At 39.7% G+C, this 136,785-nt stretch overlaps 10 protein-coding genes across 11 annotated transcripts in view; 6 read left to right on the top strand and 4 right to left on the bottom strand.

Annotated features, from left to right (window-relative positions):
* The window catches only part of LOC139709766 (cytosol aminopeptidase-like), an 18,983-nt gene extending 6,376 nt beyond the window's left edge, over positions 1–12,607 (top strand). Inside the window, exons 3-13 of the mRNA XM_071621726.1 lie at positions 1–39; positions 1,264–1,438; positions 2,162–2,267; positions 3,850–4,017; positions 4,596–4,751; positions 5,502–5,715; positions 6,725–6,830; positions 8,818–8,897; positions 9,289–9,401; positions 11,149–11,279; positions 12,555–12,607. The exon at positions 1–39 is cut by the window's left edge and continues 16 nt beyond it. Coding sequence (XP_071477827.1) covers positions 1–39; positions 1,264–1,438; positions 2,162–2,267; positions 3,850–4,017; positions 4,596–4,751; positions 5,502–5,715; positions 6,725–6,830; positions 8,818–8,897; positions 9,289–9,401; positions 11,149–11,279; positions 12,555–12,607 — 1,341 coding nt within the window. The remainder of the gene's footprint in view (positions 40–1,263; positions 1,439–2,161; positions 2,268–3,849; positions 4,018–4,595; positions 4,752–5,501; positions 5,716–6,724; positions 6,831–8,817; positions 8,898–9,288; positions 9,402–11,148; positions 11,280–12,554) is intronic.
* Positions 12,608–20,701: 8,094 nt separating this feature from the next.
* LOC139709777 (mediator of RNA polymerase II transcription subunit 28-like) lies at positions 20,702–24,681 on the bottom strand. Its single transcript, XM_071621739.1, has 4 exons — positions 24,590–24,681; positions 23,501–23,567; positions 22,627–22,739; positions 20,702–22,296 (listed from the first exon to the last, which is right to left on the bottom strand). Exons 1-4 carry the CDS (start codon positions 24,653–24,655, stop codon positions 21,904–21,906), a joined length of 639 nt encoding a protein of 212 aa, XP_071477840.1. The 5' UTR covers positions 24,656–24,681; the 3' UTR covers positions 20,702–21,903.
* A 406-nt stretch (positions 24,682–25,087) lies between these two features.
* Positions 25,088–43,003, top strand: LOC139709776 (succinate--CoA ligase [ADP/GDP-forming] subunit alpha, mitochondrial-like). The gene is made up of 8 exons (XM_071621737.1): positions 25,088–25,142; positions 27,384–27,487; positions 28,011–28,127; positions 29,022–29,234; positions 30,048–30,189; positions 30,993–31,144; positions 31,417–31,605; positions 42,967–43,003. Exons 1-8 carry the CDS (start codon positions 25,106–25,108, stop codon positions 42,991–42,993), a joined length of 981 nt encoding a protein of 326 aa, XP_071477838.1. The 5' UTR covers positions 25,088–25,105; the 3' UTR covers positions 42,994–43,003.
* On the top strand, positions 33,786–35,315 carry LOC139709781 (paraneoplastic antigen Ma3-like). Its single transcript, XM_071621743.1, has one exon. The coding sequence runs from the start codon at positions 33,882–33,884 to the stop codon at positions 35,313–35,315; it is 1,434 nt and encodes a 477-aa protein (XP_071477844.1). The 5' UTR covers positions 33,786–33,881.
* A 3,501-nt stretch (positions 43,004–46,504) lies between the features above and the next one.
* Positions 46,505–49,460, top strand: LOC139709775 (stress-70 protein, mitochondrial-like). The gene is made up of 2 exons (XM_071621736.1): positions 46,505–46,692; positions 48,894–49,460. The coding sequence occupies exons 1-2, from the start codon at positions 46,591–46,593 to the stop codon at positions 49,224–49,226; spliced, it is 435 nt and encodes a 144-aa protein (XP_071477837.1). The 5' UTR covers positions 46,505–46,590; the 3' UTR covers positions 49,227–49,460.
* Positions 49,395–65,155, top strand: LOC139709765 (stress-70 protein, mitochondrial-like). Its single transcript, XM_071621725.1, has 13 exons — positions 49,395–49,456; positions 49,642–49,840; positions 50,513–50,619; positions 51,617–51,779; positions 52,267–52,359; positions 53,185–53,394; positions 54,751–54,978; positions 56,080–56,184; positions 57,467–57,584; positions 58,116–58,210; positions 61,564–61,656; positions 63,238–63,378; positions 64,271–65,155. The coding sequence occupies exons 1-13, from the start codon at positions 49,395–49,397 to the stop codon at positions 64,382–64,384; spliced, it is 1,728 nt and encodes a 575-aa protein (XP_071477826.1). The 3' UTR covers positions 64,385–65,155.
* A 5,419-nt stretch (positions 65,156–70,574) lies between these two features.
* On the bottom strand, positions 70,575–78,471 carry LOC139709774 (pyridoxal phosphate homeostasis protein-like). Its single transcript, XM_071621735.1, has 7 exons — positions 78,316–78,471; positions 75,152–75,259; positions 74,328–74,439; positions 73,781–73,915; positions 72,494–72,636; positions 71,707–71,805; positions 70,575–71,062 (listed from the first exon to the last, which is right to left on the bottom strand). The coding sequence occupies exons 1-7, from the start codon at positions 78,409–78,411 to the stop codon at positions 70,967–70,969; spliced, it is 789 nt and encodes a 262-aa protein (XP_071477836.1). The 5' UTR covers positions 78,412–78,471; the 3' UTR covers positions 70,575–70,966.
* A 4,953-nt stretch (positions 78,472–83,424) lies between these two features.
* On the top strand, positions 83,425–112,374 carry LOC139709772 (pantothenate kinase 3-like). 2 transcript variants are annotated; one of them, XM_071621734.1, is made up of 8 exons: positions 83,425–83,483; positions 89,458–89,676; positions 102,392–102,753; positions 108,100–108,350; positions 108,765–108,941; positions 109,900–110,023; positions 110,590–110,715; positions 111,955–112,374. In XM_071621734.1, the coding sequence occupies exons 2-8, from the start codon at positions 89,577–89,579 to the stop codon at positions 112,195–112,197; spliced, it is 1,383 nt and encodes a 460-aa protein (XP_071477835.1). In that variant the 5' UTR covers positions 83,425–83,483; positions 89,458–89,576; the 3' UTR covers positions 112,198–112,374. The 2 variants fall into 2 exon arrangements, with proteins under 2 accessions (XP_071477835.1, XP_071477834.1); XM_071621733.1 differs by lacking the exon at positions 83,425–83,483 and having other exon boundaries at positions 89,214–89,676.
* An 8,897-nt stretch (positions 112,375–121,271) lies between these two features.
* LOC139709764 (uncharacterized) lies at positions 121,272–123,463 on the bottom strand. Its single transcript, XM_071621724.1, has 3 exons — positions 123,281–123,463; positions 121,503–122,601; positions 121,272–121,464 (listed from the first exon to the last, which is right to left on the bottom strand). Exons 1-3 carry the CDS (start codon positions 123,351–123,353, stop codon positions 121,272–121,274), a joined length of 1,365 nt encoding a protein of 454 aa, XP_071477825.1. The 5' UTR covers positions 123,354–123,463.
* Positions 123,464–131,403: 7,940 nt separating this feature from the next.
* LOC139709762 (uncharacterized) overlaps positions 131,404–136,785 on the bottom strand; it is an 11,134-nt gene continuing 5,752 nt past the window's right edge. The window contains exons 5-8 of the mRNA XM_071621723.1: positions 135,925–136,011; positions 135,200–135,328; positions 134,527–134,718; positions 131,404–131,457 (exon numbers count right to left, since the gene is read on the bottom strand). Of these exons, the coding sequence (XP_071477824.1) occupies positions 131,404–131,457; positions 134,527–134,718; positions 135,200–135,328; positions 135,925–136,011 (462 nt within the window). The remainder of the gene's footprint in view (positions 131,458–134,526; positions 134,719–135,199; positions 135,329–135,924; positions 136,012–136,785) is intronic.

The following is a 136,785-nucleotide window of genomic DNA, read 5'->3' as shown; positions in this document are numbered from 1 at the left end:
AAGAAAGGAAAAGGCAGAGTGTTCTACGATATAAACCAGGTGAAAATTAGAGCATCATAAGGGATTTACCGACATTGCTGTTCCTTGATTTGGACTATTATGTAAATGACTAAGAGACTATTGAATATGAAAATGAGTATATACCTTCTTGGTAGTCAGTACACTGTAATTGATTCTGGAGAAATTCCGTAACATAGCCATCAAAATTATCTCCAAGGGTTCAAGACTCAAAAACTTTGAACTTGCAAGTTGAATACCTGACAGTGTTCCATTCTTTATGCAATGACGTTCCCAGCTATTAAGACAATTAAGCAGTTGGGTTTATGTCTGATTACACTTCACACGTAACCAGGAAACTCAAATTCAAGCTCACAGAAATTGCAGTGTATTATTGAAGCCACCTGCGACAAACAACTGTATTTGTACAGCAGCAAAGTTTCTTTAAATAAAGTAGTTTCCTTTTTATTGCCTTGGACAATTTTTCTCATTCGTTGAACCATCAATAAAAAAAAATGGAGTGTAGTAAAATATTGCTGAGACTTCCATTCCTTATCATGGAAAAATGCCAAGATGTTGTCACTCTTTATTCAAGGTCAGAACATTCATAGCACAAGGACACACATCATTTATGATCCTCTCACAAATTTTTACTGTCTTCCTGTCAACAAATGTCTTGTGTAAATGTCACAGTAGGAATGATGTGAGTTTATTTTTCTGTAATCTTTGAATAGCAAGTTGCATACAGTACCAGGAAAATTATGCCATTCAGGTTATGATGATCAAATGAATGGTGTAATAGTTCAGTTTGTATGTTATGCTGGGTTCTCACTGTCATGCGATCCGGTACTCACTCCATAATTGGCTATCAGTAGCTAATCATGGAATTGTTCTTTATGTCTGTATCACAATTTGTGCCATGATTGAAATCATGGAGTAATGTAAGTGATCTTATCAGATCTTATCGGATATTGAAGTCAGTCATGGCAATCATGTTGCTCATAGACTGTTGATCCATTTAAGATTTTCCTATGATCAATGTGACTGCCATGTCTGACCTCAAGATCAGTATGATTACTCCATGATTCAGACCATGATTTCAATGATGGCACAAATTGTGATAGACATAAATAAAAAAACAAACTACTGAATGGGCAATAGTGGTGTGCGTAGCGGATCGCATAGTGGTGGGAACCCAGCATTTTGGAAACTGCATTCGTGTGTGGTCAGTTATAAGTGAGACACTGGAAATGATTGAACATGCAGGAGTTCAGCAGTGTAGCAGTGGTGGGTCTGGGCAAGAAATCTGCCGGCCACAATGAGCTGGAGGTGTTGGACGAAGGCAGGGAGAATGTACGTGCCGCCGTGGCAACGGGAGTGAAGCAGCTGAGGGAAGTGGGCTGCAAGACTGTAGCTGTTGATCCGTGCAATGATGCTGAAGGTGAAGAAGATGGACATTTTATAGAGAAACATTTAATAATAAATCCAGTGCTATGATTATAATTATGAATTACTGACAGTAGCAGTTGTGGATTGTATATCATATGATGGTGACAATGGAAGAGATAGAGGAGAATGAGAAACTAAAGGAGAATTCCATGGCAGGGTTTTAAAAGCCCAACAGTGGAAATAGAATCAAAATCAGATAAAATCAGGAAAGTTTAATATAAAATTGTGAGGTGATGACATCAATGGTTCACTCATTGGCGCATATTCATATCAACTGCTCGAGGAATTGTTTTGCAGAAAAAAAAAATGCTCATCTTTATCACGTAACTTCCTTATATTTCATCCGATTGTGATAAAAATTGTCATGGTTGTGATGGAAAATTGCCTTCCTTTGTTTTTTTTTTCATCAAAATATCGTTGGTTTAAAATTGTCCTTTAAGATATGAGCAGCTACAAGCAGTCCCCATGTCATTATCCTCGTGGCAATAATGAAAATAGACTGAGCGACAGCATCAACAAATGTTAAAGTTCAAACTGTAGCGAAAGTTACGGTAATTGCGGTCTTACTGTCCTCTTTCTAGTACCTGGCAGATCTCGGTACCATTTTATTACAGTATGCAATAAGAAAGTACTATTTCTACTCTTCACTTTAATAGTTTCACCTCAATTCCATTAAATCCAAATTACTTCAGTTCGTTGATTGTATGAATTGCAGCTGCCGCTGAGGGATGTCTTCTCTCCCTCTTTGAATATGACGACCTGAAGGCCGAAGCCAGCAGGAAACCCAAGCTCAAAGTTTTACCTCTGAACCAAGCAAACAGGTATTACAGAAAATTAAGTCCCCTTTGCAGATTGCTGCATTTCTCCCTAACTCTGATTCTGAACCTTTCTCTCCCAAACACATTTGTTGTTGAATTGATAAATTTTGAATCAATTTCAGTTAATGTCATAGTGATAGGACTAGATTAAAGTGATCTATCATGACTAAACTTGATTGAGACATGTTCTTTGTGGTTTTCTGTTCAATCATGCACTTTTAGAAAGTCAGTCTGTTAAAACTTTGGAGTGATGAATGATTCAAGTGAATATTGTCTCTTCGGTGACTGACAAGACCTTGTATCTCTAATTTTGGTTAAAATGACTTTCTTGGATTAATTGTCAAATAATCAGTTAAGTGATATCCTGTCCAAATCCTAGCTGTCTTACCCCCCCCCCCCCCCCCAAAAAAAAAAAAAAAAAAAAAAAAATGAAGACATCACAGTGTGTCAAATGAAAGGCTCTCCCATTTTATATAGTTCTTTGGCTTGCAAGTTTTTTGCTGCCCTGAACATTTGACATTTTGTATATACGAGAATATGTATTGTTGAAAAATGTGTGTTCAATTGGTCATAAAGTGAACATCTGTGCATGTCAGCATTCAGTCAATATGGCAGTTCATGTGGTTTGTATCTATCCTTAAGGGCAAAACAATTTAATTGAAGATCAAGAGAAGATTCATATTTAACTTTCTCCCCTTTGGACAATATGCAGTACATCTTGGTCGACATGGTTGTGTGTCATTGATTAGTGGTATATGATACAGTATGTAATGATGTAAGACCACTATGATATATGTAAATCTAAATATGTATTGGACATGCAGTACATATGAAATATGTAATGTAAGTCAAATTTCATACATCCACTTAAAGGGATGGTATAATATTGGTGGAGATGAAGATTGGGCTTTAAACTTTTTGCTAGATACCAAGAAATCACTAATGAAATACTACAGAGCATATCACTCTAAGAGGAATTCAAAAATTGTTTGATGAAAATCTGTTTTGGAATGGCTGAGACATCTAAAAACAAAGTAAAACAAAGCGATCTTAATAAAAGGTGGGTCCCACCTTTTATTAGGCTTTCTCTGTTTTGGGTATCTCAGCCATTTCAAAACCAATTTTCATCAAATTGACTTTGACTTCCTTTTGGAACTACATGCTCTTTCATATTTCATAATGGTTTCTCATTATCTCACCCAAAAGTGTTAGGAACTTGAGGTTAGGTCTCTACCAAGACTGTACGATCCCTTTAAATGCTTACCATGTGCAATGTGTATATATTCTGTCTGCTGTGCAGGGCTCAACAATAGCGATGGCTTGGTTACCTGGGGCCGCAATGATGTAGAAATTGATCTTGGGAGACCAAATTTAGAAATCTTCTATCTTTTGGTGGCCAGAGTGGGTCATTAGCATCTAAAGTAGATTGTTCATTTTGTTTTTATTTTGTTCTATTAACAGAATATTTCATTTGGTGAAAGATGAAATTATTGATCCACATTGAATGGATCATGTCATCTTTCACCTCATGAAATATTCTGTCCTTTGCACTCATAAACAATCATTATTTGTATATTGTTCGCAGTTCGGATTGCCAAAATCAGTGGAAGAGGGGAGAAGTTCTTGCCAGCGCTCAGAACTTTGCTCGCACCTTGATGGAGATGCCAGCGAACAAGCTGACCCCGACGACCTTCTCGGAGATCGCGCACAACAAGAGACAGCACACAGAGTTGCAGCTGACAATCAAGGCCCAGTATGTTCGATGAGGGAACAATATTGAGTTCGTGTTGCATGCCATCTTATGTGGGGGTGGATGGCAATGTATTCTCAAAATCACTGACAACAAAAAGACTTTGAGGTTGGCATGAGAAAAAAGCAGCATCATAAAAGCTGTATACTAGATTCGCTATTTATGATGTTGCTAAAAAAGGAAACTTAGAACATTTAATGAATAGTCTTGATATGTGCATTTGTGATGTAAAGCATCCCACATTTAGTTGGCAGAAGTTCATTTCTAAGAGCAAATATACAATCGACATCTGTCTTCATGGTGTCTGTAGCAAATACATACTGATAGTGAAGTCTGACTGTCCCATGGGCCACATGTTTACACACAATGTCAATAGGATTTTAGGTTTGTGGCCTTCAGAGGGTTTATAGTACTCCATGTACATTTCATAATCAATGTACTTGAAGCATACTGTATACTGTAGTCTTGATTATATAGATCCACAAATAGGTGAACCACCAATAGAATATGTGAGCCGAGAAACGCCGAGGACTGCAACGCTGTATTGCTGAAACTTTTGTCATTGTCACATTGTACCATAGTTCCAGAAAGTGGGCGGCAGACATGAAGATGGGTGCATTTCTGGGTGTGGCCAAGGGGTCGGAAGAGGCACCCATCTTCCTGGAGGTGAGGTACAACGGAGCACTCCCGAACCTGGACCCCCTGGTACTGGTTGGCAAGGGAGTTACGTTTGACAGGTGAGAGTGTTTGCACAGGTCTACATAGCATACACCTTGAACTATTCACATCACAGCTTTATCTCCTTCAACACCCACTGAGATGGAATAACGATGAGATGTTTAAAAACTTTAACAATCTCTCAGAATGCTGTAAGTGTTTGTGAATGTGAGTGTGTTTGTATGTGTTTGTAACTTCGCAATCACAGACAGAGTGGAGTGTGAGGGTATGTCAGAAGAGTTGTTGCCATAATAAATACATTTCAGCAGGGATACATTTGAAGAGTAAACTTCTCCAACAGTTCAGATTTTGCCATTAATAGCTTGAGTGCGGATACTTGTATGTGCCAGCAAATGAGTTCACCAATATCCCATGTCTTGCACAGAGCTGGAATCTTCACTTTACCCTCCCAAATCATTTTGTTTTGGTAGCATTATTGAAGCTGTAGAATCTTTTGCAGTGTCGGATCCAGAGGGGGGCGCAACCGGCGCATGCCCCCCCCCCTTTAATTTTCGTTAAAAACAAAGAAAATAAAAAGAAAAAAAATGAAATGAAACCCGGAAGTGGCACCAGAAATATTAGTCACGCCCCCCCCCCCCCCCCCTTTACAGAATTCCTGGATCCGCCCCTGTTTTGTTCCTACACCCAAGTTCTCCTCGAATGGACCAAGAATCAGGATTGTCGTGTGAATCACCACCTCCCCCTTGTCTGATGGCAGGGCGAATGGTGGAAGGTTTTGAATTTATAATGTCTCCTCCCCTTTCCTCCAGTGGTGGTATCTCCATCAAGCCATCAGCCAACATGGACATGATGCGGGGCGACATGGGCGGAGCGGCCAATGTGACTGCAGCCATGTTTGCCATAGCAACCCTGGAACTCCCCGTCAACGTGGTGGGACTGATCCCGCTGTGTGAGAACATGCCCAGCGGCTCGGCCGTCAAACCTGGGGACGTCCTAACAGCTATGAATGGAAAGACAATACAGGTTAGCACATACTTTGAACATTGGCTTTTGCTGAGGAATGTTTCTGCGTGGTTGTATTGGCAGTAGAATAGCCATGATGTGAATTTCATTGCATTGCTGCGGATGATAAGCATTGTGCCCTCCTTGCCGCAGATGTGAAATCAGTGAATAAAATGGACACACATGCACATTTCATAGAAAGTGCAAGAGGTTTGAATGTAATGAACATTTTCCATGAGTTTGAAGTAATGAATAGTGTTCCCAGTCTTTAAGCCTCTTTCAACCTTGTTAAAGTTGATGCAGTATGTTTAATGCTGATGCATTTTGCTTCCTAGAGATGCTTTGTATGCAGGGTGGGTTATTGAATGGGCAGTTCAATGTGGGATAGTGTGTCAAAGAAGAACAGATGAATATTTTGCTTGTGTGAATGATTGCTTGTTTGTTGTATTTTACCTTCCTCCTCTTTTTCCAAGAAATTTTTATTGTATTGTCACAAGTGACATCATGGAGATCAGGATCATAGAACTCCGCACTACTTGTGTAATATCAGTTGATCCAATGCATTTCTGTGAGGACGTATACTGGTAACTGTTGGGTCTCTGATCCTTCACCAAAGAAAAAAAAAATGGAGAAAAAAAAGGATGAATTAGAAGTTGCTTGACATCTGCCAAAAATGCTCCCACCTGCAAAGTTTAAAGGACAACTCTCAAGGAATGTTATATTCAAGTACTGGATAATAATTCAAGCCAGTTTCATTCAAAGTCAATTCAAATTTTCAACAAACTTTTAATGAGGTATGTAAATGAGATGACAATGCAAAGAATTAAATTTGCAATAATTTTTTGCCATAACCATGAAATTATACATTAAAAAAACAACAAAAAGTAGAGCTATCACCAATCAGTTGAACAGTGATTGTAGACAACACATAGGTTTTGAACAATCCCTTGCGGAATCATTGGTATTTGAACTGGTAGTGGTGTACACCACATATTTCCCATTACCTCTTATACGGTTTGATTTTTCATAGGTTGACAACACAGATGCTGAGGGGAGGTTACTACTGGCCGACGCCCTGTGCTACGCTACCACCAGCTTCAAACCCACTGTGGTAGTGGATGTAGCCACTCTGACCGGTGAGCATTTCTTACTTCCTGACATTCATTACCTGTGGATGGAGTAATTGTAGCCAGCTGTATGCACTGGACTGCTCACAAGGACGTCCATCTATTCCATTCGAACAGAGGCCATTTTCATGCGAGCGGAGAGTGTTTCTTTTGAATTCACTAGAATCGTGATTCTATGACAGGAAGATATTACTCAGAGGGGTGAAGATTCAGGTGTGAGTTTCTTCAATTTGTCTCCCTCTACAAATTGGGTATTTGTTCCATGTTCATCGTGTCACTGCCAGGAACAGCCTGGTGGTAGTGTCGCTGCCCGGAAAGCAGTAGATGGCAGGTTCGAGTCCCACTGGTTCCTTTTTTTCCCGACATGTTTGTTAATTTACAGATCAGCAGTTGCGATCTTGACAAGTTTCATTTGTAGAGGAAGAAACTCTCACCTGATCATCATTCTAATATCACATTTTGGCCATGTGTATGCAAACTAGATTCACAGATGGTAATTTGACTTGCGCAATACAAATGACGGTCCAGAGGTGTTTTCCTTTGACGATTTTCTCGAATGACGGAAGGAAACAGTCTTGTGTTGAATGTCCTCCAAATCATGTTTTTTTTTTGTTTTTTTTGTTTTTTTTAGCTTACGGTGACCTTTCAACCACTTCAGCGAAAAAAAAAAATGTGCCCCTCAAATGCACGGTCTGCATGCAAAGCTGTGAACCTCTGCCTTATTATGAGTGCAGGAAGTAGGGCCTGGTTTTTATATTTTATCACATTTTAATACAATATGTATGAATGTTAAATTTGTGCTTGGAAGCTTTTTTACCTTTGTCTTCACGAAAGAAAGCAGTGAACACAAGAAGCAATACTGCTGTTTATAAAGTTGAAGTCTACTCATATGTACCGCTACTACTGCTCGATATCTGGTGAATATGGTGGAACAGCAAAAAGAGACATTCAGATTTACTGCTCATGTAGCGTCATTAGGTCTGCCAGAGATTGATTGATGGGTAGCCGGAAAGAGGCCACACATCCTGTCCTCAGTCTGAAATGCAAAACTGCAGAATCTGCGAAGCCTTCCTTAGTCCTATGTACAGACAATGATTCATATACTGTAATCATCCCTAATTTTGCATGATTGATTTTTCGCATTGAGCGGCTCAAAAACATATTCGGGGGGTTCTTGAATTCGTGCTGCACAATTGTCAACCCATTCAAAATATGCAGAGAAAATTGTGAGGATATTTTGGCTGGTTTTAGAATTTGCGCAAGCCAAAAGGAGCACGAAATGTGGGAAAATTAATGTACTGCAAAAATTTGTACATTTACAGTAGCGTAATTGTAATTTAGCATTGCAAATGAGTCTCTCCCCTCGTGTGAAAATGGACTGACTTATCTTACTGCATTTAGTGTTGCCTTGACTAGCAAGACTCATGCAGGCCACTGGATGTTTAGAACTGGCCATTATTTGAAGTCATTAGTTTTGATTTACAAGTCAAGTAGTATATTACATAGGAAACATGCAACATTATTGGATATGAGACATGACTGCCGTATTGCTCTTTCCCATCACACCCCAGAAGCAATGTTTCTATGGTTTGGTGCTGTATCTGTTTATTTGGATTTTTACTATTCACATTTTGGGTTTTGTAAGGTAGAGTTGATATTCTCTTTCATATCAGCCCTAGTCATTATTCATATGTTATTGCTTGCTTCTATAGCAGAATTTTCAATAGCCTTTTAATCACTACATTTAGAAGTGATGCTTGAATTGGCATTACATTTCAAGAAGATTAAATTCTTGTTTCTCTTTACAATCAACATTAAAAAAAAAAAAAAACACTTTCTGATTTCATGCAGATAAAATTGATTTAACCACTTCCAAGTCATCTTTATCCAGTATGAGATATGCATTAAAATCCAGAGTTGCTAATTCAGTGATGATAATTTCTTCAGCAAAATTTCCCAGGACTTGACGGGTGGATGCCATTTGTTCATTTTCCAGGAGCTATTGATGTTGCCTTGGGTTCGGGTGCCGCGGGAGCCTTTACCAACTCTCAGAATGTATGGAATGTTCTCCAGCAGGTGAGAGAGAAGAGAGTAGGCTGATTTAAGCAAAAATCTGGGATTTCAAGTTAGCGTTGATAGATTTAATGGTATCAAAGAAACAAAACAGACAATATTGGTAAAGTTCCATGCTCATGTTCCATCTTGGGATAGTTCCAAGGAGCTGCTAAAAGGGGTTAATACTTCAAGGTTCAAGATTTACATGCTTTCACTAGATAGTGTTGTGGATCATATTTCCATTTGTCCATTAGATAAGGTGAAAATCTTAGTGCTGTTTTGAGATACCGTCTGACAGCACAACCTCTTACAGATAGACTGCCCTTGAAATGTCTGTACATCCGCTACAGGAATGTACTTGATGGCCTGCCTACAGCTGCTGCAAGGTAAATTGTTCTTCTGTTCTCCCCAGGCCAGTATGTCAACGGGAGACCGTGTGTGGAGAATGCCTCTCTTTGAACACTATGTCAAGCAAGTCACCGACTGCCATTTAGCAGATGTGAACAACATTGGCAAGCACAGCAGGTAGGAAAAATTAACATTGCTCTGACTGGAGTGAATTTATGTATTATTACCTCTGCCAAGGGAGGAGGTTATGTTTTCATTACTGTTGGTTTGTTCGTTAGTTCGTTAGTTCGTTTGTCCATGTGCAAAGTAACTCAAAAAGTTCTGAATGGATTTGGATGAAACTTACAGGGAAGGTTGAGAATGACACAAGTAACAGATGACTAGTTTTTGATAGTGAGCCGAGAATTTTTATGGATTTTATGAAGGATTTTAGATATTTTGGCTGGTAGGGTCAGTTATGAACTTGGGAGTTCAAGCTGCATATTTTTTAGGTGTCATACGCGCACTAGAGTACATGCTCTAGTTTCTGGTCCAGGGTGAGGCGTGTCGTGCAGCTGGCATTGATGACATAACAAAAGGCTTCTATATTGGGAAATCAGGCAATTTTCAGCATGCATACGTATGGTTAGTGGTAGAAATCACTGATCTTATGGAAGAACAAGTGGGTAGAAATGAGCTGCTTGGTGGAGGTGTGTGCTCTCAGAGTGCTTCTCTGGTTTACAAATGTTTTGATATATCTACAATGAAGGGTATATGCTATGTATGTCTCAATAATGGTGATGCGTATGATACCAAAGTCTTCTGTCATTAAATCTCTTTGTCATATATGTATTGTGATTAATTTGCATGTTGCAGTTCTATTTAATAATTTTGGAGGGGTAGGTTTACCATGTAAATGGATAGTTTCAAATCGTGAAGTGATTCATGGCATAGTTTATTTTTATGATTATGATGGTTCTTTAAAGTCAGTGCCCGATAGTTTTCCATGTAGTATAAGGTAATTTACCCGGCAAAATTTATGGAGAATTTTTCTGTGTCTGCTAATTCAATAAAGAACAGTGATGACTACTGGCTTTTCAGGTGACAAACATTTGGTATAATTCAGTTGATGAGATGGAGATAACATCTGCGAAGTTTTTATTCAGTGCCTTTCTGACCTGATCATATCAGTCAAAGAAAAATGTTATTCTGCATTCAAATTGACTGTGAGGGATAAAGTAAGATTAAACTGATGAAACTGTGATAAGTTTGTGTAAATCAGACAGTGACAAGAAAGCTACTTACATGATAATGAAAGTTTCACATTTTTACAAAATGAGGTACCAGATTTTGATTGAAATCATACGTGCAAAAGTGTTGCACCTTTCCGCTCAATTGTACCCTTTATGGTTTCCTTATATTCAGAACAGTTATCTTGAACAAGGAGTGAAATTAATGTTTTAAGTGCTTCATAGCACAGTTCACAATCATTTTGCATCTGCTCACTGTGTGGTCTGTATCTGGGAGGGATTTTGGCAACGTAGTGCTGTGCTGGACATCCTAGAGTTTTTGTGTTCATTGTCTTGTTTCATGTAGATTATACAGATATATTTACTCTATACCTTTACCAATTACACTGAGAAGTGTGGGAGGAATATTGCTTTCGTGCTGTGAAGATACAAATGTGTGCAACAATATTACCAACAGTTCAGCTGAACTGTTCATGTTACATCAATCGAATAAGAACTACTATACTGTTCATATAAACACTGTGTTGACAATGCAGTGCAACTCTGAACCTCATCTGAGAGTATTGGTTAATATTGAGCTATGGTTTGGATTGAAACTGTGATATATAGAATAATCCTTGTTACAGATATGTATCACATATAAGATTATTTGATTCCATTCTAGTTCATGGGTTTCGTCTCTGTCATGTCTGCAGGCAAGGAGGGGCATGCACAGCAGCGGCGTTCCTTAAACAGTTTGTGGGTGATCATAGCTGGGCTCACCTGGACATTGCTGGAGTCATGCAGAATAAGGACGAGGTTCCTTATCTAGGCAAGGGAATGACAGGTGAGAGAGATAATCCCAAGTTTTTGTTAGTCCTCAATTTTTTTTTTTTCAACAAGGGGAATAAGATTCATCACTCTGTTGTGAGTGCTTTAGAGTGGCGGCTAGTGCTGTATTGGAGTGGCCAGTAGAGTTTGGATGGCAGGTATCAAATTTCAGCTCAAATTCCAGTGAATGTAGCAAAAACAAAGACATCTACAATATAAGCTGTATATTTCCTTTCAATCTATCAGGCAACTTACAGCTGTTGCAGCTCATTTACAAAATTGCCCTACATTGACATAGATTAGCACTGAATTAATCAGTGTTCAGTAGTAGCTATGATAAAAAGTCCAGGGCATACATACTAGGGATTCAAACTTATAATGACCTGATCCTTCTTTTTGCTGATGTAGGGAAATTTGTCAATCAGTTGCAATAGAAACAACTCGACACAAGAATTTAATTAATTTGAAGGAATTATTTGCACTTCCCACTCCATATTATAAGGATTAGAACCAGCACCAGCTGTCGAGCAGAAGCTCGGTGGTCTAGTGAATAAGATGCCTGTCCTGTGATCAGGAGGTCATAGGTTCGAATTCTGCCAGAGCATGTTTGCCCATTGCTTTTTATCATGGCTACTATGAAACACTGATTAAGTCAATGCTTATTTATGTTGAAGGAAGGCAATCTGTCAATCAGTTTGGCAATTAGGCAATCACGATCATGACGACCAAAGCAGGGTTATATATCATTTAACAACAATAATAATATGTTTTTTTTTTTCCATCCAGAGTAGCCTCTTCAGTGTTTAACCACTGCTCTGCCAGACCAGAGAGTCCTGCCTTCATTATTACCCTAGCATTGCTATGTATCCATTTATACACCTGGGTAGAGAAGGACAGGGTGGGTAAAAACATCTTGCCCAAGGATGTAGGCACCGCATGTGCTTTGAACTCAGGACCTCCAAACTCAGGACCTCCGATTAAAAGTTAGGAGTCTTATCCACTATGCCATAGTGCCCCCACTATTGGAAACAGACACATGAATATCCAGTGCTAAATATTTCCCTTTCCTATGAGACTGGATTGAGAAATTTGTGGAGAAATTAGGAAAAAAGGCTGAGAGCAGTTCAAGAGATAAATGCAGACTGACAATAGTTTAGAGTTAGGTGAAGGTTTTCAAACTGTGATGTGAGCTAAGCAGAGATAAATCTTATGATCTTGTGAGTTATGATACTCAGTATTCTTTGGCCTTGCCTCAAGTCTGTTGATCTTGTGCGTTTTTCCTCATCCACAGGTCGCCCAGTGAGGACCCTCGTGGAATTTGTGTCCAGATTTAAGCCGATGTAAGGAGCCCTGATGCAAGAAGTCCCCTTCCAGCAAGACTGTGACTTACTCCAGGAAGCAGCGAGGTGCTAATCAAGTCCACCAGGCTAAAAAACAGTGATAGTGTGAGGCTGAGACACTCTGTCAGAAGCTTGTGACTCAGCAGGTGTTTTAGTTCACCATTGACCCATTATTTCCATATATTTTGGAAAATATTTGCAGGCAAGCCTTAATTCACTGTTTCAGATGGAACTCGGCAAATTTGAGACATTTTGTAGGGCTCACTCATTTGAAGTGGTAACTTGCTATTGGGAATACAGTGGGATGACACTTTGCACATTATAATGTTTGATTTAACTCACTTATTGCCAAGGACAGTCTTTTATATGCATGATGTGTATAGCATTCTGGAAATGATGGCCCTCAGAGAGTTCAGTGTATTTTCCTCTCTGCTGAATACATGATGTGATTATCTGGTTACACTTTGTACTTTATCACACAGCGGGGCTCATAGCTTACTTGACTAGAACCCAAAAAGGAGCTTAACCTTTGGTATTCATTCACAGTGTCATCTTCATTGGTATTGGTGCGCCTGCTTGAGATTCAGGTTTCTGCATCACACATAAGTCACACTGCCACCTCAGAATGCCTTTGTTAATCATGGCCTAATCAGTGCGTAGTCACAAATGAGATGGTAAGACTACTTTAAGAAGGAATGGGTGTAGGAGTTGGGACTCTCTTGCACATTTCAATTTCTCCAAATTGATGGTTCTTAGTGGTACTTTGCAATCAAGGACAAGTATGAGATAGCACCACAGTGCTGCTATACAGCCAAGTCTGTTCAAATAATTGTGAGCATATGATTATTTTAGCTCTCTATGTACCTTTCAGTAATTTAACCCCTCACCCTACCCCCCCACCCAAAAAAAAAAAAAATAAAAAATCATCAACAACAACAAAGCACACACATGACATCAGAATCTACCAATTTCTCCTATGTATGTGCATTATATGTTATCATTTGTCTTGTGTGAATGTTGTGTAACCTGCCAAAATATGCAGTATTACTCTGGGTACCTCAGTTGCTAGTCATCAGATTTAGACGAATTGGTTGCGAATGTTCTTTCATCTAGTTCTGTCTTCCTGGCACGAAGGGGCGTGGTCTGTGCCTTGCCGCTATCCGACAAATCCTAGTGCCACTTTCTGCTGTAAGCTAGTGCATCATACCGGTAATGGGTATCGACAGAAAATGATAGAAAGCACCAAGGAGCGCAAGCCTGTGCTGTGGCTACAGGGTCACTAGGCCAGAGAACCGTGCATGCATCCTTCAAAAAAAGAAAAGCCTACATCATGATGTAGATCACCAACGCAAACTAATCACCTGTCCCTTTCACTACAAGGGACTTATCTTGATAATTTCATTAACTTTTTTGACTTACATTGCTAAGAGACAAATAGCAGTAAAAACAGTACCTCCTTGGTGGAGGTGTCAATATCAGATAACAAGACATAAAAGATAATGACAGTACTGTATGAAATCATTTTATGTATAATCCATAACTGCCACAGCCAGTGTCTAGACCTTCAGGATATTTGCCTAAAGTATTCAGGTTTCACATAATACCTGCTTAACAGAGGCTATTCTTTGCATCCTCAAAAACTTTCCCCACTGTGTCAATCAAGGGAAAGTTATGTGAGTAGAAGGGCAGTGGGTGAAAGGGAAGGGAAAACTTATCTACCGAGAACATTTGTACATGAACTAGAATACATTATAAAATGGGTTCAAGAATGTAGCCAATAGGAAGCGCTGAAATGAGTCACGTGGGCGTTGCTTATTTTAGTCCCACTGCACTTGCGTTTTATCCTATGGTAAATGGCCAATCATCTATGCGCGCGGCTCCTTTGAATTGCACACAATGCTTATATGCAAAGGTTGATATCGCGATATCGATTGCCAGCGAAACAAACGAAAAAATGGCTGCCTCCAGCTCGGATCCGCTGCAGGCGCAGTTTGAACTGTAGAATGACGAGGAATTGGATGAATTAATCAATGGAACTGATTCGGCAAGCACGAAGCGATCTCTGAAATTCGGATGGCAAAGATTTGAGGCCTTTGTAAAATTTACCAAGACTTCATTGACGGATATTTCCCGTGAAAATTTTGGATCAGCTACTGTCAGCAAAACGTAGTGTTCAGACAATCAGGTACCGGTATGCAGTAACACTAGTTACAGTACAGTAGCCCTACAGTACAGTGTTACTATTAGATCTACTGTTAGTAGTATTCAGACAATCAGGCATGCATGCAGTACAGTACAGTGTTAGATCTACTGTTGCAGGTGAAGAACATAATCATAGACCCATTTTATAAAACAAATGATGCACAGGATTATTTCGTGGTGTTAGTGAAGGTGCGGCGCACTCTCACTAACACACTCTATCCTGTGCATCATTTGTATATTCAGAAATGTTCTATTTGATGGTCAAGTGTGGATGTTTGTTATGGTCAAGCACAACTGACCAGTACTAAGCTTTGGCCAGCACCAGTCATCTGTCAGAGTATTGGGCCTGGGGTTTAGTCATAATCAAGGCTGATGTTCGATTTATATGTGGGACAGACAGAGGATTACATCTCCTATGTGAAATTTTCCAGCTGTATTGTAAAGACCAGTTAAATAAGTGAGTGTATATGCCAAATATTTTGTGAGGTTTTTATTTGTGAATCTAAAAACACTCGAAAATATTGATTCTGATCCTGACATAGATGTGACGTGCAGGCATACATAGTCATCTCCATTCAGTTCCATACTCTATGATTTTGAATTTAATCACTCTCGAAATCATCAGGAAGTCTTGATTCGTGGAAAATTAGACTCGCTAAATATATGGTGTATACAGTAAGTTAAATAAGTGTGGAAATTAGGAATGTGGCTGTAAAAAAAAAGAGGGAAAGAAAGAAAAAAAAGGTTATGTACTATTTGCATGTGTATTTATATGTGTGTGTGTGTGCTGCATATGGAGGGGAAATAAAATAGAAAAATGGCATTCAGCCCAGCATTATTCAAGTGATGCGTTATGATTTGAAGGTTGTTTAGCATGTGGCTAGCCACCAAGTCATAATGGATATCGATCTATTCAATCCGTTGACTTGTATTATAATTGCAAGGCCCTGGACAGTTACAGTGTAGTATGCAGATGTGTACCCACTGACAGTTACACCTTTTTTCAAACCCCCCATTGGATGATTGTAGTTTGTGTTGGAGCTACCTGACATGTCTGTTATGAGATATAGACTAATTCATCAAAGAATTAAGATTTCTGACACTATCCTTATCCAATGAAAGCTCAATTATACCTTCGAGTTGGGGGAAAAAACAACAACAACAATCCTGTATGCATTTTGTAGTGACTGTCTTCCATTTGTCATGGTGGAGTTTTGCCAAAAATCTGAAATCTGGTCATGATACCTGTAGGTCATCGACTGTGAAGAGATCACAATTTTGTGTTTGGCAATCTGTCTTAGATTATTCTGCAGACTCTCTGTAGACAGTGATCTTGTAAATGTGCTGCATCAGTTTCTAATTCCTGTGGCGAGAGCTTCAAAATTTAAGAGTGGAAATAAGTGTTTTCTTTTTTCGTAGGATCCAGTAGAGACTCGTAAAGGGATGGTATAGTTTTGGATGAAATGGGCTTTCAAGTTTCCAATTTTTTGTGTGTGAGATAATGAGAAACCTCTTTATGAAACATGAAAGAGCATACAATTCTAAGAGGAATTCAAAGTTTATGTGATGAAAATTGGTTTGGAAATGGCCGAGATATCCAAAAACAAGGAGGTTCTGAAAAAAAGATTGGACCCACCTTTTATTAGGACCACTTTATTCAACTTTGTTTTTTGATATCTCAGCCATTTCAAAACCAATTTTCATCAAATTGAATTTCTCTTGGCATTGTTTGCTATTTAATATTTCATAGATGGTTTCTAATTATCTCACAAAAAGTTAAAATCTGATACACCATCTCAACCAAAACCACACTGTCCCTTTAATCATTGTTTACCAGTACAAATAGATTTAGTGTGAAATTGATTTCAATTTAACCGAAGGGCGACTGTCCCTGTGAACGCCATTCTTGTTCAAATTTTCAGCAAGTTTAACTTCTTCAATATCTTCATAAATTCTTCACCAACAAATTTGATATTCACTGGAAAATGAAAGGCTTAAGACACTGCTCTATTTTGTGTGCATGTATCATCTCAAACTGATCTGATGCCCTTAATATACTACATGTGCTATACATGTATATGCCATTAATATTTCCACCGATTGAGTGTGGGGAGGTTGTTTAGAACCAGTTTCCATGGCGATGAATGGCTATGACATCACACTTTTGTTTGGTATAATATTGAAAGTTGCGTTACTTTCAAACTAGCTGACGTGCGGCAAAACGGACCTCTGTCGCATCACATGTATTCACAGTACATGTACAGAGACTCCAACTCTCCCGTTTTTGACGGGAGATCTCCCGCCGAAAACCCATTTTTGCAAAATCTCCCGTTCTCCCTCTTGAGATTTAATTTCTCCCGCCCTGGCTCTGTGTCTCCCGTTGGAAAGGATTTCTTACTTATTGCTATTGTATGTTGAAAAAATAAGCCTTAGATAGCACCAGAGAGCATCTAGAACCCTAGGAACTTCGCGCTTCGCACACATCAACTTGGAGTCTCCCGTTTGCTAGGGGTTTCAGGCGGGAGAATCTCCAGATCAGAAGGTGCTTTGGGTTGGAGTCTCTGCATGTATAGTAGAATGTAGTACAGCATTCGACTTTTGTTGGACAATCGATCGAGTCAGACTCCAAGTCCTTTCATATTCATCATTATGCACATTCTTGCTCATTGCTCCCTTGCATCTTAAGTAGTGCTTGGTTGCAAAGTGAGATACATGTACAGTCCGACCTCTCCTTTCTGGCCTCCCTTTATCCGGGTGCAATCTTAATTTTTTCAGTCAAATAATTACGGGGGAAAGAGCGATTTCAAACTCACAAGAATCACGTATTATTTTCAACATAATTAACATACTTTCACATCAAATTTTCATCTAAATAACATGCATTTGGACATTCACTACCCCTAAATCACCACAAGAACATGGACAGAAAACTTTTCATTAAACCAGGGCACTGTACAGGTGATTGTTCATTGAGCAAAGTATCCGAGAATTCAAAACGCTGACCGGCCGAAGCGAGGACGTGACATGTTTACACAAAATTGATACGTTGTACATGTTTAGCTACCATTGGTTATAGGCAGCCGAGTGTATTAAACATTGAATCTCCCATATCCGACCAAATCCCTTATCCGGATGAGCGCTAGTCCCGACATGTCTGGATAGGAAAGGTCGGACTGTATAATTGAGTAAAGCATTTTGGCAATCAGGAAAATGAGAATTATGTGTTCATCGATTAGGATATGAGCTTCCAATCTCGGTCAATCTAAAGTTTTCAATTGAAGAGGGTAGAAGAGTAAGAACTTTACTTGCCTTAATTTTATGTTTTGTTTTGTGTTTTTTCCTCTCTTGTTCTTTCCCTTCAGAATTTTTGAGGTAATCCCTCCAAACTGAATGTGCTTTCACTAACAACCGAGACATGTTTATCTGTCAACTTGCTACAGTGCACTCCCATTATAATGACATCCTCAGAACTGGCGGTTTCCTCTCGTTGTACAATAATTTAGTGTCAGCCGAACAGTACAGTACATAGAGATATAAAGGTGATGATTTTTAGACCTGAATTGTTACTTTGTTGTAGCAAGAATTTCGCTGTAGTTGTTTTCATTATAGTGGGAGTGCATTGTAAAATAAAATTAACTTGTTTGATGGGAAATGCTGTTTTTTGGGGTTGTACTAATAGATGATCCCAGTTTATGGAATGCAATGTAAATAGGTGTGAGCCGTTTTCTGTGTCTCAGTATTACAAAAGAGATTGGCATTATTTAATGCAGCAAAATTGGTGACAAAGCAGTGATTATTTTTTCCATAATTGAACAAATATTAGTATCAAGAAAGATATCATGCAGTCAGCTAATGTGACTTCTTGTGTATTTGTCAACTAAAATAGAATCCTCGATCACTCCCTGTCATGTCCCTTCGACTGCAGAAGTACTCATTTGTTTTTTACCCAAAATGTTGTAAATTTTACCTTAACCAGTGGAAAGTACAACTACATGTACGTAGTTTTCATCATGTTTCAGCTGGAGATTATTGAGGACTTTGAAGCATATGTCCTTTTAGATTTTGATAGGTAGTTATATCAAACAGAATCAAGAAACGTAATGTCTTCTCTGGCTGGACACAAATAATTTCTACACAAGTGATGATGCTACAGTAACTAGGCAGGTATCTCATACACCTTTGTGATTGTAGACATGATTCACCAACGGTCAAATGGTCATTGTATTTCATGACCCGTTATGTCTCTGGTCTGCTGCTTTATAATCAACGTTATTTTCACTGTGGGGTAAATTTCTACCATTGCAGTATGTGATCCCACCTGAAGTATCATGTAGTTCACCTTTACAGAATGATATTGAAAGTGATAGGGCTCGACATGATTGCCTTGTTTGGTCTGTTAAACAATTAGCTGTTATCTCTTCTTAATGAGATACTGTTTGTACATTGCACTTACAAGAGAAAGTAAATATCTCCCAAACAGACAGCGTGTCTACATGGTTGCTCACAATTTGAAAATGGAACTCGAAGCTAAATTGTGTTTGTGATTGCAATCTTGAAATCATGAACTCCTTGGCAGAAGGAAAGAAGCAAAGTGATAAAGGCTCACTCTGTCTGGAGGTTACAGCCAGGTCACAAAGAAGCTGTAAGCTAATCTCCAGTCTGATTTTGTCTGTCATTTACTGGTCAGAAGAATTCATTCTGTTCTTTGTGATCATATCAGACGTACAGTAAAGGGTCTATGAAGGTACAATGGTGTTAATAGCTGCCCTCCACACTGAGTCATTGTTTGCCCACATGTTGGATAATTAACCATCATGAAAAAGTGCACCCTTGTATCTCTCCGACCACTTATCATCCAATAGCAAACCTTGTGTGTGCTAACATGTGTGTTTTTATCAGTTCATCCTACATGTACCTTCAAATCAAATTGACAAGATATGTTCTCATATCATTCAGGAGTTGTCTCCCACACTGTGTAATTCTTTAATTTGTGTTTGTCCAATGCCTCTGACCTTTGACATATGAATGAAAATAGGAAGGAGTGAAATGAGTACATTTCCTCCACAAATATAACTGGCAGGTTTTGTGCACACACGGAAACTAAATGCAGTGTTCTGTTCAAGATATCATTTCTTGCAATAAATTGCAAATGGTAATAGATACTGAGGTAAGGTCACATTTTCATTTTTGCAAAATGCAATAAAGTTATTAAAGACTGGATTAAAAATGTGATTTGATGTTTTTTATTTTATTATTGTCTTCACTCTTTTGCATCCTCAGCATTACAAAACTAACAGATTTTCAAGGCCCAAAAGAGTTGATTATGTACATTTATTACATCATATTTTATGAAATGATATTTACATTGTCATACATACAAAGTATTTTCAGCTTCACAGAGTCATGATTATCATCTCAAGAAATATGTGCCGTTGGAAAAAAAGAAAGAAATAGGAGTGTGCCAGAAATGGTCACTGATGACGTTAACATCAATGTAATCTGTTGACTAAGAGTTGTCCACTTCTTTTTTATTCACCCCCTGGGAAGTTAACAAGGTAATTATCTACAAATGCTTTAATAAAGTATACCACCGAATCCTGCATTCAAAATCATCTTCACTCTAGAGGACTGTGGTCACACTTTGATTGTCAGTAAAACAAAGAGTAAGTTAACAGACTTTTTTTTTCTGTCACTGGAAAGAATATTTGTCTTTCGGATGTTTCAAACTTTATACAGTATTCTGGAGTAGGTGGAGCAAAATAAATGGAGATACAAGTGTACATGTATTTCAGACATCCTGCTATTATTACTTAGAACATTTTAAACTAAATCATAAGACGATAGTGGAACAAATTAATCACTTGTCTCGCAAAGAAAATCGTAGTGAGCTATCGTCACAGTATTCACGGCGATGGTCAACATCTTCACATAAATCAATGTCTGGCAAACTTTGTAAGGGGACAGATTTTCTCGTGACAAAGTTAGTTATCATTTTATTTCAGTGGTTTCCCTTTAACAGCACAGACAACATACACACTGTAAAAGGCATTGATAAAATCTTGGAATACAGTCAATTTTGCCTGTGTTGACCTTGCACAAATCCAGAATGGGTGAAGTTGAAAAATTCTACCCTGCTGGATATAAACACATGTTTATTCCATTGTGTGAGGTGAAATTCATTGAAGTCAAAAGATTTTGACCAATCTTTTTGGATTCAACTTGGGCAAGGTTGACTGTAAATCACAATTTCTGCCTCTTCTGAAACGACATAAGTCTTTGGTATGTTGTTATTACTTTCCTCTGAAGCTGAAATGACTCACACAGCAACTCTGTGTGAACCAAAGATGCTTTGTTTTCATCTTGTCAGAAAACTTAATATAACACTTGCCAAACTCCAGGTCAACACTGTTTAAACGCTACATGTTTGCAACTGAAATGCTCTCATAAATTCCTTTTCTCAATAAAGATGTTGAGGAATCTGCAAGCTTTGGCTGTTTTATGAAACTGAGATAACTCCTCTATATACCACAGAGATGAAATGATCTAAAATTTCAGCCCCAAGTCACTATAGTGTACTCCAGTTATAACTAACACAGCTATAGCAAAATTTGGTTACAACAAATTAAAAATTAAGGCCCAAACATTATCCTCTCTATGTTTTTTATAGTTTATTTGTTCAGATATAATGAAATTTCAATATAGCGAAAGAAAACTGCTGGTCCCGAGGACTTCGTTATAATAAGAGTCCACTGTATAACAGTTCACGTTGGATCTTGTGGACTTACATCTGCAATACTGTGTGTTATCATGTTATCCACTCTGATATGAGGCAAAACACTGTGTCCATCAAATAACACATCATATAGAGGTCCCGTGTGAGAGAGACACAACTTGCGCACGTAAAGCAGAGCAAGATGCAAATGTGGCGATATCGTCTGGTCACTTGACATCAAATCCACAAGACTCAACCCCGATGACTAGCTGTAGTGAGCAAGCGGTACCAACCAGGCATGTAGTGCTGATCAAGAAGTAATGATCCACATTCATTCCAAATGAGTCATGTGCTTGAGTTTGTTATGGGGAACAGGTGCACAAATCTCACCTCCTATCAAACCCACTGCCTCCAATACTGGATGTTGCCTGCTCCAAGTGGGCAAGAGGTCCCGACAGGGGTGTGGTCCCCATCATGTTGGCTGCGGCCTCCCCACCACCGACACCAGCGGCCCCGTGATGTTGTCCCTGGTAGTCACCACTGGTGCCCTGCTGAGACTGCGGCATGCCAGAAGGCGGACCCATCGTCATCGCCATGGTACCCCGCGCCAGCTGCTGCTGCTGCATCTGGGCGTGGTGAAGTTGCTGCGGATGTTGCGGCTGTGGCGGGCCGCTGCACTCCAGAGATTGGAGGATGGTCAGCCAGTTGTTGACCTTCGTCAGCTGTTTCTGGAGGAGGGCATTCTTCCTGGACAGCTCTGCTTTCAGCTCGTCAATCTCCTGGCAAAAACAAAACAAACAAAACAAAACAAAGATGAAATACAGGACGGGACATCCTCTACATACGTAACACTAGGACATGTATATCAAGGTAGTGATGACATCTCAATTTTATGTATTGTGGAGGTCTATGACAAAAAGAAGCTCATAGAAAATGGATGGCTCCATTTGTCTTTGACAACATTTACTTTTTAACATCAAATATTAAAGAATAAACATTTTCATCTGTGGGGCACTTACTGACATTCCATGCACATTCAGGGGGAAAATAACGGGCTAAAAAATTGTCACAGAGTTTATGGTAATTGTTTTGCCCTCAAGATCACATACCTCCTTGATCACATTTTCTGGCTTTGTTATGGCCATCAGCATCTGTCGCTGCAGGAAGAAGTTCTCTGTTTCTTTGGCAAGCTCAAGAAAACGTTGAATGGACTGGTCAACACCTACGATGCAATGAAACCACAAATTAATAATTCATACAGATGTCATTCTTATGATCAGATGTTTAGAAGCCTGCATAAAGAAGACAGAACCAGACAGTCAGGTGAGACTTCTGCAGTGATATCAGTATCATGTTCAAACTATGCTGAAGAAGCATAATGCAAAAAATAAAAACTGGAAAGATTTTCATACTGATTCAATCATTATTTTAAACTTTCATGAACAGATACAAAAGCACTATGCAAAAATAAGACATTTTGCTTTTATGCACACCCTAGTACAGAAATCAAACAATAGTTAATGTTTTTTTAATTGATTGATTGATTATTATTATTTCTTTTTTATTTTTTTGCTCAGCAATCTGTGAAAGAGTTTACTACTTGGAGACCAGTAAATTGTATCACTTAAGATCTTCACATTCAATGCATGAGCAGTTGTCACACAATAGCCTTGCAAACTCATGCACATGGTATCTTCATGACAAGACATGAAATGCAAAATACAGTATATATAATTCAACAAAGATAAAGACAAACTTCTTCAGGTTCACAAGAAAGAACACCAAATACACCCATAGACACCTTTGATGCAAACAACTATCCAACCGACTTATATCGCGTATTTCAAATTATGTCCACAGCTCGATGCTGCTGCCCAAAACAAAAGCACTGACAAAAATGACTTGTAAAAGTTAACATTGATTGGTCATTGATTCCTTCCACGGCATCTGCCGCGTCACATACTATTACTCCTGATGACTTACTTGCCCTCAATTCTATGTGATCATGAACATGAACAGCTTCTGGAGCCACAAGAGATGAGAGGCAAGCCTGTATATGAAAGGAAAACACAAACAAAGAGTTTATTCCTCTGAAATCTGTCTGCTTCAATGCAAACGAACCAATGCCACAATCAACTAACCACACCTGATCAGTGCAACATTTCTTACAATGTATTCTATTGTTGGAATCTACCTTTACTTGCAATTAACAAGTAATAGTTACATCTACATAACACTTTTGATATAATGAAGATATCGATTGTTAATATGAGATGTTGAGACACTCACCAATCGGGCAATACGAAATACAGACAGTAAATTTACATTAAACGATTGAATATCTTATTACTCTTTTGCAAAGGTATATTAATGTATCATTATCTCCTTCACACACAAGGGTCAAGAGGTTAAAAAAGACTGGGTCGACAATAGACATATATAATATAGTATACAGTAGATATGGGTAAACTCGGCCCCACGGGTAAAGTCGGCCGCCAGCGCGCACAGTACAATTTTATGTACTGTGCGCGCTGGCGGCCGACTTTACCCGCTAGGCCGAGTTTACCTATAACTATGGTACTACAGTTTGAGAAAGATTAATGAGTATATTATAAATATTGTACGAGTTGATTTAATGATCACAATAAGTCAAAATTAATCCCATTCCATTCAATTCAATCTTTATTTCTAATCCTATAAATAGATTATATTTAGATATCAGAATAAGTTTACAAGTGAATATGAGCAAATTATATGCGAAAGTATTAACGTTAGATCACTGACAAAACAAGGTGATTATGAAAAAAAAAATGGCATGGGAAAATTAGTAGCATAGCCATATCTTAAGAGTTAATTTAAGGTATTTTACATGAAGAACACAAACTCAATATCATTTAATATTCTGATTTCTGTGTTTGAAATTGACGACGATAATCTGATACTAGATCTAGTGATAGACCGGATGGTTGCAATGTTGCATGTCAACTTGTCAAGATTCACCAGAGCAGAGATGATGTCGTTTGGCATGTTTGGATGCAACAAACATAAGAAATATGAAATTAAACAGCTGACCTTAAAAGCCGACTCGAGTTCATCAACCAAGTGCCTGTCACCACTAGATCCACTATGTGAAGCCATTTTCGAAGCCAAGGGATGCAGATACCTGGCAAACGAGCAGCAAGCAGTAGGTAGTAGATTTACCCAGGTGCACTGAGGTTGAAAACGAAGGATTAGTACCGGGAATTGACAGCGTGCATGCAAGCAGTGGACACCATGTCAGATGTACGCTTGGGGGCCACTAGGCACTACACCGGTAAAAAACATACAAAGAACAGAGTGAGGTCAATAGCCGCTATAAAAGCTGACTGTTATCTATTACAAAAATTATAATCTGAAATACTGGTAACAATTAATGTTCAGGCATTTTTATCCCCTGTCATTTATTTATATGTGTGCTATCTACAGTTTGCAGGAAAACACTGTCTTATTAATGAACTGAGACGGTTATACGTGACTATATCTTTTAAAAATATATACCAAACGACTTGAATATTAATTACTTCGATCCTTGGGTTGTGTCAAGATAAAATGGCGGCCGCCGGCAGACTTTTCGCTCGTTCGCATGGTGAGTATAGCTGTCTTGAAGTAGATCTATGCATCCCTCATCACCGACAAGACAGTTATGAGGTTACATGAGAATATTGTAGATGTCCCTGGACTGAGCAATTACAAAATCTTGAATGTATAATTGTTTTTATGTGTTTAACCATGCTGCCAGTGAGTGATAGATAGTGTGGTCCTGCGTACTGGAAATTGTGTTGGTTGTTGTGCCTTTTGTCATGAAAGGTCTCTCAAGTCTCAACTGAGTGTTACTTCTTCTACTTCTATGGTGCTTCTCATCAAAGCCTGTTCAGCAACCGGATGAGGGTTTGTGGTGTGGTGCTTCAGACAGTGGATGCCATTTGTGCTTTGTGCTCTTTCAAATGTGTATATCAGTCCGGGAAACCCGCTCTATGACTTGTATGAGGACCGCTCCCGCGCCGCGTACGAGGACTGCCTCGCCTCATGAGGACTGCCCCCATGCCTCATGAGGACCGCCCCCACGCCTCATGAGGCCCCCTATTCATTTCTATTCATCTCACATCTGACGTATAAATTGTCGCAACTTTGCACGGTGATTTTTTGTTACACACACATGTCCACTATCCATGATGAAAAGAAGAAAAAATCCTATCTGTTTTTTTCTTTCAAAAATCGAGTTTTAATCAACCGATGCAGAGCGCCCATCAAAACACACGTGTTTTGGCAAGCCTATCAAAACACGTGTGTTTTGATGGGCGCTCTGCATCGGTTGATTAAAACTCGATTTTTGAAAGAAAAAAACAGATAGGATTTTTTCTTCTTTTCATCATGGATAGTGGACATGTGTGTGTAACAAAAAATCACCGTGCAAAGTTGCGACAATTTATACGTCAGATGTGAGATGAATAGAAGTGAATAGGGGGCCTCATGACGCGTTCCCCCCCGGGCCTCATGAGGCGTGGGGGCGGTCCTCATGAGGCGGGGCAGTCCTCGTACGTGGGAGCGGTCCTCATGAGCGGGTTTCCCGGACTGATATATTTACAGGTGCTCACTGTGCAAGTAAAAAATCTCTGCCATGCTTAATTGGCTTCTTTGGCTCTCTTGAACTGCTCAACAGAGGGCAGTTCAATGATGTGTTGATGTGTTACATGTGAATTAGATTTAGTTCGCCTAGCTACCTACCGTTTGGCGTTGTACCTGTTCGCAGTGACTGAACTGACAGTGATAAGTGCCCAGTGATTGAGGTTCGTGTAGGGTGTGTGAGCAACATGTCTGTGAGTCTGACAGTGCAGTCAGTGATGACAGTGTGCTTCCCTCACACAGTGCAGTGCAGTGGATATATGCAGATGATTTAAAGTAAATACGTCCAAATCCAAGTTCACAAGTTCTAACACAGTTTAACACTTTTGTAATTACCTCTGCCAAGGGAGGAGGTAATATGTTTTCATTACCGCATACCGTTTGTTTGTTTGTCCGTGTGCAAAATAACTCAAAAAGTTGGGAACGGATTTAGATGAAACTGGCATGTTGCAGGAAAGGTTGAGAATGACACAATCGCACAAGGAACAGATGTTAACATTTTGGTAGTGATGCGGAAACTTGAATGGATTTTATGAAGGATTTTTGATAGTTTGGCAGGTACGGTCAATGAACTTGGGAGTTCAAGCTGCGCATTTTTGAGGTTTTCATACGCATACTAAAGTGCGTGCTCTAACTGCGGGGCACGCCGGGCAGCTGAGGGTTGATGACGTAACAAAAGGCTTTTATATTGGGAATCCGGGTGACTTTTAGCATGCATACTTATGGGTGGAAATCACTGATCTCTATGGAAGAACAAGATGATTGCCGGAAATGAGCTGCTTTGCGGAGGTCTGTGCTCTCAGAGTGCTTCTCTAGTGTCATAATATGATCATGATGTTGAAGAAATATTGCTTAATTATGTTAGGACAATCTTTTTCATGTACCAAGTTATGTATGGTATTCTATGATATCTGAGCCCAATGATACACCAACCAAATCAGTTGAAATGGCACCTTCTTATAGATCATAGCACACAGCCTAAATCATCCCAAATCCCATGCCATATGCACATGAGCTGAGTTTCATAAAGGGATAATTGCATCAAGTATTGTGTAGTCATCAATTCAAGAGAATGAGAATAGTTCCTGAACTGTGGACATGTATGTGATGATTCCACTTCTATTTGTAAGCTCTTGTTCTGTTTCATATGTGTAATTATGTGTGATTATGACAGTTTGACATTGCTGTTCAAAATTATACCTAGCCTTTTCCAAGTTTGGAGCTAGAAGCTGCTACACACAGTCAAGAGCAAATCTAGTCCTCACAAAAGACACAAAGGTCATCTGCCAAGGCATTACAGGAAAGCAGGTGAGTGGTTATTTCTGTGGTGATGCAAGACAACGATTTCACTGGCTTATCACTGAACTATCATTTCTTTTCTTTTCTTTTTTACACTAATTTTGTAGTGTTTATGTTTTCTGAGTTCTAAATGCTGTATTTGACTTGCATTATGTTCTCTATGTAATGCATGCTTATTTACTCAGAGAATTTACTTTGGATTTAGCTTTGACCTCAGTGAAAGCACAGTTGGCAGATTACTAAGTTTACAAATTATACAAAATGATCCCCTATGCTTGAATGTTGACTCTTATATATGTGTACTTCATCCATAACCATCCCATACCCCTCTTTCTCTGAAAAGAATACTGATTTTGCATCAGAAGATAAAGGTAACAGTCATTTTGCCAGTTATAATCACAGTTCATACTGCCAATTAAAGTTTTGCGTCATGTTATACCTTGTTTATTGTAAAACAGGTGCTAATCATACATTTTTCTTTAAAAATCACCACTTTCATTGTATATTGATTCTATTACTCCCATATTTACAGGGTGCTTTCCACACCACACAAGCCATTGAGTATGGGACCAACATGGTAGGTGGTGTTACCCCAGGAAAGAGTGGCCAGGTCTCATGTGGACTTCCTGTCTTTGATTCATGTAAAGAGGTGAGATTATCCTGCTTTTCTTGCATGTTCTTCTTGCATAAATGCACAAAAATGGTAAGACCTGTAAATTACGTTCAGATTAGAAAAGATGCAACTACCCATGTTACCTGAGACCTCTACATTTTTCCTGTGAATATTTCTGTTTATCCTTGTTTTGTTTTGTTTAGTTTTTGGGAGGGTACTAAGGAATGCTTAGTCCCTAAGATTAGATTAAAGTTTGCCTGCATTCCCTTGATATAAGAAGATCCAGATATCTGTCAGGGTGCAAAGAATGAGCCTCTGTTGTGGTTGTATGTAAAAGCATGTATAGTAGTTAGTACAGTATTTAACATATTTCCTTTGGTTTCCCTGACCTTGGATGACTTACATGTGTGCATCTTTTTGACCATGATACATACATGTACTCTTGTTCAGATGGAACCTCATCACGTTCTGCTTTGTCTGACCATTAGTTATTCTATTTCCACTATCCAATTTTTCTGTCTTTGCTGGTACAAGTGTATATCAAGATCATCAGTAGGAGCTACAACTACTGCCTGTCTTTTCTTCTGAGAATTTGTTGGCTCGAGAGCTGCTACTTGATGATTTGCTTTCCCAACTGACTTTCAGGTCTTAAGGAACAAATCGAAGGGATAGTAAAGCTTTGGTTGAGATGGAGCTTCAGGTTTCCCAATTTCTTTTGTGTGTGTGTGTGTGTGTGTGTGTGTGTGTGACTGTGTGTGTGTGTGTGTGTGAACGAGAAACCTCATTTGAAATATGAAAGAGCATTTAGTTCCAAGAGCTATTCAAAGTTTATTTATCAAAGAGGCAGTTGTTTGCAGTTGTTGTCATAGATGCTTATGCACCTATCAATCTCCATGTATCCTTAATTTTGCCCTTGCATTCTGCCTGCAGGCCAAAGAGAAGACAGGTTGCGATGCATCAGTCATATATGTTCCTGCCCAGTTCGCTGCTGCTGCCGTAATGGAGGCCATTGACGCAGAGATCGGTCTGGTTGTCTGCATCACAGAGGGTATCCCCCAGCAGGACATGGTGCGGGTCAAGCACAAGCTGGTCAGACAGAGCAAGACACGCCTTGTTGGCCCCAACTGTCCTGGTATTATCAAGGTATGTCTGACAATAGTCACTGGATTTCTCTTCTTCCTTTTCTTTTTTCAGTGCAGTATGTTGGTTGTTTCACTGCTGCTGCATTTTCAGGTCCCTTTCGACACTCACACAGAATGGAGAAATTAGCAGAAATTATCAAGAGATGTAACAGGTTACTACTTCTTGTGAATACAGATCTCGTGACATTTTCTGTACAAGAGGAAATTGAAATGTTTGAGTCCTAAACTTATCTGCCTTGGAGGTATCAGTTGATGAACTATTGACCTTTCTCATTCCATAGTGTAGGCTTCACGTTACTTATTGGTGACTACTTATGACTGACCTCATGGGTCCCATGTATAGCATATCATGGGGCAAACTGTGTTTCCCAGCACTCATAAAATCAATCTTTAGAGCAAATTGGAATTGGTTTCATAGCAGGCATTTTACTCTTTGCTTTCTTCCATTTAACTCTGGACACATTTCTTGATCAGAATCACATTTTCTCCTTTGAGAAATTTGAGAAATTTCACAGAATTGCTATGTTGAGTCTCATCTTAGCTGGTTGTCCTGCATGTCATTTTTCTTAGATTAGAATTCAGAAGTTTTATGTGCCACAAAATGTATGTTTGGAATGATGTGAAAAGGGCTGTTTCGCATTGTAAATTTGTTTAATGTAACAGCAGAGTGTATTTGTTCATTGGTAAAAACAGAAGTGATCAAAATGTGGCTTTTTTTTTTCTTTTTACAAAAGTGATGCAATCCCTTGTAAAATCAGTGTTTTGTTTTAGATTTGATTAAATGTTTATTACTTTCTCTTTATTGCTATTATAGCCTGGAAGCTGCAAAATTGGTATCATGCCTGGACATATTCATAAAGTTGGCAACATTGGTATTGTGTCGAGGTCAGGAACTTTGACATATGAAGCCGTTGCCCAGACGACAGCTGTTGGACTGGGCCAAACCCTTTGTGTTGGTAAGTGTGCTTGTTGGTAATATTCATAAAATCAAAAGTCATTTGGGGGGAAAATTTGCATTTTCGTGCTAAATTCTCTTTAGTAAGAAGTGTGTATTACCACAAAAGAAATATGTTTGTATTTGAATAGAGCCCTCTATAAATGTGATGATGGAAGTTGAATATCTTTCAAGGATATGTACTTGATTAAGAAAGGCAGATTTCCAGGCATTCTCACTCAAATTGTGTCGTACAAATTTAATATAAGAAAACAAGGAACTACCTGGTTATCATGATCTTAATGAGAAATAAATGCTTGAAAGTGCATTTATATGTGTAAAATGGGTTGAGGAACCCAAAACAAAGTTTCCCAGGGATGGATTATTTTTATTTATTCATTTATTTTTTATTTGTATGGTGTCCCAAGGATTGACAGAAATGTGTCTAGAATTATGATTTTGAGAATTTTTTCTGGCAGCATTATAGCTTTAGGCACTCTTGGATTTGGTCAGACTTCTGATCAAGTCCAAGTCATGCTTACTGTTGGATAATGTGAAGAGCTAATTCTTCAACAGAACATTTCAGTGCTGTAGAAAATGCCAGTGCGTATTGCAGACTTAATGAAACAGTCAACAAGGCACTCATTTTGTTATTATAAAAAAGGAAAAGAAAAATGATATTGCACATAAGGAAGTACAAACTATGAGGTGAAGGCTTTATGGGTCACCATGGTAACTAAGTTCATCAAAAAGAAAGGGAAAGTTGTACTGAAATGTCTTACTTCTTTTTTTTTTCTTCTTCTTCTCCTTCTCCTTTGAGTGTAGGTATCGGAGGAGATCCTTTCAATGGAACCAATTTTGTGGATTGCCTGGACATCTTCCTCAAGGATCCGGAGACGGAAGGCATCGTGCTCATTGGAGAAATCGGTGGTGGTGCTGAGGAGAAGGCAGCTGAATTCCTCAAGCAAAACAATACAGTGAGTGAAAACAAAGTGTTATGTGAAGCGCAGTGCCATGCTAATTTGTTCAAGAGTCTACTGTAATTTGTCATGAAATGTTTTGAATTTAAATGCTAATCATTCTCTGATTCTGAATGACTGCTCTCTTTACTACAGATTCAATTTTTTGTAAAAAGATAATTTTCAAGTTTAAAAGCTGACTTTCCAAATAAAAAAACTAAGAGCACAGAGATAATTAGTCTATTGATGTCTTTTCTACACTGTGAAGATCTGATCTCATTGGTTTGCAGGGTCCAAATGCCAAGCCTGTCGCTGCATTCATAGCTGGTCTTACTGCCCCACCGGGTAGGAGAATGGGCCATGCTGGAGCCATCATCTCAGGGGGTAAGGGTGGGGCTACAGAAAAGATTGATGCCCTGAAGGATGCTGGTGTAACCGTCACCATGTCGCCAGCACAGATGGGAACTACGATACTAAAGGTGAGCAGAGCACTGTATGAGTTTGTTCTTGTTTTGCTTCTTATTTTTTTTTTCATTTGTAGATTCTGTGGGATAAACACTGTGTGTGTTTGTTTGTATCTTTGTTTCATTTGACAAGTGTAACCCCACCAAAATTTGGGTTACTAAGATTTCTCCAGAAATGTCGTCAGACTAGATTCCTACTTCCTTGGAAGACCCATGGTCACTGTTATTACCACCCCCTCCATTCATCCCTCCTCTGACGTCCGTACCCCACCTGTTTTCCAACAACCCCTCGACCAGTGTACTAGTAACCCCCAAGATTAGTCTTCAGATTCCCCCTCCAGCCTTTGACCCCAGTAGCCAATGTCTAATGGTAAGCCTGTGTGTATTGAGACTGGTCAAGCCCTGTGAAACGCCCCTGCTGGTGTTAGACTATGTAGGTGTAATAAAACTCAAGGAGAGAGCAAGCTAGCCAGTCTAGGGATATTGTTTTAAGCACCCCTCCCTTTTGTTGGTGTGTAGGCACATCAAGAGAAGCGAAAGGACCATGTCTCAGAAGAGGAAGGTCATTCACAAAGTAGTAGTTGCTTTGGGATTTAGAGACAGTGTCCCACCATGGGCAAAGCCTATACAGAGTGGACTGGTTCTAACTGTAGGCCAACATTTTCTGTGACAATGACGTAGAGTGCACGTCTAGCCCAAATTCTGTCCTCTCCTATTCCTTTCTTCTCACATATCCCCCCCTAATTTCCAATGAACTGTTTAATAGGCTATCTTTGCGTGTGCCTTAAAGTAGAGTAACTCCATACATTACTAGTTTTACTTTACCTGTGTCACATTTTATGTTACAGATACTGTTGTGCTATATATTATCAATGACTGTAAGGGGTATGACTGTTTGCAAGATTATTATTTGATATCTCATATGTTCAGAACAAAGTGTGATCCACGCACTTCAGCATAAGAGATATGTATGTGCAGTGGTTATGTCTAATACATCATTTATGCAAATGAGATATAATTATGTCTCTATATCCTAATTGAGTGCTTTTATGACTTATGCTATATGATTTGTCTACTATGTTAAGTAGATCAGTGTTTGCATAAGTATAAACAATGTGTTATATAGCTGTGCTGGTTAGGCAGCAGCTCCAGTGACCAAGGTCACAGGAGTGCAACTTTAAAGCCCTGTAGGCAGAATGCTCGAGAGTGACTGGAAAGCCTGTCGTTACTGCCCTTGGTCAATGTTAAGACTTTGTCTGGCCAAGTGGATGGTCAGTACGTCAGTAATGTTCCTGGAAGTCAAGGGGAATGAGTGACCTCTAGCCAATGAGGCAGACTTTGAATGATGTCATAGAAACATGAACCAATGAAATTTCTGCTGGTCAGTTAACTTCCTGGAAGTTTCTGATTTTCTAGAGAAAGATTGTAATTTCAATATTTTACATAGAGATAGAAAAGTATAAAAGCCCATAGCTTTGGAGCAAATAGGCATATCTGCTTCCTGCCAGCGCTTTGAGGCCTGCATCCACTTTGCCTGTTACATCGACTGTGTGATCCAGAAAGTTTTCTCACACATATATTATCTGCTGAGAGGTTTACCACAAAACACTGGTAAAACCTTACAAGCATCAGCTGTACTGTTATATACAAGTTTTATGTGCCTGTGATACAACTGGTTGTGGCACGTACATCCACTGACTGCCGTGTGGAGCAACTTGTAGTGAAAACAAGTGTTGGCTCTTTTGACTAGATACATATTTGGATGAGAGCTTTGGCCCGCCTTTGCTTGGTTCAGCGTGACTGACAGCTACTAAGCATTGCATCAGCTACCGTGTACGACTGGTTTGTGACTGCTCTGGGCTCGTCGACAGGATAACCGGCGAGAGAAACAAAGAGACAGCAACGAGTCGAATTATCGCCGAACACTGGCAAATATTTAATTATGCCAATGTGGCAAAGGTCACAATTGAGTCTGTGAATGAATTGAATTGAATGATGTACTTTGTTGAACGACAAACAAGCTAATAAAGTTTGTCATTGGATTATTTTGTCAAAACTTAATCCCAGGTGTGATATTCTTTATTTATGAACTCGGGAGTGTAACATTCGGGTTACATAAATTGGGGGCTTGTCCGGGAACCATTGTTTTCTTAATTGTATAATTGCATTTGTTTGGTGACACATGTTGCCGAAACTGAGTCTTGATTATTATTGTTGATTGTTACTGTTACATTCACCATTTTCGTTCTATTGTACCAAAGAGCCAACACTCGTGTGCAGGAAACAAAGCGATGGCAGGTAAAAGTTTGAAGCAGATTGGTCAGGATTGGTGTAAGAAGGAGGAGATTAGAGTAGAGAATGCCCTCCTACTTGCAACAGGTGTAAAGACTGTGCCAACAGAGGTGTTTGCACTGGCACTGTCAGAGTTATATCCCACATTACTTGAGGTGTTAAGATGGGATGATCCCGATACAGGGGAAACATTGCTCCTGTGTGAATTTGAAAATGCAGTTGCTATGTTAGGACTACAGGCACAGATTGTCATCCCAGTAGATGGGGAGACTATGTGCAGAGTAGTGAGGTTAGACGGTTTAGGACCAGTCAGAGGAAATAGGGTCAGTGTCAAGGACCTGAGGGAGAGAGGTTTAGTTAGGGAATGGAGAAAAGCAGGACGTAGAGCTCAGGAAGTCCAGTCTCAAGACATCCCTACTACTAACAACCTTCCACCCCCTTCCCCTGGTATCAGTGAACCATCCATGTCCTTCCCTGATCGGGACATCCCGATTTTAGCAGCTTCACTAGTACGGTGTGGGCTGACCACAGGGTATCGGAAACTGCGATGCTTCTCCGGTGCAAAGACAGCAGCGCGTGATGAGGATAGCTACCCCATCTGGATAGAGCACGTTGAGAGCCAGATGGAGGAGTGGCAGACTCTGGATGATGCTGAGCGGCGCAAGCGCATTCGTGAGTCATTGCGTCCGCCTGCGTCAAGCATCATTACAGACCTTAGGCGCGAGAATCCCCAGGCCTGCTCTGCAGACTACCTCAGGGCTCTGGATCTGGCTTTTGGCGATACTGACACAGATGATGAACTGTTTGTCAGATTTCATCAGACAGTCCAGGCTGAAGGTGAGTCTCCCTCTGAGTATCTTTCTCGCTTACAGGAAGTCATGCGCCATGTGGTTAGGCGAGGAGTTGTCAAGCCACATGACGCCAACAAGGTGAGACTGCGACAATTCATCAGGGGCATCCTCTACCATGAAATGCTCCTAGTAAACCTACAGCTCAGGGAGCGCCTGGAGAAACCACCGTCCTTCCTGGAACTCCTGTCTTCGGTGAGGAAGCAGGAAGGAGAGGAGAGAGTGAAGAAATCTCTGTCTGCCCCAAGGCCCCCCGTCAGCACAAAACCAAAGCAGGCTGCCCACCGTAAGGTAGAGCCCTCTATTCTACCGCCCCAAACAGCCTCCCAACCCCATGTCCTTCCCCAACCAGAACCTCCACCAGCACCTCAACCCACCAATAATCCCCCCAAATCTCAGTCGTCCCAGCAGAATAATACTGGTGTTCTTTGCTTCAAGTGTGGAGAGGAGGGCCATATCAGTAGAAATTGTCAAAATTCTGTCCCCCCTGACGTACTGAACAAAAGACTCGTCAACTACATCCTTGGAAACCAGGGAAACGAGAAAGGGCGCCTGGGAAGGGGAAACCAAGGGCCCCAAAATTAGATTCTCCCCCAATTGTTTCTAAAGTTGAGGTTTCCAAGAACGATGTTCCTGAAGGTTTAGTAGGAGATGCTATCAACCCAAAATGTTGGATAGATGGAAAGGAGACAAAATGCCATCTTGATAGTGGGTCTCAGGTCACTCTTATACACAAGAGCCTTTTCGACACACTAGATAGGGAATTGCATGGACTGAGTGACCTAGTCCTGTACCATGGAGGAGATGGGACTATGCCCTATCTGGGTTGGGCTTACGTCAACATAGGTTTTGAACGGTCATTTGCTGGCACAGGGACTGAGTTTAGTACATTGGCTCTTGTAGTACCAGACCCCCAGCGTCCCTGTGACCATAGAGTGATTATTGGCACTAATTCAGGACTTTTCAGGCACTGTTTTGAATCTTGTAGGAGGATGGCTGGAGCACGCTTCGCCCAGTCATTGCAGATTAGTGCGACTTGCAGGGATATCTATGCCAGTATATCAAAACAAGAGAAGGTATCCCCTGATGGCAAATTGGGCACTGCTAGGACCAAGAAAGGACATAGCACGCAAATACCTCCCCACTCCAAATTGATAATGACTGCCCAAATTAGGAATCCCCTGAAAGAAGAGATGACTGTTTTCGTAGAGTCTAATCCCCACAGCAAACTTCCAAGTGGGTTACACATAGCCCCAGGAGTACAGAAATTGTCAGGTGGTGCGATTGGAAAGGTAAGGGTGCTGGTGACCAATAGTAGCCCTGAGCCTATCACTGTCCCTGGAAACTGCCCCATAATAGATGCCTATGTCCCCGACAAGTGTTTCCCTACCCCTAGTAGTTTTCCTACCCAGCCTCACAGTTACACCAAGGCAACCCATTCCCAAGTAAGTGCTAATGTAGGCGATAACACCCCTTCCCCTCAAGTTGACGTTAGTGAGCTGCCCATCAATTGGGGCCCGATTTCCCCGGAGTGGAAAGAAAGGCTGCTCAGTCAGTGCAGGCAGAGGAGTGATGTGTTCTCCAGGCATGAATTTGACCTAGGCAGTACAGGCTATGCGGAGCATCAGATTTGTGTTAACGATGACACACCATTCCGTGAGAGGTCTCGGAGGGTGCCTCCCTCTGATCTTAGGGACTTGCAGCAACATCTTCAACAGCTGTTGGAGAACAACATCATTAAGGAGTCTAAGAGTCCCTATGCCTCCCCAATTGTGCTGGTTCGGAAAAAGAATGGTACTTTGAGAATGTGCGTCGACTACCGTACACTCAATTCTCGTACCATTCCCGACCAGTACACAGTGCCCCTGATACAGGAGGCCATTGATTCCCTGAGTGGCAGTAAATGGTTTTCTGTTATCGACTTAAAGTCGGGATTCTATCAAATCCCGATGCGTGGATCTGACAAGGAGAAGACGGCCTTCACTTGCCCTTTGGGGTTTTACCAGTTCGAGCGTATGCCCCAAGGGGTGAAGGGAGCACCTGCAACCTTCCAAAGGCTGATGGAGAAGTGTATGTCAGGTCTGAACATGTTAGAGGTGTTGGTGTACATGGATGACCTGATAATCTTCTCCAAGACGCTGGAGGAAATGGAGGAGCGCCTGGCTAGGGTGCTGGATAGGCTGCAGCAATTTGGCTTGAAGGTATCACCAGAAAAATGCCAATTTTGCTGTCAGTCGGTTAGGTACCTTGGTCATGTAGTCTCCGAGGCTGGGGTACAGACAGATCCAGACAAAGTGGCCGATGTAAGAACCTGGCCCAGGCCACAGACAGTGAGGCATGTTAAGTCTTTCCTGGGATTTGCTGGCTATTACCGGCGATTCATAAAGGACTACGCCAAGATTTCCCGCCCTTTGAACGCACTTACAAGTGGGTGCGTTTACCCCAGGAAGCGAGGACGTCCACCTCCAAAGAAAGTTCCGAGCCCGGATGCCCGAAAGGCAAGTGACCCCCTTGGTGATGCTTGGACTGAGGAGTGTGAGAGGGCTTTTCAGGTTTTGAAGCATTGTCTGGTCACAGCCCCAGTCTTAGCTTTCGCAGACCTGTCAAAGCCTTTTGTGCTCCATGTTGATGCCAGCCGTGATGGACTGGGTGGTGTCCTGTATCAAGATCACGGAGGTAAGCTTCGTCCAGTGACATATGGAAGTCGGGGACTGTCCCACAGTGAGAAGAACTATCCAGCCCACAAGCTGGAATTTCTTGCTCTAAAGTGGGCAGTTACCGACAAATTCAGGGATTACTTGTATGCAGCAAAAGGTACACGGGTTATGACAGATAATAACCCACTAACATATGTCCTGACGTCGGCAAAACTCGATGCCACAGGACATAGATGGCTTGCTGCACTTTCCTGCTTTGATTTTTCCATCCATTATAAGCCAGGAAAGACGAACATTGAAGCAGATGCGCTGTCAAGGAAACCACATCCTCCCAGCCTGGACAAGGAGTTTGAGGATCGCCAGCAGTGCAAGATCAGTGATCTGGAAGCAAGGCTGCATGAGACGTCGGACTCAGGTGAGAAAGTGTCCACACTCTCTGCCTTCTGTCAGACGCATTATGTTTCAGCCAACTCTCCTCATAGAAGTCAGCCATACGTTGAGACCCTGTGTGCCAGTGCAGAGTCTATCCCAGGTCTGTATGCGAAGGGCTCAGACCTGAATGTAGTAGACTGGGCACAGGCTCAAAAGGCAGATCCGCAACTGAAACTAGTCAGGGATTATGTTGAACGTGGGGAGAGGCCGCAGTCTTATACCGGCCTTTCAAGAGAGGTTGCCCTGATACTCCGCGAGTTCGACAGGCTAGTTCTGTGCAAAGGAGTCCTCTACAGAACATTCACTGACTCCTTAGGGAACCGCCATCACCAGTTAGTATTGCCTGCCCAGCGCCGTGTCGAGGCAATGAGGGGCATACACGACAGTGTTGGCCACCTTGGAATCGAGAAGTCCATAGCGTTGGCTAGAGACAGGTTCTACTGGCCAAAGATGAGTGCTGACATTACGGAGTGGGTCAAGCATTGCCCTCGTTGTATAGCAAGAAAGACTCCTCCAAAGCCAGCAGCCCCATTGGTGAGTATTCACACAACCAGCCCCCTGGAGCTGGTCTGCATGGACTTTCTCTCCCTAGAACCAGACCGCTCGAATAAGAAGTCTATCTTGGTAGTGACGGATCACTACACACGATACGCACAAGCTTTCCCCACGAAGGACCAGACTGCTGCCACTGTCGCCAAGGTCCTGTGGGAAAACTTTTTTGTACATTATGGTCTGCCCCAGCGCCTTCATTCTGATCAAGGTAGGGACTTTGAGAGCAAAGTGATCCATGAGCTGTCAAGGCTCCTTGGCATTAAGAAATCAAGGACAACTCCTTACCATCCCCAGGGAGACCCTCAGCCTGAGCGTTTCAACAGAACGCTACTGGACATGCTAGGGACCCTGGAGGAGGAGAAGAAGGCAAATTGGAGCAAGTACGTAAGTGCACTTGTACACGCTTACAATTGTTCAAGGAATGACAGTACTGGTTTCTCACCTTATTTCCTCATGTTCGGTAGGGAAGCTAGGCTGCCTGTTGATCTGCGATTTGGCACTAGCCCTGACAACTTCACTGGGACTGACCACGTGAAGTATGTCAGCGGGTTGCGTGATCAGCTTACGCGAGCTTACAAACTTGCGTCAGCTGCATCCGGCAAGTCTGCCAGTGCCAACAAGGTCCGCTATGATGCGAAAGTGCGAGCCAATGGTCTGAAACCTGGCGATCGCGTCCTAGTTAGGAACGTTGGACTGACTGGTAAGCAGAAATTAGCTGATAGATGGTATGCGAACCCTTTTGTCATCACAAAGCGACTCAACCCTGATATGCCGGTTTACGAAGTTGCACCTGAAGACGGGATTGGTAGGACACGCACCCTACACCGCAACCTTCTCCTACCCATAGAGTATTTGAATGAGGCCCCAGCCCATAACTCAGAGACCCAGAAACCAGGTAAGAAAAGGAGTCCAGCTGATCGGACCCGTTCCAAAAAGTCCATTGCCCCTCCGAGGGAGGAAGAGTCTGATAGTTCAGACTCAAGTGACGAAGAAATCACTCTGCTTTTCGATGTACGCAAGCACATTAACCGCCCACATTCAGGATTTAACGTAAATGCGCCAGAGTTTTTCCCCTCCCAACCTCCCAATATTCCCTCTGAGACTACCAGCGAGACCCCTGAACAGGTCAACACAGCTGATGTGGTGAGTGACACAGGTGTTTCCGGCGGTTCCGTTTTATCCCCTGACCCCATTACTGAGGAGACATCAACCGATTCAGACTTCGAGAATCATGCTGGCGGTGACATCAGCATAGATGCCACAGTTACATCCAGTAGTTCTGGTAGAGTAACACCAGATGATGCAGTCCCCGATTTGAGAGGGGAGAGCACGGAAGAAGAAAGTAGACACACTAGCCCTTTACCCCTAGACACAGAGTCCAGAGGTAACACCCCTCATACTTCAGCAGAGCCTGAGGCAGAGCAAGTGCAAAATACGGATCAAGCAATCGATTCAGAGCCTGCCCCGCAATCCATCAGGCGCTCGACTCGCTCTTCAAGGCCGCCGCTACGCATGCAGTACGATACCCTTGGTGAACCCTCTGGTGCTAGGCAAGCAACTTCATCAGGATTTTTTGCTGACCTTAAGCGTAAGATCTTTGGTTTTGATTAATCAAAGGTTCACAGGAGTGAACCCTGGTTTGAAAGGGGAGGATGTAACCCCACCAAAATTTGGGTTACTAAGATTTCTCCAGAAATGTCGTCAGACTAGATTCCTACTTCCTTGGAAGACCCATGGTCACTGTTATTACCACCCCCTCCATTCATCCCTCCTCTGACGTCCGTACCCCACCTGTTTTCCAACAACCCCTCGACCAGTGTACTAGTAACCCCCAAGATTAGTCTTCAGATTCCCCCTCCAGCCTTTGACCCCAGTAGCCAATGTCTAATGGTAAGCCTGTGTGTATTGAGACTGGTCAAGCCCTGTGAAACGCCCCTGCTGGTGTTAGACTATGTAGGTGTAATAAAACTCAAGGAGAGAGCAAGCTAGCCAGTCTAGGGATATTGTTTTAAGCACCCCTCCCTTTTGTTGGTGTGTAGGCACATCAAGAGAAGCGAAAGGACCATGTCTCAGAAGAGGAAGGTCATTCACAAAGTAGTAGTTGCTTTGGGATTTAGAGACAGTGTCCCACCATGGGCAAAGCCTATACAGAGTGGACTGGTTCTAACTGTAGGCCAACATTTTCTGTGACAATGACGTAGAGTGCACGTCTAGCCCAAATTCTGTCCTCTCCTATTCCTTTCTTCTCACATATCCCCCCCTAATTTCCAATGAACTGTTTAATAGGCTATCTTTGCGTGTGCCTTAAAGTAGAGTAACTCCATACATTACTAGTTTTACTTTACCTGTGTCACATTTTATGTTACAGATACTGTTGTGCTATATATTATCAATGACTGTAAGGGGTATGACTGTTTGCAAGATTATTATTTGATATCTCATATGTTCAGAACAAAGTGTGATCCACGCACTTCAGCATAAGAGATATGTATGTGCAGTGGTTATGTCTAATACATCATTTATGCAAATGAGATATAATTATGTCTCTATATCCTAATTGAGTGCTTTTATGACTTATGCTATATGATTTGTCTACTATGTTAAGTAGATCAGTGTTTGCATAAGTATAAACAATGTGTTATATAGCTGTGCTGGTTAGGCAGCAGCTCCAGTGACCAAGGTCACAGGAGTGCAACTTTAAAGCCCTGTAGGCAGAATGCTCGAGAGTGACTGGAAAGCCTGTCGTTACTGCCCTTGGTCAATGTTAAGACTTTGTCTGGCCAAGTGGATGGTCAGTACGTCAGTAATGTTCCTGGAAGTCAAGGGGAATGAGTGACCTCTAGCCAATGAGGCAGACTTTGAATGATGTCATAGAAACATGAACCAATGAAATTTCTGCTGGTCAGTTAACTTCCTGGAAGTTTCTGATTTTCTAGAGAAAGATTGTAATTTCAATATTTTACATAGAGATAGAAAAGTATAAAAGCCCATAGCTTTGGAGCAAATAGGCATATCTGCTTCCTGCCAGCGCTTTGAGGCCTGCATCCACTTTGCTTGTTACATCGACTGTGTGATCCAGAAAGTTTTCTCACACATATATTATCTGCTGAGAGGTTTACCACAAAACACTGGTAAAACCTTACAAGCATCAGCTGTACTGTTATATACAAGTTTTATGTGCCTGTGATACAACTGGTTGTGGCACGTACATCCACTGACTGCCGTGTGGAGCAACTTGTAGTGAAAACAAGTGTTGGCTCTTTTGACTAGATACATATTTGGATGAGAGCTTTGGCCCGCCTTTGCTTGGTTCAGCGTGACTGACAGCTACTAAGCATTGCATCAGCTACCGTGTACGACTGGTTTGTGACTGCTCTGGGCTCGTCGACAGGATAACCGGCGAGAGAAACAAAGAGACAGCAACGAGTCGAATTATCGCCGAACACTGGCAAATATTTAATTATGCCAATGTGGCAAAGGTCACAATTGAGTCTGTGAATGAATTGAATTGAGTGATGTACTTTGTTGAACGACAAACAAGCTAATAAAGTTTGTCATTGGATTATTTTGTCAAAACTTAATCCCAGGTGTGATATTCTTTATTTATGAACTCGGGAGTGTAACATTCGGGTTACACAAGGATCTTATTGTGCTTTGGCTAGACTGAGTGGCAAGTATGCTTTATCAAAGTGAAAGATCTCCTCTGTGAATAAAGAGGGTTCAAATTTGCAGTTGTGAAAGATTCTCAAGAGGTATTTCCCTCATCTGCTGTGATCATTTTTTTTTTTATTTCATATTTGTTTTTGTTGCACTTTTTGAGTCTGTGCACAGCTGCAAAAGTCACTTTATAGCACTGAATTTGGAATCTTATGGGTGTATTAAAGTATCAAATACACACTAAACAGCATGTAATTGTTGTTCAGTGTAATGAAAGGAAGTCATAGTGCTGTACTATATGTTTTTGTGGACTAGGCAACCACTATTGTGGCAATGTACATGAATACATTTCAGATGTCAGATATCACCCAGTGAGGATGATGGACATGCATATTGAGTCTGATATGCCAGGTGTGATTGCTGCTATTAGCTGTGTGCTACATATTTCATCATATTCATTTGAGCAGTTATGTTACCACTTTTCAATAGATGAACAAAAATTGGAAATCAAAACGGGAAAAAAAAGGCATGAATAGAATTAATGGTGGACACCTACAGAACCACACCAAAATTAGTTTAGCAATCATTATGTGACATTAAACAATTCAGTGAATAGCTTCAATGAGCAGAGAACAGTTATCAGTGCAATCGGTGTACTTCTTTTCTTTTCTTTTCTTTATTTTACTTTCAAATCTAATGTTTAGAATGAAATTGTCTTTGCCTTCTTGTTTGTGTTGAAAATGATGTCATTCTGATAGAGTGATCTGGTAAAAATCTGTGTTATTTATTCAGCGTGCATATATTCTGATGGTGAGTTTTTACCAAGTGAAATCAAATGACATTTGATCAAAACTTTTCTTCAGTTTGATCTGTGTTCTTATGGGGTTTGATCAATCATTCATTGATTTGTTTGCTTGTTTATTTGTTTATTTCTGCAGGAGATGCAAAAGGCAGGCAAGGCATAAGACCAACCCTCTCCAGATGAAGACAGATCATCAAACAGTTTATGCATTGATGAAAATTATATATCTGCTTCCCATACAGAAAGTTTCTTGAATTGTGAAGTGGGAGGAATGATTTAGAGTATTTGTGGTTCTCCCTTGAAAAGAAAAATGTATGATATTAAATCTGATTTTATCATAGTTTGCATTGGTATAATGCATAAATGTATTGTGATTGGCAGGAGTAAAAAAATTCTAGATGATATCACCTCATCCTTCATCTGATTGATAGGTTCGATAAGTCTGAAGCTGCATAAACTCAAAATATATTGCCCATAATATTTTTAGTGATTCTGTGATTCAAAATCACATAATGACATCAGGCAGATTTAGAGGTACTAATTAAGTTGTGCCAAAATGACATTATCTTCACCTACAGTCTAGTGTGTGAACAATGAAAACATTCACACACTTTTTCCCCCTTATCAGACACAGAATTACAATGATTAAGAAAATTGAATCACTCTGAATTGGTTTGCTCAGAGGCATCAACTAGTGTGCTGGTAAAGTTGTCACAATGTTGCCTTCCCCTTGCTTTGCATGGCACATTCAGGGAATTCAACTCTGTAGACTGTGATACCTTAAACCCTTGTATTGCACAGCTGTATGAATGAAGGATCGTGAGTCAGGCTTATTGGGTAAATCTTAACAGAGGACCAGAAGACACAGACGTAAAAAGCCTTGTTATTAGGGAGTGTGATTGCATAACTCAGACACCCTCTTTCATCAAACTTGAAAGATAAAGGAGGGTATCAATTTGTTTGCTCTTTTCAAATCTGTGTGGTTTTGTCAAAAGCTGATGTCATGTATTCATTAACACTGGAACAAGGTTGAGGGCCAGAATGAAGGTTATTACATCTGGGCAAGATGGTAGTTATTTGTCTGGGGTTTTTTTTTAGCGAAGGGAATCACAATATTTCACTTGGCATTATATGTTCAATGGTGAAGACAGAAACTCAGTGATGATAACGTCTAACAAAGTAGTCATCTCCTACCTCTTTGGACTTTAAATGATAAATACATCCATAATATCAGGGTGTACTTTCAAGTCAAGCTTCTTGCAAAGGGGATCACAATTTTTCAACTTTGCCTGTCATTTCATGCTCTTTGTTGACGACAAAATCAAATTTAGTAATGACATGCTGCAGCAATGCAGTCCTCTTGAACTTCAGATTATCATATAGCGTCATACATCAGGGTATATTCTAGTCAAGCTTCTCATAAGGGCTACTGTTGAAGGCAAGTCTATTTAAAAAAACAAAACTAAATGAAATATTGAGCAATTTATAAATACAATCTGTGACTGATGGCAGAGTCACAAATGCAATGTACTCTTAAATTTGTATGGACACATAAAACAGAAGTGTGCATATATCTTTTCAAGATATCCCACAGGGAAATATATTTTTACCATTCCATGATTGTGGCTTAGCATTACATTTGGAGCAGTGGTATCTTTTATTTCCTTACCTTTTTTTTTTTTCAGATATGCTCTTATTTCGCTAATTTCCAACATTGAAATATACTGAATCCGTTGTTTCTTTAGCAGCCCCAGTTGATCTTCATGAGATATGGAGGCACTGAATTCGAATATCAGTTTGAGATGGAAATATAAGACGATAATACATGTAATGTGTTTTTACTGCACAAACCTTCATGAATGCAGTGTGTCAGTCTATGGTTGAATAAATTCATTTGTTCCCATGGTATATTTCTACAAAGCCTTTCTCATTTATAGTAATGTAAAGAATGTATATGTGCATGCTAATGATTGGAGAGTGTATGCTGAGATTGCAGTACATGTACAGAGAAACAGTGATTGTTTGATGTAGAAAAAGGAAAAAAAAGAATGGTTTTATCATACATGTACTTAAAACATACGTGTATCTTGGTTAGGATTATAAACCACCAAAGCAACAAAACCATCCTATTCTACACCCATGATTGTGTTGGTGATATGAAAAGATATAGAAAAACATTTATATCAAATCATTTAATGAAACATTAAGATAATCATAAACCATAATAATTATTTGAAAAGTGGCAAGCATGATAAAAGGCTTCAAATACATGTACCACGTACTAAGAACTGACTAAGGAAACATAAATAACATGAAATATTAAAAAAAGAGGGATGGTAGGCCTCATAGTTTTGGTTGAGATGGGATTCAGGTTTTAACTTTTGCGAGATTATAGAAACCACTTACATAAAATATTAAAGAGCATACAATTCTATGACGAACTGACAGTTTATGTGATGAAAATCAGTTATAAAATAGTCGAGATATCGAAAAACAAAGCGAAACATAGTGGTCCTAATAAAAGGTGGGTGTATCAAAGTGCTCTTTATTTACTACATGTATCCTTTTTTTCTGTTTGAAAAGCCTAATCTTTTTATCTTTGTAATTTGTAAGCACTCTGAGCCTTATGGAAAGAGCACATCAAACATTCATTATACTGTATGACACATTTCCCTGAACAACAAACAAAAATTTCAAAATTATGAGAAATGTGTCTTTATGGAATCAGTATACGCTCAGATGCAACAAACTTGGTAAGCTCATCCTGTCGTGTGACATCGTCATCGTCATATAAACCCAGTTCAACATCTTATAGTCACTGTAAGATATACTGTGTATAGGCACAATTCGTGCACCAAATAGCTTGCGTTAAAAACAAAGAACAATTCATTCTAAAGGCTTCCTTGACCAACAGTCTTTAATGCTGATTGAAAAGGACAGAAGGAAAGGAAGAGGATTAGAGATGAGAATATCATGTTTGGTGTTTACACTTGTAACACAAATTTTGTGATGCAAAGTAATTTCATTGAAAACAGTGCCAGACAAATTACAGTTACAACTGTCTTACTTTTGAATGGTTATCATATGCTAGCATTTATATAATCATCATGGTCATTAAACACAATGGAATAAACACAATGGAATGTGCATGTCATAAGAATCCACATCACGTTTTCACAGCACATGAAAAACATGAGACTACAAAAAAAAAAGTTATGAGACATAAGAAAGAGAATGCAGAAATGAAAGAAGAAAGCGTATAAAGAGGAGGATCAGAGAGAAAAGAATACCATTAATTGCAACCAAAATAAAACGATCCGGGGGTCGATTGGATCAATAAGAAACCAGAAGTGTTGAAAAAATACAGTTTGGGAAAGAAATGTCAATGAAATCCGCTTGTTTCTGCTTTATCTAAAAACATTCCAGTAAGTTCTACAAGGGTAATGGTGGTAGAGTCAATCAATGCCAGACATGTTGCGCATGCGCAGAATCGTGCAAGACCTTTAAAGCTTACATCATGCACACCCACTGCTGCTGCATGCGGTACATTGGCTGTGCAGAGAGCCTGCACTGGTTGGTTCGACGTACGCGTCTCCCTATTCTGCTGAATGTTCTCGTTGCGAAACACGTGTGTTTTGTGCGTCAGCCATTGATACAGTGTATACAGTATTGACCACACTACGCTACAGTTACCGTGTACTGTACGTGCAAAATTAATTAAGAGTTTTGGAATCAGTGCTACAGAAGCAAAGATTTGACCATGTTAACTGCAGCAAGGATAGCGACAAACTGCCTACGCGGTAGTTCGGGATGCATGAGACACTATTCACAACAGAGGCAGTTTTCCAGCATTTTGAGAACGGTAAGAATGGGAACTACGACTGGTCACTTACAATAGACAGATCGCGAGATTAGCTCGTCTCATGCAACGCAGCTTGCTAGCTGCGCCAGTTCCAATCATTTTCACGTTACTTACAATAGCGCTGGAGTATTCAAGTATGAAGCGCTGCTCGCGCTCGCCTGCTGCATGCAGCTCCAGCGAAGTGGAGTCAAGACACATGTGATTCAATTTGCATTCAGGTTCTGAGGTGCGATTGCTGAAGTTGTAAAAGAGCAATACCATGCATATCAGTCCGGGAAACCCGCTCATGAGGACCGCCCCCGCGTACGAGGATGGTCCCTCCTCATGAGGACCTCCCCCCTCCTCATGAGGCCCCCCGGGGAACGCCTCATGAGGCCCCCCCTTCACTTCTTATTCATCTCACATCTGACGTATAAATTGTCGCAACTTTGCACGGTGATTTTTTGTTACACACACATGTCCACTATCCATGATGAAAAGAAGAAAAAATCCTGTCTGTTTTTTTTTTTTTTAATCGAGTTTTAATCACCCGATGCAGAGCGCCCATCAAAACACGGGCGCCAAAGCGTTCGCACAATGCAAGACTGCCGCACCTAGCGGCCTGATCCGACTAAATATTTTCGATGCTTTTTTCTGCGGCTCTCACCTCTCCGCGCATGAATCAGCCTCGTGAAGCTGAAGTCTGACATCTTTTTACACAAATTCGTAACGAGAAAAATTAAATCAGTACTAACCTGATCTTGTCCATATATTCCAAATTACTATTCCACACTGATAGAGTAGGTGGGTAGATGACATACTCCAGTTTGTTAGCAAAATAATCACTTTGTAGGTATGACGAGTTCACTTTCTTCGTCAATTCCGCCCACGATTCCCCCGTTTGGGCGCTTTTTCTGGAATCATCCCGCGACGCGACGTACGTCGCATACATCACGCATCCAGCACACACTAAGTACCAGACTGGTATGTGCTGGATGCGTGATGTGATGCGACGTACGTCGCGTCGCGGGATGATTCCAGAGAAAGCGCCCAAACGGTAAGCGGGCGGCGGAATCGTGGGCGGAATTGACGAAGAAAGTGAACTCGTCATACCTACAAAGTGATTATTTTGCTAACAAACTGGAGTATGTCATCTACCCACCTACTCTATCAGTGTGGAATAGTAATTTGGAATATATGGACAAGATCAGGTTAGTACTGATTTAATTTTTCTCGTTACGAATTTGTGTAAAAAGATGTCAGACTTCAGCTTCACGAGGCTAATTCGTGCGCGGAGAGGTGAGAGCCGCAGAAAAAAGCATCGAAAATATTTAGTCGGATCAGGCCGCTAGGTGCGGCAGTCTTGCATTGTGCGAACGCGCTGGCGCCCGTGTTTTGATGGGCGCTCTGCATCGGGTGATTAAAACTCGATTAAAAAAAAAAAAACAGACAGGATTTTTTCTTCTTTTCATCATGGATAGTGGACATGTGTGTGTAACAAAAAATCACCGTGCAAAGTTGCGACAATTTATACGTCAGATGTGAGATGAATAAGAAGTGAAGGGGGGGCCTCATGAGGCGTTCCCCAGGGGGCCTCATGAGGAGGGGGGAGGTCCTCATGAGGAGGGACCATCCTCGTACGCGGGGGCGGTCCTCATGAGCGGGTTTCCCGGACTGATATGCAATCATGGCAATTGCAGTGAGAAGTGAGGAAGGAAATTGTAGTGCACAGTTGAGCTCATGAACAGAACTTAGAAGCTTGTATGGACGCAGACGTCGGATAATTTACTCGGGATAGTCTATGACTATAGATCTTCGTCTAACGTTCGCTAATGAATATTAGAATAACGCCGTTGGTTTCTAAGCTGCTTTTTCCTCTGTCACAAGTGCACTCATATTCATCTTAGCTAGTGTGAGTCTACCGCAAGAAAGTTGAGTTGCAATCAATCGCAAATATCTATTGCGAACTTTGCAATAGATATTTGCAATTGATTGCAACTTTCTATTTCTTGCTCTTGCAACACCCCATAGAAGAAGATTTTGGAAGAAGATTTTGGAAGAAGATTCTGGTGGAATTCGGGGGAAGGTTGGCAGCAGTGCAGTTCAGTGTAGATCTATGTGGATCATGATAATGAGTCCATATATTATTAGGACATAAAAAAAGAGGTTCGTAGACCCTATCCTCATTTTCATATATGTCGTTTGACCATCTTTTGATGCAGGGAACATGGAGCACATTGAACACAGAATGCCACAATCATCACACAAGATGCTATGCGTCAGACTCAACAGTGAGAGGGGCTGTCATAGGCATCGACCTGGGAACAACGAATTCATGTGTCGCTGTCATGGAGGGAAAGACGCCAAAGGTGCTTGAGAATGCAGAAGGAGCAAGAACAACGCCCTCTGTTGTTGCATTCACCAAAGACGATGAGAGACTTGTAGGCATGCCAGCAAAGAGGCAGGCAGTCACTAATGCAAAGAACACATTGTACGCCACAAAGCGTCTCATTGGCAGGAGATTTGACGACCCAGAAACACAGAAGGATATGTGAGTTCTTCATTGTTATGTTCTCTTGCTAAAAGTACCAGTTTTTCTTTCATTTCTGAAAGAGTATATGTATCACTAACTTGTGTTGAAAAGAAGATATTTACACACCAAAAGTCCTCTCAACTACTCTCTGAATTTGGATGACATATTCCTAACTTTGGTATGTAAGACCATGATAGAAATGTGTGATTCCGAGCATGCAGTGTATGCCGATGCAAGAATGTGGCAGCACCAGTATTCAACAAATGCTTTTGAATTTTGTTCTAAGACACAATGGGGCTCTGCACCACTTCTAGAATTTTTGTCATTTGTGATACAGGAAAGGAGGAAGATGATTCTTGATTTTCAGTGATTTGTCATGAAGATATGTTTCTTTTAAAATATGCTGAGGTCCTCTTTTTTTCTCCCCCTTTTCACAGTAAAACAGTGTCATACGAAATCACCAAGGCATCGAATGGAGATGCGTGGGTCAAAGCGAACGACAAGGTGTACTCCCCCAGCCAAGTTGGTGCTTTTGTTCTCACAAAGATGAAGGAGACAGCAGAGAGTTATCTGGGGCAGCCAGCCAGGAATGCAGTCATCACGGTTCCAGCTTACTTCAACGACTCACAGAGACAGGTAAGGAGAATCCTCTAGGTGGTCAGAGGTTATAGCACTCCATTTTGAAGGCAAATTGAGAAGCTCAGAAAAGCAACAAACCAGAGAGCCCGCTCAATAGCCGCAGTCAAACTGGCAAAAGATCAATCATGAAGTCTTCACGATCTTTTTTTGTCCATTCACACGGACAGCCAAACTTCTTGAACTTTGGATCGAGAAGTTTGGGTCACTAGTGTGCATGTGTAAGGAAGAAAAAAAGAGAATGCAGTCTTATGGTTTGTGATTGTGACGTAACAATGAACACCTGTTTGCCAGGGGTAGGGGAAATATCCCTAGTTGGAGTGGGAAGTTTTGTTGGAAGTTTGCAGTGACACTGGCAAAACTTCGAGATCTAAAGGATTGCGATCTTTAACTTCTTGATCTTTTGCCAGTTTGACCGCAGCTAGTGTCTCAATGTCTTACCACAGGTACTCCACAGTCTACAGGTCCATGAAGTTTACATCTTCTTTCCACTTGAGTTGTTTTTCACACACATTAGTCATTATGGATGAAGGGAGAAATCTTCTAAATAAGAATGTTGACTGCACATATGCAAGTCTTCTCTGAAGGCAAATGTGTATTTGCCAGTTCATCCACATAGGTTCTCTAGGGCAGTTATCCATTTTATCATCCATTATCCATCTTGTCTCCCAGGCAACCAAAGATGCTGGCCAGATTTCTGGCTTGAATGTACTGAGAGTCATCAATGAACCAACAGCTGCTGCCCTAGCCTATGGCATGGACAAATCCGACGACAAAGTGTAAGTCACATTTGCTGCCTGTGCAGACTTAATTTGTGCCACTGAAAAAAGTGTTGATGCAAACTGCTTATCCTCTTTCATACCTTCCATTTTTTTTCTTTTTTTGTTTGTTTTCTTGTTTTTGCTTTGCTGTTGTGATACATAGTAACTTTTTTAGTGTATTTTTTTTTTTGAATGACAGACATAAGCTTGTCAATTTATTCTCTTTGTACTTTTTGTATTTGATGAGGTATATCCTGGAAGCTTTCTTTGGGAATTGTCTTGGAAAATGGTTACAAAATGTTTACCAGTGAAGTTCTTGCTTTCAAATTAACATCTGTACCTGTTCTTTCGTGTAGAGACTTTAACCCTTATCAGGCCGGGCTTTTTTGGCTATGCTAAAACCAGAGGGGGGCGGATTCCCCCCCCCCCCCCCCCCCTCCCGAGATCTCGGCCATCGGTGGTGCGATCGCAACAACATTTGGCATGCATGACACCCACGTCATAATTTACAAGATTGTGTCATATGATTCTTTGAAACAATCAATATCTAATTTATTATTGATTTTGCAAATTAAGCTCAAGATCATATTTTAGCCTAATTACAAGCGTTGCAAATTTGGTCTCCAAAGTTGCGCGAGACTCGAACGAAGAAAGTCAAGAAGCCTCACGACGAGGCCTTCTCGCGTTACAGAATTATAGCGCGAAACGTCGAGGGGGACGGATCCTGCCCCACCCCGGCCCTGTTAGGGTTAAGCTTTTTGTGTGTAAAGCTAGATTTGTATACCTCCAGTTTTGTATTGACTTGAAAATTGTGTACTATGCCAGAATGATTGTTTGATTAGGTCATGAAAAGTTTTGTGTTTATGCGAGTGCGAGCTTTAAGAAGGTTTGAGCATCTCTACATATTGACTTTTAGCATCTATTCAAATTTATGTTAAATAGCAGATACTCGGGAAATCAAACATTGGGAGTGGGAAGAATTGATGTGCAATCCATTTATGTTTTTCCTCACTAGTATCGCAGTATACGATCTTGGCGGTGGAACATTTGATGTCTCTGTGCTTGAGATTCAGAAGGGAGTGTTTGAAGTGAAGTCGACCAACGGTGACACATTCCTTGGAGGAGAAGACTTTGACAATGCCCTGGTCAAATTTCTTGTGGCTGAGTTCAAGAAAGATGTGAGTTGCTGAGCTCTTTGCTGAAGCCATTTCTAACTCGGTGCACTGTGTACGTGTAAGCCATTCATAAAAAGAAAAGTGCATAAAAAGTAGCTGCAAAATTTTAATGATTTGCAGAAGGCAGAATACAAATAGTATTTCCTTGACTACATTTTTGTAAGCCCTTCTATTGAAAAGTTGCCAGTAATGCCTTTAGAATAACTCTGCAATAAGTTGAGCAATATCATGAAGAAAGAAAAATTAATTTAAGCTGATATTGTATTTATGTTGGAAGAATTTGCACCTAACATTTTCATGATAAGGTAAGATGAGATATATGAAAAGCGATAGGTGTCAAGGATATGACAAAGTGTACAGTATCTAGTATGTGTACAATTTATTCATCACTTCAGATGGTAAAATGAGTGCATATTAACCAAGTTTTTTGAGCATCTGATGGGGAAGGCCTGACTTCATCTTGTGAGCTTATCTGCATCTTGTGTTACAGTCTGGTATCGATGTGACCAAGGACACAATGGCGCTGCAGAGAGTGCGTGAAGCTGCTGAGAAGGCTAAGATTGAACTCTCAAGCTCTCTCCAGGTGAGGCTGCTGCACTTCAATTCATTTTCCAAGAAGTCAAAACAGTGACTTTTCTGTGATAATGTAACACGCATGAGGCAAAAATATAGATGCAAGATCAGTGAATATAAAAAAACAAACAAACAAACAAACAAACAAACTAACAAACTATATCTTAAACACAAAGAAGGTTATATTCAAGAGAAATGATTTTGTAGCTTTTGCTCTGTATTTGTAGCAAAGAGATCACCTCAAAAGCATGTTACTCCGTTGACCTCCTTACCTGAAGTTAATCTGATCTCTTTCGTACGCAAACAGTAGGTTAAAGGGACTGTACAGTACTGGTTGAGGTAGGGATTCATGTTTTGAACATTCATAAATGAGAAAATGAGAAACCTCTTATGAAATATGAAAAAGCATGTAATTCTGAGAAGGATTCAACATTTATTTGGTGAAAATTGGTTTTCAAATGGCTGAGATATCCAAAAAAGTAAAAATAAAAGGCGACAGGCCAAGCCTTTTATTAGGATCTCTTTGTCCCACCTTGTTTTTGGATATCTCAGCAATTTCAAAACCGATTTTCATCAAATAAACTTTTGATACCCCTTAGAATTGCATGCTCTTTGACATCTCATAGAGTGGTTTCTGAATATGTCGCAAAACGTTAAAAGCTAAATCCTCACCTCGACCAGAACTGTACACATCCTTTAAGAGCAAAGGATCTTTGTTCGTTCTAACATCTTCTGCTGATACATTAGAAATCTGACAGTCAGAGAGGTCAAATGTTTATTCAGAACAACACTGCTGGGGGTATATTGCATTTCATGTGATTTCCTGTCATTTCAGACCGATATCAACTTGCCCTACTTGACCATGGACCAATCAGGACCCAAGCACATGAACCTGAAGCTGTCTCGGGCCAAGTTTGAGTCCCTGACAGAAGCTCTTATCAAGAGGACGGTGAATCCATGCAAGAAAGCCCTCCAGGATGCAGAGGTCACAAAGTCAGACATCAAGGAGGTGTTGCTTGTTGGTGGGATGTCTAGGATGCCCAAGGTATGGCTAACCTAACCCAAGATTCAATTTGCGAGGACCAATTATTTAGAGTCCTTGTCAATCTATCATTCCCACTTTCCCATGTTACTTAGCCTTTTTTTTGCTTTATTTTCATTTTTGTTTTCATTGATGATTCCATGGCCCCAGAAGAACAGAGCCAGCATCAAGCAAAATAACAAACCAACAAACTTTGCCAGACGAAGGCCAGCAGAATTCGCGGCCGAAACGTCGTACGCATACCTTGTGTTTACCTCGCTTTGTGTGACAAACGATTACTTTATTTTCTTTCAGATTCTACCATGATGATGAACATCTTCCGTACTATTAAACTTTGCTTTAATTGAAGTCTGACTTATCTACCTTTTCAAAACGAAGTGATAGTCGGTCAAGAAGTGTTTGGTCCTCCTTTCACCCCATTCAGATTGCTTGGAATTGGAGTGGTTTCTGTTCCTTTGACTAAGTGATGGACTCCAAACTAAGAGATAATTTGGCCTGGAGTGTTACCACATTTTGAGTCAGCAACTGGCAAGAAAGTGCAGAGAACTATATTATGTTGATTTTAAATAGGCAGTGGAAGGCTTATGTGGTTTTGTAGAGGAACACCCAATGTCAGATATTGCCAATTGTGATAAATAGGCTGCTCCAGAAATTTAAAGGACAAGTTCACCTTCATAGACATGTGGGTTGAGTGAATGCAACAATATTAGTAGAACACATCAGTGAGAGTTTGAGGAAAATCGGACAGTCCGTTCAAAAGTTATGAATTTTTAAAGTTTCTGCTCAGTCAAGACTGGATGAAAAGACTACTATAGCTTGTGATGTCACATGTGTGCAATGATCTAAAGAAAGAATAAAGAAAAACCAACATATTTTCACTTTTCTCAAATAACAAAAGAACACTTGACTTCTCTCTTTCAGAAGGCAGGAGGAATAATATTACCCTTAACATATGTCAGTAGCAAGTCAAAGAAATGGGCACTTTATTCAAAAAGTGAAGTTTTGTGAAATTCTCTTTTTATTTTCTTTATATCATATGCATATGACATCATACACTGTAGTAGTCTTCTCATCCAGCAGTGACTGCGCAGATACTTTAAGAATTCATAACTTTTGAACGGATTGTCTTTGCCCAAACTTTCATTGATGTGTTCTACTGATCTTGTTGCATTCACTCAATTCACATGTATATGAAGGTAGACTTGTCCTTTAAGATGTACAAACATAAGCCCCCAGGCAAACATGGTTTGTGCACGTCAGGCAAGCCACCAAGGAAATTCACTATTTGTTCATGCATGACAGCTGTCAATTCTGGAACAAGTCTGACATTCGTAAATGATCTTCCATCTGCCGCCATAGGTTCAGCAGCTTGTCCAGGACCTCTTCGGCAGACCTCCCAGCAAGTCGGTGAATCCTGATGAGGCAGTCGCTGTGGGAGCAGCCATCCAGGGAGGCGTGTTGGCAGGTGATGTCACTGACGTTCTGCTCCTAGATGTGACACCGCTGTCCCTCGGTATTGAGACCCTTGGAGGTGTCTTCACCAAGCTCATCAACAGGAATACCACTATCCCCACCAAGAAGGCCCAGGTGAGTTGCCAGGAAAACCCTCTGTCTTTATGCTACACCTCATGGACAGTGTAAGCCTGCTACCTGAGGCTGCTTCTAGGAACAACACTATTCTTAAAGGACAAGTCCACTTTTATATACATAAGGATTGAGAGAATGCAGCAATATTAGTAAAACGCATCAGTGAAAGTTTGAGGAAAATTGGACAATAATTACGAATATTTTAAGTATCTGCGCTGTCACTGCTGGAAGAGAAGACCACTACAGTGTATGATGTCACATGCGTACAACTATATAAAGAAAACAAAAAGAGAATTTCACAAAACTTTACTTTTTGAATAAAGTGCACATATCTTCGACTTGCTACTGACGTATGTCAAGGGTAATATTATTCCCCCTGCCTTCTGAAAGAGAGAAGTCGAGTGTTCTTTTGTTATGCGAGAAAAATGGAAATATGTTGAATTTTCTTTATTCTTTCTTTATATCGTTGTACTCATGTGACATCACAAGCTATAGTAGTGTTTTCATCCAGCCGCGACTGAGCAGAAACTTCAAAAATTCATAATTCTGTAACGGATTGTCCGATTTTGCTCAAACTCTCACTGATGTGTTGTACTAATATTGCTGCATTCACTCAACCCACATGTCTTGGAAGGTGAACTTGTCCTTTAACCTGTTGAGGATAGGCTGATTTTGCTACAACACGCATTTCCTATGGACACTTGCCTGAGTATACTCAGGACTCATTCTCAACGTGTTAAGAACTTTGTTGTTCCTGTTGACTGAAAGTAAAATGCTCTATCTTTTTTTTTTCAGTTGAAGCATCATTTGAATGTCTTTGACCTGTAATAAGTAAAATCTGAGTCATACATGTGTAAGAGTGCACTCCCGTTATTAAGAACATGGTTTAGCGAAATTCCAGCTAAATGAAGTAAAAATTCAGCCTGCAACATTATCTGCTCTATGCTTTTTATTGTTTATTTGTTCGGTTATAACAAAATTTTGATATAACGAAAGAAAGCTGGAGGACTTTGCCAAAATGGGAGCCCTTGTATTTTTGTGGAAGTCACATGATCATGAGTGAAAATAATTCCTCTGATGGTTTGCAATTTCTTCATCCAGGTTTTTTCGACTGCAGCTGATGGCCAGACACAGGTTGAGATCAAGGTTTGCCAAGGAGAGCGTGAAATGGCAGGGGACAACAAGACCCTTGGACAGTTCCAGCTTGTAAGTTGCCAGTATGCATTTCAGATGCCATTGGTGATTGACTTAAAGTTTTGCTGTTTTCTTAGACCCCGTTTACAGTGCGAGGCTCAGCCGTGGCTCGGCCGCGGCCGTGCCCAGCCCCGCTTCAGTGTAAACGCGCAAAAGGCCAAATGCGAGGCCAAAATTGGCCTCGCATTTGGCCTCGCTCTGGAGGTGGTCTCGGCCGCGGCCGAGCCGCGACCGAGCCCGGCCTTTTCTTGGTGTAAGCGCAAACTGGGCCAAATGCGCGGCCAATTGCGCGGCCAATTTTAGTCTGGCTTCCAAACCCTCAGCCTGTATCTTTCACTATTCAGGATATTAACCCCCTCAACGTCAAAAACTGGTATAGTTTAAGGTGGTTTTGTCATGCAAAGGATTCTTTCCTTTGGCAAAGGCCTTTGCCCGAATGGCGACTTCGTCGCCACAGAATTCAGTTGGCAAAGGGTCTGAAAACCAGACAATACCAAATTGCATTTGTTTACAAGCAGAGCGCCACTACGACAAAATATTGAAAGGTTTGAATTAAAAGCGCGGCCGAGCCCAGCAGTGTAAACGGACAAAATTGCGAGCCTCGGCCGCGGCCAAGCCGTGGCCGAGCCCAGCCCCGCACTGTAAACGGGGTCTTAGTGCTCATCAGTCAAGAGCTCATCATTCTTGTTTTTGTAAATCAAAGGACATTGAAATTAACTTTGAGAAATTCCAACAAAGATAAGGCATTTAGACAATGGTAATAAATCTAAAGCTATATCTGTTTTGTGTCTGGTTTGCTGTGAAAAAGAATAGTGGAGAATTTGTAGGGATATTGACATCTAATGGCAATAGTTGAGGTCCTTCTTGCATAAAACACTGATGATAGTGACTTGCAACAGCCATTCACCTGTCAAAATATCTGCCAGCTGCTGTGGTTGTGGTTACTAGTAGAGGAATGTCTATGCCGTTGGTTAAAGGCTGGAGAATTGTTCCTCATAAATGTAACACGATATCTAATTGGAATGTTTCACATTAATTAGATTACTAGAGGAATACTTTGTAACGAGAATTACACTTATGGGATGTAATCGATATAAAGTTTCTATAACGTGCATTGTATATCTGTGACACCGTTTGAAAAGTGACTAGAAATGCTGTTGCGGTTATTATTATATTTTACGGCTTTGCAAAAGAGCCTGTGGGTGGTTGATAAGTTGTGTTAACAATTCATCTCATGCAAGCTTCTGATGTCTCTTTCTGTGGCTTTTAAATGCCTTGTTCTTCATTTCCCCAGGTCGGCATTCCCCCGGCGCCACGAGGTGTTCCTCAGATCGAGGTGACCTTTGACATTGATGCTAATGGTATTGTCAATGTGTCGGCCAGGGACAAAGGCACAGGAAAGGAGCAGCAGAGTAAGTGATAGTGTGTCTCCTTTAAACGTTTAATTTGTGGCAGGTGGTACCAAGTTCATAACATCAAGTAGTGAAAGAGTCCTTTATGCCTCGGCCACGAAATGTCGCTGGAGGCATTATGTTTTCCTTTATGTGATTTGCTAACCCTGGGTATTCCTGGGATACTTCTTCTGATAACTGTACATGATTAAACTATTACAAGGGTTTGAAATTAAAGTGTAAGGCAATGGCAGATATTTTCTCAGTACTGCACATACTGATGGTTTGATTCTGCACACATGTATGTGTATGGATCAGTTTTGTTTTAATCAGTGTTTTTGTGTCTGTCTGGGTGTGTATCTATTTGTGCTTGTGCATGTGTGTGCAAATTTGCTAAATAGCTACTTCAGACATTGAGGAGCATGTAATCCTACAGAAACCTCTCCAATTAATCAAGTATGTCATTATGCCTTTGAGTATACTGTTGCCTGTGCTTCCTTCATCTAGAACAATCAGCACTTATTGATCGTGATCTTTGTCTCTCTCTTCCAGTTGTGATCCAGTCATCCGGTGGTCTTAGCAAGGATGAGATTGAGAACATGGTGAGAGCTGCCGAGAAGTTTGCAGAGGAGGACAGGAAGAGGAAGGTGAGTTTCTAAAGTGTTTTGGAGAGAAAGAAAAGGGGGAGGGGGCAACATTTTAGAATTATGTAAGGCAGTTTCATTGCAATATTTATTAGGTCAAGGTCTTTCCAAACTTGTTACAGGAGAGTGTAGTGAACCAGGGAGGTGGAAGAAAGATGGAGTGTGCTCTTCTGAGTTTCCTTTGAAGTCATGCGTGGCCCCGACAGCGTTTTTTTCCCCCTCCCGTAATCCCATTACTCACGCTCGGCGCACTGCAAGTCGTAAATCTTGTGGCGGAAATCACGACGCGAAATGCATTGTGGTCGGGGAATAAAATGGCGTCCTACGGTGTAACACAGAACTCTAGAGTGTATTCTGTAAAGCAGTGGTGTAAGCAGTGGTGGTGGTTCTGGCGATCGTGATTTTGACGGAGACGAGTTTGTTGAGGAGGAATTGCTTTTAGCAAATTCAAAATCACATTGACACAGCAACTTAACGAACTTTGATTTGCAATTGAAACTGAAACTCAGAAAGTTAGATGGGCCTTGGCTTGGAAATTGGAGGCCAAGGCAAGGGCAAGGCTCAGGACCTCAGGTACGCTGCCTAGCAAAAGCATACCTAACGTTAGTCCTAGCTAGTAGACTCTAGTATTTCACAAACTAGAATCTAACTAGCTCCAGAGGTGTACTCTACTACTTTTTAATTCAATTTTTTTGTAACGTTAGCATGGGGTAGAGTCAAGTAGATTACCGGTATTTACCGATGAATGATCGAGGGAGAGTGAGGCGAAACACTGTATACTAAGCTCTGTTTTTCCCCCTAAAATATACTTACAGCATCATACATCTAGGCTTTTATAGATATCATCTTTAATTCTCTACAGAAAATTATTATAATCAAGGCTGATATGTCTAATTTACACTTTTTAACACTCAACTTTCCATTCCAATATGTATTTACTAGTAACTCAAATTCACCGAAACAACGGCAACGAACGCTGTCCCGACGCCTACTCGGCGGCCCTACAACAACCCGACGAGTACGCTGAAAAGCCCCAGCTCGCTCGGGTGCAGACGAAAAAAAAAAAACCGCCTCGGTCTCTATGAAGCACTACTTTTACACTCGAACTGTGTGAAAACACGCCCGAACACGCTCATGTAACTTATATCATTTTGAAGATCAAGGTCAGGCCTACCTCTCTAACTATAAAAAAATTGCGGAAATGTGCGGGATTTCTCATAATCGATACAGAAACAATATGATGACATCTCTAGCGCACAAAACTTACTGCTCAGTAACTCCGTTGTTTGTGTACCGATTTCGCTGGTTCAAACGGCAATCTCCTCAGCACAGTCTGCTGAACCAGCGAAAGGTATAGACATACCACGCTACCCAATTCTTGAGCCATAAGTTGTAGCTTTCGAAGGGGGACGTCTTTCACTGAATGTAATAGACTGCCAAAATTTTGAATATGACGTCATATTGTCGGTGCCACGCATCGCTTCAAAGCCCGATTTTTACGAGTGTGTGTTTGTGGAAGGCCTGGAAAGGAGATCATGTTGCGTCACTCTAGTGCGCCGGAGGGTGATGGGTGGACCGATAAGGCCAGATTTTGACATATTTATCACAGAATGAGGGTTGGATTTCAAGACGTTAATCGGTGTAAGACCACTTGATTTTTTCTCTGAGGGAAGCTCTCAGAGTGCCATCTCCATTTCTTCCACCTCCCTGAGTGAACGTAGCGAGTGTTGCTAGACACAAACATTTTGTTAGAACTCTTAAATGATTTTTAAATTTTACTAAAAATAAGAATAATTTCAAATTCATACCATAATATAGTGGAGATCAAGCTCTACAACGTGATACCAATAATTTTATACCCCAAAAATGGCAAGAACGCTCTTCGGGTTTCGGCCAACCATATGAACAATATGGGACTCGTGACAAAAAATTTAGCTTTTCTGCCTTGTGAAACGGCAATGTTGAAAAGAAAAAGTTATGAGGAAGATGAACTTAATCAAACCACAGAAATGTGTTTTCTGGGACTCTACATGTTAAACAGTGTCAATAGCAACTTTCATAGAGGTGAAATTGCATTCCAGTAGTATTTTCCATTGTTTAGAGTGACCGAGTATATCAAAATTTTGGCACACTTGAAGGCATTATGCATTGTCAAGGTAATCTTTTACACTCTGCTGTCTGTCATGCAGTGATGGTAACATATTTTTCGTCAACCGCAATTGCCTGTTTCAACATGGCATGTGGATAACTGAAATCTGAGCATGACAGTATCTCCCAGGAGATGTATGCTTTGCTGTTGATTATTAATTTTGTTTTCTTGGTGAGTGCTAGGAAAAATATTAAGGGATCATGCAGTCCTCCTAACCCTAACTAGGCCGGGGGGGGGGGGGGCCTCCGAGGCCCCCCCTCGACGTTTCGCGCGATGTATTGCTATCGCGAAAAGCTATCGCCGCATCGTTTCATGACTTTTTTCTTTCGAGTCTCCCGCATCTTTTGACACCAAATTTGCGATGCCCGGGCGCGCCGTTCCGAAGTTGCGCATTAATATTTACGTGCATGTCAGACCAAAACTTGCTAAACGTGAATTCGTGTACAATTTCAATGCAAACTGTGTTTACAGGCAAATTTCATAAAAGCATGATTATTTTTGGGTTTTATTGATTAAAATTAATTCATAACATATTTTCTTGTTCCGAACAATGTCGCGGACAAATTTCATCGAAAAAACAATGAAAAACATAAAGTCGAAAAAACAAAGAAATACATAAATTCAAAAAACAATAAGATACTTAAGAAATTTTTTCTGATTGCACAATTTTTTTCTCTTACATTTGCAAAGGACACTAAAAAGGATATTTACACCAAAAATGTGCCTGTTTTGAGCTTTATTTAGTGATTTATACCAAATTGTCTGATTTCATGCATCCTTATGCATAAATTAGCATAATTGAGCAAAAATGATAATTTTCAAAAAAATTAACTTCATGGTACTTTAGATTACATCATAGGCAATGTGTGTGCCAAATTTCGTCGCGATCGCGCGGTCGACGGCCGAGATCTGGAGGGGGGGCCTGGGAGGCCCCCCCCCGGCTCTATCATCTACCTAAATAGCCCGGCGTAGTTAGGATTAACAATCCACACTCTTTTACATGGCTGAAATCTGTCCTTAGGTATCCTCTTTGTCAAGAATTGCCAATTTGTAGCTGTAAGGGTATAGGTAATGATTTTAAATGCCCCTATGAAATCACTAGTGACAAGCTTGTCTCTACTAAAAAAGCTAGATTACTCAACCAAGATGAAAGTGACATGCTATGTAGCCTTAACTGGAAGCTTATTTGTTTCTCTCTTGCGGAAAGGATCGTGTGGAGGCTGTGAACTCTGCAGAAAACATCGTCCATGACACAGAATCCAAGATGGAGGAATTCAAGGACCAGCTGCCGTCAGACGAGGTAAGACTTCACCCACAGATTTCTTCCTAACGAATCAGATTACCTGCAAGAAGGGTTTTGATCACATGGTAGACTTAACCCTAATCCCACCGGGTTTTTTGAGGGACTTGAAACCACTGTTGGGGGGGGGGGGACTTTTTGGCCCCCCTTCAGATCTCGGTCATGGATCACGCGATCCTTGCGAAAATTTGCACTAAGGTAGAGGCCAATGTAATCTACAAGACTGTATAGTTATATTTTTCAAATTCTAATTTATGTATTTTATATTAAATGATTTATGCTAGTTTATGCAAAAATATTTTTTTTTGCCTATAAATAAAAAATAAAGCTCCAAGACTTCTAATTTCTGGTGAACATATTCTTTTCAATATCCTCAACAATAATATTGAAACAAAAATTCGGCGTCATAATTATTGCTTATGTATTTATTGTTTATTGAATTTCTTATGTATTTCTTTTTTTAAAACTTTTTTTTGTTTTGTTTTTTCATCAGAATTTGTCGCAGAAACTTTCTAAAGCATAATCAGGCTAAAATAAATCATTATCAAATATGAATATTTATTTTTATATGAATTAATTGCAAAAACACAATTTACATTAGATTTGTACACAAAATCATGTTTTTGAGCAATTTTTGGGTTGACAAATTGTTTTAAAAGGGGCGTGACTTCAAAATGGTATGCCCGGGAGCGACAAAGTTGGTCTCAAAAGTTGCGCGATACTTGAAAGAAACAAGTCATAAAATGTCGCATCGAGAGCATCGCGCATTGCAGAATAATCACGCGAAACGTCGAGGGGGGGGGGGTGGGAATAGGGTTAATGCCTTTAAGCATGATTTCTTCATGATTTACCACTAGATGCATGTCTACTAGCAAGTTTGCAGGCATATAATTGAAAGACAAATTTATATACTGTAAAAGTGGATATTTTCACGCTAGTAATTTTTTGCGGTTCACTAGGTAAGAAGAGTTTGACATGTTTTTGTTTCCGCGGAATCAAGACCTCAACTACTGGAACATAATGGCAACGAAAAAGTATTTGCATGGTTTCATTTTCGTGCTAGTTTCTGGTTGCCCGAAATGCGTGAAAATTTCAACACTGTGAAAATGTCCACTTTTGCAGTAGTAGCTTTGCTTGAATCAAGAAACATACAGACCTTTGCTTTTGATGTCTAAAACACTTTAAAAACATGTGATACTTTCACACGTTCAGTGTCATGTGACTGTTGTCATGGATATCAATGCTACATGACAATTGAACATGATGATAGTGCCAGAACTTCTTTGACTGGAAAATGATTTTCCTGTCGTTATCAGGACTGCATTAATACATCACTGTGCAATCATCTCAATTAGATAATGCTCAGAATCAAGGGAAGATCTCATGATCAAAAAGCTTAGTTGTATTCCAAGCAAGTGTGTATGTTATGATGTTCATTGCTCTATGCAAGTAATAATAAGTGGGCAAGGTAGGACAACCTCGCATGCAAAGTAGTTGATATGTATTTGTGCTGTCCGATGGGCACCAAGGAATCCCCTGTCTTCTCATCTAACGTCAATCTACACTTATTTTGCCTAACAGTGTGACAAGCTGCGAGAGCAAATCACCAAACTGCGAGAGGTTCTTGCCGACAAGGACAACCAGTCTGCAGAATCGATCAAGGAGGCGTCGTCTAATCTCCAGCAAGCCTCGCTGAAGCTCTTTGAGATGGCATACAAGAAGGTTAGCTCTCTCCCTGCAATTTGAAATCAACCCATGATGTAAAAATAAGCTGCTTGTGTTTTTGAAGTGTGACCAATGCTTGCAGGAACATGTAAGATTGACCTTAATTGGCATCAGGGATGCTGATAGGGCAAAACTGGCTGTAGACTCACATGAGATGTAGGATTCTCCTTAACCTGTTGAGGACGGATTGATATTGCTACAACACGCATTTCCCATAGTCGCTTGCCCGAGTATACTCGGGACTCGTCCTCAACGGGTTAAAGTTGTTCGGAAGTATGTATCTCAGGAGAAGCAACAGTACAAGAGCTTCTTTGCGACTAGGATGCAGGTCTTCATGGTGTGCTGTCGTATATTTTGATGGAAGAGTTAATCACATATGTTTAATTGCCAGTCCTGAAAGGCAGTTATCAAATTAGTGGTCACAAAAATATCATATATAGTTAGCACAAAAAAAAAAATAAAACAAAACAAAACCGAACAGGAGAAAGATGACTGAAGGAAATATTATCTTGGTAACTGAGATGAATGGGATGGTAAAAAGTGTTTACATTTCACTGTGCTGTATCAAGGAAGACACAGTTTTACTAGTAAACGTCCTCAGAATTCTGAGAGACTAGCTTCCATTTAATGCCTCCCAAGTTTCAAGTTTCCAGGATTGCAGACTGATTTGGCAGTTTGCCTTTGCTACTGAAAGCAGAAGGGCTAGTGCAAATGTAGTGTGGAAAAGAGCAACAGTGCAAGTTATTTCATCTCTACCAACAGATGAAAGAAACAAAGATCTTGAAACACATTTGTGATTGTCAAGGCTGATGTACACTTCCATGTTGTAATTGTTTGTTGTATAGTGCTGTGGTTCAATTTTTTCGATGAAATTCCTTTTTTCGTGCAGATGGCATCAGAAAGGGAGTCCTCAGGATCCGGCCCAAGCTCTGATTCGTCAGACTCAACTTCAGACTCAACTTCAGACTCAGGAAGCCAGGAGCAGGAGAAGAAGGAAAATTAAATTGAAACTGCAAATTTGGAGTTGACGAAAAACGTGGACTATAATATAGAAAGTGACCAATGGTGGCAGGATAGTGACCGGGAGTCAGGCAGTACACAAGACACCTTTGCTGGCTGCTATGCCGATAGAATGTGTTGTGAGGAGTAGTGCAGGCTTTGGGGGCCTTCCGTCAAATGCCAAGACAATGGACTGGTTCAATCCAGTGTGTCTTGTCTGAAAGTCTGTGATTTTCCTTTTCTACCCCTTTGTCTTTTACAATTAGTGATGAATTCATGACAGTGATGAATGCAGATATATAAATTTTGGGCATACGGTGTTGTTGATCCTTTTAAGTTCAACACCATGAAAGCTGCATTAAATTTGTCACAGTGGAAAGGAGTTGACAGGATGCTGTATTAAAGTCAAGTCTTTTGTGTTTTTCATGTAGGTTTATAAAAAAAGAAAAGAAAACATGTTTATCAGTATTTCAAATAATGGTAAGATATTGATTTTTGCTTTGTGTAGTAAGAGTGCTATGTGGCACTTGTATGTTGCACATTGCATACTAAGTACTTCATGAATAGGTTTCAACCCTTTTGATATGTACTGTGTCCTAGCATGATAATGAAATGGGAACTTGTTATAACATAGTATGCTCCATGTGTGTCCATATTGATTTATCCATATTTCGTATTACAGGTGCATGGTACCATAAAATAATTTTGAATTAAAGAGAGATACTACTCCATTGTGGGTCAGCATATGGTAAACCCAGTTTATATCCTTTTACATATAAAAAGCCTGCTTGGAGCAAATCTGAAGTCTGTCTAAGAAAACTCTCGACACATCCAGAAAGGGGACATGCATAAATACCAATCTTTAAAAAATGATTCATTCATCACCAATCATGTGGTGCATGTTTCATGTTTGCCAGTCCGTCATCTTTGTCTGTGTATCTAACAGCCATTACAAAGTTTATTCACTTTTATCAGATCGCAAATTATAAGATTTTGGTATTTTTAGTGTAACTGGGACTAATCAACTCTGGGAATATGGGAATCTTGAAGACAAAAGACATCTTAAGTCTTTAGACCCTCCAAGGAAAATACAAACTTTGTCCTGAACAGTGATGTGCATTTATCGAGTCTTGTTTTTGCTTGCATCTGTAAATTGGGCAAGATGTATTGAGTAATGGGAAAAGAATGTTTAACACTAATTAGATCTGAACTATTTTTTCTTTGAAGGGTCATTTGTGGGGGAGATGAAGCAAATTGTGAATACAGACTCAATAATACAGCACCAAAATACATTGTATGGCTTGGTGCAGATTTTAAATCACAAGTCTGTATAAATGTCGTCATAGGATGTACGCTGTATTCACTGGGATATTTGTTTGTCATTCAACCTCCCATTTTCTATCTGTAAAGTGCAGGTTTTTCTTGGGACAATCTTGAAATTGATTGTGTTACATGCAAGTGGCTCTACTTCCATTGCAGTGAATAAATTGTAACTATAGATCACAGAGACAAAAGTAAGTATGCGTTGATGTGGTAATTGGTAGATGTCTGAAGAATTTAGTCATTGCTTGTTGTAGACTCCTAAAGCATGATTTGTGGTTCATTGATGAATCCAGGGAGGTGTTAGAAAAGGAGAGACGACTCTTCATAATCATGCAAACACATGTTTTGGTTCAAAGCGTTACAATGGGATGTCTAGCATTCCACTATACGCTTTGAAGTCATGCTCTGCACCGCTCTAGTTGCAAGGCGAAGTTCGGAGACGAAGAACGCATTTCACCTTTCGTTGAATTACAAGCTTTATTTCCCCGTAAAATTTTAAATGAAATATTTGAATTAAGAGTAGTTTAGGAAAGAATTCAATATGATAAACATGTATTTCTAGTTTCTTCGTAATGCGCAAATTGAAATGAAATGAAAATTAGGCCATCTTAAAAACCTAATATTTTTCTATAATGCGCACATTTCTGCATGTTAGTTTTCTATCATTTAATCTTGGATATTTTGATCTTTCAAATAAAGTACTACGCTAAAGCGTGCACCAGCGTGCTTTTAAACTATTTGCTGTTAAAATCATCAGTTTTACACTGCATTTTGATTCGCTGCTCCAATTCAAGTTTCACAAGTTCATTGTTGCCATCACATTGAAAGAGAGAGAGAGCGAAATGCAGTAGGGGCAAGTATTTCTAGATGTGAGAGCGCTAGTCCCGATTATTGATGCTCTCTTTTGTCAAAGCACCTGATTTCCACCTGTAGTTAACAGAGACTCCAACTCTCCCGTTTTCGACGGGAGATCTCCCGCCGAAAGCCCATTTTTGCAAAATCTCCCGTTCTCCCGTTTGAGATTTGATTTCTCCCGCCCTGGCTCTGTGTCTCCCGGTGGAAAGGATTTTTTACTTATTGCTATCGTATGTTGAAAAAATAAGCCTTAGATAGCACCAGAGAACATCTAGAACCCTGAACTTCGCGCTTCGCACACATCAACTTGGAGTCTCCCGTTTGCTAGGGGTTTCGGGCGGGAGAATCTCCAGATCAGAAGGTGCTTGGGGTTGGAGTCTCTGAGTTAAGCGCATAACTTCTCGGCGGTGCCGCGCATGACTTCAAAGGAGAGCAGGAGTTGTCTCTCCTTTTCTAACACCTCCCTGATGAATCCATTGCAGTGAAAGAGAAACACTGACAAAATACAACCTCTGAAAAAAGTTCATTTTCTGTACATACAAAATGTTAACAGCTAGATGTTGGTAAGTCTTTTGCCAATCATGCTAAACCTGCTTGCATTGAATTGAATTCTGCTCTTGCATCAGTTGTGACTACATTCTTACATGAACTGTCAAATAAAAAAGAGATACTACAATAGATTGAGAATATTTTGTCACAGTGGGACTACAGTATGACACAGAAACAAACCCAATACCAACACATAACCACTTACGACACTACTGCCACTTCCAGTATCATCACCACAACTACCAATACATGTACCTAACTTTAAAATGTATAAAAGGATGCCAAATAAGTGAAACAAGTCGGCAAAGCCACACACACAAGTATGAGTACAGCGGACTCCCGTTATATCGAAGTCCTTAGGACCCGCAGTTTTCTTTCTTTACAGCAAAATTTCATTATAATTTCATTATAACTGAAGAAATTTTATGTCATTACAACTGGAATCTCGTTATAATCATGTTCGTTATAACGGGAGTGCACTGTATGTGAATGACACATCATCACCATTACACCACTCTGCCTGAAAAAGCAGGAGAGTGTGCTTGTAGCACACATACACATACAGCCAACTATATCGCGACTACAGCTAGCATGACAGACAGACACATACACATAGAAACAGATATGTTGTAACCCTTACATGGACTCCCAGAAAGCTGAAATTTTGCTGACAAGCCTGCATCTCTATCTTGACAAATTGGCAGCATTCTGGCCTCGATCCATGAAAACTTTTAGTTACAGGCCAGAGTATATCCGGTGCATCTACAGAATTAATCTAGCAATGGCTATGATATTGACCCATGTTAGTACAAGATTCTTAGTAGTGAAATGAGACTACCCATTTTGGAAAATTATAACACTTGCCAAAGCATTCTCCTTGGGAAGTTGTATTGAGAAGATGGGGACACATAAATTCAGTTAATTCTGAAAGTATCTCAATGCTTTCATAGCAACCACAGATTAAAAGTTTGCTACCAACTTGGTACAGTGCACTCCCGGTTTAATGAACATGGTTATAACAAAATTTAGGATACAATGAAGTAAAATTCAGGGCCTAAAATTATAAGCTTGATTATTACACTTTATTTGTTCAGATAAAACTAGAGAAAGCTGCCGATCCCAAGGACTTTGTTATAATGGGAGTCACCAGTACTTTTATGCATATCTGGAATTTACTTCTGAGAATACAAGTATTTCTACATCTGTGGTACATTAGTGTGACAGGGTAATTGTAAGACTACTAGTACTGCATTCACATGTGTCACACTAGAGTTAAGCCAAGTATGATGCATATGGTCAATTCATTTTGCATCCTTGTTTGTTAACACTGCGCACACAAACTGCTCCATCTCTCCAGCAGGAATATCAAACAAAACCCAAGCCAAATAAAACCATGCACTTTGCCTTCAACCTGTACAAACATGCAACATGCAAACACACACACACACACACACAAGTGTATGTACATAGCTTTTCAAAGTTGGTTAGTACAATGTACAACCTGTACTCTATCCTATGCAAAGTATGCTATGACTACGTCACAGACGTTGGTGACAAATTCAAGCACATCGGTTCAACAATCATATTTTTATTTCATATATGCAAATTCACACCATGACAATTTAACAATGGACAATGCATACACTTGGTAATGATCACTTCTTTGGAGAGCATTATATCTGGTACAAATATGCTTGATATCAATAGGTTACTTGTACCATGACATTTGGCAGGCTGGTTTTTATACATTTCACATTGATGTAGACAGATCACTGGTTATGTGCACAGTATGCCTTTGTTCAGGATGTGTGAATGCATGTGTGCATACATGTTTCACAGTATTAAGTTCACAAAACATGAACGGCTCTCCGTGAAAATTTTTACCTCAGACACGCCACCATGATCCTATGACACATGTAATGTTTACCACTCTGGGGCCCTGCTTCATAAAGCTGTTTGTAAAGTTACACACGACTTTAAGAATGACTTAAATATGGCAAGCCGAGTGGGTTTCCTAATCATTGTTAATTTCAATAGCTGTAAAAAGTTAAGATTTGCAGATGATAATGATTATCCTTTCATGCTAACACACAATTTTAGTTTAAAGAGTGTTTTTTGCTCCCAAATAGATGAAATATTGACATACTGTTGTACTTTGTTAAGATATAAGGGAAAAAAATGGGCACACATGTTGGCACTTCATAGTCCATGCGTAACTTTACGAACAGCTTTATGAAACAGGGCCCAGGACATACTGAACTACAGTGGGCTTTGTTTTTTGTTTTCAGACACCCTGTCTTGCTTTCCAAACATGGGCTTCTATCACAGAAGGCAAGAAGATCCAAGGTTTGTGCAAAAAGCACACTTGAAGGTTACTGATTTAATTCTGTGAAGCAATTTTTTCACATCATTATTTCAGGCTACATCAAGCAAGCAGGTTCCCTCTCAACCATGTACACTCTTTCTGTCCCTTACCCTCTTTCTCTCTCTCTCTCTCTCTCTTGCAAATGACTGCTTTCTGATGAATCTAGCGAACATCTTGTAATAAAAATAAAAATAAAAATGACAATGTTAAAAAGTCTTCAGTGCTTAACACCACTATTTCAAAGCACCTGTAAAATGTGTAAGTGGAGACACATTTTACGTAAACACAAGGATACACATAATTCAAGCTCGGCATGGCATGTAACCCATGTGCTTCAAGAAAGCATAATTAGAATCTGTGTACCTCCCTTTAAGGACCTTCCAAATAAGAAAGGTTCTGACCTGTATAATAATCTTCATTCCAATATGTTGTTGGTTTGTTTTGAAGTTATCCAAACCATATTGCTTGGACTATATGAGTCTAGGTACTGACTTTATCACACAATTACCTGACACAGGACTTCCACAGCTTATGCATTGAGCACAAGACTCTAGCAAGTCAAAAAGAAAAAAAAATCCTATGCTCTTATGGTCCTCTCAGAAAATCATACATTTCAAGAGGAAAACAAGACACACAGAAAATATCTAGTATCATAAATACCAATACCTGAGCCTGACTTTTTTTGTGGTAACAATCCGAGAAGCCCTAGAAGGAATAGACTTTAAATACAGTTTGTTTTACAATTCTTGACCAATAAATAAAATCCAAGGAGTGAGTCTCCAGGTGGATGGAAAAGTACTCACTGGAGGTACTGTAAAAGTGGAAATCTTTTGCACATGTCGCGTGACCAGAAACAAGTGCGAAAATAAAAACACATGAATATTTTTGCTTGGCATACGTTCTAGTGGTTGATGTCTTTATTCCAGCGGAATTAAAAACATGTGAAACTCTTCTTACCCGGCCGAGCACGAAAAATTAATTACGCAAAAATATCCACTTTTACAGTAATATACCTGATTGTAGAAAGTCCCTGAGCCCGCATTTGGACTCTCCCCTTCTCCCTTGTATCACCAATTCCCTTCACCATAATCTCACTCCTTCAAAACATCTCACTCATTAAAAATACCTCAATCTCATTTCTTTAATTGACATGATCAGCCTTGCTGACAACCTTCAGACTCTGAGAAAAGGTCATAATCAGGTCGCATGATGCCACAGTAACGCCTGCTGTTGGCAAATGTCGCTGCAATTATTGAAATCTGTAGTCGTAATAAAAAACTGTTTTAAAAACATAGCCTCATGACCAGTCAAAGCATACAATGACTAGACTACAAGGAACAAACATTTACATTCACATTCAATACAACAGTGACCTGAGTTCAGTGTGTACTAAGTATCTTTTTTTAATAGACATTCACATCAGACACACTTTGAGGGAGAAATGTTAAAAACAAAGAGAAAAATCATTCTATATTTCATTCCTTCACACACAAATCATTTGTTGGTATTGACATCATGCCTTCTCCTGGGTTCTGCCCTTGCTCCAAAGATTGTGCTTCCAACTCTCACATTGGTGCTGCCAACAGATATCTAGGAATCAAGAAGAAAGAGAATGAGAAAGACAGCTAACAAAACACATCTGAACACATCTACAGCTTTTGAGCTATGGTACAATGCACTCCCGTTATAATGAACATGGTTATAACATAATTCTCATTACAACAAAATAACAATTCAGTGCAGGAATTGCACGCACTGATGCACTTTCAGTGCGACTTCACACATATAAGGACCATTCTTCCACTGGAAGGACGCCAGAAGAAGCTGATTGTTAGTCGGCGAAACATCGTACATTATAAGTTTCCAATCCAATTTTTTGATTTATAAGGATTTTAGAGGTTACACTTCGACTAGATGAATAATAATCTACATAGTTTATTAACAACTGTATGGCTCCTTTCTTTTCTTCTTCTTATCTTCTTCCTCTTCTTCTTCTTCTTCTTCTTCTTCTTCTTTTTCTTTATCTTCCTCACACTCCTTTCCATATCATCATTTTTTTCTTCATTTTATATCTTCTCAGATGTCAAGTACATATAGTCTGGTGTTTTGTATGTAGAATGTCCATGCTAACAATTATCTACAAAATCAGTCGTGACTGTTGCAGTCTCACTTGAACTCCAACAAACACTGAACACCTGTAGGAGGAAGTCTAACAAGACTGTCGTCGGACTTACCGCATGTTCAAAGTCATGTGACATTCCCATGCTTAGCTCCACCTTGTCTTGGTCCATGTTTAATAACTTGCATACATCCTCCTTGCACTTTATCAGACACTGTGAAGATATCGATATTCAACCAGTTAAACTTCATATCACACATTTCCTAGCATACGTGCAATCATACCCATACACATTTGCAAACACAGATGAAAGAGATATGTACACATTATTAGTAATAAGAAGTTTGAAGTAAAAAGGCAGTCAAACGTGCAGAAAATAAAGCATTCCAACACAGTGAATCAATTCAAGACAACATAGTAAAATTCTTTATGAAAACCAGCAATCTTCTTATTTCTTCTAAATTACTTCATGTTACACATAAAAAATAATGGTAATGCTCTCGTTCAATATGCCATTGACTCTACAGCAATGTTTTTGCATATGAGTGCAGTGACCTCCAGTATGTCATTTATGAAATTCATTTGTACGTCTCTCATTTCATTTGTGAATGACATTATTCAGTCCTGCAAGGAAATTATTTACTTCTTCTTTTCCATATTTATCTGAATTAAATTTTTTTATTCTCTGTCTCTGAAAGGATGTCTTGTCATCAAAAATACTTTTAATGAGATAAATCACTTAAAAAAACCCCTCTTTTTCTATACTGAAGAATATCATGTATTGACGCAAAGCATGACAAATCATCACATTCATAAATGGGCAATCAGAAACAAGACACAACACTGAGGCAAGAGTGCCAGTGAGAAGCAAAGATGCTGAGAAGCCCAGCAGAGAAAGTTACCTGGAAATCTGGGTTAGGACCTTTCTCTAGGTCGTGGTCAAAGGCGCCGATTGTCATGAGACCAGCAAACTCCAGACTGGGGCAGGAGTCTATGACGTGAGTAACCGTCTCTGTACACTCCTCTGGTGGAATGCCACTCTTATCTGTGGGAACGGAGGCAACTGAGTAGCATTTGTCCTTTCATCTCTACCTTGCACATGGCATGTTTTCTGTGCTCCTCATGACATTATGTAACTCAATGTACACAGTATTCTAACATTCAAACTGAAATATCATGAAAAAAAAAACAACAAATGGAGATGTTCATTGAATAATCTTCATCCATACATTGATATTGTAATTCATGGATATGTTCAGATACAAATATTAATTTCTCTCACTTGTCTATACATGATAAACAATGATTTCTAATTGAAAACTTTTACTTTTCAAGCAAGGTATCAATACCTATGAATATTGTGAAGACAGGTGTTCACGAAAGAATTGGATGTTGAGGTAAGGCTTTGTTTTGGAGAAGCTGATTAGTTTTTTGGAAATCTTTTGACTTATTACTGTAGCACAATATTTCCTCATTTTTTTTTTTAATCTGGAATTTGAAGAGAGCATTTTAATTTTCTTGAAAAAAAGGCCCACTTTACAATGCTCAAAAACTTTGAACCTTGGTATACCATCAACGGTTGTGTCAAGCTCTATGACTCATTCTAATGGAGACAATTCATGTTAATCAAAACGAAATGAAAAAAAGTTCAACACCTACATTAAGTTACATATCTTCATATCTATTCAGACCATCCCATTATATGGTCACACTGGACAATGAAAGACAATGACAGTGATGATACCAATGATGAATGTGTTTACTGATACTGATGAGGGGTCAAATGATGAAAACAGTGATCATGCTCTCTATCACTGATGAGATAACAGAGGCCCGTAACTAGGAGTTTTATGGGGGGGGGGGGGGGGGGGTGGTTCAGAATGAGAAAAAGTGGACCACTTCCGGGTTTAGTCAGCTGACAAGCAAAAAAAAAAAGAAAAAGAAAAAAAGAAAGGCTCCCCCATGCGATTTTTATTTTTGTTTCTCATGCCATTTCCGGTTTCATCAGCTGACAAGCGAAAGGAAAAAAAAAAGGATTCAGCGCAATTTTCTGGTGCCACTACAAGCCCCCTTTCAAATGGGGGGTTCTGCAACTCATTTGTTTTCTATTGATTTGTTTTCTTTTTTTCTGCTGCTGGCAAATTACAGGCCCTAGTTACAGGCTTGTAATAAATGGTAATATTACTTACTCTCCTCTCCACTTGTGTTGATCTGGACGAAGACCTTGAGTCGACCCCTGTCCGTCTCCTTGCTCCAGTGTTTCTCTAGCTCTGTGGCAAGCTTTTTGGAGTGTACTGTCTCTACCATGTGGAGATTGGGTGCACCTGGATGAGATTGAAGTATTAAGAAATGAAACCAGTCATCTTGCTTGATTGCATACATATCTGAACCTTTATATAAAAACTGCAAAAATCATTGGTATTACAGACCTCATTGCTTCATTTTCAGAGTCACTGAATTGGAAAATATCTTGAGCTATACCATGGCTAGAAAATGTGATAGATTGCTTTATATGTTTAAACACATAAACATGCTAGACATGGAGATATAAAACAGTGTGTAAAAATATGGACATGACATATGACATCCTGCTCCCAATCCTGAAAAAAAGAGAGATAACATCATTTTCTTTTGATAAAAACTTGCATTGTTTACAGAGTATTGCAGCTAGACTATATAAACAATATAGTTATTGCTTATAAATTCAACATGATAGAAATATCTGAATACACTCACTCAAAACTTTTTTGACCTTGTTGCTCTGAAGATGACCTATAAAGTGCCATCGGATGTCCTCACATTGCTCCCTTATGGTGACATCATTGGCCTTGTCAACCAGTTCTTGCACCTAGCAGTGAATGTAAGATTGTGGGGGTGGGATGGAGTCATAGCATAACAGTCAATTTATTTTCTTTATTGAAAGAGCTTCACGAGACTAGTCTGATAATGACTTACAGCTACTGTGATCAAGATTAATAATCTGTTGAAAAGTGGGTTCAAAACAAACTAACTCCCTTGAAAAAATAATGCTAAATTTATAATACTCCTTGGTGGGTGCATTTCAGCATACTGAAGCCTCAAGTAAAATTTCATTGTGCTGACCACAATTATGACTTTGGAGCACACCTAGACATATCCAGAAAGATATTGCATCTGACTTATCAAATATTATTATCAGTAGCTGTCTTCACTTTTGAAATATCACCTGTGGCTCAAAATTCAGACTTCCTTTACAAACACATGAGAAAGAAGTCAATAAATATCTCATTTTAGAATGAAATGACTGCTGAAATTAAATCAAAATTTTGAATGGTTGCATTCTCATGTCATAAAGTGAATTGCCACTCAGCGGTCTAGTGAACTATCGGTATTATAAATAACACTGCAACAAAAGTCAACGAAAAAAAAAGCGACAACAGATTAAATCTTACATACAGAGAGAAAAATAATAAAATGTCAATATGTTTCATACATTTTCATCAAGTTTGGTCTGAATCACATCAATACAAATGAGGCAAGGGATGCCAGTGAAAACAGGGTGGGTGAAGATAACAACTCACATAATTTTCTCCAAAGTTACGCTGTCCAGACTGATAAGCCTCAATTATCATTGACACAGGTTTCGTCTTGCTGACAGCCACAAGTCTTGGTTCAACTGCCATTAAGTCCTGCAGATGAAGGCACAAAACATTTCAAAGCTGTTCATATCAAAGTAGAAGGTATGAATTGCATTTTATATGTAGGTGTTATAATCTACATAACATGATAAGTTTAAGGTTGGAATATAATCAATTACAAAGGTGACTTTAGCGATGGGGGCCGGGGGGGGGGGGGGGGGGGGGGGAGGGTTGGGGGGAGGTATACTTCTGTATGCTAAAGACATCTGAACGAAAATGATGGTTGAATGTGACATGTACATACTGCACATCATCAACACGACTCCGATCAGATGCCGTGCAAAGCATGGCATACTTGTGTACAGCGACAGCGATCATGCGAGTCGCAACTACCTGTGACTGTACACGACCTTGCCACAGGCCTTAATGATAAACAACAGATTTATGCCATCCTCCTCGATCTCGCCAAAGCTTTCGACAAAGTACCACACGAGCGTCTTCTCCTCAAACTGAGTTACTATGGAGTCAGAGGTCACCTGCTGTCATGGATTCGTGACTTCCTCCAAGGACGGACTCAGAAGGTCATACTTGAGGGGAAAGAGAGTACCACCACAAGTGTGACATCGGGAGCACCTCAGGGAACAGTTCTTGGACCCCTCCTGTTCCTGGTCTTCATTAACGATCTTCCTGAGTGCGTTTCCTCATCTATACGCCTCTATGCAGATGATGCCCTCCTTTATCGATCCATCAAAACCCATGAGGATGTAGATGCATTACACAGGGATCTCTCCAGTGTCCAGGAATGGGAGAAGACTTGGCTCATGTCCTTCAATGCCGACAAATGCGAAGTATTGAGGATATCTAACAAGAGGAAGAACATCATTGGAACATCCCCGTACTCCATCCATGGGACAGCACTCCGGACTGTCGATGAGGCTAAGTACCTTGGTGTTACCCTTCATCAAAGTCTTAGCTGGAAGCCACATATCCAATCCTCATGTAAGAAAAGCAATAGCACACTCGGCTTTCTTCGACGCAATTTGAGGAGATGCCCTGCCAACATTAAGGAACTGGCATATAAGACCTACGTACGTCCCATTCTGGAATATTCCTCCATGGTGTGGGATCCTCACACTAAGGACCTCATCTCCCAGATCGAAATGGTCCAACGACGTGCGGCTAGATTCGTAAAGGCAGACTACAGATACAAAAGTAGTGTCGCCCGGATGCTACAAAGCCTTCAATGGCAGACCCTGCAGGAGCGACGTGCACACAGCAAAGTCACCATGCTGTACAGGATCATTAATGGTCTTGTTGCCATCCCCTCTGGGCCTCCATTCCTGTACCCCACTCCAGACCTACATGCAACTAGAGGCCATGATCAACAGTTTAGACAGCAACACTGTAGAATCATCATTTTCCAACACAGCTTCTTCCCAAGTGTTGTCCGCATGTGGAACGCCCTACCTCCAACAGTGGTTGCTGCTCCGTCTCTCGAGTTATTCCGGAGCCGCCTGACACCACTCACCCTCTGTTAAGACAGCCAAAGGGAGTTATTTTTACTCGCACGGTAGCTTAGTCATTTATTTTTGTTTGTCCCAAATTGCACCCAAAATGCACTCTTATTTTGCGTGTTTCCGTGACTGCGCTTTTGCCTGCCAAGTACGACAATACTCTTATCAGAGGGATGTACTCATCGGAAGAAGAAGAAGAAGAAGAAGACAGGGCTGTGTATGGTTACACCAACACCAATACTCAGCTCTAAAAGACAGAACTTCAACCTTACAGGCTCTAATATGGATGTACGATATGATGTTCTAATGTCTCAATAATTCTTGCACATTCTCTTTACTTCACTCTATTCAATGCAGAATTCTCACAGTTGGCCTGTAATCCACATAAACTAAACTTTACACTTAAAACTTTTTCAAGTTTCACAATCAGCAATTACACAATGAAAAGGTGTGGTTAAGCAAGTCACCCTTAATTCGACCATAACACCGTCAAAATTCGACCGCTTCCTACTCTAAAACTATATGCTTTTGCACATAGTTCTGGTCAAATTTTGGCAAGAGGTTGAACTTTGGTGCTGGATTTTTACGTGGCACTTATTATTTGTGTGGTACATGGTACAGCTAAAAGACAAACAGAAGTCTCTGATTCATGATCGCACCTGTCAAATGGCAGAAATGCCATTTCCAATGTTAATCATGCATTCATTAGAGTCTACCTCTATTTAATTTATTCATCATTTTCATTCAGATATCTCTGGCATACAGAACTAAGAAGTCAGTGACAGTGTATCATGTATGACAATTCACAAGAGTCAAAGAGATATCTAGACTAGATCCTTGCCTTGTAAGTGATAAATTAGACTCTACAAAGTCTATCGAGCAGAAAACACTCAAAATATTAAACGATAAAGTTTTATCTAAATTAATAGATTCTAAGCTAAGTAAAATTTTAAGTTTATTTTTTTTTTTGCCTATTTTTTTAAGGGAAAAGCACTTTAAACGATATTTTTTTTTTCTATCTGGCCGAATATCGGATAGAGAAAACAACAACATCCAATCAAAACAACATCTGAACAGGAGACTCCACGCAAGATCTGTAAAGGTACATCTAAAACTACAAATTGAGTCTAAGGTTTACTTTAGACTTTAGTCTAACGTTAGATTACATGTAACTGCGACAGCCGCCACACGCAGTGTGGCGGCTGCGCCGTGCTCCCATAAAAGATCTTCATGTTGAACAAACGGGTGCCTTTGCGGCGCTATATTTCCTTAATTTTTCAACAGAAACTACTAGGAATACTTACATGGGTCGATGAAACCTAAATGACTATCATCGGCGACTGTTTGATGCATTTCATTGCTTGTGATGCACAAAATGATGTCTTATAAGCAGCTCACCGATGTTCACAGAATTCACAATCACTTGCACAAGCGCACAGAATACTTGAACTATAACATAAGCGAAACTGCGGGGAAGCCGCCAGGACCGCGCCTGGCGGCGCGGTCTCCGGGGCTAGATTACATGATGATGACGACTACCGACAGTTCAAACATGGATTAGAATACATGGGACTGTTATAATTTGGTACGTACGGATGGACGTTGTTTGCAAGCATTTTGCACCCGTTCCAGCACTGATTTCACTGCTTTAGCAACTTGGTTTTCTGCTGACATGATGATTCTCTGCATAACAGGCTACAAGCCGATTTTCTCAGCTGAAACGTCTTCTAATAACGTCAGCCAGGCAGATGGAAAGGTCTATCATGTAACTGGCCTTCGTATTATGCAATACAGACAGATTAGTCTCGGAGCAACACGTACGGAACATGTATAAAAGTTCCGTGATGAATTCAATTTCAAGGGCCTTTCACATTTTGATTGTCCTCACTCGGATTAGTGTGTTCTTGTACATTACTATAAAAAAGGTCTTCAGCGTCGCAATCGGCAAAGACCATGTTCTTGTTTTTTTTTACATATATTCCTATATCTTGTTAAAAAAAAAAAGGGGGGGGGGGAGCCCCAGCCCCCAGCCCCCGTATAGTCATGCCCGCGGGAAGGCGATTTTTGTCTACCAAGAGACTTTTCAAGTGTGATGCTACACGCCTTTAGGGTCATGACATTTGCTCCTCATCTGTGACGATTGTCACATTATGAAAGCTGCACGCTATAAAGCCAAACATATAAAACCTATACCCCCAAACATAACCCTAATCCTCACATCAAACTAAACCTGAAACCCTATCACATCCGGATTGACATCCCTAACCTTCACCCTAAGTCCTCAGTCCTCAGTGGAGAAAATAAGATCGGAGCATGTTGTAGGGCAGGAGCAAATGTCCCATCACCATACGATTAAAGTGATTACTATGTATTACTACAATATGGTCTACACTAATACTCATCTTTTCATTCGCCTTTAATTCTACTCTAGACTCGTTGTCAATAAGATAATTAAATTACAAAAAAAAAAGATCTTATTACTTGACATGATGTATCTGCTAGCAATGATAACGCAGTGATCCTTGTTGCAAAAATCGCAGCGTTATGACTATTCACCGATTGTTTGATCATAGGCCTGCTTAAATGTCATAGGTTGTTTGCCTTATTGAGAGAAGCACATACATCCAATTCAGGAAAAAGTGTTTTCCAGCTATTTTTGAAAGATATTCTGTTTAATGAAAATGTAGGCAAGCAAACAAACAGACAAAATTGCAGATGGTTGCACGGATAAACAGATATACAGATAGATCAATCGAATGATAGAGGAAGAAATCATAAGTAAGATAACAGATTTTTTATTTTCAAATTGGCGGAAACAAAGAGGGAAGATGCAATTAATGGATGCGTATAAACCATTGATTTTGTATAGACACTTTAAATTAGATTTGTAAATAAGAAATATCAGTATTGTGAAATCTTATTGTATATCTTTGATACTAAGTTTAAGAAAGTTGAAGGAAAGAGTGGATTATGATCTCTATTCGCATTCATCATTTCTTAGTTTGTCTTTAATCAATATATTCAAGATTTGATTATTTGATGTTTTGCTTTTGAATATTGTCTTGTGCAAGCTGTTAAATTTGTTTCACTGAAACTTGTACATTAGTGTTTTTTGTATGTATTTATTATCTTACGCATTATATTTGATGAAAATTGTGCTTTTGTTGTGGAATTGAGAAATAAAATGTGAAAAAAATATAGGCAGACGGATAAAGAATGGCATAGAGATAGATAGTAAAAGATAGATAGTTAAAGATAGATAGATATAGAGACATGTAGATATATAGATAGAGAGATAGATATAATAGATAGATAAATAAATAAGTAAATAAATAGATAGATAAATAGAGTTAGACGTAAATACACGTAGACAGACAGACAGAGAGATAGATGATAAATACAGATAGATAAACATAGAGATGGACAGAATCTATCAATACTTGTAAAAAGTAATAGGTAACAGATAGCTATATAGGGAGTCTAATAGATTGATAAATAAAGTACAGTTGTATATAATTTTGTCCTTACGGTCACATACACAAGATCCATTAGTGTGTTTTAGACAGTCTCAATGTTGTGTATAGTAATGGTTTATCAAAAATATAGGGCCTATAATTTGCAGCCACATATAGATGGACTGCGCAATTTAATACATCTGCATCGGGCAATAACATAAATAATGATACAATCATTCGAAATATAAATCACACAGTTATCATATTAACAAAATTAAATATCACATGATAATAATGAAAATCAATTAACGGAGGATTTGTACCTAAAATATAATTCAGTGATTGCAGAAATGTCAGTGTTTCACAGTATAGGCCTATAAAGCAACTATCTAAGAAAGCACAATGAGAGTTCCACCAAGTTCGATACAAAAACAAGAAAAGTATACACGTTCAGTCAACTAGTTACTGGTACATGCATGGGTAATCAGTTGCGAACCATTCCTTATTTCATTTTCGGAATAATGAACATCACCCAACTATTCCTCCTGCCTTCTGAAGGATCACGGCACATGTAAATCAGGGAGGTGTCTCACACCTCCCTGCACAAATCAAGTGTTCTTTCACTATAGATCTTGGAAGAGGTTCATCTGTCATTGTTGCCCTTTGTGACATCGCGAATTGGTTTTAATCCACCAATGACGGCGCGTGGATTTAACCCAAACTCAAATTGATTAAAGGATTGTCTGTCTTTGACTCCCCTGACGTATTGATTTACATTTCTGCTCTCCATGAATCCATATTACATATGTTCCTGATAAAGACCCTTTAATCAGTTTACCTCGTTGAATCTTTTTTTAAAGGTATAGGCCCTACTGGTAAAATGCGTATTTTTCATTATCAGTATTTTGACCATAACATAAAAGCATTCTATGTTTTCCCTTTCTGTACTTTTTGTTCATTATGCTCTTTTCTCCCTCTTTTTTCTTTTTCATCATCATCATCATCATCATCATCATCATCTCTTCGTCTTCGAAGTTCTTCTTCTTCTTCTTCCCTCTTCCTCTTCTTCTTTCTTCCTCTCTCTAAAGTATCTGAATATTATTATTCTACCAACAGTCCCTGTTGTGGTTTTAATAAATGGGTTGCATATCAAATGTCACAACGTATTTTTAGTATAAAATCGACTTGGTTAATTTTTCGCTGCACATGGGGAAAATAAGTTTCATAACAGATTCAGAGGAGATGTATATGAAGAGCTCATTTGCAAAAGGGGTTAGATCCATTTTTCATCAAATTAGCTCTTTATGATGATACCAACGAAAAGTTGAATTTCTCATCAAAAAGTTAACAAAAATGGGAAAGAAAATTCACTTTCTTTGCAAAAGGGGTTACATTCATTTCAGTTTGTTTGCAAAAGGGTCTAGCTCCAACTGACCAATACGAATAACACAGGCTTTTTGCTTGCCAGCTTTCTATGATCACGACGTTTGTGAGGTAAGCTGTTTCCCTGCAATTTCATTTTTGGGGGATTGAATTGTAGAGGGAATGGAAGAAGAGCTTGTTTGGATCACAAATCATCCAAGAAAATGTCAAAGGAATGAAAAGGAATGGAGCAGTGCGAAGGAAAAGCGGCGCAAAACAGTGAATGTGTGTGTATATGTGTTTGAAAGCATCTTTGACTGTGCATGTGTATGTGTGTTTGAGGGTGCTTGTGTGTGTATGAGTGTGTGCGCATGTGAATGATGTTGTAAATGCAATTACTAAGTATGTAAGTGTGGATGAGTGTGGGTATGTATGTGTGTATGTGTGAGAGGGTGTGTGTGTGTCTGTGTGAGTGTGTGTGTTGGTGTGGGTGTGTGTGTAGGTTTGTTTGTGTGTGTCTGTGTGTGTGTGAGTGTGTAAGCATGTGTGTATGTGTGTGAGTTTGTGTTTTTGTGTGTATGTGTGTTTGAGTGTGTGTGTATTTGTTTTGTGTGTGTGTGTTTGAGTGTGTCTGTGTGTCTGTGCGTCTGGGACACAAAAAAAAATCAAAATGGAAATGAAAAGATTCTTACAATGGGGGAAATTTCACTTTGAAAAGAAGAAAAACTCATTATTTGTTTTGTTTTGTTTTGTTGGTTTGTTTTTTTTTTGGGGGGGGGGGGGGAGGGGGAGGGGTTAAGGGGGACGGTAACCCCAGTCACCCAATATCCGAACAACGTCATCACTGAAGATTTTTCTTTTCGTTATAATTAAATTTCACCCATCATAGGCAAAGATGTAAGAACAACTCACAGGTCACTAAAATTGGTCAACTGTTTAATGTTTTGTTTGCAAAAGGGGTTAGATCCACAAAAGTAATTTTTTTTGAAATATTATTTTTTAGAAAATGAAGACAGGTAGATTTTTTTCTATACTCGGTTTTGCACTCATATGGTAGGGTAGATATCCAGACAAATTCGTTTTGTGTAATATCTTTGCAATATGGGAGAAATGAAAAAAACAAACAAACTTGATTTTCTCGAAATGGAATAAAGTGGATCTAACCCCTTTTGCAAACAAACTCTTCATATATTGCGAAAAGTTTTCACACTGTTGCGTCATTTACATCGATGTTCTTTTCAGACACGTGGAGCTGGAGTTGGAAGAAAATGAAACCAACTTTAGGTAGATCTATGATGCTGAGACATTTTGCTGATATCGCCTAGTTTTGGAGTTGTTTTATTTACAGTTAATTACACAAAACTAAGCGTCCGTCCAGTCCTCATGCAATTTTATTCACTGCATCAGTTCACACTGGTCATGCTGGTACATTTTGTATACAAGTATCGGGGGAGGTGGGAAAGAGATCTCTCCCACCCTGATTGTGTACACATACCAGTGACTGCCGTTGCAGGCCACGCCTCTTTTGCGGCACCTCCTGATATTTCAGTCGACGGGGGTTTTGCCGGTGTATGCCAACGTCACGACAAAGCTATGACGTCAGAATATTTACGACATCGTAGCTCGAATGGCGCACGGCGCAGCAAATCGCGATTGAATACAAATACTGCAACTGTACGTGTGATGTACTCATACTCGACGACTCTCGTGATCCCTGATGTGAGAGCTCGCTAATACGACGTACACGCATACGCGCACACCCAGCCCACTAGGTATTGTACACTGCTGATGAGGATCCATAGCGCCATCATCGCGATAGCCGGCGGCATGCAGCAATCAATTGATATGATCAGTTGAATGGTAATCTTTTACCGACAACATCGTGCGACTGTTGTTTGTCTTAATCAAATGCGCTGTAAACCCCTCTTTGTAACCACGAAATTAGTAAGTATACACTGGTAACTTGTTTGAATACATATGATATTCCGGCTTATAATTAGGTGATTTGGCTTAATGCTAAGAATTTGAGTAAATTGAGTCGAGATAATAGAAATGTCGTTTTGCTATGGTGAAACCGGTAAACGCGGATCACGCTACCTCGGTATCACGTGTGGACCTTTGCACCCGGGCCGCCTACATACTACTAGTACTAGTATTGTTGGTATACAGTGTACTACGACTGGTCATTAGATTGTCAGTCCACGCACCGCACACAGGGTCTACGGCACTGTCCGTGTATCGACGTTTAATATAGGCCTACCTAACGTTATGATTTCTAGGTGTTTGTTGTTGTGTCAAGCTGAATTAATTCAAACGCTTGTCGAGGCCGAAGCGAAGCATTTATACGAGTGACCGTTTTTCTCGCAATTCGTTGTCCATTCACTGGAGTCACCTTTGGTACCTTTCCAGACCGTTATATTCTGATGGCTGATTCATTGGACATTGTATGTACCGTAGAAATACCGCTACTGGCGCTATTAAAAAGGCAGCGCTACTTACCGTAATCCGGGAAATCCGCTCATGAGGCACTCTCCCCTCATGAGCACCTCTGCTCTGGCGTCCTCACTGCAAGAGGCCCCTCCCCGCAGTGCTCATGAGGCGTCCTCTTCACCTCTCATCCATCTCACATCTCTGAAATACAAATGGTCGGAAGTTCGTACTGTGATTTTTTGTTACACACACATGTCCACTCTTTGTGACGAGAAGAAAAAAATGGAATTTTAAATCATAAATCAACTGATATGCAGTGACCCATGGAATCCCGGGCGCCAGCGGCTTTGCTCAATGCACGGCTGCCGCACCTGCCGGCCTGATCCGACTCAAAATTTTTGGTGCTTATTTCTGCTCTCACCTTTCCATGCGTGAATCAGCCCTATAACAGTGAAGTCTGACATCATTTTACAAATATTCGTTAAAAAAAATTTAAAAAAATTAAATCGGAACTAGCCTGATCTGATGTTGTGCATATATTTCCGATTTAATACTATTCTATACCTTTGAATTTAGAGCAGATGGATACTGTCTCCAATTTGGAAGCAAACTAGTCACTTTGTTGAATCTTTGTGAATTCTGCCGTTCTCCAGACTTTTGGCACTGTACTTGCACTCGTCCCGTGGCATCCAGCGCAGACAGCATGCGAGCTGCGGGATTTTCAGAGCGAGCTTGCGCATGCATGGGAGGATAGTTTTGTGTGCAAAACAGTGTAGCTTGATCACGCATGTGTCACACAGAGCTACCAAGTCTCACGCATTGTGAGTGAGACTCAAGCATTTAGGGTCTGTCTCACGATCTCACGCATGACACCCATTTTTCTCATGCATTGGGAGCATAGCTTAAAGGACAAGTTCACCTTCATAAACATAAGGATTGAGAGAATGTAGCAATATTAGTAGAACACATCATTGAAAGTTTGAGGAAAATCAGACAATCCGTTCAAAAGTTATGAATTTTTGAAGTTTTTGTGCAATACCCGCTGGATGAGAAGACTACTGCAGTGTATGAATAACTTAGATGTCACATGCGTACAACAATATAAGGAAAATATAAAGAGAATTTCACAAAATTCCATCTTTTGAAAAAAGTACACATTCCCCTTACTCGTTACCGATAAATGTTATGGGTAATATTATTCCCCCTGCCTTTAGAAAGAGGCAAGTCAATTGCTCTTTTATTATGCGAAAAAAGTGAAAATATGTTGAATTTTCTTTTATATTTTCTTTATACTGTTGTACGCATATGACTCACAAGCTGTAGTAGTCTCCTCATCCAGCGGTTCCAACACAAAAATTTAAAAAATTCATAACTTTTGCATCGATTGTCCAATTTTCCTCAAACTTTCACTGATGTGTTCTACTAATATTGTTGCATTTTCTCAATCCTTATGTTTATGAAGGTGAACTTGTCCTTTAAAGGATTAAAGTGAGAGTTGCAGTTGAAGGCATATTTCCCTTTTGTCATTCCAAATAAGTAAAAAAATAATCACTTAAGTATGCACCAGCTTGCACCATTAAGAGCTAAAAATTGAAAAAGCTCCCTACCGTGGGAGGGCGGACCCCCCCCCACACCCCCACACCCTCCCCTTGCTCAGTCGCTTCGCCTCCCTCGCTCACGCACATGTGCGCGCGCCAAGATGCTGAGTCATGAAAATCTCACTCATAAAAATTTTTTGAACTTGGCATCTATGGTCATAAGATTCGCTGTGTGGTACATGTGTAATATTAAAGTTTTACACCACACTGTACAGAGAAAAGAAAGAAACTAGAGAAACACTCTGAGAGTGCAGACCTCCGCCAAGCATGCAGCTCATTTCCACCTCTAATCGTGTTCCTCCACAGAGATATCAGTGATTTCCACCCATATGTACTTATAGCATTGTGTGCTGAAGCTGAAAGCCGCCCGATTTTCCAATATAGAAGCCTTTGTAACGTGATAAACCCGCAGCTGCACGGCGCGCCTCGCCCTAGCAGAAACTAGAGCACGCACTTTAGTGCGTGCATGCAAACCTCAAATACGCGCAACCTGAACTCCCAAGTTCATTGACCCTACCTGCCAAAATATCAAAAATCCTTCATAAATTCCCCCCAAATTCTCGGATCACTACCAAAAGTTAATCGTTTGTTACTTGTGTCATTTTAAACCTTTCCTGCAAGTTTCATCCAAATCCATTAAGTAATTTCTGAGTTATTTTGCACATGGACAAACTAACTAACTACCTAACGAACGAACGAACACACAAACAAACAAACAAACCAACCAACGGTAACGAAAACATAACCTCCTCCCTTGGCGGAGGTAAAAAAAAAAAACTATCTGACATATTTTGTTGTTGTTCTTATAGATATCTTATAGATAAAAATGTCTTGGAGATTATTCACATTACTGCATATTGCGTTGATATTTCTTAGAGGTATGAAAACATGGTCCACGGCCTTCTGTCTGTGCAGTTTCTCACCAAAAACTTGGTGATTATGATGTTTTATAACTGTCAATTGGGCATTTCTCGCATATATTCTTTTGATAGATTTTACACTGGATAAGAATACACTGTACACTATGCAGTTATGAAATATATCCGTCTGTTCATTTCGTCACGATAATAGACATTTTCATAACTTGGATGTCTTTAAAAAAAAAAAAAAAAAAAAAGTTTCTTGCATATATATTCCTTTGATGATTTTTCATAATGATTTTTTTTTCCAAAAATGGAAAATTTGCTATTTAGAAGAATAAAGTGATGCCAAGTTAGTACATTATGTGGAGCTTCTGAAGCTTTTTTTAATACATGTACATTGTGTAGATATACAATTTTATTAATGCTTGACTAGATACAAAGTTTTGCACAATTTCTTTTCAACTTCCAGAAAAGTTGTTACCCACTCCAAATTGATGCTTTTGATCCCCTTCCTATAGACAGTTGTCAATGCTCGGTAATTTTTCCCACAGATCTTTGTGACATTAGAATGTCTAGATGGCATCAGAATTCCGAGGGAGAGTTCATGTTTCATGCATGAGAATGATAGAATAACAAGATTTTACTTCTAAAGTGTGTGATCAATGTAATGGATGTGGTTGAGTTTTAACTTTTTGCAAAACAATTTAGAGCCATTTAAATGAAATACTTAAGAGCATTGAATTTTAGGAGGAATTAAAAGTTTAGTTGATGAAAATTGGTTTTGAAATAACCGAGATATCCCCCCTCCCCCCCCAAAAAAAAAGAAGAGTTTTTGATAAACGGTGGGACCCATCTTGTATTAGGGCCACTTTGTTTTGCCTTGTTTTTGGATATCTCGGCCGTTTCAAGACTGATTTTCATCAAATAAACTTTAATTCCTCTTGCAGTACTGGTTGAGGTGGGGATTCATGTTATGAACATTCCTACAATAAGTGAGATAATGAGAAACCTCTTATGAAATATGAAAGAGCATGTAATTTTAAGTAGGATTCAATGTTTATTTGATGAAAATTGGTTTTCAAATGGCTGAGATATCAAAAAAAGTGATAATAATAAAAGGCGACAGGCCACACCTTTTATTAGGATCTCTGTTTCACCGTGTTTTTGGATATCTCAGTCATTCCAAAACCGATTTTCATCAAATAAACATTTGGTACCCCTTAGAATTGCATGCTCTTTGACATCTCATAGAGTGGTTTCTGAATATCTCGCAAAACATCAAAAGCTACATCCTCACCTCAACCAGAACTGTACACACCCTTTAATATTTCATATAAGCAGTTCAAAATTATTTTGCAAAAAGTCAAACCTGAATCCCCTTCTCAACAAAAACTATACCATCCCTTTAAGTTTAAACACCCCTGAGTCATTTGCTTTGCCTTTCAACATTGTATGATTGTAGCTGTCCAAAGATATACAATATCAAATCTATAGAATTGGGGATTAAAGTTGTGCAACTTTAGATGCTATATATTGGTAAGATCTTTGTCAGAATACATACCTTTGTAAAAACCAAGGAGCCTAAAGCTCCGTGGTAAAACTGTTCACTGTAAAGTATAATCAGGATAATTTATGAGTACCAGTATCACATGCCGATATTTGCACATCTGCAAAAAACAACAACAACAAAAAACATACAAATAATTCAGCCTCTGTGAATGATATTGTAAAGATGAAGGTTGAAAAGAGAAAGCTCTCCCATAGAGAACTAAAATGTACGGTCTAATATTTCATTGGTCAGTCAAGGGACAAAGTTTTCTAAAAAGGCAAATAATTCCACACATGGTTCTCAAGTTCTTAATCTGTCTTGAAATGGATGAGATGTTTGTTTAATTTCATTTTCCATCTGTACAAGATGGTTGGATAACCCTTATTTAGCTGTACTACATATGTAACTGGTCTTCCATGGGGTCCAATACAATACATGCTTGGGGTGGACGGCTTTCCTTGTGGGTTATGCGTCGTGCTTTCTATATTGAATGAATGAAGCTGGATCTATTTCGTGCATGGGATGTGACTCCATTTTATGTCCTGTCCGAAGAATAGAGTGTTTCTGCCTCCAGCTAGAGGGGGCAGCATGATACTGTATAATGAGGAATGTTCACATGCAGTTTGATTTCGCAAATTTTGCTAGAGCCAAGATTCGCGAAATTAAAATGTGTGCATGCAAAAGTTCTTGCCTACACTATATTGAATGTTTGAGGCAACTTGCGAAAAAATCACGCCGCCAAAAAGGCCGTTGGCCGTCGGCGAAAATTCATACTGCGAAAATATCATGTTTTACAGAAACATACAACATTGCTCACGATCAGCAAGACTTGCTGGGATTCAAACCTGCACATAAACTTGTGTGATGTTTCCTCTTTTTTTTTTTAGGGGGGGGGGGGTGAAGAAAAAGAAATGAAGAGCAATCTTTGTTGTAAAGTTCTGATACATTCAGTTTGAAGTTTTCATTTATGAATTCATGTTTCATTTTACCAAGTGATATGTAACCCTCAACATAATAATAATTATGGTAAAAGACTTGTACAGGTACTGCCAGTACACTGTCACACATGTGTCTTATTTATTAGTGATACCGCTATTTATTCATAGTATCTTTTATTAATCTGGTCAACCTTTAATCCTCACATGTTGATAACAGGTAGAAATCTTGCGCTGATTCACTGTCAAGCCTCATCATTGTGTTATCACAAAGTCCTTTGAGCTGCGCCGTATATTTTGTCAGCAGAAGCATGTACAGTACATGATACATGTTCAAAGTCAAAGAGCTTGTTGAACAATACACTTGTACATTGTATGCTAAGACAATTGTTTTGCAAACACAGATTTGTGTAGCTTCATGCCTGTCTTTCTCTTATCAGTTATGTTTCTTTTTATACGTAATGTTCTTGTACAGCCTCTCATTAGTGCATGACTTTTTATTGAAGTTTTTGCTCTTTATCATACACATTGCCTCTTTACCAGATTATCTTATCTCAGATTCTGTCTATCACCAACGGTCTGCCCCCTTTGCACAAACACTCAGCCTTGTACTCAAACACAAGCAGTCAGAATATCACTGGACAGCAGCACTGCAAAGTAGCATGTCTAGGATAGAAGAGGAGAAGGATTCTGCCAGGCTGATTGAAAACATGGCAGAGGCCCTACAGCTTCAGACAGAGGAGAAAGACGTGAAAGTACCTCGTAAGTTGGAAAACTTGTCATTTCTGTCATTCTGTCGAATGCGACAGCACTCAGACGGTAATGTTGCTCCTGTATGTTGCGAAATACCTGTATGAAACTTAAACAGGAGCCATTGTTAAGACTGGAGAGCACTAGTACTGACTTTTCTATGGGTGCAAGAGTCGTGGTTGGTAATTGTAAAGTTGAGGGTATTAACACTCTTTTGCAGGCTCCCTGTTGCTTGAAAGTTCCTGGCAGATAGCAAATGATACAGTGCTCACCCGTTAATTGGGAATCGATTTTGCAAGAACGCGGCTTTTAAAAGTGCCACAAAACTTGATGCAACAAATTTTTCACATGTTATTTCCACTGCTTAATCAGAACTATAAACTGCTTTATTGGGACAATTTCTGACTGAAACACTTCCATTGTCCGTTATTAGTGTCTAGAAATAATAAGTATTTAATTGTTACAAATAATCACAGATAGTTCATTTCCTTAGCAGGAGGGTTATTTTCTAACCAGTTCCAGATGGATTATGCTGATTGCAAAGTCTAAACATTCATCGTTGGGCATGTAGGACGTAGCGCATGCGGTCTATCAAGCGTCAATTGTCAGCTTCTACTCATGCATTTACCACCCCTTCAGTTCGCACAACATGGGGAGTCACCTTCTCCCCATTTGTGCATAGTTACATGCTTGTAATGTGTGTGTCTGTGTGTGACAGACACCGTAGTGATAAGAGACATGAATATGAGAAAAATGTGTTTGTCACAGTCAGTGCAGCAGTATCGTCGTAATATGCATGTTTACACTGTGACGTTAGCATACAGTGCTGCTTCTTTTTCTGCATTGATAGGGTGAATGACCATTTTGCTAACGAAATTATCATTTCGTCGATGAAATGTTAACATTTCATAAAGAAATGAACATTTCGCCAATGAAATGGTAATTTTCATTGATGAAATGACTGATTTGGTAACAAAATGGGCCATGCGACACTTGGCGCCCCATACAAAACTGCGGTCTTTGTCCATGGTTTAAACCATGGACAAAGATTGTACCACCTTCATGAATTCAGGCCTTTGTGGTCTATTAATGCATGTATTGACAGGCCTCGAATTAACCGACGGCCACCGACGGCCATGGCCGTCGGTGCCCCTCTCGTTGGCCGCAATGCCTTTGGTTTTTTTATCAAAGTTACGGCCAAAAAAAAATGTGCCCTTTTTCTTGGGGCCGTGGTGCCCTTTTAGAATGAAAGTTATTATTTATGACGTGTGATATGCCCTTTCTCAAAGTCTCTTTAATAAGCTTGAACAACTTTCCTGATCTCAAATATCATACCTTCAGTTCACTCGCGTTCCGATATATCTGATTCAAACTCTTATCTTTCCGAGATACGAGACGACATGTACGTACATGTACGCCCGACCGGCTTTTACCGTCCCGACTGCCTCCGCAGCGCAGCGGCCGCGAGTATGTACTAGCTAGGCAGTGCATATTCAGATAGAGTAGTAATAGTGGGGTGGCTTAGTGAAATTATCGTGACACGGCGGACAAAAGCATGATTTTTTCACCAAAGGTACTTCATGATGTACCTTCTCAAAAAATAGGGTGCTCCAAGAAAATTGATGCTGGGAAGGAGGTTAGAGGTCAAAGGTCAATGACCTTTATTTGTGAAATAGGTTTTTTGGCTATTTCTCAGGTCAGGAATATCCAATCTGGATAAAACTTGGCAGGAAGAATATTGAGAACAAGTAAAATATTTTGATTGAATTTGGGGTGAAATTTCCAAAGGTCAAAGGTCAATGAACTTTTTCTAAAAATCATGTTTTTGTTTATTTCTCCAGGTAGGAAGATTCAATTTTCACAAAATTTGATATGAACGTTGTATAGAAGGTACCAAGAGTATAAACCAGGGGTCAAATATAATTGTTGATTTGTGCGTTGCCATGGCAACCCAAAACTAGGGTTTTTAATTGAAGTTAGTTACAGGAGGCTATTTTCCAGTTTGGAAGAGATTCCATTTGAATAGGTACAACTGATCAACGGGATGTATAGAGGTTTGAAATACTTTTCATTAGTGTTAAGTGGTATGTTGCCATGGCAACTACATATATAGATTTTGGTTAAACTTAAAGGAGACTTCAGAACTTATGAATTTGAAGAGATTTCCATCAGGGTTGGTATTATTGATCAACAAAAAAGTCGCCAGACAAAGATTTGTCACCTTTATAGCATGTGGGTTGAGTGAATGCAGCAACAATAGTAGAACACATCAGTGAGAGTTTGAGGAAAATTGGACAATCCGTTCTAAAGTTATGAATTTTTGAAGTTTCTGCTCATGCAGTCGAGGCTGGATGAGAAGACTACTATACCTTGTAATATCACATGTGTACAACGATATAAAGAATGAATAAAGAAAATTCAACATAAATTATTTTCGCTTACAAAAGGATACTCGACTTCTCTTTCAGAAGGCAGGGGGAATAATATTACCCTTGACATACGTCACTAGCAAGTCAAAGAAACTATGTGAACTTTATTCAAAAAGTATGGTTTTGTGAAATTCTCATTTCATTTTCCTTAGAATGTGCGCATGTGACATCATACACTGTGGTAGTCTTTTCATCCAGCCGCGACTGTGCAGATACCTTAAAAAATCATAACTTTTGAACGGATTGTACGATTTTTTCCAAGCTTTCTGTGATGTGTCCTACTAATATTGTTGTATTCACTGAATCCACGTGCGCATGAAGGTGGACTTGTCCTTTAAGGACAGATTCTGAAAGAGCAGACTGTAAGCTTTAAAATGATGTATCACACAATTCAAAGGGATTCCCCTAACCTATCTAAATAATAATACCGGTACTGGAAAGAAAGCACACACTCTGGATAAGTATGAACTGAGAAAAGAGGCTGCATTGTCTATTTTAGCGTTTAATCTTTACCAAGCTGTCTCATGTCATTATGTTCATCTTTTCTTCCCCCCTCCAATTTTCATTTGAGTTTGTCATTATTAATTTTTGATGATAAGAACGATGCCACAAGGCATTGTTTCTTAAAAATGCTTCAACTGCTCCTTCAGGTCCAAAATCTACATCAATATATATTATTTTCCTGATCTCCTCAACATTTTCCAAAAATAAAGCATACACCTTTTATGCATTGAGTCCTCCTTTTTGTGGATAATTAAAGGCAAAAACCCAAAATTAGTGCTTGAAAATTATTCTTAAGTGTGAGTTACGGATAGAAAGAACCTCTGTAAAAAAAAAATGAATCTGTATAATCAATGTTAAGTATTGTTAATAACACAAAATGTGAACAATATTTCTATGATAACATGTTTCCAGACTAAACCGTCCGCATTTATGCTTTAATGAGAAAAATACTGATATCTCTTTATATGTTTGCTTTGATTGCAAAAACTGTATATGGTAGGATGTCTTGTGATACAACAGGGGGGCATTTCATGAAGCAGTTTGGTCAGATATTTTTCTGACAAACTGTTACAAACTACAGAAATCCTTGCATCTGATTGGCAGAGAGCAAATTTGTCCGACAACTTGTCGGACAAAATGCTTCATGAAATGCCCCCAGACCTACACATATTATGCATAAAATGTGATATCCTGAACATTTTTTTCAAGTCACTCTCCCAAAAGTGTATATATAGGACCTTTAAGTTTTTCTTGTGTTTGTTCCTGGCAGATTACTAGTACACAAATGCTCCAATCCATGATGACCTAACGGAAATTAAGGAAATTAAAATGAATATACTGAAAACCAAAACTACAGATACTAATAACTTACTTCATTCTTCTCTCCCCACCCCACCCCTTCTTTTTGGTTTCTTGATATACTAGTAGATCTACCTGACTTTGATAATTGTCATTATGTAACATCATCTTCAATTGACAAGGCGATAAAACTTAACAATCATTTCATTATGCTGCTGGACTAATGGGGTTAGTTGAACTATATTGTTTTTAATGTGCTATACTTTTTCCTCCTATCAATCACATGTATTTTTGGGTGGAATGTATTTTGACATAAAGCATCATAGAATCAACCGCCTTTGGGGTCGGGAATTTTGTCATATCATATTGTGATTTAGATTCTGCTCTATGCCGATTTTGTTTTATTTCTATCAACTTTTTAAACTTCCCCATAGACTTTGTTCACCAGCCAACTACATCCCACCCTCTTTGGATAATGTGAACCAATCAAACATTGCTTTTACTTTTTAATAACATGTCTATACATAGCTATCAGACCAAAAATATTCAAACCGCTTTAAGTCTTTATGAGTGAAATTACAAATATCAATATATCTTTAAAAATATTCAAATTGTCTAAATTCAACTTTATCTATGAAAGCAGACTTTTAACTTTTTTAAACATTTGAATAACCCCCATAAGAAATAAGAAACATATAAAGAGGGGAGGTGCGGACTATAAAAATTGCTTACGGGAACCAGGTAATCCCTGCGCTAAACCTATGGAATTCACACAATCTTGGAGGAAACGGGTTAAATTTGTTAGGAAATATGTAGGGCAATACCCAAAACCTTAAGTTCTCAATGGAATATGCAGCTCTTCTACTGGTAAACTAGTAGTTCTGGGAGAAAAAATGAACTGTGACATAGTCCTACACCTGGCTCAGTCATTGCCCAAGATTTAAAGTATCTGAGCCAGAGTCACATGTCACTCTTTGCCATTTCTCTACAGGAGGTAGACAGTACTAAAAAAATCCTTTACAAGAAATTATATGAAATTATTCAATGAAAAGGTGCTTAAGAAAACTGGACTATTCCAACACACCTCCCTCAGGTCTGCAACACAGACTAACCACCTGTTACCATAGGAAAACCAGTAAAAATGGTGTATTACTGTAAACATGCACATAATATGTCGTATTATGGGTCTGAATTTTAAGACTAGCAACCATGTACATTGCATTGCATTGTACAGAAACCTGGCGAATGCCCTGTGTATAGTCTTTGAATTCAGACATTATTGTTATGTACAAATTAAGGGCATTTTCTCATTTTTTCTGTTAGCGGATTTCTTGGAGCACCCCCTAATTTTGATCCTCATATATATACCAATGTCTGAGGAAAAAATGACACTTTTGTCCGGCGTGTCACGATTATCAGTATATTTGTCACTAAGCCACCCCACTATAAAGAGTGAACACCAAGTTCACCAAGAAAAAAAAAATCCCACGATGCCAAAGGTGTGCCAGACTGGGGAATGGGGAGGGGTGGAGAGAGAGAGAGACCAATCAACAGAAGAAACCGCGCGTACTGGCGCATTCTTGGAGGTCATGAACTGTCTGTCACAGACTAATCATAGCAATCTACACGCGCACGCAAATTCCTTTGCCTTGTGGTTTTGCCAGCCAGCTGTCGGAATGTGCTTTGAAGTTTCATGGCAGCCTGGCCTGGCTGGCCTGAAAGGGTGTCGAGTTTCAATCAATACCTATTGTTGTTTTATTCCTGTTTTAAAAAATGTCGTTTCACCTGATAGAAACGCGGAGATCGGGAATGTGTTACAGCTGTAGGGAAGAGGTTTTTGTTGTGTGTTGCACTTTGTGTGTGTGTGTGTGTGTGTGTGTGTTTGTTTTTCTCGGTTTGTTTTTCTTCTTTCTTTTTTCATAAACACCAAATATGCCCTTTCCAATGTGGCCTTGGTGCCCCTCTGACTGACTTAAGAGCCCTGGCCTCTTGGAAAAAGTGCCCTTTTCTAAATGGCCGTGCCCCTCCAAAATCCTATTTCGAGGCCTGTATTGAACAAGTGTATGTATGACTAGATTGAAGGTACTACCAGTAGTCTCTTTTGCCTTTCTGTATGACATTATATTATAAAATATATTCAAATTAGATTTAAAGGGAAGCCACTATGATTGATTGTAATTCATTAATCAAAATACTTCTCCAACAGATTTTGTAGCCAAAGTCATCATTAATTGTAGAATCAGGATATCACATGATATTCCAAAGTGCAAACAGTCCTGCATGTGCTATAAAACAACAAACAAACATTAACATTTGTCCATTGCAGTTGTACACTTGTTAGAGAACTGAAGAAATGTTTAGCCTTACGCAATATATGAAACAGGTAGGGGTGATTCTAATATTTCTTGTCATTATGAAAATATTTAAGTAAGTAACAGACTGGGGTAAGACTATTCCAGTGCGGCAAGAAATGCTCTATTGATGTACCGAAGTGTGAGTTGTTGAGTGGAGTGTCAAGTGTGATGTGATAAGGAGGTAAATTGTTGCTATTTGTGGCAACAGCAAAGTCCATCTTCATAGTTTACAAATTGTTGCATTATTTTCTCTTGTGATTAGGCAACTGAGGTCGCCTTTGAAACCAAACAAAAAAAATGAGCAATCAGTGGTAGACTAAACAGTGTTGATATTATTTAGGATACTGCCATAAAGTATCAGATTTGATACTGCCAAAATGGATTTAAATCCTTTTTTACCTTTTTCAAAGAGAAATTGTGCATAACATGCATGCCCAATTATATCAAGAAAACTCAAGCAAGTGGCCTACAAATCTGTAGTTTGAGGTCACCATGCAGAATAAGCTGGACTTTACTGTATAGATGTGTACTGATTGTTTGAGGAGTATGATCTACAAGAAAGGGGACCACTGTATGTGTGTGTTTTTTGCAATGTTTTCACTGTGTTAAAAGACTTTGAGGTACAATGGTGGTATGGTGCATAGTGATGTCATTAGGTGCAACTCAGTTTTATTCTGTGTGCTATTCCAGATTACACTTACTGTTGCAGTAGAATACCACACAAAACTTGATAATACAGGTCCACAGTACTTTTCATGGCTCCATCAGTGCTTTCCATGTTGCTTCTTTAAGCTTACCCCAATGAAATATCACCTCCTTGCTTGTGACCATTTTGTACCATGTAACCGCACAAATTATTGTTTCAATTTACACCACTGAGTTTCAATAATCAGCATTTACAAGTATGTCTTCAAGCTGTTTTGGACTTCATGTTTCATTCATACATGTAATATACCCCGTAATGCATGTAGTAGTGCAGACATAACAAATTGAAGGAAGTGATCTGAAATACCAAGGTAAACATGTTGTATGTTTGGACCATGTGCTCGGTTCACGATGTACATTGTACAATTTAGAAGCATAGAATTTGAGCTGAAATTATGTCAGGCACACTTTGGATGCTCTAAGTGCAAAGTTAGGTGCAAAATATTTGAAGAGGTAATTGCTGGTAGAGAAGGCACTGTCTTATAATGTACCATATTTGTAGGAGTGACCTTGATGTACCAGTACCTGTTTTGATGGACAGGAAATAGCTTTTTTAAGCGGATTGCCTGGTACTTTTAGGAGAGTAATGTGCAGGCATGCAGGACTATTGAGCACGCTAGAGGCTTTGATATTATATGGCACAGTCTCTAATGTATGTGCATAAGATATATTATCCAAATTAAGATTTCTTTCTGTACACTGTCGGTACCAGTCAAAAGTGTTTAAATCTTTTCAGTACAGTTTTGAAATGGAATATTCTCAACTGCTTTCAGGTGATCATTGTTTCTTCCATGCAACTTTGCTATTGTTGAATTAGGGCAGGGAGGGGGGGGGGGGGGGAAGACTCGTCCCACCTCCCTGATTAGGGTAACAGAAGCCTATAATTTTGTGGAGGATGTGTCTATGCTTTTTACTAACTTGTATGGTTTTGGTTGAGACCTTACTTCAGGTTTCTAAAATTTTTTTTTTTTACCGTTGAGATCCAGCAAGAGTTGCTATCCTAACATCTTTTATGAAACAAGGCTCTGATGCGGCGAGACTACGGACAGTCCACTGTTCCTAGTCTCGCCGCATCAGACATATCACTTTAGCAAATTTGATAGTCTCACTGCATCAGACATTTAGCGTAACAGACAGGAAAATATATTTTGTAGCTACATCCTCTGCCTAGATTATAGGTGAGGGTAGCAGTTGCAGCACAGTACCTGTTGTATCTGGCATTGGTATCAGTGCACAATGGCTAACTAACATGCAGCTGTATGCTTTTTGCATTCATACAGTACAACCATATGTAGCCCAGGAAACAAACAAAACTAAGCAAAATGACACACAACAAAGTACAGTCAGTCCGCAGCGCGAGCGAAAACGCACGTATTTATTCAAGTCGTATGCACGGCTGAGCAGTGCTTGCATATGTAATGAGCAGAAACATGGTCATGAATAAATCCGTGTAGAACGAGTATTTCTCGTCAGTTTTCGACACTTTTAGTATCGACTGAAAGAGAAAACATAAGCAAATATGCTCATGATCAACATAAACGGAAAAGAAGAATATAGAATATCAAAATCCCTCTCGAAGTTCGGTATTGTATTAAAAAATATTCCTTCACGTTTGACGCCAAAAAACTAAAATTAAATCTTTCATGCCCCTCTAAAATATGGTAAAGACTATGTCCGCTAAAGTATATAGTATCACAATAAGGGCACGTTTTCCCATCTTCATTTCAATACGGGTCAGGAACTAGCAAAATTCAGAGACATGTCTAGCGTCGAGTTTAAAAAGATTATCCTCGCATTCGCACCGGAATTCCGGGTCTGTGATTGGTCGAAATCTGTCGCAAGACGCGGCGTGTCGCATTGCGTAGTATCCATTGGCTGCTGACTCAATGCTGTGAGTTTTAAATGTTAGGTTCCAGATTGTGATCGAATTTTCTCTCTCTATACAAAACTTGAACTTTACACAGGAACCAATGATGTATATGTGAGTGTGCACTTACAATGACCCTGAACAATGGACCTGGCTGCCACCTGTCCCGAGCTCTGCTGCAAGGCACATGAATGCTTAATCAATTATTCATGTGGATGCCCCGAGCACTGCTAGTCTGAATTCTTGACACAGGGTGAAATGCATGCACATGAAAGAAGTAAGCACATGTTTCCATGTGCTTGCACACACATTTCAGAATGAACAAAGACTAGCTGCGATAGTGGAATTCCTCATGAAACATTCCAATCCTGGCCATTGTCCACGACCATTGTCTGGGTATCAACAACACATTCCACGCGTGTTCATTCACTACCCCACTTCCAGTAAGAAAACATAATTTGCCTTGTTTTCAACAGGAAAATTCACAACCTTAAAAATGGTGCCCCTCTTCGTTTTTTAATTGATCATACTCGCTCAAGTTTCACGATTGTGAAATCGAAGAAATTACGGAGATCTATTTTCAATACCAGTCAGGAACTAGCAAAACATCAAACTATGATCTAAAAGCTTCTTGAACATTGGCAAAATAATCGTTTACTTTGATGCTAAAATGGACTACTATATTGACATCAAAAATAGGGAAATTAGGTATCAAATTAATGAGCATAATCAGCTCTATAACTTAACTAACCATCCTGGGTCAAACAATGCACTGTGAAAGCTATGAAAGCTGTTGTTGCGACCTCTGCAAAAACTCTCGCAAAGTATCGCGAAATCTCGTCAGTCTCAAGGGCACAAACTGCGTAAACGTGATTCTGAATAAAATTGTCGTTCGTGCCTCATTATCGCACACGCTGCGGACTGACTGAAGTACCATTTGCCTTCAAGTGTGCACACTAATTCACCATTCAAATCTTTTGGTTGAAACATTATTGAGAAGTAGAAACTCCATTGCACATGTCGCTTTGACCCTTTTGTTCTGTGTGTGTGTGTGTGTATGTGTGTGTGTGTGTGTGTGTATGTGTATGTTTGAATGTGTGTACTTGGTGTAGTGCACCATGTAGGTCTTACTGTATCTTGAGAAAATGCAAGGCAGCAATCACTGTGTATGTGTGTGTGCTGTCTTTATCACTGTTACATGTACTTGATAAGTGCTAATGTCTTCCTTTGCTATTTACAGCAGTTTATAGGGTACCAGTAGACTTAATGTGTTTTTACACCTGCTGGCATTATTGAAGAATAGGAAATTGCATTCCTCCATCAGTGTGCTGTGTTCCGCAGCTCAGTTTATTTTGTTTAGCAAAATAGCAATTTGTGACCAGATGCTATTGATCATTTGAAAAAAAAAAACGAAAAAAAAAAAACCTAGCTGATTGGTATAACATGTTTTTTCTTTGTATACTACATGTATGCCGGTATGCCATATATTCAGCAAGTCTAATTTTTTGCGAATCAGGACTTACTGACAATTTTGCGAGTTGTTAAATTCGTGACTGTGGAGTACACTACTGTATGGAGAAATATGTACGTGCACATCACATTCATATTGGAATCAGAGTTGATATTTTGGCGTGTTTTTAGATATTCACTGTATACAGTAAAACCATCAGAGAAATATTAGATGATGTAACTAAATTGAAAATATTATATCTGTGCGAGCACACACACACGCACACAAATCAGAAATTTACAAAAAATTGCCATTTTGAGAGAAAAACTAGAAACTCCAATTTCTTAAATGCCTATTTTGGGATCAGTCATAAATTTTGTCATAAGCTTTGGAAAATTCTGCAGTTAAAATGAACAATTACATTGTATATACTGGTAGTTCAAATGATAGAGAAAATTTTGCTGTACGAGCATCTTACAAAACACCAACAATGAATAAGTAAAAAATATGACGAAAGTATTCAGCACTAAACCACAGAAATGTGGTTTCTAGAATTTGATGCAGGTTAATTGTGAGTGTGTGTACTTGACATCGTTGTTGGTTGATTGCTTTTACTTTTTGATCTGTGGCTATGGAGAAGATTGGATGGAGGGCCTTTTCCCCTCATTTCTTTTATGTATATGTTTGTTTGTGTGTGTGTATTTTGGTATTTGGTACATGAACTCATCTAAAAATCCATGTCAAGGTAAGCTGTACCCACAATTGTGTAGGATTTCCTGATATCTCGCAGGTACCAGTGGTGCAGTGCCTGCCGTTGCTTTGCGGGATTTCAGACTCAAAAAGTAAATTGACTGTGTATAAATCACGCTTCTGAAACATACACTCCCATTCATGTTCAAAGTGTGCAAACCATTCAGACACTCAAATGAGTCTCCTTGCTAAACTGCCAATGTTCTGCAAAAGACATGCTATACAGGTGCTGTGTCACAAAATTCATGCCGTGTTAATGAAGCATGGTATAGCCCCATACAATGCATGATAAGTATACATACAGTTGTACATTGCACATACTCTAAATATGCATACTCTAGGATGTGGTGGGAGTGAATGCAAGGTCCTGTTGAGCTCCACCTCAGCTCCACCTCAATGTTTTTGGGGTGAAACTATGTAACACGGCCAACTGAATCTAACAAGATGTGATTGCAAGATATCTCAGGACAATCAAAGCCAAACATGACTTGAGAAATGTGTACAATGAAAGAAACACAATTCTAGTTTGCTTAGATAGATGTATGAAAACAGCTTTATATAGGGGCCTACATGAAACTAGTGTCTAATCAAGCTACAACCCAGTTCCTTCTGTACACAAGGGTGAATACTAATTTATCTGCTACTCAAGCCTGTAGTGACTGGATCACCAGCACCTGGTCAGGACATGGACCTAGTAGACAGGTCAGGGGCATAAATTCCTCTTTTTAATGCAAGGGTCAGAAGGAGTTGACAGTGCTGCTAAGTACTCTAGCATGTGGCAGCTGAGTTCTATGATCTGGAGCACACCCAGTACCTCCTTTGGTGATATGTAGTAAAACCGATATTTACGTGATATCAAGCAGTACTCTTTTTGTGCACTCACCTACCAGAGTAGGACATCTTATATGCAGCTGTGTATGATTTTTCATTTTGTGTGCATGTCATTTTTCAACAATTGAAAAACTCTTGATTTAATTTACAATTATGGCTTCTTTCTCTGTTATCAAATAACATCCTCACATTCCTGTAAATACCATGAGAGGCCCCTAAATATTGCAGTTGTTCCTTTGTGGAGTGGCTTGCTCTAACTGCACCTTTAACATGTTTTAGAACATGGACAATATACTTGATGCACACAGTATTTTCCACAGTCACCAATAATATGGATTTGTGCTGCATTTTTTTTGTTAGACTTGTTCACAAATGTCAATGTATACACTGCAGGTGTAGTTTCTTTGTAATGTGTAGAAGAATATTAGTAACCAAGTAGGATAGCTTCTATGGCTCAAACGACTATACCCCATAGTTGAGGACTGTATACCTGTAAGATGGCAAAGTGTGTAGCTCTTAACTGATCCATAAATTGATTTGTCTGACTTTGCTTTAATGTTTAATTGTCCATTGTTAGGATACATTTCTCTCTCAAAGTGCTAGGCAATTTTACAATGATGTGATTTGTGAGAACTGTGTACAGTATTTGTTTACTAGAGTTCTCTCAGTGGTTAGTGTCCTCGGAGTAAAAGCTTATGAGAATGCCCACAATGTGAACCATCCGGTGCATGACACAATCGCTAAATTTCTGTGGTGTGCAAACAAATAAATCATGAAAAGAATGCTATGCCCACGTGCTGGCTATTCCTCAAAACTTCTTTTCATATCCCTTTGGCCTCTGGCATCACAGATCTCACTGTACTATTTTGTTGGGCTGAGTAAAAATAAAAACAATCCAACAAAACAAAACTACCTCTTGACATTACTTTCTTTTATAGAAAAAAACTAGGAACATTGCTATATTAAAAAAAGAAAAAAAAAACTTGTTTTTGGGTTCTGCTTAGTTATAGTTCATCTTTCTTGTGCTTTTTACTAACAGCCATGCCATGGTGCGGTGTTGACATTGGCGGAACATTAGTGAAGCTGGTCTACTTTGAGCCTACAGACATCGAAAATGCAGACACAAAGGACGCCAGCGTAGAGCCTGGTACTCTTGAGAAAATCCAACGCTACCTCACATCCACCGTGGCCTATGGCGAGACGGGCGTCCGCGATGCTCACCTCCAGATTGAAAACGTGAAGGTTTTGGGGCACAGCGGGACGATACACTTCATACGCTTTCCAACCTACAACATGTCTCAGTTCCTAGAGTTGGTCCAAGACAAGAATCTTTCCAGTGTTTCCAATAGACTCCATGCTACTGGAGGCGGAGCTTACAAATTTGAACATGACATTCTTGAGGTAATGCATGAATTGATTTCTGTTGTAGTTGTTGTTCCAGTTTGTATGTTTTGTTTTGTTTTATATATATCTATGTGCTTGTCACTTCAAAAATATTGGCCCTCCAGCATCCAGAGCTTGCCATCATGCATTAGGAAAGTAAATTATGTATTTCAGCTTTTCACTTTCAGGATCCAGGTACCGGTATGTTTCAAAGAACAAATCTCATGGTTTTTTGAAAAAATGTATCATGGAATTTATGGGAAGTAGATTTCTTACATTTGATTCCAACTACAGGTAGGTACAATTGTCAAAGACCTGTGTCATTTTAGGCGCTATTTATTAAGAGTTATGATTGATTATATAGTTGATTTCTATCATAAGTCTGTGGCTGCCTGTGTGGTAAGGAAATTTACAATCGACTATATCTTTTGATAAGACGGGGGACCCTGGTATTAAAAGCCATTAAGGTCAAGATTGTTTTTCAAGGGTGGTCATCTGTTTGGAGTAAAGTCATCAAAGTTTGTCATGAGTGGAGTGACTAGTAGGTTATTTTTTATTTCCTCTTTGTTGAGCGCCATGCAAAGTAGAACTCTTCCACATCATGGGTCCTGTGTGAGTGAGCCTTTCCTTGTCCTCTCTTGCAGGAAGAAAATAATGATATTTGTAATGTAAATTTACAGAAATATTGACCTTCTTGGAGCCTTTGTAGTCCCACGATTTTCTTTTGTCACGCCCTGTTTGCGCATTCCTAGAAAAATGATGGGTTATTTTCATCTTTTTGATCCATGGGGAGATTCCAACCAAACTTGAAAAAGAATCATCTTCAGGGAAATGGGAGTGTTCTTCAAAAAAACTTGTTTCTCGAGAGTTGTTCTCAGGGTGGTCTCACTTTACTCAAAAGAAAGTTTAAAAGTGGGAGAGAGAGGGGACTTGTGATGGTACCAGAGACAAAGCTTACTTTTTCAGCTTTTGAACAAGTTTTAGGAAATATTCAGACATGGCAAACTTACCATTCATAGCTCAGCACTTGCCCTGCATGATGCTTTGTGCTGTATTGTAGAGCAGAGTTTGGCTTGACTGTGTACATCAGCTAAATACAATAGATGTACAGGGTGTATACAAGTAGGTCAGGGCTCACTTGACAATATCTGGGGAATTAAACGCAGAACTTTGTTTGAATGGTCACACTTTAGTACACAGCAGGAGTGTGAGCAATGTGTGGCAGTTTAAACGTTCAGTTGTTGCTCTGCAATTGGAAAAGGAATGCATCCACATTTTGGAGCCTTGTTGAACCCACAAATGTAAAAACGCCCACAAATGTAAAAACGCCTACAAATGTAAAAATACATCGCCCACAAATGTAAAAAACACCGCCCACAAATGTAAATAATTTCAACCACAAATGTAAAAACGACAGCGCCCACAAATGTAAAAAACGCCCACTAATATAGTAAAAATTCAAACATCAACCACAAATGTAAAAAGTTTTTACATTTGTGGTTGACGTATTTTTACTGAGTGGGCGTTTATGTAGACCCTTTTTCGTGCATTTTACCTGCTAACTAGACGCGCGCTGCTTAATTGCATGTATTCCGTGTACTGTGACCTGTCGAAGCCGATCTGTTTTCAGTTATGAGCGACATACAGTACGGGGACTGGAGCTCTAAAACTAAGGCCTTGTCACATTTCGTGTCTGGGGAAGCGGGTTGACTTGCGGGGATTGTTTTTTTTCCCCTCCGGAGCTCCCCGCAGTGGTATACCCGCACTAGTATCCGGAGATGCGCACGCAAGTCAGACTTAGTCTGATTTGCCAGTGTCGCTGGTCATCTGCGTGCATGTTGAGGGTCAGTTACTGCCTCTCTGCTGGTTAGTTGAGAGTATAGGCCTATAGACATTCTGTATGATTTTCTGCCATTTCAAATTACTTCAGAGGGATTCCTTTGCGATAAGTCAGTCCTCACCCGCCGCCCAGAAACAGAAACTTGCAGGAAAACATACACACACACACACACACACACACACACACAAACAAACAGACAGAAGACAAGCATGTTATCACTGTAGTACATGCAACGATACTCCATGGTAGGTCGGCATGCAAATAGCAGGTAAGTGGCACGCGTCTAGCAGGTAAAATGCATGCAAGTACGGAACTCTTTAACATCTTTCATGTCCAGCACCCGCAGAAATTGTACTGCTCGTATTCGCAACAAGCCCGCATAACTTGCCCGGAGGCGCAGCTGCCCGCTGGAAAGGTGTGATACGTAGCACACCGTAGCTACCCATACTATTTCGCTATTTATGATATTGACGCCCTCAACGTCAAAAACTAGTATAGTTTAAGTTGATTTTGTCGTTTTTCGGCAAAGGCGGCGACTTTGTCGCCGCGGAGTCCAGTTGGCAAAGGGTCCGGAAACCAGACTAAGCACACGGTAACGCATAGACAGACACACGCACACACATCTCCCCCTCCGAACTCTCCACTGCTACTATTATACCCACACACACACACACATGCACTCGTCTCCGTACACGTACACATTATTTTACAAGAAGTGCACTGCTGTCCTAGAGAAGTGAGTCTACTTATATCGACATACTATGAGTACTTGTCGTTTTTACATTTGTGGGCGACATTTGAAATCATTTCTACATTAGTGGGCGTTTTCTACATTTGTGGGCAATGTTAAATTTTTACATTTGTGGTCGATTTTCTACATTTGTGGGCGATGTACTTTTACATTTGTGGGCATTTTTACATTTGTGGGTTCAACGGGCCTTTTTTATTCACATGGCATTTTGTCCAGTGAACAGTGGTGGCATGTAATGGTGTCCAATAAATTGTTGGCAGTACCATGGGAGAAAATTTATGTCCACCAGATCTAATGAAACAACAAAATCAAACTTGGGTAGGCCTCTAACTGATGTGATTAAAGATACATGTACAATGTATGTGGATCTGATTGGCTCCTGGTGTTGGGTGTTGTCGTCTGTATTTTATTTGTGTGTGTGTGTGTGTGTGTGTGTGTGTGTGGTTGCTTCAGTTTTCATAATCTCGTTAAGGAAATCTGGTGAGTGAATTTGGCAGTTGGATACCATGAGAGGTGCATGCCTATACACTGTAGGTGACCGTTTAAGAGCAACAGAGTTAAAAAGAAATGTGTGAAATCATGTTCCGCTGTCATGGTTGAGAAACACCCCTGGAGGGGTGCAGTATTTTTTTTTAATTGTTTGCATTGTGGGCAGGCTGACAGAGACCTTCAGTTAATGCGAACCAATAACAGAGCCATGCAGACATGTCATGCTCTATGCATGTACAAACAATTGTTTGAATGGAAGCTGGCATTGCGTTTGTTTGGTGTGATCTCTGTGCATTAAGCTTTTTACAAGGCTGCGTGATTGTTCCCGGCTTTCCGAAGGGTTCAGGCAAATGTGTGTCACTGTTTGAGCACTTCTCTCTGATAAAGGGCAGAAAGAGAAGTGTTGTGTCAGTGTAGACAACATTACCACTCATCACAGTCTGATTTCTTTCTTTCTTTCTTTTTTAAATCTTGCTGCATATCTTGTGTTGAAACTTTGCTTCTCATGATACCGAGTATGTATCCCTTGCAAACATTGATAAGCAGAGTGGAAAAAAGATAATGAGATGAGAGCATGATGTGATGAGTGCCTTTTTGTCGTGTCAACCACTTCATGTTCAACATTCTGACGTGGTTCATTGCAGGGGTTCATTGTATTAATCCGTATTGGGTGTATATTGTGTTTTTCCAAAAAGTGTCATATTTCTGCTGACACAAGAGGATGATACAAGAAAGTGACACACTTTTGCAGAAATCCACTTCAAGTTCAAGTCAGTCATTCTGCATGGGCAAAGGCTGCAACCATCTCTCCGCAAAGCTTTGCTCTTTGTTAATTCAAGCAAACCTGTGCTCAAACATCGAAGAGATTGATCCAGATGACATTTTAATACCAAAAAAAAAAATGATATAGATGGGAGCAAGATCATGTGTGCACTGTGAAAATTGAGCAACAAATGTTTATACTCCAAAATTCACTAGCTAACCAATAAAAAGATCTTATAACATTTTAGCAGTGTGATTACATTTTTAGTGAGTGCATTATTGTGAACATATGTGTTTTGTCACTTCTGTAATTGTGAGGAGTGAGTCAGTGGCTGTATATCACATGCTGGCCTTTTATTTCTGGAAGGTCAATGGTAGCTGCACTCTAGTTTCTCAACTCAAGAAAATTGACAGAGCTGTCCCTTTTGTTGTACATTACATTTAATGTTTTGAACAAGGGTTTAGTTCATGACTATGTAACAAGCCTTACGCATCTGGGTATCAATGCGGTGACAGAAGCTTGTATTTCAAATTTTGGTGAAAATCGCTCTTTTTGATTAATTGTCAGATTATCAGTCAAGTGATGTCCTCTCCAAACCCTAGCTGTCTTACCTCCAAATCGAAGCCATCATGGCATGCCAAAGGAAACGCAATCCCATTTGTTGTAGTGCTTTTGCTGCCATGTTTTTTCATTCTCTCCTGCACATTTGACATGTTTGAGATACGAGGTTTTGTCGCCCCAACAGCGATACGTTTCCTTCTCACAGGATCTGTATATTTGTGAGGCCAGATCTCAGAAAGACATCTGGTAATTAGAGGCATGTGAGGAACAGGTAGATCACTTTGTAATCGAATTAATGGTGTCCTAATGCCTCCTGTTGGCCTGTTGAGGCCATTCCTGGTTCCCCTGGTGCCCCGACCAAGGGAAGTCTGTGAAATGAAACAGCAGACTGTGTGAAGCTAATTCTGGCAGATTTCACTGACACTGTAAACCTTTTGAGTTCATGCATGCAATGTTGAGAATTACTAGTAGGTCAGAAACTCAGAGATCTCTTGAATGTTAATCCTCTCATTTAAAGTCTTACTTTTTCATAGCACATATTAGGTGATGGCTGGCATGTGGTAATGAATATACTTTCCCTCTTTTGGATTTAGGGAGCCTTGATTTTCCTGAAAAAAAAAAGTTTTCAAAGATTGTGTTAAAATCCAGTGTTTCTTCCTTTCTTTTTTTTTTTCTTGGGGGGTGGGGGGAGGGGGCTGTTTGTGTTGCCTGTTGTTTATAAGAAGGTGGTCCATAATTCTGGAGGTAGCAGTGTATAAATGACACTCTCACCAAAATTTTGATTTGACAAATGAATGACACAACTTGTTGTTGGCTTCTGATGTCTTTGTAGGGGTCAAAGTGTCATTGAGCTCTAAGAGACAATTAGAAGTGGAATGAGAAGGATGAGAATAGATCTAGTAGGAGCAGGAATGTGATGTCACATCATAGTGTTGTATTTTCCCCCATTCTTGTTTTCAGACTGTGAACATGCAGCTCGTCAAAGCAGACGAGTTCAAGTGTCTTATACGAGGGATTCACTTTGTGGACAGGCTGCTACCCAACGAGTGTTACTACTGGAACAAGCCAGATCCCCTGGACAATGAGGCCAGCGAGAAGCTGCCTTTTGACTTCAAGGACCCTTACCCCTACCTCGTGGTCAACGTCGGCTCTGGTGTCAGCATGCTAGCCGTACGATCACACAACGATTTCCACAGAGTCACTGGGACAAGGTATGTGGGTGGTAGATCAACTCTGGGGCGAGAAAACGCACTGTATGTCTTTATGCCAAAGAAGTGAGATTGCATTTGTGTTCTTGATATGAAAAGCAGTAAAAGGTAACAGAGAATGCTACCCATTGGTATCTAGTGTGTTGCACTGCTGAATATTCTGTGCATCTTTACTGAATTTATTAATGAACAAGTATAAAGTACAGTTGTCAGGAACAGGTAGATTGGTGACTGAAGGCCACAGGAATTATTTGTTTATTTCAAATACAGATTTGAACATGAAAATACATTCATCTACCATTGCATGGGTATGGGATCCAGAAATGAGAGATAATAATCAAGTATAGATTTGATCTGTCTTTATTGAAGTCGAGAGATGCCAGTGTAATGATTCATGGTTTCCTTTGTCCCCTTCAGTCTTGGTGGAGGGACATTCCTTGGCCTGTGCTGCCTACTGACCGGCTGTGAAACCTTTGAAGAAGCCTTGGACATGGCGTCCAAGGGCGACAACACTAAGGCGGACAAACTGGTCAGGGACATCTATGGTGGGGACTACGCCCTCTTTGGTCTGCCTGGTTCCACAATTGCCAGCAGGTTAGGGCAGTTGATTTTGCCTTATTTTACTCTTTTTATTCTTTATTTATCTCTCCCCCCCCCCCCCCCCCCCACACACACACAATATCAATTACCCTTAGACATATGTAACGCTGAGATATATCCATGTAGTTCACAGGGCTATCAAATAGTATATTTCCTCCTCATCCATATTGAGAATTTCTATGTTTGGAAATGAAAAAGATGTGTTCTAAGATTTAATGTAATAATTGTCAGAATCTGAAATTTCCGTATTATTCAACCAAAATGACTATTGTGTCTTGCCGTGAAATGTTTTTGTCTGTTGATGTGCACCAGTTTGTTGTTTGGTGTAATATATGCAATGTAGAGGTTAGCAGACAGGAGGTTGAGGGATATGGACAAAGGCAGTTGTAATTTGGTCTTAAAGATAATGATTTCACAGCCTGTGAATCAGGACCATAAGCAGTGGAACTACAGAAGCTAGACAAAATGACATCAAGATGCTCCCAAGTAGTTACAGAAGTACTGAAAATTTTCTGTGTGATTTGTTTGAAAGTTGAGAATCTTGCAGTGTGCAATTATCAATGGGTGCTTCCATGTGGTTCTAGAAGTAGCAACAACGCATTTACTCATACATTAGTACGCAAGTTGATTGAAAGTAATGAGGTACATGTACAATGTTGTCAGGTTTACCTGAGATTTTATGGAGGGAATTTTGTTATTGATCTATGACTTGAAATTGATCAAAGGCAGAAAGCTGCAATTATGCCTTTCAGTTTCCGCAATCTTTTTTCTTTCTTTTTTTCTTTCTCACTACTTGGTGTGTGTTAACAGGTATAAAATGTGTTGTCTGCCAAAACCACATTTTATGAACGTATTGTAAATATCGATACATCATTAGGTAAAAATGGTAGTTAAGAAAGAAATATGTGTATGTTTTTTTCCTGTACTATATCTTCCTTGTTTCTTTCTCCAGCTTTGGCAACATGCACATCAAGGAAAAGAGGGAGGAAGCCAGCAAGTGTGACCTAGCACGGGCAACTCTTGTGACCATCACAAACAACATTGGCTCCATAGCCATGATGGCTGCCATGAGAGAGGTTAGACCGTTATCGAGTTCATTTAGAAAGTCTGTCTGATGTGTGTGTGTGCATCTTTACACAGGCTACTTCATGGAATACAACACAATGGATGGCTGTATTCCATCAGTCTTTCAGGGTACACAGAAAAGGAACAGCAAACACAGATGCACCCCATATCTATAGGATTGTGTGTGGACTGTGCATGTTTCTCTGTACAGTGAAACCCCGTTAAAACGAGTTCGGTTATAAAGAGGGACCGCTTATAACGAGGTGATCGAGTCGGTCCAGTTTTCCTTTGCGTGTAAACATATGGCAGAACGAATCGGTTATAACGAGTTCGGTTATAATGAGGATATTTTCGGTGCATCATGATAAAGAAAAACATAACCAATTTGATCGGATACAAGGTTCCATTTCTTGACCTGCTGCTTTCAAACACGCGACTGAACAAAACATTGAAAAGCGAATTCACGCTATCCTGTTTTACAGAGTCTGTGCTGAACGCAGTAACACACTGTAATACTGTAATGCAGTATAAGATGTTTAAACCTTTCATGCATGTTTTCTATTTGTGTGATTTGCAGGGCATAGAGAGGATAGTGTTTGCAGGAAATTTCCTCAGGACTAACTCCATTGCTCAGAAGATGCTGGCGTATGCCATGCAGTACTGGTCCAAAGGAACAATGAAAGCCCTCTTCCTTCAGCATGAGGTAAGTAGCATTCCCTTTCACTTTCACCTCTTGAGCCCCATGGTAGCCCACTGCTTTTCGGAGCTGGGTGTGCCATGCACTGTACATGTGGGGTATTACAATACCGTATGTCCCCCCCAAAAAATTACAACCGGATTTTTGCATTGAAAACTTCCAATATGATTAAACTGAATGAATGCTACTTCAGGGTCTTAAAATATAACATCTTAGCTATATTTTGCAGAAAACTCCATTCAGTTTGGTTGAGTCGTCACAGAGAAATGTGGATCTTTATAAAGCATGTCAGGGGTCTGATTCTTCCAAATTTAGTACTTGGATGCTCTTAGAATTGCATAATGTGTGAACACAATGGACAGAATTTGGGGGGAAGGGATTCCTGGCATGCTCTACAAAACTCCTCATTTCTCTTTGACCACTGAAGGAAATTGGATGGGGCTTTCAGTAAGATGTGAGTAATAAGTTATAGTTTCACACCCTGAAATTGTATTTGGATTGATTCACTATTTTTAAAGTTACCATTGCGGAGGGTCCCGTTGTAATTTTTTTGGGGGACATGCGGTATGTAGGCAGTAACAGGCTATTGGGACACACCCAGACATTTATTGACCACACCCAGACATTTTTTTGACAGTGTCTAGAACAAACTCTGCCTGATAAATCTATGGATGTTTTGATGGGGGAAGGGGGAGCGCACCAGTTATTCATCATGTTATATTCTGCTGTGGCTGCCTCTGAAGTCCTGAAAGTGGATCCAGTGGAGTTAAGGAAATGCTGATATACCCGTATCCTCAGAATACTGTTAAAGTGGAAATTTTCATGCGTTTCGCACAACCAGAAACTAGTGACAAAATGAAAGAATGCAAATATTTTTGTCTTCATCCACGGAATTAAAAACATGCAAAACTCATCTCACCCAGCCAAGCCCAAGAAAATTACTTGACCGAAAATATCCGCTTTTGCAGTATGTTGTCACATTAGATTTGTTATGTTGTTTGACGTGTTTGTATTTCTTTTATGTGTAGGAGAGATTGATGTAGTAAGTTTTTTTTTCATTTCTCCAGTGATGCTTTGTTGTGGTGCCACAAATGTCATTACAACCACACGTCATAGATGGTGTGGTTCTGCTTCACAAATGCTCAATGCCTTTCAGTTTGCCCCCTCCTTGTTTTGCATCATGGATGTGGAGACAGATTTAATTATACGTTCTCTGTGGTGGTGATGTCTTGTGTTTGTGTCTAGGGATACTTTGGAGCAGTCGGTGCGTTCCTGGAGAACATCGGCTACGTCGGAGACAGGAGCCCCAGTCCCGACATGGAGCGAAAGCAGAGCACGCCAAAGAGAGTCCCGACGCACTCGCCGGCCAACACTGCCACCACCTCTTCCACAAGCTCATCTACGTCCCCGGGCAGCAAGGGGCAACGTGCAAATGATAGCATGGGCAGTCTCATAGAGAGCAGCTCGGGGGAGGACCTCTCGCTTTGACCTGCCCCCTCCGTAGTGGCACCTGTCATCCATCCTTCTATCAGGAATCCTGCCAATGCTGCATCCGTGGCCCCTCCGGTCAAGATGTCATCGGAGATAACTGTGGGCCATTCACTCATTTTTCATCGATGAACCCCGGGGCTACTGGTAGTTGTCGTAGATTTTCACAGAAAGATTCATGTGGGTAGGGAATGAAGTGGGGGAAATAAGGGTGGGTAGTGGGGTCGAGGTGGTACTGGTCTGGCAAGAGATGACGAGTCAAAAATGCAGGGCATGTCAAGTGGGTGAGTGTCAAAAGATTATGCAATTATTGAATATTACCCATGTTTTGACACAGTGAATGCTTGGGTCTATTTTTATGACACTGGAAAGGTATGATTAACGTTAAAGAGAATTACCATTCAAGAGAACCACTTCCTTCAATGTCTATTAAGCTTTCATACCAATCCAAACATCTTTTCATTTCTTCTCTCCCTTTGTATCATTGTGGTCCTCTGCCTTTCATCCTATTTTTGGATGCCTTTTTTTCCCCCTTCATCTGCCATGCTATATCATCTAGCGCATTTCAAGTCACTTTGTCAAACGTGTTAGTCGGTGCTTAAAGTGCGTTCCGCACCATGCTCAAGTTGATTGTAATGAATCAAGTAAGAAAGAGATGAATAGAATGGCAATGATTGCATCAAATCAGGTGGGGAGGGTTGTGGATTTATGAAAATTCACACGGGTTTCCATCCAAGAGTGTCATTCGTGGCAACCACGTATTTCCTTAGCTAGCTGAGGAGATGCTGCCAGTAGCTCTAAACTCTACTTAAAATTCATCTTGAACGTGGCATAGACTTTCACGCAAGCCGCTGTGTGCAATTCCTGCAGTTCCGTCTTCCAAGCACTAGTTAGCTAAAGTAGACTGGATGTATAGCGGCACTTAAAAGGGACACTTCCTCTATTAAATAGCATCAATCGCTTGATTTGTTTCATCCCCAACGCCTGTGGGATTGTTCTCGCCAATACTTTCTTGAGGCTATCACCCATAAATGGTAGCAAGGTGGAGAAAGCTAGTGGTGCTCACACTTTCTCGTTGCCATAGTGACAAGTGCAGGATACTTAATACATTTACTACCCAAGAGTGTATTTCTTTCTTTCTTTGTTTAGATTTAGGAGGAATAAGTACCTGATGAAGATATGGTGCAGTGTTTGAGTGTACAGCTCTTCCACCTTAAGAAAGTAACTGTTTCCCCCCCCTTTTTTTTTTCTGGAGAAGCACTCGCTTTTGACAACTTTCTAGTGGTATAAATGATTATGCAGCGTCGTCGGATTTGCACAATTTTAGCAGAATAGGCAATGTGGTGTTTGGAGGATTTATTCTGTCGTCATTCCACGGGCATAAAGTGATCTTAGACTCAGGGGTTCGTTTCTGCAGTGGTCATCATTGATTAAGGTCATTGAAGTCAAACTGACCATTTGAGGTGTCCTTGACCATCACCATGTTATCTACTGCACAAGATGTGAAGGACCAACTCAGGTGTATGATGCGAGGTCAATCAGGGAAGGGGAGGGGGGTGGGGGAGAGGGAAGGTTTATACGATGATTTGGGACAAATCTATTTTCCTTCAGTATGCAGTCAACTGTTTGTGTCAAGCTATGAGGTAACATCTATCTTTTCTTTGTGTGCATGTCATGAGATAGGACCAATGCATTGTACCGCACAGCTAGACGCATACATCTACCCATGTGTCTAGTATTGGTATTTGGCATGGCTTATGCCACAACTGTCATTGCTGCCTCCTTCATGTGGTTTGGTTGTCATCACTCAAAGTTTAAGCAAGTATGGATTTGTTTGACTCATGTTTAAGATGTCACTTTAGCTGTATGTCTTCATGATCTTTTCAGTAGGGCCTAGACCAAGTAATGCCGGCATTGCCTGTAGTTTTTTTTTCTTCTTGAAGTAGAGGCCATCAAAGCAGAAAAAAAGATAATCTTGTAAATGTTTAATATAATACACATTGGGTTTTTTTTTTCTTCTTCTTCTTCTTCTTCTTGAATGGGATGTTATTTGATGTTTTCTTGTATTGTTACAAAAATAAGTTGGGAAAGATAGTAGTTATCATGGGGAATACCCATTGATGTCCTTGTCAGCACTGTTTTTCCTCTGTGTATTTCATATTGCTAATTTTGACGGTAGCCACAGTTTTGTTTCATCATGATTTTCATTCAGAGTTCTGGAAAAGTTTGGCCTCCTCCTTTTTAGGAGTATACTCTAAGACAGGGAGACTCTCAGCATTCTGAAAAGCTGAAATATTGAATTGGCAAATCTTACGTTTGTCATCGAACATGTTGGTGGCCATTTGTGTCAATTGTTTTCCTTTCTATAGAGTACTGAAGTGATGATGTCACAGTCTTTTGGTATAGCTTGGGTTGGATCCCAGTGTGAGCATGGTTAGCAACAGTAGTGTTCACAGACCGGGCCAGCTGATGCTATTTAGAACCAGTTTCTGTGGTGATGAATGGCTGTGACATCACATTTTGGTACTGTATAGTGGGAAGAAAGTTAAGACCATGTCTCCTGAAACACAAAATGAAGACTGTATTCTTTTTTAAACTCTCGTTAAGCTTCCTCACTACCAAAAGTGCAAGAATCTCTTTCCTATCCTTAATGATACCCTATTTGAGGTCATTTTATTTATTTATTCTTGCTGTCACCATATTCATACTACTTTTATTTTTCTTTGTTTGCATGGAGCTGTCTTTTTTGAAGATTAGGTTATCCCAGTTTTACGTTACTCTGTCTTCTCAGTTCCTGTAATTGTGATGTGAACAAGACCGTGATGACGATACACACTTTGTTGCTTTATATGTGATTAGGACACAGAAGAAGAGGAAGAGATATCAGGTATGATTATGAACTTATGGTGTAATGTAGCCTTTGACAGATTTTATTGGAAGAAAACACATATGGAAATAGATATGCCCTTCTTAGAAAGCTCGTTAGGCAAGTCGTGACTTTTTTTTTCATGTCAATTATGTTTTTTATGTGTTGTTTATGTTGTTTTTAACCTTAGAAGGGATTTGGTATTGATTTGTACTGTGTAGATTGTAACATTTAAATCCATAAATATATTACTAATTTTAAAAAAATATATATTAAGCGTGTACACAGATAGAAAAGGATGGTGTTATTACACATTTTTTTGTTTTATGTTAATGGTAGCAGTAAACATACAGGATTTCTAGAAAGCATGGGCTTATAATGTTCACTATCCTCCAGTCATGTATGTGTCAGTCTACATTTTTGACTAAAAAAATAGGATTGCAGTAGTAACACACACACAAGATCTCATGTAGAGCTGTAAACAGTGTGACAGCAAAAATGTGACAAGTTGTGTTTTTGTGGAACAGGCTTCAGCAATGCCTCAAAGCATCTTGTAGATGTTGAGTGGCCGTAAAAAAAAGAGAGAAAAAAAACCTGATTGTACGGTTATTCCTCTTTTTTTTTGGGGGGGGGGGGGGGGCATGTCGCCTGGTGCATATTGGAGTCCTATATTTTTCACTTTATTGTACTTTTTCCCAGTTTCAATTAGAGCAATACAGACAATGCGGTAAAAACTAACAATCAGATTTTTTGATGACTATCAAATTTTCTGGGACACCAGAAAATAGTGCCCTCAAAGGGATTATATTGCACTCATCATTTACGTATATGCCATATGTCAGGCAGCTGTGGCAATAAATATTGCACTTATAGCCATCCATTGTTCAATCAAGTTAGCTATCTGTAAATAGAGTGGTTTATAGAGGATATAAATCAGGATATACAAAGGAAGAATTTATCACCCATGATATTAACCATCTCAAAGATACAAGTGAGGACATTCTGCCACAAATCAGTACCCGTTCCAAAGTTATCTTTTACACTGAGTCAGTAGATAGTCTAGGATTGACCAAAAACTGAGAAGCTCTCTGTTGGTATTTTGTGTATTTGTAGTGCTGCAAGCATCGACTAGGAAAACATATAGCCTCCCCAAGCTGCACTAGCAGGAAATTTAGAGGTTTTACATGTCGCCATCAAAAAGTGCAAAATAACTCCAAAATGTTTGAGCACACATATACTGTCGTTGTTCATTAATACAATTGTACCTGCATTGGCCCAAGAACATATAGTGCAATACCGGGATCAAAATTTGCCATTCATGTACTTACACGCACAAATTGTTCTGACTGTTGTAGATTGTGCAGCATCTTTCGGAGTGAGCCTTCACTCCAAAAACATGCCCCAAAATGTGAAATCCCGTAATCAGTCATGGCTAATCAATACTGTGTACCAAACTTGCCCATTCCAAGTTAATGAGTATTTTCGGTCCCCCCACAGAGCAGTTGTGACAAAGCAAACAGTGGATGGAAGTTGTACCATAGACTCTTTGGCTGGAGAAAGATAGGAGAAAGCAAAATATGACTATATAGTAGGGGAGACAGCCAGCCCATTTATGACCAGAAATGTACCTTTCACAGGGATTGTGAATGGTTTTTATGTATATATAAGCTCTATATTTGATAGCAATATTTATGTTTTTGTCATACATTTGTGCAAGTATATTGCCCGATTTCCCCTTGACAGGTAAGCAATGGAGACTGCCTACTTAGAGACATTTATCGTCGTACTGCAGAATTGGAAAAAGCTGCTCGCAGTATCCATGCTATTCCCAGGAACCCAATTTGTGTGTGTACTATTTCTAACAGTGGGTGTTTGAACAAGACTGAAGAGATCTATGTGTATATTGTTGGAATATTTGTAGTAGTGCTTCATTGAAGCAGATAAGACTCATTTTTGTTTTTATACTCCTTATTTAGTGATGAGCAGGGTCATCCATCCATGTTGTATTTTACAATTGAATTATGTACTAAGACTTAGTCGTTATTACTTCTCATATTACTTTGTATGATTTAATGAAGTTTTGCTATTGAAATGAAATCTATAACTCTAGCATACATGTAGATGACCAGTACAAGTATTTTCTTGTAGCAATGAAAAAAACAAAGACTTTTTTCCACAACTCTCTTGTTACTTCAGTTCTGAAATCAAAGTTGATATTTCAGTTTGAAGCGTTCCTTGGAAGATAAGCAAATAAGTGTGAGTGTTGGCCTCTGATAGGTTTGTATATAACTGGTAGTCCTTTCCTTGTGAATGTAATTCAAACTGTCTAAGAGTACTGTCCTTGCCACATGTGTGAGATGGAATGATAATTACATAATACCTAAAAAGGATGTAGCTATTCGTTTGGTCGATTGCCCGTCACATGACATTGAAATAAAAGTACCATCACTTGCTGTGGCTGTCTTGTTTGAGCCGTGCAGTTTTGTTTGAGCAAAAATGGATAAGGCATGTTTACCATTGCACGGCTCTCACTCATTTTTGTAAACATCTTCAACCGATCAGTTTTGCGCATGTACATGTGTACATACACTTGACGGCTGACTGTGACTGTGCAGCTACTCATTCACCATCATCACAATGGTTGCCATTTCTGTGCTAGATTCAAAAATCTGTGTGGAACCACGTCTGTTCTCGTCCAAGGTGTTGTATGAAGCAATCATGCAGTGGAACAAGATATTGCACTCGGTGTAAGATGAGGTGCACTATTCAACTTGACTTCGCCTTGTTGAATAGAGCGCCTCAATCTTTCACCTCGTGCGAAATCTCGTACAATAGCACTCGTGACCATTCACCATTTGTATGGTGTGCTGGTGGAGAATAAAAGAGACCTTTCTTTCATCAAGAAGACAAAATATGGGGATTAAATGCCACTCAAAGCACTTTGTGCTGATAAAGACGCATGTATATATCTAAGTTGCTTTACAGTTTACATGTTCTGTGAAGACCAATCTCTGATTAAAATTTCAGATAACCAGACAATGGTAGTGCTGCATCTTATCATTGTTAAATATATTACAATGCTACTGATCATATAAAATTTGCATAATCTAATTCTGTTGGCAAATTAGAATGTGTATGTGTGTGTGTATATATATATATACACACACAATTAATGTTTTGTTGCATTGTTGCTGTTCATAATCAAATAGTTACAAATGGCTAAAGATACTTTTATTTGATAAAAGAATGAAATCGGAATAACTGATTTTAGTTTCAAGAGCCAATGTCTGTAAAGATGTTCTGATTGTCAAATGTCGCCACATACATAAATGTTATTAATCATAATTTATTTTGGATGTGCTTTCTGCCCATAGCCGACTAGTTATACTAAAACGATGTATTGACTCTTAGTGAGTAGTTGTAATTGCATAAATTATATTTGTGATATCCTAACCAAAGCACAATCTATCGTGTTAATTAGGGCAGAACAGTCCTAGGAGGTTTGCCTCGTAGATGTCAGGGATATTCATGTCATCTTGACCTATATTTGAGAATGTAGTTGTGTCATATAATAGTGTACAAGGTATCAGTTACTGGACAGACATATCATAACCCCCCCCCCCTTGTGCCTCATAATGCCTTACAATACACAAGCCAGTGTAAACGTGTCGTGTAAATTGTAAACCTGAAGAAGAATCCAGTGTATTCTAATGGATACACCAGGGGCAGGATGGTGTTCGCCTAGCAATACACAGAATTGATAGCTCGTCACTGCGATTGGTAGCTGTCATTTGAACAGCTTCCTTGTTATGCAAACCTACTTGTACGACATGTGTGGTGTATGGCCAGCACTCAGATAGAGCACAGATTATGGGTGGGATTTTTTTTTTTCTTTTTATACAAGAGATTTTGAATGGTATGTCGTTAACATGAAGCACAAACTTTGTACAGTACGGTGCTTATGATATCATATGTGTATTCTTGATTGTTAGCATTGCAAGTCCCAAAAGTGAAACTGTCAATTAACATTGATGTATATGTATATAGGTACAATGGTATTATAATGAAATGTAATTTCATCAGATTTTTGAACTGACAGTGCTTCATTTTTGTCTGATTAGAGAAAGATACGGCAAAGAGGTGAGTTTTTGAAAGATTCGGACGATATCTGTGGAAATGTTGAATGATGTATGTAATTATTCAGATGTCATTCAGTGATATTCAGTGGTGGATCTGTTCTAAAAACAGGAGAGAGAGACACACTCGGAGAAAGTCTCTGTGTGTGTGTGCATGTGTGTGCGTGCGTGCGTGCGTGTACACGGACTGTTTTATTCGAATATATCTTTGAAAGTTTGAATTTGAAGTTTGAATACCCTTATCATTAAAAAGAACTTTTCCTCAGAAAGATTAAAGCTATTAATAATGGAAAACATAGCAATCATACTCACATATACACACGGGCGTAAATTGAAAAGACAGTAACAATTAGAATCTTTTTATTCACGGTAGTTTAATCGGGCGGGGAAAAAAGGTGAATCAAACTTAAAGGAACAATACATGCCATCCAAACTCAAGAATGGTTTTACAGGTATTATCAGAAAATAGTACTTGGAGGTTGCCTTCGTTGCTGGTAAGCATTGTGAAACGAGGTGTTTCCCCGGCAGTTGCTCGCTATTCGGGAAAATTGAAAATAAACCAGAAAACCTCTACTAGGCCTCTCTATATTCATGTTTCTTTTCCTTGAACCAAGCACTTTTTCCCTTTGCAATGTCCTGAAATACCCGTAAGCAGATACTTTGATACCTTTTTTAACCAGGTGAATACAAAATACACTTTGTGATACATTTGCAGATTTTATGTCACCAAACAAATAAGACCTCGATTAAGTCGCTTTGCATGTCTGCAAAGCAACACACCAATGTCTCAATTTGTGTAAGCATAATGTCTAAAATGGTTTATTCTGAGGGGCTACTCTAGAGAAATAACGGTGGGTTTGTTATTCACTTTGCTGTTCAAGACAGTGGTTGTGAGATGGGTGGAGTCGAACTACTGTATGTTCAGAACTCTTTTTTGAGAAAATTCACAATAAAGATCTGATACTAGGAGAGAAAACTACGAGATTTATACTATCACCACAATGACAATTCCTTCTTTATTGGGCAGTAGTTTAGTATTTCTTTGAATTTCAAAATAACGCAACCCTTTTGTAAGCACACGAAGAAAAACCTGTGAATTTATCAACATATTAACAATCGTTCGGCAGCATGTGATTTCATGAGGAAGTCAAGAAAGAGAGAAAGAGGTTAATCACATCAAATGCATGTCGTCAAAGAAGGTAAAACTGCTTCCGATGGAAAGTGGGCGTGGTATTTACTCCACCTAGAACCGGACCTATGAACGGTTGCCTCTTTGCTGGTTCTGGGCTGGACGTTCAGCGCCCTCGGGTGAGCCGTTTTGACGCTGCTGCTCTGCTGGTGCCTGGTCATTGGGACGATTCTCGGGGCGATCTGCTTGTCCTCCTTGTTGGTTTTCAGCTGGACGTTCAGCTTCGCCGGGACGACTTTCGATGTTTTCACCGCCCTCGGGTGAGCCTCTTTGGCCATTTACATCACGGGCTCTACGTTGCTGCTCAGACGGACGTTCTGCCTGTTGGGCAGGCCTCTGCTGCTCTCCATGATTTTGCTCACTGCCACTATTCTCAGGACGCCCTGCTTGCTGTTGCTGAGACTCACCACGCCCTTCGGCGTTTTCTCCTTCCTGTCGGATTTGAGGACGGTCGGCCCCTTGCTGGTTCTCAGCTGGACGTTCAGCCTGTGAGGATCTTTGGCCATTTACATCACGAGCTCTACGTTGCTCCTGAGATGGCATCTGGGATTCTTCAGGCCTCTGCTGCTCTGCTGGAGACTGTTCGCTGCCACTATTCTCAGGAAGCTGTGGTCGTTCCTGTGCCGACTCGCCACGCATCTCCCCGTTTCCTTCTTCCTGTCGGATTTGTAGACGGTCGCCTCCTTGCTGGTTCTGAGCTGGACGTTCAGCGCCCTCGGGTGAGCCGTTTTGACGCTGCTGCTCTGCTGGTGCCTGGTCATTGGGACGACTCTCAGGGCGATCTGCTTGTCCTCGTTGTTCATTCTCAGCTGGACGTTCAGCTTCGCCGGGACGACTATCGATGTTTTCACCGCCCTCGGGTGAGCTTCTTTGGCCATTTACATCACGGGTCTACGAGACGGACGTTCTGCTTGTTGGGCAGGCCTCTGCTGCTCTCCACGATTTTGCTCACTGCCACTATTCTCAGGACGCCCTGCTTGTTGTTGCTGAGACTCACCACGCCCTTCGGCGTTTTCTCCTTCCTGTCGGATTTGAGGACGGTCGGCCCCTTGCTGGTTCTCAGCTGGACGTTCAGCCTGTGATGATCTTTGGCCATTTACATCACGAGCTCTACGTTGCTCCTGAGATGGCATCTGGCCTCTGCTGCTCTCCACGATTTTGCTCACTGCCACTATTCTCAGGACGCCCTGCTTGTTGTTGCTGAGACTCACCACGCCCTTCGGCGTTTTCTCCTTCCTGTCGGATTTGAGGACGGTCGGCCCCTTGCTGGTTCTCAGCTGGACGTTCAGCCTGTGATGATCTTTGGCCATTTACATCACGAGCTCTACGTTGCTCCTGAGATGGCATCTGGGATTCTTCAGGCCTCTGCTGCTCTGCTGGAGACTGTTCGCTGCCACTATTCTCAGGAAGCTGTGGTCGTTCCTGTGCCGACTCGCCACGCATCTCCCCGTTTCCTTCTTCCTGTCGGATTTGTGGACTGTCGCCTCCTTGCTGGTTCTGAGCTGGACGTTCAGCGCCCTCGGGTGAGCCGTTTTGGCGCTGCTGCTCTGCTGGTGCCTGGTCATTGGGACGATTCTCGGGGCGATCTGCTTGTCCTCCTTGTTGGTTTTCAGCTGGACGTTCAGCTTCGCCGGGACGACTATCGATGTTTTCACCGCCCTCGGGTGAGCCTCTTTGGCCATTTACATCACGGGCTCTACGTTGCTGCTCAGACGGACGTTCTGCTTGTTGGACAGGCCTCTGCTGTTCTCCACGATTTTGCTCACTGCCACCATTCTCAGGACGCCCTGCTTGCTGTTGCTGAGACTCACCACGCCCTTCGGCGTTTTCTCCTTCCTGTCGGATTTGAGGACGGTCGGCCCCTTGCTGGTTCTCAGCTGGACGTTCAGCTCTGCCTTCATTCCTGTCGTTACTGGGTCGGCCTGCATTTTCGGGACCAACTTCACCTTGAGGTCTGCGTTCCTGGTCATCTCTGCTGTTTGCCAAGGGAGCCTGGTTGTCACTTGCACTATCAACGTTTGCCGAATCACTGTCCCCATTGGGTGGTGGTGATGCAGGGGGTGGTTGTGATGGAGGTGGTGGTTGTGATGGAGGTGGTGGTGGAGGAGCTGTAGGCTCATCCCTGGGTGGTTGTGTCCCCTCGGCAGGTGGATTTATGGAGCCGTTGTTAGGGCGTGGCTCATCAGACACAGTGGCTTCTGCCTCACGATTAACTGCAGAAAAGCGTAAAAGTTGCACAAAGGAATTGTGGACATTCATTTTGAACGCTCAAGAGCATGATTATATTACTCTTTATGTTTACATCGATAGTCAATAATACATCTTTTTTATCAACATTTTATGGAGATTTCTTGATATGACTGAACGTCCCTTATTACACTTTGAAATGTCATTTCAGTTGTATCCTGTTGCCTTACATTACACGACTTGTATGATCATAACAGTGAAGTCGGATTATGTACTACACATTATCATGATTACGCTCTTGATATCTTTGTCGTTGCCGATTCAGCCTACGTTATTAACGACTGAATGTTATTTGTGTTTTTCGTTTCTAACTGCACACCATGTCATGGATTATACGTAAATATTTGTATATTCAATACATGCATGAATGACTATGATAATATATTTAGTTATATCAACATCCATACATACACATACACATTCAATTAAATTCAATGTCAATTTATTGCTTACCCTCTCACAAGTTGTTTTATCTTGTCAACAATTGACAAATTTTGATACATACTGTATTAATGTGATATTATAAGAAAAGCGAGGCTTTCATGTCACCCGTGTTCGATTTTGCTATAAAAAAAAATGAAATGAATAAAACAGTAAATGTCAACAATAAATCTACTGCGACAAACAAAAATTTGAAATACTCACTGACAAATGCATCACAGCTCGCCAGAAAGACGAAAACTGACAGCAGGACTCTGAGAAAGACTCGGTTCGCCATGGCTAGGGACGAGGACCAAATTGGTTTTCCCTATAGAAGACAGCGCCTCTTCAAGTTAAGAGCTGAAACCCACACGAAGTAGCCGGAGGTGCTATGTGCAGCATCCCCGATGTAACTCTGCTCGTTTTATAGGATACAGACCGACCACGTGATATATGAATACTCAACCCCAATATGATTACACAGCATTAGACGAATAAAGGTTAGGCCTATACCTTCAAGGTTACATTTCAATTTTGATCTCGATATCAATCAATATCATGACTTGTATTTAACATGGGCCTGTCGTAACGTTCCTTGGGATAAAATGAAAATTTACCCCGCGTTATATTTTGATTATCGATCATTCTGTGAAAATAACACTAACTGTGAAGTTGGTAATGTTTGTGAGTGGCGCTTTAATGTTTATTAAGTTCATGAAATCTTCAAAGCTTCATTACCGATGATTGATGTTTCACACTCCCTTCATGAAGTAAACTATACGAATGCAAACATTCAACAGTATCCACACCCATTCAGCCACGCTAAGAATCATGCAAACACAGACACAAACTTCATGCAAACACAGATGTCATTTTTATACCTAAAGAAGCCGACATATGCCTATCAAATTTGTTTAAGAGATACATGCATCCGGTGCACACCGTCCTCCCACACACACACACACACACACACACACACACACACACACACACACATACACACAGACGCACACACACACAGACGCACACACAGAGATACGCAGACGCACGCACACGCACGGCCGCATTGTGTAGCACAGAGACATAGTCAAGCACATGAACTCAAACAAAACAAACAGCACATATCTCCGTCCATACCATTACCAGCTGCAGAGAACGACATCACGCATAAAAAACCCGAATTTTAAAATCCTTATCCAGTAAAATCGTAGACAAAATTGATGATTTACCCTATCTTCTGCCTCACATGTTAAATGTACATAAATGTGTTTTCATACTTTTATTGTATTTTACCGTCATTACATAAAGGAGAGATTGTAATGACATTCATGATAATAGGGATATTATGTGGTACAGAATTTCCCAGTCAATTTCAATCTCTTGCAAATCAATTTCCTCAAGTGGTCATTGAAATTTTAGAAAAAAACTATGTTTTGTGTCTATCGGTCCTTCAGTTTAACGCAAACGCCAAACCATTTTGTTTTAGAGCACGCAATTTCGTTTTCACGCCATCGAAAGTGCATAAAAACAGGAAACCGACTTCGTTTTGAGCCATCAGAAGTAAAATTTCTGTCTCGTCCGGTGACCTTGTGTCGAGAATTCAAATTCGTGTTTAGGAAGCCGATTTTGTACTTTATTCATTTAAATTAGAATATCATTTTGTTTACAATAATATCCGCGTGAACACCTCAGACACTTTGATCTCACATGCAAAGGTCTACATATTCAAAAGTTTATACTGTAGTTCACATTCAAATTTCGTGCATCAATTTCCATTCTCTTATTCTTTTCCTTTCTATTCTTTTACATTAATTTTCTTCTCTTCTTTTGTGCTATTCATGACTGTTTGTTTAAACTCTCTCTCTCTCTCTTCCTTACTCTCTTTGTTTTCCATTTTGGTTTTCTTTATTTGAACTTCATTCTATTGTGCTTGTTCTTTGTATATGTTTTTCATACACACATTGTGACATTCCATTTTCGGTGTATCTTTATCATGATCATAGCTATACTGTCTGCCTTTTGACAACAGGTTTGTTTGCCATTTCAAGATAGTCTGTCTTGTAATTAAAAATCCTTGTTTATTAATGTGTCGATCCTCATTCATTAGTGCGTTTTTTTTTTGTTGTTGTTGTAGATTGTCAATTAGTACACTGCCTGCTTCACGTTCATAGAATGGAACGGAATGCGTTCATCCAATATAGCACCTACTGTACTAATGTAAGCAAATCCAGAACTTGGATGCACATTGACCTAGTAAGAAGTATTCCATTAATCTCCAACACAATTAAAAATCAATTACGGCATTTGCGGTATTTGAATTTGAAAGATTTGATTAAACATTCTTTTAAACAAAATAATAAACGCGGAAAAAATCATACACATACCTCGCATCCTTTGGTTGAAATTATATGGTTTTTATTTAATTTTCAGTTCAGTTCAGTTCAGCTTTAAATTCTAATATCTCCAATCAATTCATCCAACAAAAGTCGAAACCAAATACAAAATGTACTTTACACAATTCTTACTCCATCATTTTGTAAGGAATATGAAAAAAAAAAGATCATAAAGTTTATAAAGCTATGGCAGGCCTACATACAATTTCGTAAACTGATTAAGAATAACAATGCATAGTTAGGAAGGTTGACAAAAAAGGTAAATATTAAAATGGAACAAAAAGTAGCCCACTGAAAAGCAAAGGAAGCAATTTTCGGGTCAGCCATAATAATTTTGCGAAGATAAGAAAGTTGTATAAGATCGTATGTTCAAAATCTAAACTCTAAAATCTAACAGAGAACACTGAGCGCTAGTAACATTCCAAAATTTAATGGCAGGAACAGAGAATTGAACGGAAAAATTATTTAAAATATTTGAAACTCCTGTCACTCTATAGTAAACGCCGTATGAAAAAAAAAAGCCATGTGTGTGTGTGTGTGCGTGTGTGTGTGTGTGCGTGTGTGTCATTGCCGTCTGTGTTAGAACCTTATCTGTCTGTGAATCCACTCATTGGTGTGTAGGCCCTATGTGAATGTATTCATTTACTTTTATTAATGTTTGTTTTTTCAACATGGTATATGAATATACCATTGTCAATCATTGTTTTTTGTTTTTCATAGATTTTACTCAAACTCGATTTCTTCTTTCAAAATCAAAATCAAATCACACTTTTGAAAGGCGGACTTCAAGCTTTTACACGATGGAGCTCCATGCACATTTTCTATTCTACATTTTAAATCCTTAATGGTCATTGCTAGTATGAATAAGGTAACCATAACAAACCAATGAATAAGCAAAAAGGTAAAAGTATTACAAATAAACTAAGTCTAGTATCAAAATGATTAAATTTATGAATGAACACAAACCGACAGCCAACAAGCAACAAAGACAAAAAAATAGAACAAACAAGGATACAAACAAATAAAAAAAAAAAACCAATGCGAAACAAAATAAAAATAGCTGAAAGTCACTTAGCTAATCTATCAAATTTGAGTTTTTAACGTATGCGATTAAGTGGTAAATGATACGACAATTGCTGGTTATTCTTTTTAACAGCTTAAACAATACTTGTCTTCATGAATCTTCATTTATTGGTGATCTTTTTCTTTTAACGTTAGTATGATCTCGAACTCATGTGTGTACGTGTGCCAGGGTATGTGTGTGTGTGTGTGTGTGTGTGTGTGTGTGTGTGTGTGTGTGTGTTATGGACAGACAGGGGAAGGAGAAGATCGGGACAGATTCAAACAGACTGACAGAGCCGAAGAGAGAGAGAGAGAGAGAGAGAGAGAGAGAGAGTCTGTGTGTGTGTGTGTGTGTGTGTGTGTGTGTGTGTGTGTGTGTGTGTTTGTGTACGTGTGCGTGAGGGTGATGATGATGATGATCCACATCATTTGTATGGCGCCATATATTTGTCATAGAAACATTCAAAGGCGCAGACTCCTCCAAGACAGTTAGCAATTAAATGTCTGGTGAAAAATGTGTGTGTGTGTGTGTGTATGTTTGTGTGATGGGCACACAGGAAGGGGAAGATGGGGACAGAGATTGACAGACAGACAAACAGACGGACAGAGAGAAAAGGAGAGAGAGAGAGAGAGAGAGAGAGAGAGAGAGGAGGGGAAGTGAGAAAAGAGCATATCATGAGACAAAATGTTGTTAGGCCTGTACAGAAACATGTACTGTCTGGGTCCCGTTTTATCAATAGATAAAATCGATTCTAAATTTCCTTACTACACAGGCTGCCATAGAGTTACAGTTGAAATCGACTATAAATCAATTTTAATTCTTCATAAAACAGGGCCCTGGTAGAAAAAACAAAAAACAAAAACACACAATGTATATGCTTTGTTCCTGTGTAGAAAACCAGATAGTGGCAGAAAGAAAGGATGAACAAGAACACAAAAAATGACGTTCCGTGTATTTTTATTATATTAAGTGTCTGGAACAATATGTACAAAATCAACGGTTTTCCATTGCATCAATAATATTATCATACAAACATTTCACAGGAACATTCATCAAGTACAAGGTTTCACTTGAGTTTCATAATTATCCACGTTGCTTGGGATGTGTACATCCACGCACATACAAGCACCGGGCCACATCACATAAAATGATATCTCTTTAGATAGTTAGTACACGGAATTCACATGTGACACAAACTCCAGTCCGAGATGTTCTTTGGTAGACATTGCCTCTACACGTACAATCGCCTATTGCACTTATTTTATTTTTCTTCCCGTTTGCCCATCATCCCAAACTTATCCCAAACTCAACTCGGGGTATAAGGAAAGATCGGGTTCGGATGATGTAATGATTAAAAATAGATAAAACGTTAACAAGAGTTTGATAATCTTGGAGTCGTGATGGAAGGTTTTGGAATGACATGATTCAAGGGATGATATCGTTTGATTGCCAAGACCTGGGGCCCGTTGCATAAAACTTACCATTGAATTTCAATGGTAACTACCGTCAAAATTAGGCGTCACAGCCAACCAGCATCAAGGATTATAAAATTTACCGCTAATTTGAAGACTTACCGCTAGAAAGGAGCGGTAAGTCCAGCTGTAAAGGTTTTATGCAACAGGGCCCTGATGTCATTGCCACTCGCTCGATCAAAAATGCAACGCCCGAGTGTCGGCTACCTCAAAAGCATTGTCAATGAATGATGATGATAAATCATAGCGATTTGAGAAACATACGTCCGTAACCTTTTACTCTGCGTGCAACTAACTTTGGTATTCAACTGACATGGCAGGAGAGGACGGAAGCAAGCCGTTCAAGTATCAAGGCTAGTTGCAAGCTCAGGAGTAATTGATATGGTCGATGAACTATTACAGTATGTCCCAAAAAAAATTACAACGGGGCCCTACGCAATGATATCTTTAAAAATAGAGAATCAATCTAAATACAAATTCAGGGTATGAAACTATAACTCATTGCCCACATCTTACAGAAAACCCCATTCAATTTGCTTCAGCGGTCCAAGAGAAATACGGAATTTTGTAGAGGATGTCGGGAATCTCTTCTGTCCAAATTCTGTCTATTATTCCCACGCAAGAGCATTGAATTGCTAAAATTGGAAGAATCAGACTCATGACATGCTTTACAACAATCCACATTTCTCTGTGACCGCTCAACCAAATTGAATGGGGTTTTCTGCAAAATAGAGCTAAGATGTTATATTTTAAGACCCTGAAGTAGCACTTAGACAGGTTGATCATATTAGGTGTTATCAATTCGAAAATCTGGTTGTAATTTTTGGGGCGACTTACTGCAGTATGTCCCCAAAAAAATTACAATCAGATTTTCGCATTGATAATGCCCAATATGATTAACTTTTTTTAATGCTACTTCATTTTAGCTCTATTTTGCAGAAATCCCCACTCGATTTGGTTGAGCGGTCACAGAGAAATGTAGATTGCTGTAAAGCATGTCATGAATCGGATTCTTCCGAGTTAAGCATTTCGATGATCTTATGTGTGAATAATAGACAGAACTTGGACAGAAGAGATTCCCGACATCCTCTACAAAATTCCATATTTCTCTTTGACCACTGAAGCAAATCGAGTGGGGTTTTCTGTAAGATGTGGGCAATGAGTTATAGTTTCATACCCTAAATTTGTATTTATATCGATTCACTATTTTTAAAGATATCATTGCGGAGGGCCCCATTGTAATTTTTTTTTTTTTTTTTGGACATACTGTACATGCAAAGAATGTAGCTCACCCGACTACCGATTCAGTTCGGGTTCTTGAGGTTTCCGAAACTGAATACTGCTAACATTCAAACCTCCCTCGAACCATCCGCCAAATCGGCTTTTCCATGCATGTTGACTGTTGTTGATTCATGATACCATCAACCATCACTAAAAATGAGGCAAACGAATATCTAAATGCGTGCCATGTATATTGTAATGATTTCTCTTTTTTCCTTGAGATTGCTTGGATACGCTCCCCCAAAACTCTCTTAAACCAAGATTCTGCTTGTGACCTCATCTGTCAATCATGCTATAAGCTTACTATAGATATTAACAAAGGACATCGGAATGCACCTTCCCTAGACCAAACATTAACTTGCCTGTTTCCCCGTCATGTGCTTTGTTAGTCATATAGTAACTTGGAAACATGCAAGTTATGCTTAGTCTATAGGGAAGATGCATTCCAATGTTTTCTGTTACTCAAATTAGTACTTTAGTAATGATTGACAGATGAGGTCACAAGCAGAAACTTGGTTTGGAAGGAGGTTTTTTTGTGGGCTTATCCAAGTAATCTGAAGAAAAATAATAGAAAACATCATGAAATATGTAGAACGTTTTTAGATGTTCGTTTCGCCACATAAGTGATCTCGAGTGTATTATGAAACAAAACAAGTCAACTTGCATTTGCACTGTATAGATCCTTTAAAGCTACCCCCGATAAACCGGATTAAAATTCATGTAAACTTCATTATCCGAGACGATTACACATGAAAACGTGATAAGTCAAGTAAATAAGGTGTTACTTTCTGTTTTTGTGTTGGTTTGGGTTTGTTTGTTTGTTTGTTTGGGTTTTTTATCACAGAATATGTCTAGATTGCTATTGCATTCCAGTGTCAATGCTTTTCCACCATAATACCATATTTACGTGACTTAACGTTGTCATGAATCGTCATCTTGGATAATGATGTTTGCCTACATTTTAATTCAGTTTATTGGCTTCATGCAGATTGCTAATTTGACTGGCACATTATGCCATTTTCAATACTGAGCTTATTTCTGAGCCCCATTTACATTTACATTTACCATTTACTGTATTAGATCTGTGTGACCCCTCCAAATTAGATATATCCCCACGCAATGATGGTGATACTATAATCTATAATATATTTTCAGTACTCAGTCTTGCCCACTGTGGGCACATTATTAGTGATATTGGTGTCATGCTGCGTACAATGTATTCGTTTAAAATGAGACCTCACATTCTTTCAGTATCTCAATTTTTTTTTCCATGCGGAGGTAACCAAGGCACTACAGTCACATGACAGTCGCTATTGGACAATAAAAAACCAGGAAGTGATTCAATACTTTTGACCTTATAGCAAAAGTTTACGTTTATCTCAGTTAACTTCACCGTCAGTTTCCAACCCTTAAAATTGAGAACGTTCAACCGTCTGTGCTCTTCAAGTCATAATTCGTGATGTGATCAGTTATAAGGCATTATTCAATGTTGAAATGAGATGAAACACATTGAGTTGCATACTCTTTGTCAGAGGCGTTAAGAATGAAAAAAAAAAAACCCGGAAAAAGTTATCATTGTCTTCTGATGACGCAAAAAGTACAGAACAGTGCTTTAAAAGCTAAGTACTTGTCTCAAGATAGCTCTATACCATCCGCAACGACGAGTCAAACCCGTCTTTTATGAGATATATACAGATCGAGCTGTATCTGAGAACGACGCGCCATTCAGAGGGGTTTTTGTTTGCTTGTTGTTGTTGTTTTTTTGCGAGGTTTACCGGAAATGGCATCATCGTGGCGATGTTGGCGCATTTCTATTCACCGAGGCACTTTTCAATCTTTTACACTTCTAGAAACGTAAAGGTGGAGGCCACTGGCTGTTAGGAGAGCTCCACCTACTTATAAAATGTATTGTCATCATACAAGCAGAATTGAGTTTTGATTACAGGTGTACAAATCAGACACCCATCACTTGAATTATCCAAGGTGTATACACCGCTGTAATCATAGGTGACGTCACTGGAATGTTGCCATGGCAATGATTCACAATATATGTAACATGTCAATGTTTCAGCTGGTGAATGATTGCATCTATAACAGTCCTATAAACAACATCCGCTCCTCGAATAAAAGGGGAAATCGTCAAGTTATCACACAGGTGCACGCGGCTGCTCTTGTGTCGTCATGTCTCGTTACCTGGCAACAAAGAATAATGGGACAGGAACAGAAAACAAAACAAAAACAAAAATGTAAACTCAGTTTGTCACATTGAAAGATGCAGTTGTAGCGTGCAGGTGGTACACTTGTGTTAAGTTGTTAGGCATTTTAAGCATAGCTTTACACGTACGGGTTAAAATTGCAATCGAGAAATGATAGAAAAAGACGCATGAAAGGGATCAAGAGAAAAAGGTATTTTTGGTCATCAACGCCACGTGCAGATATCAATACAAAGGTTCGCAACAAGAATTCAACAAAATCAAGAGACTGAACGTTTCTTTTTGTGTTAGAGAGAACTTATGTTAAGACAGTGATCAGGAAATAACAAAAAAACAAAACGGGGAAACAATCCGCAAAGTAACAGATTGACCGACCAACAACTCAGTATACTGTGAAAACACCGTTTAAAAATTACACAAATTTTGGAATCATGATAGGGTCTGTTGCTGCAGAAGTAGCAATCACTTTGAATTTTCATTCTAAAAGGTCTGATACTAGCAAGTTGCAAGGAGCAGACCCTGCAAGTTATGCTTCTATGTAAATTCACATATAGATCCTGTTAATTCTCTTATTCATTGTTAGGACAATCACACGTTCAATTTATTGTTATGTATCATGGTTTACTAGGAAACATGGAATATGGAACAATAAAAAAAAAAAACTTTTTTATACACACAATTGCATCAACTCCCTATATAACTTATCGGCTGCTGCCATGGTGACAGCATAAGCCAGGGGCGGATCCAGAAAACCCGTAAAGGGGTTTAATCAGCTGCCAAGCAACAGCAACAACAAAAAAGAAGGCTCCCGTGAATTCTTTTTTTTTTCTTTTTTCTTTTTATTTCTTTTATAAAAAAAAGGGGGCGGCCAGTGCGCCCCCCCCCCCCCTCCTGGATCCGCCACTGTAAGCATTACCGGGAACACTCTTGGTATGACAGAGCGCCATATATTATGATAAACGCCTGAAAGGGAGAGAGGGATGAATGGAGCATGCTCACATGGGTTTCCCGAAGACTCGAGTGAGATGTGCGGGGATCCACCTCGGTTAGCGTGGAAGAAACGATGGGTGCCGATTTCTTGACAAGTCGACATTATACAGCGCATGCGTGGACAGTTAATGATGGAGAACACGTTAATAGATGAACAGTAATTCATGAGTATGATTATTGCTGTGTGGATATTAGGTCGGGTTAATAAGGAACACTTCTGTACCAGAAATAGCTTGAAGGGAAAAAAAGACAAACAACTTTGCAAAATCTTATTAAGATCGGTTAATATAAGGAAGCCACGGAATGTTAAGATAAGCTCATTTTCGAAACACAAGCAGTTCTAAAATAGTTGATATGAATATGCAAAGTGAGTTAGCTGATGATGTCATCACCTCTCCATTTTTCCTTTCATCACATACACAGAACTAACAACAACTGAAAAATCAAAATGTTGTGCTAATAAAGTGTTATTCAGGGCTGAATTTCAAGATAATGATCAGTCAGATATTATGATTATCAAGATTTGTGACTGGGTCATGATTGTGTTTAAAAAAATGTAGAAGTTTTGTGTTTTGTGTATACAAATTATATTCCAAGTTATAAAGCAACATCATCAACTCACTCATTTGCATAAATTTATTCATATTGACTGTTCAAGAACTGATTTCTGAAAATTAGCAAAACTTCACAATTGTTAAAATTTTCACTATTGTGCTTACAAAACTTCACTATCATTTGAATGGATGCATAGCGTATAAGCCAGTTTACACTTATTTAGTGACCTCCGAACCACAGACTTTTCAAATATGTATTAATCTTTTAATTAGAAAAGCATCAGTTGAAATTAGCCAAGCAGAGTGTTATGGAAGCGACAATTTACATGTAAGTGCTGCACGAACTGTTTTTTGTTCATTTGATTGAAATGAACACACATCCACCTGTACATTTCGATAAGCACCTATGCTTCATACATGAATAGTTATAACATAGTTTTCATGAATAGAATTATAGTTTATCAAATACCTCAGTTACCATGTCAATTTCAAGAGGACTGCCGTTACGTCAATCTGCACATGCTAATTGTAACTGTGAATTGACTTATTCAAATTTCAAACATACTGAACCCTCCTCCCCCCCCCCCCTCCTCCTCACATACTCAACGCTCTTGTTCCTATTCACATTTCAATACTTGCGTGTAATCTGTAAAGAGCATGCGGTTGGTCATTTCTTTGTCGGGCTAATTTATAAATACCCCGTTTATCAGAAAAAAAAATTGTCGTAATATCACACAGGTGCCTAAATCTTTTGTTCTACGCGTATGCATAATTATGAGTTTTATATTAGTGACATATCATTATCAGTGTCAGAACCACCCGACGTATTACAGCTACAACAACATCTAATGTGTGAAAAATGGAATTCAACGTCTGAAACGTAATCGGGAACAAAAGGTCGATCGGATAACTCGTTGATTTAAAAGAAACGTAGTTATCCATAAAGTTGACTAAATCAATTAACTGGCCTGTCGCTTCAGTACTGTAATCAAAAACTGTTATAGCACGTCACCGTTTCACCATGCGATTATTATTTCACAAGCAATTTTCGTCTTCACCCTTCTCTTCTTCACCTTATCATAATCATATTGGTGTTTTGGTTATCATAATCCACTACTGCGATATAGGCAAATCATAAGCATAATTCTGGAGTCATATATATTTGGGCGAAATTTTCATTCTAATAGTATGCATTTTTGGTCAGATTATATTCTTTTTTGTTTCTGTGGAGCAAAGCTTGAATGTGACATTATTTTGTTTTTAGAATTCCGCGCGCGCGCGCACACACACACACACACGCACACAAAGGTACAAAGTCATAACTTTCCATAAAGTCAAGTACATTAAGCCTTTTTTCGTCAAAATATTCCAACGTGTTAATCATTATGTTCCACTCATGCAAGTACAGTCATTACGGAAAAACATCAATTTTTTAAGGCATGCAAACATGGCAAAATGATGATAGACATATGAAATTTCATTGTTTGAAGACAAATAATTGATACCTCGATCTTTGACGTGCCGTTCGCCACCGTGTCAGGTGGGACTGAATTGCCATTTGCCACGGCAGTGACTCCTCCTTTCCGCTTATCGATCGCTTTGGCCACGCCCACCATGCCCATGTCATCAGCGAGTTTACGCGCATCGTAAGACTCGACCAGGATTGGCTCACTGTTTGCATCGGGGCGGTCCCACTCCTGAATTATAGAGATATGATACGACTTTGAATTCCTGCGGCTTTGCATAAGCAAGTTAGTTTGTTGACTTTGTGTTTGTTTGTTTTTTCCCTAACACAGCTGAACACAACTGGACATTATTAATTTCTAAATGTAATTTCACGCCTGATGAAACGAATTTACACATTTGCGATGCATGACTTACAATTACAGGTACACTGTACTTGTACTTCTTTAATTGGTCATAATCATATCAAGGAGGTTTGGCGAGCTCGCCTATTGCCTCCTTGGCCATACATAGTGAATTTGGTGTAAAGAAGTATACTGCAGTAGTTCATACGGTTTTCAATCAGGTCCCCGAAAAAAAAATGTTCACTTCTTTCTTCAATGTATATGTTCACTTCTTTCTTAAATGTAATGTGCACATTACGCACTGAGTTGCTTCTAAAAGCCAAACATGAATTATTTCGTATTGAGCAGTTTCTTGCTTCATTTTATATACCTGGTGTTCGAAGTCAAGATCGATGCCTTTGTCGATGAGGACATTGCAGATTTCGACATGACCGTTTTTAAGCGCCACCATGAGGAGAGTGTAGGCGCTGCATCCAGCCGCTTTGTCCCCATACAAGTCCTGCACAAGAAAAAACAAAAACAAAAAACAAAAACGGAATTAGGGCCTATACAACAACAACAAAAAAACAAGGTTCGATATCAATGAAATCACGAGACAATTTATTTCAATAAATAGAATTATCAGAGCCATCAAGCATTCTCAATCAGTGACAACGTCCTGCCAATTAGTGTGTGATTTTTATATTCCATTTTTACCAATCACAGGAAAAAAAAAAGACTGGTTCAAAGGCTTGATTTAAAGACACTCATTCCCTATCCAGCTCAACGTTGTTAATAGGAGGACATGAAACCCAACATGTGGATTGAGTAAATGCAGCAATGTTAGCAAAAGACACCAGCGAATTTGGAAGAAAATCGACAAATCCGTTGAAAAGTTATGCATTTTTAGAGTTTTGGTGCCACCATCGCTGAATGAGAAGACCACTACAATATGTGGCGTCACTTCAAGACAGTAATCATATCTCGGTACAATTTGGTATGGTATGAATAATAGAGCCAAGGACAGACCATACTTTAATATACTTTATTGTATACTATTATGTAGATATCATTCTGTTAATCATTATTGTAACTTGACAGAAGTAGGATACTCACAATTTTCATGTTCAAATCGGCGTCTAAATGCTTCACGAGGTTTTCTACTGTGCTTTGTTGACCATCCGTGACAGCGTTAAACAATCGCTGAAAGGAAAAGAGGAGATATTTCTATTTTATACTGCCACCCTTGATGTGTTACGTTACACCTCTACTGGCAGTGCCACGCTGTACCCTTAAGGAACCCAATGTGTGAAAACATTATGGAGAGGCCTGTATAATGCTGAACAGTTTCCTCATAACACTGAATAAGAGTGAAAAACTTTTGGCCTTCAAAAAGGGCTGGAAAATAAATTATTGATTGAGCAGATTAACACATAAATATTCACAGCTTTGATGTTCAACTTTCAAAGATGCGATCTTAGAGTTTAAAAGTTGTAAGGTCGCGAATGTATTTAGCTGTTTGCCCTGAATATTTGAGTTGCTGTTTTGAGTTGTTTCTTAAGCTTAAACAAGTATACTGCATTTAAGAACTGAACAAATTTCCTTACACATTCTTACCATCCCCCCCCCCCCCCATTCACGAAATAATCGTATTGTCTGTACTATCTGATATTTGTGATGCACCTAAATTCCTATACCACTGAATCACTCGGACCAGGATGAAACACGTGTATTAGATTTGATGGGAATTTAATTCAACGTTCTTATTCAAATGCAGTGAAGTCCAACAAACACAATGGTAGATATTTCATTAAACTCAAACACAAACTAACGAAGGAATGGTATTTCAAAGTATTGCCACGAAAGAGTGACATCGGTGGCTTAGATGCGGGAACTTAGTCGTGCCATCGCTTGCAAAGCTTCCCATTGACTTCCATACAAATTTTTATCAATTAATATTCTTTTCAACTGACTCGA

The sequence above is a fragment of the Diadema antillarum genome, unplaced genomic scaffold (assembly GCF_040938485.1).
Source record: "Diadema antillarum isolate AM-2024a unplaced genomic scaffold, OU_Dant_1.0 seq00001469_RagTag, whole genome shotgun sequence".
In the NCBI taxonomy this organism is placed as follows: domain Eukaryota; kingdom Metazoa; phylum Echinodermata; class Echinoidea; order Diadematoida; family Diadematidae; genus Diadema; species Diadema antillarum.
The sequence above is the reverse complement of the archived record's forward strand: the minus strand, read 5'-3'. Positions and strand labels throughout refer to the sequence as shown.

Excerpts from the sequence above, each read along its gene's own strand:
- LOC139709777 (XM_071621739.1), bottom strand. The coding sequence starts at position 24,655 with ATGGCTTCACATAGTGGATCTAGTGGTGACAGGCACTTGGTTGATGAA. Across the intron at positions 22,740-23,500 it reads TCACATAGAATTGAGGGCAA|GTGTTGACCAGTCCATTCAA; the intron begins GTAAGTCATCAG and ends ATTGCATCGTAG. Across the intron at positions 22,297-22,626 it reads CAGAAAATGTGATCAAGGAG|GAGATTGACGAGCTGAAAGC; the intron begins GTATGTGATCTT and ends TGTTTTTGCCAG.
- LOC139709776 (XM_071621737.1), top strand. The coding sequence starts at position 25,106 with ATGGCGGCCGCCGGCAGACTTTTCGCTCGTTCGCATG. Across the intron at positions 25,143-27,383 it reads ACTTTTCGCTCGTTCGCATG|CCTTTTCCAAGTTTGGAGCT; the intron begins GTGAGTATAGCT and ends AATTATACCTAG. Across the intron at positions 28,128-29,021 it reads TCTTTGATTCATGTAAAGAG|GCCAAAGAGAAGACAGGTTG; the intron begins GTGAGATTATCC and ends TTCTGCCTGCAG.
- LOC139709781 (XM_071621743.1), top strand. The coding sequence starts at position 33,882 with ATGGCAGGTAAAAGTTTGAAGCAGATTGGTCAGGATTGGTGTAAGAAG.
- LOC139709775 (XM_071621736.1), top strand. The coding sequence starts at position 46,591 with ATGTTAACTGCAGCAAGGATAGCGACAAACTGCCTACGCGGTAGTTCG. Across the intron at positions 46,693-48,893 it reads TTTCCAGCATTTTGAGAACG|GGAACATGGAGCACATTGAA; the intron begins GTAAGAATGGGA and ends CTTTTGATGCAG.
- LOC139709765 (XM_071621725.1), top strand. The coding sequence starts at position 49,395 with ATGATAGAAATGTGTGATTCCGAGCATGCAGTGTATGCCGATGCAAGA. Across the intron at positions 53,395-54,750 it reads GGATGTCTAGGATGCCCAAG|GTTCAGCAGCTTGTCCAGGA; the intron begins GTATGGCTAACC and ends CTGCCGCCATAG. Across the intron at positions 57,585-58,115 it reads CACAGGAAAGGAGCAGCAGA|TTGTGATCCAGTCATCCGGT; the intron begins GTAAGTGATAGT and ends TCTCTCTTCCAG.
- LOC139709774 (XM_071621735.1), bottom strand. The coding sequence starts at position 78,411 with ATGCAGAGAATCATCATGTCAGCAGAAAACCAAGTTGCTAAAGCAGTG. Across the intron at positions 74,440-75,151 it reads GTAACTTTGGAGAAAATTAT|GTGCAAGAACTGGTTGACAA; the intron begins GTGAGTTGTTAT and ends ATTCACTGCTAG. Across the intron at positions 71,806-72,493 it reads GTCCTAACCCAGATTTCCAG|TGTCTGATAAAGTGCAAGGA; the intron begins GTAACTTTCTCT and ends ATATCTTCACAG.
- LOC139709772 (XM_071621733.1), top strand. The coding sequence starts at position 89,244 with ATGTTCAAAGTCAAAGAGCTTGTTGAACAATACACTTGTACATTGTAT. Across the intron at positions 110,024-110,589 it reads TGATGGCTGCCATGAGAGAG|GGCATAGAGAGGATAGTGTT; the intron begins GTTAGACCGTTA and ends TGTGATTTGCAG. Across the intron at positions 110,716-111,954 it reads CCCTCTTCCTTCAGCATGAG|GGATACTTTGGAGCAGTCGG; the intron begins GTAAGTAGCATT and ends GTTTGTGTCTAG.
- LOC139709764 (XM_071621724.1), bottom strand. The coding sequence starts at position 123,353 with ATGGCGAACCGAGTCTTTCTCAGAGTCCTGCTGTCAGTTTTCGTCTTT. Across the intron at positions 122,602-123,280 it reads GAGCTGTGATGCATTTGTCA|TTAATCGTGAGGCAGAAGCC; the intron begins GTGAGTATTTCA and ends GCTTTTCTGCAG. Across the intron at positions 121,465-121,502 it reads GATGCCATCTCAGGAGCAAC|GCTGAACGTCCAGCTGAGAA; the intron begins GTAGAGCTCGTG and ends AGATCATCACAG.